General features: G+C 44.5%; 2 protein-coding genes, 1 long non-coding RNA gene and 1 pseudogene across 20 annotated transcripts; 1 reads left to right on the top strand and 3 right to left on the bottom strand.

Annotated features, from left to right (window-relative positions):
- Positions 1–14,095: 14,095 nt before the first annotated feature.
- On the bottom strand, positions 14,096–17,711 carry LOC108939513 (monocarboxylate transporter 9-like; annotated as a pseudogene).
- A 6,467-nt stretch (positions 17,712–24,178) lies between these two features.
- Positions 24,179–34,606, bottom strand: ccdc6b (coiled-coil domain containing 6b). Its single transcript, XM_029248910.1, has 9 exons — positions 33,849–34,606; positions 30,335–30,484; positions 28,838–28,966; positions 28,372–28,475; positions 27,543–27,703; positions 26,444–26,600; positions 25,874–25,974; positions 25,418–25,539; positions 24,179–25,203 (listed from the first exon to the last, which is right to left on the bottom strand). The coding sequence occupies exons 1-9, from the start codon at positions 34,134–34,136 to the stop codon at positions 24,994–24,996; spliced, it is 1,422 nt and encodes a 473-aa protein (XP_029104743.1). The 5' UTR covers positions 34,137–34,606; the 3' UTR covers positions 24,179–24,993.
- On the top strand, positions 32,675–37,954 carry LOC114909441 (uncharacterized). Its single transcript, XR_003797317.1, has 2 exons — positions 32,675–33,336; positions 36,622–37,954. It is a non-coding gene; the product is annotated as an uncharacterized LOC114909441 (long non-coding RNA).
- An 82-nt stretch (positions 37,955–38,036) lies between these two features.
- On the bottom strand, positions 38,037–123,676 carry ank3b (ankyrin 3b). Of its 18 annotated transcripts, XM_018760979.2 has the most exons (51): positions 123,254–123,676; positions 100,046–100,147; positions 99,615–99,713; positions 97,473–97,571; positions 95,953–96,051; positions 94,348–94,533; positions 93,740–93,763; positions 91,908–92,006; positions 90,822–90,920; positions 87,794–87,892; positions 87,438–87,635; positions 86,822–86,920; positions 86,363–86,461; positions 85,645–85,743; positions 84,464–84,661; positions 82,377–82,475; positions 81,282–81,380; positions 79,356–79,553; positions 78,958–79,056; positions 77,307–77,405; positions 77,022–77,120; positions 76,705–76,800; positions 76,451–76,523; positions 76,216–76,275; positions 72,623–72,746; positions 71,001–71,012; positions 69,247–69,334; positions 67,750–67,800; positions 67,153–67,259; positions 66,375–66,407; positions 65,119–65,343; positions 61,125–61,279; positions 60,484–60,695; positions 59,919–60,126; positions 59,583–59,679; positions 58,467–58,695; positions 57,673–57,798; positions 57,091–57,213; positions 56,614–56,640; positions 55,524–55,605; positions 47,035–54,417; positions 46,221–46,295; positions 45,703–45,834; positions 45,215–45,358; positions 42,306–42,981; positions 41,963–42,212; positions 41,501–41,581; positions 40,540–40,623; positions 40,291–40,437; positions 39,642–39,727; positions 38,037–38,952 (listed from the first exon to the last, which is right to left on the bottom strand). In XM_018760979.2, the coding sequence occupies exons 1-50, from the start codon at positions 123,386–123,388 to the stop codon at positions 39,662–39,664; spliced, it is 13,593 nt and encodes a 4,530-aa protein (XP_018616495.2). In that variant the 5' UTR covers positions 123,389–123,676; the 3' UTR covers positions 38,037–38,952; positions 39,642–39,661. The 18 variants fall into 18 exon arrangements, with proteins under 18 accessions (XP_018616495.2, XP_018616496.2, XP_029104739.1 ...); XM_018760980.2 differs by lacking the exons at positions 71,001–71,012; positions 76,216–76,275 and having other exon boundaries at positions 69,247–69,349; XM_029248906.1 differs by lacking the exons at positions 67,750–67,800; positions 76,216–76,275 and having other exon boundaries at positions 123,254–123,675.
- Positions 123,677–129,136: the final 5,460 nt, after the last annotated feature.

The following is a 129,136-nucleotide window of genomic DNA, read 5'->3' as shown; positions in this document are numbered from 1 at the left end:
AGCGCCGTTACAATATACTTAGTAAAATGGATGTATGTATAGTTAAGAGATCATGCAGAAATTGCCTGAAACACATAATGCTGGTGTATTGCATACAAATACTGTAAGTTGCTTAAATATTAAAACATTGCTAATAATCTTTCCTACACTAAAGTGTCATTTCTCATTTCTGTCCCCTCTTCTACATCTTGATATACAGTACATACTATTATGCCACATATAATTGTATACAGTGGGCTTCATATGATGGATTTCACTGCTATAATAAACTGCCCAAAAACAGAGATACTCTTAAGAGGAAAAGCAAATGCATTTAGACAGTTAACACTGATACTGACAGAGAAACTGTACTGTCAAGGATTTGCAGTAAGAGGGTAAGGCTGAGGATGGGGCTAGAGCTGAAAACATGCCTAGACAATCTGTTTTCTACGAGAGGAAGATCACAATATGCCTAAAATTAGAATGTTGATTAATGGGTGAAAATTAATGAGACCATATCCATAACTGGCATTGACTAATAGAAACTGAAAGTGCCCTCAGGGAAAAGTAGAGGTGTAAAATGAGGTGAATGCGTACTTGGGCGAGTGTTGTGCTCTGCCGCTTTGGCCGCTAGTTTACACCGATTCCCTCTATTGCTGCATCACGCGGAGCAGATCTGGTGCCAACGGGCTGCTTTCCTGCCTTGAATGAGTCCACCTTCTACCAGCCTTTGATGCTCATCCTAAACACAGAGCCAGTTCCGCAGAGGGGGTAAAAAGTATGCTGTAATATAGAACAGCAAATTGTAGCTTAAAAAGCAGCTTTCCGGGATGTAATTCAAAGGACGGACCTTCCTTTCTCGTGGAGGCCTTGGCTAAATTTAGCAAGCTTTAATTAGACCATTGTCAGGCTTCTTGCTGGTGTTTAGCGTGCAAATGACCCAGTGCAGAGGAGGCTGATTAAGGGTGGATCAGACAGTCCATAACTATTCATGAACATGCAATCCATGAAATAAAAGTTTAATTTCTGAGAGCATCGCTCCAGTCGTCTGGCTGGACTCTACTGTGCTTACTGGTTCTCAGAAGTCCAAATACCTAACACTTGCTGGATGTAAGCGTTCATCTCCATCTAGCCATGCCTCCTTTGGAGGTTTAACTTACCGAATCGTTCAGTCTCGCAGCAAATTTCATGTTGCTTCCAGAAATCTGAAGCGTTTCAACCTAGGAGTGCAGAACAGAGCTGGTCTCTCAGAAGCAGCAGAATAATTCTGGCTAAACAGAACAAGACACAATATGAGCTACTGGATGCAAACACCAGCAAGCTTCCCTCATTGCTACTTTGAGAAAATCCTTGTGTTCAAATAGCTGATGTTTTCAAGTGAAATTCACTTTAGCTTGTGAAGGGCGTTCACTTCAGGAATGATATTCAAATACATAAAATCAGTTAAATAGTTCCCATCCGAAAGCTAATCAAGAACACAATGTTTGAAATTTGTTCAGTGTTATTCCAACCTCAGATATGAAATAAACCCATCAAATTCATGTTCCATATATCGTAGCCTATAGGCATTAAGACAAAGATGCACAATCTTCCCCCTCAACATTCATGTGCCGTTGAATCTCAGATTTTTACAAGGAAAGGGTCTACAGCCACCCTTGGCAATCCTTCATAATGGAACTGGCTACAATAACCTCTAAAAGCAGTTTCTCTTTGTACCGGCTGCCCTGGAACATACACGCTGAAAAAAGTTGGGTGGGTGGGTCTTAAACCATAAAACAGCGATCTGAACAATGAAGCAAATAGACCGAGAATGCATTTCCCCCCCGAGAACACAGGTCATCATGTGATGTGCTTTGACAGAACTGGCACACTGGGGATCTCGTGCCATCGTTACAGTGCGTCCAAGATCAGCTGGTCACGGTTCGAAGCCCCAGCGTTCGGGCAGAGTGCCACTGACCTTGGTGCCAGGTCCAGTTCTGATGACACCCAGCACAGCACACTAAGGTCCTGGCTCACAAATAACACACTCAAATCAATTACACAGAGGGACCCAGTAAAGGTAATACACATTTTGCCCTGTTAAAAGGGGTCTGAGGATGAGTTTTGAACTGCCGTTCCCTCTGTTGAAGTGTAATGTCAGCAGCAGTCACCCTACAGACATACAATCTTGACAGGCTGGAGCTCAGGTCGTGGCTGATGGAAGAGCACCAGCTGTGTACAACCAGTTTTTTTTTTTTTTACATTGAATTTACTACCTTCCAGATAGCATGCAGAGAAGCAAAATTCAGAACAAGGCAAGTAAGTTTCTGTAGTATTACATTCCACAGAAGTTGAAATCATCTCAGCATTGTCATTGACTTGACGTTAAATTGTTGACTTTAGCCAAATGAAGACTTCGCTGCCTGGAATAGGAGCCATTGTACAGATGTGAGCTGGAAGAAGCAATCTCTTTACAAAGGAGCAGCCAACCTAAGAAATGCTAGGTACCAGAGCATTGAAACTTGCCCATGCCACACGCACTGGTCACTAGCGTTGAGAACAAGCAAAGCCAAGGGCAGAATGCTGTGAGCAATCACCTTCTTTTTATGGAAGCAATGAGTCCCAGTCACACAAATATGTAGAGGAGACCCTGGTCTCTAGAGAGGATGGAGGGGTAACAAAGTATTGTGTTCATTTTTTTTTACCCCAAATGAAATACTTCTACCTTGAAGTCTTCTGCAAAATAAGCTAACAGACAACAATCACAAACACGGAGTCAGAGCATCCACAATTATGTTTTCAAGAAACGTGAGTTAGCCAGTATCTGCCCGAGTATCTTGGGGTCTTGTTGACGGGAGAAGGGAGCGCGAGATCGGCTGCAGACTGGGAGCAGCGGCAGCAGTAATACTGTTGCTGTACTGGGCTGTAGTGGTAAAGGGAGAGCTGAGCCATAAGACAAAGTGGCATCTCCTGCTTGTGTACATCCCTACCCTCATGTATGGTCATGAACTCTGGGTAATGACTGAAAGAATAAGATCGCAGATACAAGCGGCTGAAATGAGTTTTCTCCGCAGGGTGTTGGGACTCACTCTCTGCAATAGGAAGAGGAGTTTGGCCATCTGGGAGGAACTCAGAGTAGAGCCGCTACTCCTCCGCATTGAGAAGACCAGTTGAGGTGGTTCAGGCATCTGGTAAAGATGCCCCCTGGGTGCCTCCCTTTGGAGGTATACCAGGCACGGCCAACTGGGACGAGCCCCCGAGGTCGGCCCAGGACCCACTGGAGGGATTGTGCGTCCCGGTTGGCCCGGGAGTGGCTGGGGATCCCCCCGGGTTGAACTGGAGGAAGTAGTAGGGACAGGAGCATCTGGGCTTCTCTGCTCTCCCTATTGCCACTGCGATCCTAGAAGAACAAGCTGGCAAGAAAATGGATGGATGGACAAATGAGAGTTATTTCAATCATCTCAGAGAACCAACGTCTTGAACCCATTAGGTTTGTATTGAGCGAGATGTCAGTTCCATTACAGACTAAGTGGATTCATCCCATATGAAGTTTTAAATGCATCACAAGTTCACTAGGTGCCTCCCTGGTTATTTACAGGCACTGCAAGGCAAGTGACCAAGTCAGCAAAACAAGCAGCGCATGAAAGATTTACCCTATTCATCTATAGATTCAGCCTAGTCTGGTTTTAGGCATTTTTGAATCCTACACATTAAAAAAAACCTCCCAAAAAACACATGTGCAATTACTGCACCATCACTTTGGAGATTTAAAGCCACTTGTCACAAACAGTAATTACTCTTGCTGAATTTAACCGGATTAAAAAAAGGGTCCGAACCATGATCTTGGACAAAATTACATGTTTGCTAGCTCTTAAGATGGGTAATATCCTGCTGGTGTGACAGTCTGTTCAGCATCGAGCAGTCTGCCATACAGCCATTCCACGCGGTCTGCTTCCTGCAGAGTCACCAGTGTCCAGGGCCAAAAATAACCACAAAAACAAAAAATACAAAAATTAAAACTATCATTTATTGGATGACAAATGGCTGGTAAAAGGGACATTGAAGGGATGACTCATGGACACATTCAAAAGGGAGAACCTTTAAAAAAAAAAAAAAAATAAGGACTGAACAGCAGGACAAAAAATTACTTTGACTTACATTACTGTGATGTAACATATCAAGTCTTGATTCCTGGGAAACGAAGACAAGCACATAGACTGAAATTGGTGTATTACCTCCCATAACCTTTCCTCAGAGAAACAAAAAAAATGAGCATGAAGGACAGTCCTCAGGTAGTCTGGCCAACACCATAAAGGTGGGCTTCTTGGTAGCACCCAGAGCTAAGCTTCACAGCTCCTTAGTCGTAGTAGCTGGGCGAGGCTGGGAATTGCTTATGCGAGTCAGGATTTACCAGTCTACTAGACTATCGACCAGTCAGACCAAGTTTACTGGGTTTACGGAGACTGGACACACAACTGGAGTGGAAAAAGAGAGTGTTTCGGGGCATGAGGGGCACAGTGGCACAGTGGCACAGCAGGTTTGACTGGGTCCTGCTTGCCAGTGGGTCTGGGGTTTGAGTCCTGCTTGGGGTGCCTTGCGATGGACTGGCATCCTGTCCTGGGTGTGTCCCCTCCCTCTCCAGCCTTGCACCCTGTGTTGCCGGGTTAGGCTCCGGTTCACCATGACCCTGCTTGGGGACAAGCTGTGTCTGTGTGTGTGTTTCGGAGCATGTGTTACCAGAGCAGGTGTTCATGTAGTGGGTATGCTTGTTCTCGGTGTAGCACTACTACCACCAGTGACTGAATGTCAGCCCATCCTGGAGGTGTAGCTCCCGAAGGGATCGGCAAGTTTGCCCCTTCCATATCGACCAGGAGCCCGTTTGACTGCAGCGGTATTATCGCTATGGAAAGCGAACTCTCCATGATGAAACTCACTGGCTCCATCTCTGATCTGGGAAGAGGCCGCTCTGCCATTACAAAGGATCTGCTCGTGGACGGCAGCTTCGGTCTGGATGGAGCCAAAGCTGGTGGCTACAAAAAGAAGAGAGAGAAAAGATCACAGGACATTAACCACACTGATCTTCTGGGACTGGTTGCGGTCCACCAGAACCCACCGCTGGACAAGAACTTACAGATAATGAATGAATCCCAAAGTACACACCCAAATATTGAGTGTAGGCTGTAGCCAGGTGTTTGTCTCTTCCTCAAGGGAAAATTTTAAACCCGGTAAACAATGAGGGGAGCGAAGCCACCCTGTAGTGAGGACAGTACAACTGTAGCAGTTTAAAGCTCATCAAGACACTTAAAATTGAGGACATCCATTGTTATCAAGCGCTTGTCCCGAGGAGGGGCTTGGGTCACTGCGAGCCGGAGCTTCACCCAGAAACAGAGGGCACAAGGACGAAGGGGGAGGGGACACACCCAGGATGGGACACCAGTCCATTGCAAGGCACCCCAAGCAGGGCTCAAACCCCAGACCCATCACACAGTGGGCACCAGCTGAACCCGGTGCACCACTGCCCTAAAATAGAAAACAACAAAAGACTAAATTCTTACCCCAAACAAAAGCCAACTCCAACAAGATGTTCCCTTTAAGAATACATTCTAATACTAGCTGCATTGACCATTAGCACTTCAAACCATCAGCCAATTGCTAAGTAGAATATCGGTCAAAATCAGGCTGTCCAGTCATACCCTTTGAGGTCTGTAGGGTCTTGCCTCTTTCACGCCATCAGAGAAATCGGTCACATTCAGGTGTGAATTATTTCCTTATTGAGCAATTATCCTGTTTCCACCACCAAGTTTCCATCTATCTAGACCTGCATATAATGAATCATTTCTTACATTCTTGGATGGAACAAATACCTAAGGGGAAGGTGTACTGTGGAGACTTATTAGCTGTAATGCTTCAGACTCAACAAGGTGCTGATGGTTAGTTGACTAGTTAAATAAGGTCCCCCCCCCACCATAGGGCTGCAGAAATGAAGTATGGGAACACGAGCACAAATAGGAAAGTGTCACTGTTAGCCTAACTCATAAATCTCATCTGACAAATTTTAAGCTGTGTCTGTGAACCCTTTAGAAAACCCATTTGTGGGTTTTTATGAACTGCTTCATAAGCATTTAAGTGACCAGATATGCATTAGTAAGGTCTGAGTTCATGTGTTGCAGGATCCATTAGTCATGTTATTTATTGATCTCTAATACTCCTGGCTGCCTGTGTCATTTAATGGCCATGCAGGAGAAGCTGCAAAGCAAGTTTACTTTAGGGTCTGCAACATGACTTGAACAGGGATGATCACTTGAGACAAGGTCGCGAGAGATGACCACTGAAAGGGAACCATGGCAACACTGGATAGTTCCTAAAATACCCAGAACCATTATTCATATTACAGAAAGTAATTTTACTTGCAATTAAAGAGCATCGGTTCATTCTGCAGCATCTCCAAACCTGTCCGCTACTGCCAGGTGATGTCAGTTTCAAGGTGTGTTTTTCCACCCCGACTCTCACATCTCACCCGTTATAAAGTTTGATTTGTCCATGACTCTCTTTCTGGGGGATCTGGAGTACTTGGTAGTGCAGGGGTTAGAGCTGCTTCCTTTAGATGGAAAGGTTGCAGCTTTAAATCCCACCTACTGCTGTGGCATCCTTGAGCAAAATACTTACCCAAAATTACTCCAGTAAAATGACCCACCTGTATAAATGGGTAAATAATTGTAGGTAGACATTAACATAGAAAAGTGTTAGGTAAATGAATGGACTGAGCATTTCATACATAATGTTTATTTTACGTGTGTTAAATCGTAGGCTTGGAAGTGACTTTAAATGATTTTAACAATTTGAGTTACTCCTTGATGAACCGACAACTCAGAGAAAAAATAAAATAAACTACGGATCATAATGCCATGTTGGCAGCACATTTACAACCCATCGTTACTAAATCTGCATTGTCAAAAATATTATTATATCGAAAAGTTAATTATTTCAAATATTGAAATAAAGCTGCAGTTTTTAAAAAATTGTGCTCTGCATCCTTCATTTTCACACAATTTTTTAAATTATGGAAAGTACATTTTTGAAAATATATGTTGATATGCAGTGGTTGGGAGGCTATTCCCTGAGCAGAGGGTGTGAGGTCAGGTACACCCTGGACGGCATGCCAGTCCATGGCAGGGCAGTCACACAGTGTACACACACACACACACACACACTTTCTCTCCAGGCAACTTAAGAGTCAGCAGTTTAGCTGAAACACACATCTTTGGACCGTGGGAGGAAACAAGTGTGAAGATGGAGAGAACATGAAAGCCCCGCACTGATTTCCAGTTTTTTTTTTTTTACGTTGACTCATTTCAATGCCACATGTGTCTCGCTCGTAAAGTGTGCTGATGACCAAACTGCTGGATGAAGTGTAAATGCTGAGAACAGCACGTTTTGCAGAGCAGAACGAGACCCGCTGCACAGGAACAGAAGAATCTCGTCTGGGAACCGTAGTCGTATTGTAGAAGAAAGACAGCTGCCCCTTACACGCTGTCAGCGTCTACTTGAGTCACTTCTGCATGATTTCTCGAGCCCTCGGCCAATTGCACTTTACTTTAAGCAGCATTACGGTTCAAACACGTTAAAAAGCCCTGCTTCGGACGGTCCTCCTCGGAACGGCATCCGACAGCGACGAGATCTTTGAAAGGAGCTCCTCCACCCAAGGGCATCTCCCCGCAAGACACGTACTGCAAGGAGAGGAGGACCGGTCTCTTTAAAGCACTTAGCAGCAGGAAGATCAAAAAGCACCGGATATCTCTAGAAGAGACCTTTTGCACGTATAAATTTCCCAGGAGAACCTTCATATAACAATATGAAACAAATGGTTTATTCGTTAAATAGACACATTATCCTCACACCATATATACGGCGCTGCTCGAAACATGAAGCCCTTGTATCCCTTAGTTTTACCACGAAACGGTTATTTAATGAGGATCAGTGTTAATTGTGTGACATAATAGGTGTGTGATGACCAATTCCATATGTTGCTTTGGAGGAAATCGTGTGTGTGGTAGAAACACACAAGTAGTGCAGCTGTGAAAATAAGTGAAGCCCAAGTTGAACTGGTTACACCGAGTAGGGAAGTAGTCAGGTGTGTCGACCATAATCATTTATTAATTTTCTATGTTTATTTTAGAATTTAAGATGGAGATTTTCTAGGTTTATTTAAAAATTTCACTAAGAATAATGACCATCCCTGTAGGGTTCACTGGCAGCGCTGCGCTACATCACTGGAGTCCCCATTATTGAGGGTAGCAGTTCCCTTCCAAAGAGTATGCGCTTTTACATCAAACCCACAACAACAGCACGACAGCTGAGGGGTCAGATGACATCAGATACGTGTAATATCTGTCTCATGGATGCCCATAATATATATAAGACTCGCAGTTGGAGCAAAGGTGCTCCACTGAGACAGTGTAGCGGTCAGTGATGTTCACTCCCGGTACTGAGCGCACAGCGGGCCCACCTTTCCAAAAGTACCGTGTCCAGATCTCATGTTTCACGTCGTTCCAAAGGCCGGTTCCGTGTTTCACTTCCATCTTAATATCACCTGTTCCCCCTGCTAGTGTTCAATGTGAGAGCGACCGCATGTGATCGCATCCCTTCCCACAAATTACAAGGGGTGCAAGCAAATCGGTTTAAACTGCCTCAAGCTCTTTTTTCATACAGGTTCTTCTTCTGAAAAAATTTTTTTTTAACAAAAACAAACTTCAGGAGGTTTGTGTAACATCTGCCCTAATTAAAATGATTTTTTTTTCCCTGGAATTTTTCACTGGATTAGTCATTTATCAAAGTTACATAAAAAGCACACGAGGATATATAGGTCATACATGCAGTGGAATTCGTTGTTATTAGGAACATAACTATAATGTAATTTCAGTTAATTTGACTTTACCTGCTGGGCTAGTACTATTTCATCATTTTCAACATTTTTTTAACCTAGTAAAGTAAGATGTCTTTGAAATGATGAAACTGAGATTGCAAAAAAAGCAGATGCCTGTCCCTGTCTCGCAGTTTCAGGAGTCCTGCGTCGAGAGTGGGCAGGAAAGAAGATGGGGAGGTTCTTGTTCTGCTCCGTAGAAACATCTGCTGGTCGTAGATGAGAAAATAGATCATTTTTACAGATTCCGTCTCTTTATCTCTAACCCCAGGGGGTGAGGAGGGGAGTAGGTGCCCGCCCACTCTCTCATCACAAGGCTACTGCGTTGTCTGAGCCAGGAGCATCTTCTCCTATACAAGGCCTTCTGGAAATTTCTTTCCGTAGGGGAGGCACGAGGGGTTCGGAGACTGACCGTAGCACTGGCTACAGCTGAGTGGCGTTTCTCCCGTGCGAGGGCAGCTCTTACACACACCGGACGTTTGAGCGCGATGGATGGTTGAGGACACACACAGCGGGAGAAGCTTGCTGTTGATGACCGACACACAGTGGAACAAGTCAGCCCTCCTAATCTCCATAACCATGTGAACCACGGGACTCTCACCTCTTTACCGTGCCGTACTGTGACTGTGGATCTTTTATTCGCGCCACCTTTATCAACATACATTCCAGGTGTGAAAAAACAACAACGGCACCGAATCCATCAGTTCCTGTCTTATTTCTCACTCAGGACTCTGTCTCAGTCTACTAAACCCAGGCCCGTATAAGTCGGCTGTTCACACCTTTTACACTGATTTTACGTATGGTAATATATTCATTTGTAAGCTGGTCAGGGAATAACATCTTTTCTTACATTGAAAAAGATTATTATTATTATTATTATTATTATTATTATTTCTAATACTACCACCCCAACAACAAAAATAATAATAATAATAAACCATTTTTAATAAAACTAGGTGCCAATGTCAATCATAATGCTCCTAGAAGAGCAATATATACCAGATCATCCAGGGAGGAACCAAGCTCCTGTTACCTTGGTTACCATGGAGACCAAGACTGCCACAGATTTCTGTCAGCTGAAAGAAAGAGGCATTCAAAACATTTCTCGTAATATTTCAAAATTCAAGCGATGTCCCTTCGGTTATTGTACAATCATCCTTCAATAGAGCCTCTTATGGATAGTCGACTTCGGCCGATTCGGAGCGTCCCAGATTTGCTTTGACAATAGTATTTTGTGAAGTACTGACTAAAGATAAAATTACACACCAGATCCGTTCAATACCTCTGGAGCGCTGAAGGTCAAGTGTCACTCGCAGCGAAGACACAGCTGCGGTTCGACCACAGCGGTCAGGACTGTAGGGCTGAAATCCCAGGTGAGCAATTTGCGCATGTGGGCAAAGTACATCATTCACTAAAGCCATTAGTACAGCTGCTTACAGTATGTGGCCAATGTCATAAAACAGAACAATATGCAGTACAATGCAGCCATGCTGGACTATTTATGGCCTTTAATAAAAACAGTGAAATAGCGCCACCTGGTGAAAACACAGGGGTACTGCAACATAAAGCTCCACTGATGGAAGCATGAAACTTGACAGATTGGTCAACAGCTGCACAGGTCAGAGCTCTGTTGGCATTTTTATTTATTTACTAAGCAGAATCTTCCTCCAAAGCAAAGCACAAATACTGTATTTACCAAGTGCGTCACTAGTATTCAGCCGACGCCTTCGGCCAAAGTCACTCCCAATGCTGGATGCACTGCATCTTTATATAGCAGAGCAGTGCAACACACACACACACACACACACACACACACACACACACGCGCACACAGAGAAATACATACTACATGCAGTTTAGACCACCCAGATCACCTGAAACAGGTGTCTTTAGACTGTGGGAGGAAACCAGAGCACCCAGAGAAAACGCAAGCAAACTCCGTACAGACTGAGCCGGATTCAATCCCACATTCAAGCCCGGGACCCTAGAGCAGTGAGGCACCAGTGCTACGTGCCGTGACAGTCGAGAATGAATGAGGGAATAAGTAAATGGATCCATGCACATATGAAGCTCTCTGTTCAGGAGAACTTTCCAGACCTTCCGCACTGGGGTTCGCCTAAATTTGAGAATCCAGCGCCCTTTTCCTACAGTAAACTTCAGCGCCGCACATCACATTGCACTGCTTTTGAAAAACTTCTCCTGAAAACATTTCCAACCACAGCGGATTGAGTTCCCAATTGAAAAAGCAGCCTTTGAGACTTTGCGAAACGAGACAATATGCCCTGCGTATGAGTCACGGTTTTATCCCTGCTGCTGAAGCTGCTCTGAAAGCCTCCCTGCCGGCTGCCAAACCTCAAGTGCTCGCAATGATTCCCCGAATGACACCCCTTAATGGAGAGGTCCCGCACACTGGTGCAGCAGCGCTGGGCCCGAGCCATTCAAAAACCATCTCCCGTGGGAGAGCAGCTCTGGGCAGGAAATGGCAGATGTGATGCGCTGCATGATGAGCGATGTGCCCCCTGGCTGGACGACCTCGGCAACGTTGAGCGAACGAGCACGTTTGGCAAAGGGGTCGAAAACATGCCAGTAAGAACCTCAGGAGAGGCCTTGGCACAGCAGCCATGAACAAGGGGCTTCGCTGAAATTTGGCCAGGAAAACATTTATCCAAAGCGACTTCCAATGAACTCTATGTAGTGTTATCAGCCCACACACCTTATTCACTGCGGTGACTTACACTGCTAGATACACTGCTTATACTGGGTCACTCATCCATACAGCAGTGGAACACACTCTTTCTGTGACTCACACACACACACACACACACACACACATTCTGAGGGAACCTGAACAGCATGTCTTTAGAGTGTGGGAGGAAACCAGAGCACCCAGCAGAAACCCACACAGACACGGGGAGAACATGCAAACGCCATGCAAACGCCATGCAAACGCCACACAAACTGAGTGCGGAATGAACCCACGTCCTCTAGCACCACACAGGCACAGTAAGGCAACAGCGCTACTCGCTGTGCCACCGTGACGCCCAAAACATCTGTAAAATTGGGTATAAGTGTACACTGGAAGCAGGTGAATGACTAAACTCTGTGGGCCTAACAGGGAACTTGTAGCGCCTCTCCAAATTACTCTGGATCGCTGCAAACTCTGATCTGGCATTTATATCCAAGGCAGCTTATAATACCAAGATTATCACAATGATTTACCAATTTACAGAGCGGAGCAATTTTACTGGAGCAACCGGTGGTAAATCCCTTGATCGAGGGCTAGTGGTGGTATGAGGCAGTTGGCAGCGTAGTGGTTAGAGTGGTTAGCCGCTGCCTTTAGATCGAAAGGTTGCAGGCTTGAGGAGCCCCTCATAACAAGGCATCTGGTTGAATGGCCATAGGGGATGGGCATGTGAACTTCCTGGAAACCAAGACAGCGGGAGGGGTGGCTGTGCATCTTGGCTGAGGGAGCAACACGTCTCCACCCTGGGCCAGTGCGGCAACCATTGTACATTTGGGGGGGGCTGAGAAACGGCAGTATCTTTCTCCTCCCGTCCCAAAAAATCATTACCTAAAGCACTGCTTTCAACGGGCACATTCGCACATTTGATTACTCTCATTGTAACAATTTCATTATTTCGTGACCAAAGCTAATTTCGTGCGGTAGTGGGCTTAACGGACACGGTATCCGTGGCGACACGAGAGTGGGAAACACAGGCACATGCAGACTGTTCTTGGAAAACATATTAATTAAGAGGATGCAAGACCCTTCAAAATGCAAGAGTTCCTGTCAGATGAAGACATGTCAAACAATAGCGGATTATTTTCCAAATATCATTACTAATATGTCACATTAATTACCTTTTGGCCATTATGAAAAGGGCAACGCTCAAGGGGATGGTGTTGATTAATTGTTCATTGTTATTGTGAGAGGAAGGGAAGTAAGTAAATTGTGAGAAATTAGACATTAAATAGAAAATATGACTTGTAAACTGGAATATTTATTTCGTTTTGGAGGAAACAAAATGTACTTAGAAAATCATGATGTGCACGTATCCCCTAACTAGACAGAAAAACAGACAAAGTTTGGCACCGTTTGAACTGGAGTACAAAAAAAATGTACCGGAACATAACCCAAATCAGTGCACATAAAACAGCTGCTTCAAAAGGTTTCCATTCCACGTTTTTACTGCTTCCAACAATTAAGTTTTGTTTTTTGCTTTTAAAATATATTTAAAAAAAAAAAAAATCACTAAAATTCAGCCCTTTGAAGATAAATAAAACAAGACGTAATACATGTAAACAGTTCAAGTACTTGTACACTGTGCTTTACTCTGTTTGCTCAGTGCGACGTGAGAAAAGGATCACAAAGAGCAAATCGTATTGCGCAGGTGTCGACCTTTAGTGAAAACCGTACGGCGAGTTCGTTAGGCTCAGCTTCTTTCTTCAAATATCCTTGGGTAAGGCATGTGGGTGGAGTTAAACTGCTACTGACTTTTCCAGAAAAAAGTGTCTTGTACAACTCCCTGGTTTCGATCGCCAGTCTAAATAATTCTCACAGGAACCGAAAAGGCCACAAAATCGAATATTGCGTCTTTCAAATGCGCTTTTATAATTTTGATGTGAAATGCACATCATAAATGCCTTCGGTACATTAAGGTCTGTTTTAACATATAACATTAACATTAATTTAGCATTTAACATCAGACAACAAGGTTAAACGAGTGGCCTGAGAAGGAGGAGTAGAGAGCTGTGTGTATGTTGGTTTTCCCTCCAAATTATTCCGCAGTCACTATCTCTCTTATTAGTGGCTATTCTTCACCGTTGATCATATAGACTTATTTCTGTAAAACTGAGGCATGGCAGTACAATATTTATTGCATAAATAATAAAATAGCTGCAATGTTTCATAGACTTTAATTACTCCACGAAGCCAAATTAGGGTAAACGAAGCTCCGAGACTTGTATGCATACGCACGACTCTCGCAATAAACGCGATACACGAAAAGAGGCCTTTCAAAACAAGGCCGTAATATTTCACCTTCAGGTTGTAAATGTCGTGTTGCGGTTGACGTGCTTTGGTCGAGCCTTCGATACGACAATTTAGATGCTTATTCGTGACGGAAATAAAAAAAAAACTAGCTCTGAAAATACATCGGTAGGAAAAACTCCTACGGGGAAATAGCGAGATGCTCTACAAACACACCTTCGTTTCCGTCACGAGTGGTGTCTTCGCTCTCGGATTTCGGCGTCTTCGTTTTCGCCCTCGTCCCAGCAAGGCAAAGAGGAAAGGAGGAGGGTGAACCCGCCAAGCAGCACGCAGCTGCCGCTGAAGTAGAAGGCGAAGTCGTAGCGCTGCGACCGGTCGTAGAACCAGCCTGAAAAGCAGACAAGTTCAAGTCAACAAATATTTTAACAAAACACTCTTCAACCTACTTTTTTTTAAAAGGGCAGAACAGTCCACTTGATACCATCGTCACGCATTTCCTGAACGGAACGGCACAACTGACATCGTGAAGAAATCCCAACAGCAAAGGGGGTAAAGCTCTTACCTACAACCGGAGGTCCGAGGATTACCCCAAACCCACCAAAGAACATGAGGATCCCGTCAGCTTGAGTCAGCCAACTTGGTGGTGGTGCAAGATGTGATGGACCAACTCCCTGAGCGGAACCCCATAACCGCCGACAGGATCCGAAGGCCAAGGTACGTGTTGATGCTTGGAATGATAAGGAGAGCCAACCCAGAGCCAAACACCATAAAAACGTAGAGGTACGTGCTCTATTAATCCGCTTGAGGTCGACCATCACGCCCAGCAGCACCTTGCCCAGGCAGTTGCCAGTGGCCGTGATGGAGACCAGCGGTATGGTGCCAGTTTCCTCCGTGAGACCCTTGCTCTGTGCTACATCTTCCATGAAGAGCACAGGGGGGCAGGACCCCAGGCTGAAGAGAAAGAGGAACACGCAGAGTGACAGATAGACCCGGCTATGCAGGAAAGCAGCCTTATTCTTCATGTACTTGCAGCAGGCCTGCTGCTTGACTTTGATAACTCTCTTTGGGCTAAACTTGTTGAAGAGCTTTGTCTCGCGAGCGCAAGTCTCCTCGACATCCAGTGGGATGTCGACACCGTCAGAAGGGGTGGGGACAGTGCTTTTCTCAATGAAGTGCGTGGGGGGACTGAGGTCTGCTGCTACTGGGGTCTTCTCCAGGCCTGCGGGGAGCATCTCCTTGGTTCGTCGGAGAGCCGCTTTCTGCTTGTGCAAGTAGCGCGGTAAACGCAGCGGCCTCATGAGGCCGGCACAGGCTATGATGTTCAGAGACAGCGCTCCCACCACGAGCAGACGCCGGTCGAGGCCGAAGCCTTCGATCAGCTCCACCTGAATGGCGGCGTACAGGAATCCTCCAACACTGGTACCTGGCGGGGGGCGACGAAAGGCGTTTACGGTTACGAGGAAATGCTCGAAACATCCCTGCTGCGCTTCCGCTTCGCCGTCTCCAAGAAAGAGCTTGCAAGCTTCGGTACCTGTCGTAACTATGCCGAGAGCAAGTCCGCACCTCTTGTGAAAATACTGGCAGGTGATGGTCACTGTGGCGACATACACGAGTCCGCAGCCCAAACCCGCGTTACCGAAACAAGCGTCCTCATTCTTATTATTGTTACCATATTCAAGCATTATTCCCAAATTAAAGTGCAGTAATTCAATTATTTAAGAAAAATATTATTTATTAATAACAATTTGCATAGACATGATACAGAAAATTAGAATAATTATTTCATTCATTTAGGTTTCCTGCTGTTTGAGTTATAATGTGACATTTTTGTAGACTCCAGATACTACTTGCAGTGACTTTCATTGGTAAGTTAATGAGCTTCTCTCCTTATCATTCCAGCCATCATTTACATAGTTGGGTAATTTTTACCGGAGCAGTTCGGGATAAGTACCTTGCTCATGGGTACCACAGCAGGAGCAGAGGTTCAAACCTGGATCCTTTTACTAGAGTAAGACACTGATTGCTATATGAGCAGTACAGCACTCAATTCATGTGTTCATTTAGGTGCTCAAGTGTGAGACTCCTTGCACGACATACCGCATGTAAAGGTACCAAAACCCTGAGTCACCTGATGGTAAGAATTACTGGTATTTTAAGCACATTTACATATGAATGTACTTTGGATCCAAAGGTTGTAGGTTCAATCCCTACCTCCAGGTGTAGTACCCTTGAGCAAGGTACTTATCCTGAATTGCTCCAATAAAATTACCCAGCTGTATAAATGGGTAAATAATTGTAAGCATGTAACTGTAATAACTATAACATTTATATTTAGCATCTGGTAAATGAATAAATGTAAATGCAAGCAGTGTCATATCCTTCCCTAGCAAGACAATGGCCTATAAAACAGGGACATTTGCACACAAGTGCTGTGATAACAAAAAAAAGGCTAATAGTTCTACATACCAACTACTATCCCGTAGGAGAAGATGAGAAACTGAATGCTGGGTGTGAAGGCGCTGAGAAAGAACCCTCCCGCGACCACGACGCCGCTGAAAACCGTCACAGGTCTGGCGCCGAAGTTCAGCACCCAGGCACTGCAAATGGGACCTGGGCACACAGAAGGGTGTGTTGCATCTTAGAAGGGAATGACGGCCAGCGTTTCCATCTAAAACGCACAATCGCATCGGTGTCTCCAATTCACATCATTACACGGGGTCCAGACGACACTTCCCAGGATTAAAAACCTTCATCATTAGATTAAAAAAAAAAAATGACAAAAGCCAATTTTTTTCTGTTTTTGCACTTTAATGCCACATAATACCATTATAATTAGAAGAAAAAATATAAATTAAGTAAAGTAATACTGAAGTAATCCTAGAAAATATTCTAATCTTTCTCTGCGTCGGATCATTTCCGAATGGCGAAGGACACGGCCTCGGGTGGTAGTAAATGAAATTTAAATAAACCTCAACACTCAATGATGTTTTTAATGTTGCCTTTTTTATTTTTTAAAGATACGATATGATGTTTTTAATTATGCTTTTTTATGATCGTACAAATAATCTTATGTTGCAGAACACACACATTTCCTGAACCGCTTGTCCCAGACGGGGTCGCGGGGAGCCGAAGCCCAACCCAGCAACTCGGCGTAAGGCTGGAGGGGGAGGGGACACACCCAGGACGGGACGCCAGTCCATCGCAAGGCACCCCAAGCGGGATTCGAACCCCAGGCCCACCGGAGAGCAGGACTCGGTCCAACCCACTGCGCCACCGCGCCCCCTTGTTGCAAAACAGTGAGCTGTAAATTTATAATGCAAGTATTAACGTATGCTACAATGCAATACTTACGCCTTCCTTGTTGCAGTCTCTTTACAAAATATTGTATTTTATAACCCAGACAAGTGTTCATAAACTAGAATTAATCAGAAGAATAAAAATTTCGTTATTTATTTGTCCTAAGGGGGTTTTGTCCTACACTTGTTCATATACATGTAGGACAGGACAAAACAGACCAAAATGAACAGAACCAGCTCATATTAGGACGAAGCCAATTTGGGTTTAACCGCTTGGAACAATTCGCAGAGCCATGCGGTCGTTGCTTGTCTACTGGTTTACGTTCCGTTTTGTGTCCTTACTGGCAAGAAGGCCGACGCCAGAGGCGAGAGACCCGACCCATGCAGTCGGCGCTTTGCCCCCACGGAAGGCGGCGAGCCACTCTGGGTAAAGCACCCCCATGGCTTGCGGGGAGCCGCAGGAGAGCAGCTGGGCCGTGAAGGAGACGACCGCAACGACCCAACTCCATTCGCCGTCCGAGGCTTCCACCGAGCTCTGTGGCTCCATGCTTCGAACCGACATCCAAAGATCTCCGCGTAGCGTCCTGCACCAAAACAAGAGCAAAAAACTAAGACCCATGACAACAGCCACTGTCTGGGTAGTGCAGGAGAAACAAGGCAGATAAATGAAGGAAAAATAAGCGTTATTTTGCCCTAATAATTAAGTTATTTCGAGATTTCACTGTTCACTAAAATCAAACTTGTATTTTTTATGGCTATTATAACACAAGTCTACTTTTTGTTGCTGGTGGACCTGATTGCACCGTTTTCTACACACACACACACACACACACACACACACACACACACACACACACACACACACATTTTCAGAACCGCTTGTCCCATACGGGGTCACGGGGGAACCGGAGCCTACCCGGTAGCACAGGGCGTAAGGCCGGACATATACATATATTTATAAAGCACGGAGGTTCTCGGTTCTGGCTCCGTTGTGGTGGAACGACCTCCCCCTCTCACTCAGAACTGCTGAAACTCTGTCCACATTCAAGAAGGGTGTGAAAACTCACCTTTTCCGGACTCACTTCGCCCAAGATCTCTCCAGCTCGTGTACGGTGTAAATGTTCATGCGCCGGAACTTGATGAGCGTCACCAGATATAGCCTTTATTCAGCCACTACTGCGGCATTGTATTTGCTTGCTTGTGTATCTTATAATATTTAAAGAAAAAAAAAATTGGTAGGTGAGAATTTGTCTATCCTGTGTTTTATGCACCTACTTGAACGATGAACATCTGTGCAGCAACTGGAAGGTTACAAACTAGGTTTACTTGAGGCTTTCATGTCTGCAGCTACGTCTCCTTCTCTTAACGTAATGCATAGATTGTACTTTTGCTGAGATGTGCGTCGCTTTGGACAAAAGTATCTGCTAAGTGAATAAATGTAAATGTAAATGTATAGCCCCTCATATGTAATATCATCATTTCCACTGGGACTCAAATGTATAAAGGAGGAGATGATGGACAGAACAGGGTCTAGCATAACTTTTGGAGGCAACGTGTGCAAACACTGAACTATTCCGCACGGCAGCAAACAGAGACGATGAAGCTCGTCCCCTCTTTACCACACAGGGTTCTTAAGAAATCTGAGCGAGACGCAACTAGAGTAACTGACAAGAATTAAGGATGATGGACAGATGGAGAAGCATAAAGCTCTCAAGTAGCAATAGAAAATGTTACCTGGACGCGTATTTTGAACACGCTTTTGTATTTTATACTTTCTAGGGAGGGAAATAAAGAAAAAAATAATAATTAAAGAAAAAATAAAAAAATTAAGAACAATGAAGAAAAAGTATACCGACACATCAACTATTTAAAAAAAAAAAAAAACAAAAAAAACACAAAAATCCGCAGTGATTTACACATAGCGAAGAACTGAAGTGTGTATCACGCAGGCCTGTCTCCTGTGAGCTCTTCATATCAACATCATCGTAACTTTTATTCACTGGCTTTACCAAACCACAGCGACCAAGTTTTACCTTGCCGGTGCTTGCTCAGCTGTTGAAAACCTCCATCCGCATCTCATGATTCTCCATCTGAACCTCAGCATTAAGCACCGGCTCCAACTCCAGAGGTGCTGAGATGATCCAAAATTCCTCCCGGACGTTGCTTTTGTTACGGCGCTCTGGGAACCGGTTCGAAGCTGTTCTTGCTGGTCTCAATGAAACCATGCGAGATGTCCTGTTTTACATGAGGATCTGCTGCTGAGGGCTTTGTTTTCAAAGCACACAAGAGGCTGCTCACGTTTTTCAACGGAAGCCTCATGGGTAGCCTGTCTGCTCCTCTCATTCGCATTTCTACGCATCTCTCTGTAAATCTTTCAACGGCCCTTCACGCCGTTGACTCGCCCGAAACATCTCTGAAGCTTCATTAGAAAGTAACAGAATTTTTCTAGAATGGGAAGTATGTAGCAGATGCAGGTCGAGACACCAAGTGTAGCGATGGAGAGGAACATCTGGACCTACAATGATAAGTTTACTTGTTCGAGACCCTTTGGTGAACACTGCTGGTTTCCAAGTCATCCATCCATCCATACTAACTGATTGTCCCGGTAAGGGTCGAACGGATCTGGAGCCTAACCCTACCATCACTAGGTGCGAGGTCAAGGGGGGTTGGGGGGGACACCCTGGACAGTATGCCAGTATGTATACATATTGATTCAGAAAGTATTTAGCAGTACACTCCAGGTATATCATTTCAGATTCCTAACGCCACATCAGCGGAGGTAGAGGCTGGGACAGCTAGGCGAGTATTTTACAGCGGTAAATCTAAGGACAATGCCAACATTTCCAGTCTCTGGTGTTTCGTCTCAAAGAATATACGGCTTTAAAAAGCTTTTCCGGTTTACTCTTCTGTGGATGTTGCAGCAGACGTGAAAATAAATCATACATTGTTTAGCGAGTTACATTTTGTTTTTTTATTGAGAGCAATAAAATGTTCATGAATCTAAATGAAATCTCTAAATAAACTGTGGGGAAAAATGAGAGGTTGAGTTTTAATAAAAATGTCAACCTTCTGACGATACAACCTGCCGAGGACCATCTGAATTATTAAACGAAGTCATTCTTAGTTGAGTGTGTTTCCAACGCATGAGAATGAAAGCCTGTCCCCCCCACCCCCATCCCCACCCCCCGGGATGCACTTTATGACTTCATACATGGGCAATGCAGGGGGTCGGGGGCCCAGCCCATAGCAACTATGCTATTTGAAAAGACAAAAGAACCACACGGCAGAGAACGTATTTTCACGTGTATGTATACTGTATATATATATAAATTATATATATAATGATAATCATTGTATCACCACCAAATGTGGCTAATTGTGCAAGTGCTCTAATTTATACATTTCTCAAATTTTTTCTTGATCTGGCAACTAGAGAGATCCAAAGTGCCACCTATTTCTAGCGCAAGTCTGAAATCTACCACCAATTAGTGTTGAGACAATTAATAGTAGGATGACAAACACTCCAGGTAGTATGTAAACGAAACGAAAGGAAACAAGCATTTTATAATCTTTTAACTTTTTTTTTTTTTTTGGATTTGTGCCCTTCATGCAAAATGTTTAAATTAAAATAAGAATTTTCAGGTCAGCAAATACAGTAAATGTTTTGATGCTACTTTTGACCAATGGGGAAAAAATATATATATTTTTAGCTGCACCTTTCTCTGAAGATGCGCACAATCGGTCCTCAGAAAGGTTCATGTGGTACATAAAGTAGTGCTTATTCAGCAGTTTTCGCACTTTCTGAAAAATTTTTTAAAAAATTGTCAACTTTGCTGGCACTAACTACCGAGAGCTTCCCCAACGGAGCCCAGGCTGCTTCGCAGACAGAACCCAGCAGCGGCCTCTAGTAGCTGCTCCTCAACCGCTGTTTGGAAGGAGCTCCATTGTACCAGCTCCAGATTTACTCTCCTTCTAATGAAAAAATAAATAAAAAAAAAATTGACTGACTATTTCTTAGTTTTACCGACAAACGAGATGCTTTTCCGTTATTTGCTCCGTTTCCATTACAAAGGAGACCCTCACAGATGAACTGATGCCTATGGAAGGGAGTACACTGTACATCATTCAGAGCTGCACTCATTCTCATTATTCATTATTATTTAGTTTCCTCCAACACACCCCTGTACAAGGAGCTGCTTACATTTTATTTACATTTACTCATTTAGCTGACGCTCTTCTCCAACGTGACTTACAGCGTTAAGATACTTAGTCATTTACCCATTTATACAGCTGGGTAATGTTACCAGAGAAATTTAGGGTAAGTGCCTTGCTCAAGGGTACCACAGTAGGACCGGAGGTAATAAACATAAGGCTCCTGCCCACTGAGCACAGAACCAGCACCGCACTAATTTTTGCCCTATGCTTTGATTTATTTTGGAATTGTTAACCCAACACATTTGCACATTCACTCACTCTACTTAAATCAGCGCCTGCAGACCTGTGATCTTGGACTAAAGGATTGCTCAGAGCACCGCTGCGCTTCCAACCTCCGCAATCCTGCGGCGAGGTATTTTCACTGCAGGAGAACGGCCGTCTTCCCACCCCGGTGACTGGTGTGTCCTGTCACGTGGGGCCGCGGTGCTATCGGCATCCTGCCCACTACTTACTGGGCCGCAGCGAGAACCTAGAGCAAGGTTATATATACGGTGAGTCAGAGAGAAAACAGCTGGTCGATACATCACAGATATAGATACTGTATATTTAATAGAAATAAAGGCTTACGAATGGGAGTTTGCCAGCAGTGATCCTCAAAACACGTTCCGCACTCCCTCTGTTCAGTTCAGGAATAGCTGAGCACCACGTAGGTGCACTATAATCAGCTTCATTTATATATCATGTTGCGCAAACGCAGTTTATCAGCACGAGGACTCCGTCCAAACAGTGTGGACAGAAGATGGTGAAGATTTGTACTTTTAATGCATTTAAGGTCTCTCAAGAACAGACAAGACTGATACGGATGCACCACTGAGGCATGAACGTTGGGGTTTCAGGTACGGCTGTCTTGCGTGTAAATGAAACCTTTATACTTCCATCCATCCACTGTCCAATGCAGGGTCATGGCGGTCCTGAGCCTATCCTGGAAGAATAGTGTGAGGCAGAGTACGCCATGGATGGGATGGTGATCACATGACGACGGGCAATTTGGAGTTTCCAATCCACGGGAAACAGATCTGGACTGCAGGAGGAACCTGGAGCACCAGGAGGAAACCCAAACATGAGGAGGACATGAAAACTGCAGCCAGGAAACAGCTCTAGCAACATGACCCCACTGTTAAAGCAGGTAAAGGTGTCAAAACGTGGTATGTGAAGCTGCTTTGGATGAGGCATCAGCTAAGCAACTGAACTGCGCAATCGCCTTCAGTTACGGCACCAGAAGGAAGTGAACAGAGGAACCAGAAGAACGTTTACACCGAAACACCTCTGAGAGCACGTTAAGGCTTTAATTATTTGATGTGGGGAAAAGCTAGATAATGCTTACATTTAGCAATACCACAGTGAGTTAAGGCTCAAGGGTGTTCCATCCAACAATAGCGGTAAAACATGAGCAAACTTTACATTCATTTGTCAACAGTCTTAAAGAGAAGCAACCCGCCATAACAAGCCAACCAAAAATGAAAATAATACTTTTAAATGAATGATTTTGGTAAAACGATGAAATGTTCATGAACCCATGGATAAATGAGAAATTATTTTTTCACAAAAAGCATATTTACAACAAAATTTAAAAAAAAAAGGTCATTTTAAAAGAAACAAAAGAAAATCAGAATGAGTGCCTGCTATTTTGTGGCAATTTGGCTTTGTGGAACCAGGAATTCACCACAGTTGTACAAAAAATTCAACACCCTACAGTGAGAGGAAGTGAAACACCTACTCTCTGGAGCTGATGCTCTACTGCACAGAAGAGGAAGGAGAACTTGTATAAGAGATGCTATGAGTAACAACGGCATATCTGAACCTCAACTTGATATTAAGTGGCACCTCAGAACAAAAGTGACGTTAAATTCAGAGATTGCGGAATTCCTCTGCACGACTCAAAGAGTAACCTCTACAAACTGGTTTACTGTTCAACTTTTCACTTAAAACATTTATATTTATGCTTACCGCTCTCCTCCGCTGGGGAAAGCGAGGCGGAGAACAAGCACTCGTGAACACGCTCTTCAAATAAACGGATAGTAACAAGATGAAATCAACTGTTGACACGAACAAGGGAAGCAAGTCTTAGGACTACCACTAACTACATCTCATATTTGAAACACACACACACAGAGAGAGAGAAAAAAAAAAAAAAAAAACACCTTCCTCAAATGTCACATAGCTTACAAACACCCCCCACCCCAAAAAAAGTACTTACTCTAATGAGAACGCTCTCCCACGGCATTATTGCAAGTAGGCATACATAATGCAGCAATATATTATCCTTGTTAAACTTCTCATAGAGCCGTTCTGTAAGGTATTCTGCAAAAATCACAGTGTTGGTAGTTAGTACACTGCATATGGAGGATCCGTGATTCCAAGCTCTAAATTTCACATTAGACCAAGAACCACACAAAGCTGAAAGGATGCTGTGAACTCCCAAATTCATCCCCCACCCCCCATTTTGACTGGATACACTATATTAAATGTTAAGTGAAGGCGTGTGCAAAAATGTGTAGCAGGTTGAGCACAAGCAGAGAATAATGTCTAACAGCCCACAAGCAGTGTGTTGTAAGCATGGTCTTCCCTTGTTTGAAAAGAGTACAACCAAAGTATTTCTCACACTAGCGAACATAAACGATGTACCTTCCCCCCTCTCTGAACATACTATAAATGCAATTTCCCCCCCAAGTCACAGAAACCTTGAATTGTTACAAAATAGATGCCAGGCTTTTTGTTTCGACAGAGAAAGACTAAGCAAACTGAAAAAGGCTCACAACATATTTGCAAACCATTTTCAGAAAGCAGTGGTGCTCTTTCTCCAATCACCAAAAAAAAAAAAAAAAAAACACCCCACCAACATCCTTTAGTCTGCAAAAACTGGAAGATTGTTCATTTTCACCATTACACAATTTTTTTCATGCTTTTTCATGTTAAGTCACAACAATAACTAAAAAATGAGAAGTACGGACAATGAAACCTTCAGAACCTTCCAACTGGAGCAGTCTTTATATACGTATACTTACAGGGTGGGTGTGCATTTTCCAACAGAAAAGTCGCAATATCAGAGACTGTAAATTTATACCTGGAAAGGTAACAGGTTTTACTTTGGAATCATCTGAGCTCGGCCCTTGGTGTCAGTGGCATTTGTACCATTATTCCTTTCATTGTGCCATAAAGTATAGTGCTAATGAAACAGTGCTATGGAAAATAAGTGTGGAGGCATTCGATACACTGCTTTTTTTTTTCCCCCCATACTGAATATTGCGATATGGGCTCCCTTTCATCAAACCTGCACGCATTCGAAAAACACAGCACTGTGACTATTGTTCACTGCAATGCCATACTGCAGACCCGAGCGGCAAATGCTTCAGACCAAGGAGAGAGGGGAAAAAAAACCCAAAAAACGCACAGTTCCAGTAAGCACTGACAAGAACATATTGTTAGGGTTAGTGTCGCAGTCCCACAACACCGGCTGCATTCTAAACAAACATTTACAACACAGTTAACAGTGAAGCCTATATAATCTCAGTGCAAGTCAAGTCAGCTCCAAAGTTGTTAAGGTAAGCCTTTGGCTTCTTCAGTAACTTTGCCCTGCCCAAGTCCACGCTGGTAGAAGCTGCAGAGCTCATGCACTACGGCTGTGTGGATGGATGAACTGGATGCGGCAGGGGGGTGGCGGCGGCAGCAGCCGGCGACACAGAGGGCTGCACTGACATGGGCTGCGCCAGAGGTGGTGGAGGAAGGGGAGGCTGAGCGCTGATGCCAGGCTGCGTGTTCGGGGAAGGTGGCGGCGTTGGACGTTTGAACTTGTCGGGACTGTTGCTTCTTCTTGGAGATGGCCTCTGTGGGGGGTGATGAAAGAGTGGGCTGCCATAAAGAGACGCCTAAACAAGCACAATCACACAGGGAGACTCCTCTCATCATAACCACCATTTGTCATGAACTGGTGTCATATGTCTGCATCTATAGCCCTAGAAGTACACAATGTCTGCAGGTTTTTCCACAATGCTTCATTTTACTATTGAGGCTCTACGAGAAAAGGAGCTCACGACTTACTGCGATCCCGTGCGACGAGCCCACGTGGACATGAAGGCCTGGAGTATTGTAATAGGACATGCCTGCTCTGGTCAGGGTGGTGGGGGGAGTAAAGCCTACTGTGTGACTTGCATATGACAGTCCTGGAAAAGAGACCTGTACTTCAGTCCTGGTCTGTTTGCTAATGACCACAGTGCTCAAAAGGGCCACAAAGCACCACATAAAATTACTACATTATCAGAGAGCTGGGGGATTTGTTTAATTTACTTCCTTTTTTGTACCCTACCTGTTGACGTCGATCACATTCTCTGACCAGTTTCCTTTGCTGAGGTTAGAAACCATTTACCGAATACATACCGTGTAAATACAGATATACTAAAACGGAGAAAATCGGGTGAGAAAAGCAACGCCCTAGCGAGCGCATATCCTGCCAGACCATACTGTGTTGTGTCCACATCAACATGTTGTCATACGTACCAGGCGAGATGGGCCGGCTTGAACTTGGGGAGGGTGTGTAAGGGATTGGGCTTGAAACTGTTCGTGGACGAAGGCCTTGGGCAGACATCTCATTGAAATATCTGCAGATGAAAACATCTGTTGAGCTATCTTTCAAGAAAAAAAATTCAGGTACCTGAAAGATATGCCACTTTGAAGTTCCTTTATACTCTGACGAGGCCACTAACATGGGATCCTTTGCACCAAGACACTGAACTCTAACTCTTACATGTTTAATTGTCTACATTTTCCATGAACCCTGTTCACTGGTTTTTGGTTTCAGAAACAGCTTAGCACATGGGCTGGGCAATGTCAGCATGAAGGAGAACTGCATCACAGTGTAACTGAGCAGGACATTCAACCTTACCTCCTTCACTGAAGGCACTGGTCCAATTTGGGGCTAAGCTAACTAAACACAAAGCACTTCCTGTATGAGTCACAGGAAAGTGTCCATCACTGTTTACTGTTTAATGCTGCAGGTACAATAGAAGCATCTATTAAATTATCATTTAGCTTGCAAAAGATGAAAAGGTTATGTTTCGGAGGCATGACCTCTCATCATCCATCTCCAGGCTGGACTCGCTCTCAGATAGCTGGCGGCAGAGCGCCTCCCTCCGTTCCATCTCCCGCTGCAGTTTCCTCTGCAGGCGGATATTCTCCTCTCGCATGTGGCGCTCCTCCTCGATGTACTGGGCCCGCTTCTCTGTGTCTTCAATGACAAGCAGTGATGTGAGCATGTATATGGAGGGGTACATATCCATGTCATCTCAACGCACACCACTAATACAGCTGGCTTTGTCACCAGTGTACCCCTAAAGCATAACCTACTGGCAGAAACCTGGAGAAGCACACAAACACACCCTTATAATTACGGTTACGTAGCTGATGTTGGTATGTATGAAGTTGGAACTGGGAGCCTACAGGTTACGTGTCCTTAACCGCTACTGGCTTCCCCAAACGTCCTGGAGATGCAATCTGGCTCCCCCTCAGTTAACCAGTAAAGAAGCTGCACTGAAGATTCCATCAGCCATTTGGTCTCTATTGTATATCACTGCTGCCCGTGTGCTCCCTCTAGCGGCCACATATGGTAACAAATAACCCCCAGCCTACAAAATGTTCCATCAATCCAATAAAAGCATAAAGAGATGAAACCTGAAACCTTGCAGGTCCAGACACAAGTAACACAAGAACACCTCCATCTTACAGTTGAGTCAAAAGCAAAACACGGGTAGCTCCTATTAATGAGGTCGATACACATTTTAACTGGCCAGTATTGGCTCACTTAATCCACCACAATGGTGATTCACTACGGTACCTGTAGGTGGAAGGACAACTTGGGAGGCTACAGGGTTTGTAAACACACAAACATAAATAGATATATACATATACACACACACACACACACACGTACATTTAGTCATGTAGCTGACGCTTTCTCTAAAATGACATACAGTGTTAAGCTACTTACAATTACTTAGCCATTTATACATCTAGATGATTTTACTGGAACAATTCAGGGCAAATTCCTTGCTCAAGGGTACTACAGTTGTAGGTGGAGTTCAAACCTGTGATGATTTGGGTCCAAAGACAGCGACTGTAACCACTACCATTCCAGCTACTCCACACACACCCTTGTTGCGCCGACACTCACGCTGCAGCTCAGCAGTCCTGAGGTTCTTCTTCAGCCTCTCGACCTCATTCTTTAAGAAGCGAATGTGGCGCATCATGTTCTCGGGGGAGTCAATCTCCATGGATATGTCCCTGGGGGAGGGCGGCGCGGACACAGGCTGCTCCAGTTTCTCCTGCAGGATCCTGTAGTTTTGGATGGAGCCGGTTTTAAGAGAACCCCCCCAGTGATGCCACCTGAAGCCTTTTCCAAATGAATTTGGGTGACTTTCCTCCAACACAAATATTCACATTTTAAACCCTTGTTTTTCTGATGCTACTGTACTGTGGTGGCATCAACAAAATCCATGCCAAAATGAAGTTTCACAAAAGGAGGATAAAATTGGGGGGGGGGTTAATCAATATTAACGCTGGAAAGCACAGGAAACGCCATTGCTGTGCAGTAGGTGCTCTTTATCCAACAGCCATGCCTTTAACATCTTTTGGGTAAGGTGTCCAAACACCTACAGTGTGCCACATCAGTACCATATGCGGTCAGTAACTGTATGCTGCGAAACTATACTGCACACTACTGTTATTTTACTGTATTCTAGACCAATTTTCCATGGCTTCTTGGTTGCAAAACGGATGTCGCATCACTTCAAGGACCCTTCATCTGCTTTTGACTACTTTGGGCAGCATTAAGGATTTTTCAACCGTCTGTCGGAAAAGACCTGTGATTATTTTACCATTTGTGGAAGGGTTGTTGGATGAGGGAATTGTCAGACTAAGAACTTTTGGACAAAGAGGATTCACTGTACTATATAATTTAACAGAAAATGTCAAATTGTGACATGGAATTCCATGAAACTGACCTTTTCTCCGCTTCCAGTTTGTCCATCCGTTTCCAGAGACGGTTAACGAGAGCTTCCTGTTCCTGCTCCAAGGTGTTTTCCAGGTCGATCTTCTCGCGCCGGAGCTAGAACACCAACATCATTCAAACATCGAAACATCATCCATCAAGCCACAAAACAGTTTCTAGCCAAACAGCTCACTGGTTGTTGGGCATCACCAGATAGGAGGGTACAAACTGACTTCATCAGGAGGGAATAAAGGTGCCAACCAGCACAAAAAAACAACATTTTGGCCTCTACATTTCTATACCATTCATCTTTAGGTCACTATGGAAAGGTGACAGAAGCAAACAGCACAGTATCTTAAACAGTAACAGCTTAGTGTACAGGCTTCCACAAAATGACTCAACTCTGCCAGTCATGCCTTCTCATTCATCCTCCATCAACGAATCCGCAGGATGGAATCCTGAAAATCAAGAAATCCCACCTGTTCGAGGGTGAGCTGCTTGGAGATGGTGTCATTCTCCAGCTTCTTTATCTTCTTCATAAGTTTGTTCACCTGGAACTCCTGCTCCTGTTCCAGGTGCTGCTCCAGCTCTGCCTTCTCGTGCTGTAACTGGTGGTGGGAGATTGTGGCACAAACATGGTAACAGATCTGATGCTGTCTGGACACGTTTGGACTGCATCACGTAAAGACATAGAGCTGCGTTTAAGGTGTTCATTCCATTAGCCAATGACCTTCTCCAAAGCAACTTGTTACTCCCCCCCTTTAAGCTGCGATTGCATCCCCATTTATACAGCAGGGTATTCTTACTGTAGCAATTCCTGGCAAGTACCCTGCTGAAGGATACAGAAGGTCGGTTTCAAACGGGTTGGGGTGTTTGGCTGCAAAGCTACTTCTCTAATATCTATCTGCTGCATTAAGGACCTGACGAAGGCAAAGATGATTGATGATCCCATCCCACAATAAATTAATTTTCAGCACTTCAACGACCTTTATGCGAGATGGACACATACGGTCTAATTCTGGGGCATCAGCACAGTGCAGCTCTCCTGCACTGCAGCGTACCAAATGTGCAAATACAACGCTGACAGTGTGAAATATGCCTAATAAGGTAGGCAAAGAGTTGCAGAGAACATTTAGTGTGGAATTCACTGAAACAAAACCAATTTAATGAGATGAAAATAGAGAAAGGGACACTGGACTTGCATATCCTTGTGGTCACTAAGAAACAAGAGCCCACTTGCCAAAGAGATATTTTTCTCAGGCTGAAAATTAAAATATTCAGCTGAACAGATGAATTTACATTAGGAGGTGAATATCAGCCAAAGGCTGAATTTTGGTCGCTGAGCCGATGAGCCGAATCGTGCGTCCGTGCGTATGACTCATGTGTTTTCTGGCTTGGCTGTACGCGTCAGAATGTGTGATGATGCGCGTGTGTTGCCCTCAGTTCCCCAGGGTGCGGAGGAGTGTGATGTGAATGCAGATGTTTTCCTCCAGCTGGAACGGGTTTCTTTCAAAAAAGGCAGAAAAACACGCCACTGAGAAAAGGAAAAAAAAAAAAAAGAAGAGGTCAAAACCACATCCCTCATGAGGGTTCCGGTGACCACAACGTTCTAGTCACCGGATCATGAATGCCAGCTGCTACTGATCAAACCAGAGGTATTAGTGCCCTCCGTCTCCGCGAAGAAATTTTCCCCACGTCATTAAGACACCAACAGCTCCACACCAACTTCAGAATTTAGTTTCCATATTAGGCAGCACGTCAGAAACCCAATATCATGAACAAATGTGAAGATTTTATACTATTTTGCAGAGGAAATTGGGTCATTCCTCTTCGAACCGAGCCACTGGTCACAGCCGTTAAAAATCCTAACGACGGTCATGCCGGCATTTCGTCCATAATTTCGATTTGGTGCGTGACGTAACTGGTACCCTTCCCCCTCCAAGCGAACAAAAACACAATCGCAGTCTGACACATACTTGCATAAGCTTCCGTGAGAGTTCGTTGGTGAGGAATTCCTCCTCCTTTTCATAGTTGACTGCAAGGGTCTCCTTCTCTTTCTGCAGCGCTTGGATCTTCTTAAAGAGTGTGTTACTGATGAATTCCTCCTCTTGTTCTGCTCTCGCTTGCTGTTGGGAAAAGACAAAACGCAGACACGAAACTACCGTGAGAGACCCGAATCAAGCCTCCCTGCCCTCTTCTATGAATGTGATGCTGAAGAAAGAAATGACAGCAAAGAACAGACCTGTACAAGCTGGAAATGAACTAATCAAAATGGAACAGCAACACTGAAAACTATCTGGGATTATTATAAACCACTCAAAACTACTGCAAGCAGACTGATGGGCAACTATTTCAAACATCTCAAACCACAACACTGTAAACATTCCACTCATGCAGATGAACAACTCCAGTTGGGGAAAAAATAGGAAATAAAGACAACAAAGCATTTTCCGACCTTATTAGGGAGGCCGCGACCTAGCAAAAATAAAATGTAAAAGGCCAGTTTCATCTATTGGAACAGAGAGCCTGTTCAATCCCCCCCCCCAAAAAAAAATCGATTAACTTTTTCAAGCATTGCAGAATTGTGTGGATTAAATGTTTGCCAACTGACTCACCACTTCTGAGAAGGGGATGGGCTTTGCAAAGGCAACCTCTGCCAGGAAAGACTTACAGCTCAGGACTCGGGGCCTTTTCTGTGAGAATGGCTCCAACAAGCCTCCGAGCTAAAAACCCCACTTCCATTGACCGCGCCACCGAGGCCGATGTGTAAACTCCTGGACTGAAAAATTCGTTTGAAAACAGTCTCAGATTGTATTCTAATGCCGTCGCAATCCTCCTCTTCCTCGGTGCTGCCCGAATCACAAGGCCAAGGAGTTTGAGCTTCACCTTGTGCTACATCCACCTATGATGCAGTGATCCAGTTTTCTGGCTCCAAGGGCCATAATTCAGACGTTAGACAGCAAGAATTCAACTTTCATCACCGATATGCTTCAAATGTAGCCAACCTTAAATGCCAAATGAACACAAAGCCATTTTCAGAAGCTATCTGCTCTACATCATGCCGTTTCCTATTGGTTTTAGAAACGGCACAAGGTCACAATAGCATACAAGTCGAGACGGTACACTGAGAAATAGAAAATATTTTCACACGCAGAACGAGGGCTCAGGGTCAAAAGGTTACAATGTGTCGCAGGTACGATCATGTAGCACTTTCTAATAACTTCCCAAAGGGTGTCCAGACATTCTGGAATCCATTTGAATTGTCATGCAAACCAAATGTTGGTTTTTCAAGTGGGAAAAAGTTAAAACAATATCCATTTGCAAAATATATACGAGTATTAGCCCATGCACCATAACACACACACACACACACACACACACACATTTTCTTGGCTTGTGTATATCGTGATATTGACAAAATAAGGCCACTGATACTGTGTATTGATCTTGTCTAAAAACATCAGTTTATTGAATGGATGAAGATTAGGCAAACCTCTAGATGAGTGATCACAAAAGAGCCATATTTCAACATAGTGCATATGGTAGTTTGGACAAATACCATCAGCAGATAAGCGTCAGCTGGGAATCTTAAGGACACTAAAATTGTTCTTTGCAAATAAAAGCTGCAAGTGTTTCTTTTCGGAATCATCTTGTCTTAGTCAACCTCAACAGCTCCTTTGGCTCCTAACCTGTTTTTAAATTAGGCTTCCGGAAAAATCCGGGATGTAAGATTATTCTAAGATTTCTCATCACATTTTTGAGAATGCGCAGTGTTCTACTGTATTTTAATAGCGTGATCTGATGCAAGAAATACGTCAAAACAAATACAGCAAGGAAACGACTGAGGAATATGATATCAACATGTCAGGCATCACCTTGTGACACAGCAGGTCACAGATGAAGGATGGGTTTAATCTCTTTATGAAATTATTCTGCTCACGCCTTTGTCTAAGGTGACTTATGATGATGATTAACTTTACAACGATTTATCCGTTTACATGACAGTATTCCTACCGTATTCCTTCAACATAAGTACTGTGATCAAAGGTCCAGGAGTGGCATTCGAACCAGGAAACTTCAGACTGAAAGGTGACAGTCCTAAACACTACTATATATTGAGAGAGTAGTGGTTAGAGCTGCTGCTGCCTTTGGACCCAAAGGTCGAAGTTTTGAATCTCACCTCCGGCTGTAGTACCTTTGAGCGAGATACTTACCCTGAATTACTGCAGTAAAATAACCTGGCTGTATAAATGGATAAATAACAGTAAATTACCTTAATGTTGTAAGTCGCTCTGCAGAAAAGTGTCAGCAAAACAACTAAATGAAAATGTCAGACAGATGCTTTCTGTATGTTCAACTCAGGCAGGGCATTTTTTGAATCAAACAATCTAAAAAACACTGTTCATGTGCTGAGATTTAGGGGAGGTAATAAAAAAACATGTCACGGGGACACAGTCACACTCTCAAGGAGTTTAACAGACAAATCTAGAATAGTAATAAACATCTCTTGAATAAGAAAAAAAATTACACTGAAAGATAAATAAATAAACATGAATAGGAACAGCTGGAAAAGCAGTAGACAAAAAGGCAAGGCATTGAGACAACTTGTCCTAAGAGCGGAGGACAACACTGCGGAAGTCAACAGGCCAAGGAAACACACGTGTGTGGAAAGTTACACAAAAGCTGTAGATAAACTGTGGCACAAGTCCAACGCCTTCAGAGACGCGTGACAAATGTATGAATATATATAAGTAACAAAAGCAGGAAGATGAATTTCACAAGAAGCAGGATCCACAAGCAAACCATGATGATGATAAACCACGACGATGATGTCGATGAAGGACGACCAACCAGAACAAAATCACGCAAAAGAAGGGCAAGTTGCTAGCAGCGTCAAACACGCAAGTCACACGAAAAACTGGACTCGGACAACGCGGATAAAAACATGAAGGCGCATCATCATCAACTCAAGGCTGGGGTGTGTGCGCAGCATGCGGCCAAAAACATCCACACCGCCAGCTCCACGCATTTTCACAAAGCTAGTTGACTTAGAACCGGATATTCCGTCCGTTGTGCGCAGAAGACAGACAGGAGGAGTCGCAGGCCTGGCCGGCAGCTGCGCTCCGTCGCGCAGGTTAGCAGCGTGCAGATAGCAATGACGCTTAGCACCGCGCAGTTAGCATCAAAGGGCTAGCAACGGGCATAGCGCCGCACAGACAGCAGACGGTCGAGCAGCGACTGGTTAACTGCACCAGACTAGCTGTTAACTATCTAGTTAACTAGTAGTACAACCAGCGGGACAAGGAGCGGCCACGCGGTTCTCTGTTTTTGTGTGTACGGTTCGGGGCGCCGTGCTGCTGGCCTGGCTGCTGCGTTGTACACCCACGGGAGCTGAGGAACATTTGGGGTGGCGTTTTCGAGCCTGAGGCCCGAGTCACAGTCAGTCCCCCGGAACCCTGGCACGGCTCGGCTCGGCTCTACTCTACTCACTATGGTGACGCTGGCTTTGCGCAGATCCCGGTTCTCTTCTTGCAGCGCTTTGCATTTCAGCTTGAACGTCTCCAGCTCGATCTTCAGGACCTTGTTCTCCTGCTGCAGCGAGGCCAGCCGGTTCGTCAGCTCCTCCAGGCGGAACGGCGAGATGACGATGCCCGGCTTGCCGGAGCCCGTCGCCGCTGCTGCGGCCGCCGCGGCGGAGGAGGAGGAGGAGGAGCACTGCGGGACGGCCGCGCTGCTCCCGGCTCCGTCCGTGTCACTCTCGCTCGCGCTGTCCGCCATGATCGCGCGGGGGGTGGACTGAGGGACGCGACGGGGCTCGAGCCTCGGCAGGCGGAGCGCTGAGTCGCGAGGACGTCGCGTGAGGGGCGGGAACTGTGGCGTGTGCGCGCGCGCCAGAGAGAGAGAAAGAGAGAGAGAAAGAGAGAGATTGAGTGTGCGTGTGTGTGGGCTCGAGAGAGAGAAAGAGAGAGCGCGACCCCGCGCGGCAGCCGAGTTAACGCGGATATGGTAAATGGTAGTTATTACCTCGAAAAAACGAGAGTAACCAGAGGATATGGGGGTGGCAGACACGTAGGAGTTCGCGACGAGTGTTTTAACTGATAGAAAAAAAACACAAGAGGAGTACTGAGTCAGAGCACTAACTAGTCGTCGACATGATGACACGAGAAGAAACCGCTCGTCAAAAAAAGTGAAACGTTTCACCACAAATAAAATCGAAGGTTTAATTACCTCGGGCGTGGCATTTCAGTTTCGATTTAAAAAAAAAAAAAAAAAAAAAAACTTAACCCTAAACAAATATTGCCCAAAATAAATGACAAACAGTACTACATACAAAATTCAAAGTTTACATTTAAATAACTACAAAAAACTCAATTTTCTAAGCAACAGTCTAAAGTTTACAGATCCTGTAAGGTAACTTCATGTCAGATTTATGAGCTGTGTCAGACTGACAGTTCAGAATCAAAAAAGGCACTCAGTTTTGAGTTAATTCACAGCTCACTGTACAGCTCTGTATTGTATTTACACATGGGAGGGCAACAGATAAACACTGGTGTTGATAAACACATTGGTCACCTTACTGTAGTTATTCTAAAAAAATTATGTTGCTGACATTTGTCCAAGGTGACTTGCAATGTTAGATAACGTACTTTGCAATGAGTTACCCATTTATACAGCAGCGTTTCCTTACTGTATCACTTCAAGGTAAGCACCTTGCTCAAAGGTAGTACAGCAGAGAGTTGGCTTCGAACCAGGAACCTTCAGACTGTAAGATAAGGGACAGTTAGAGCAGCTATTCTGGACTCGAACGCCCCGGGTTTGTATCCAGCTTCTTGCTGTAGGTACCGTTGAGCAGGGCACCTCCACTGAATTCGTCCGGTAAAAATTATATAGCTGTACAAATGGGTAAATAATGGTAAGCAGTAGCTTAATATTTCAAAACAGCGTTGGGGAAGAGTCTGCTAAATGAATACACGATTAAATAATATAAGGAAACAGCCGAAACACTACATTACCTGCTACTCTATAATTCTTTTCTTAACATAGTTTTTAGCAATGTTGTGAAGAAAAAGTTCGATTTACTCGGTGCCGTTTATTCTTCGGATCCTTTGTCTTCATGAATGTAACAGCATCTCAATGTAATTAAACAACTATGCAACAAATACAGCATTATGAAAAGGCCCAATTATATATAGCACATAGCATCATGTACTATTAAATTATAATTGGGTTATATCCCCATCTGAGTAATTTTTCTTTGGCTCTAGAAGAATACAAGATTGATACTACAGAGTGCATTTCTTCTACCTTGGTACATAATGTTTTGGCACAGCCTCTCTGTATTGCATTCTGAATTGATATCAGGGAATGGTTTACCTTTAATCAGCAGTGAAGTGAATTTTTTTTTTTTTTTTGGAATGAGTTCCCCTCCAAAGTTTCTCCAGGTTCGGTGAGGTACCAATTAGCTGCTATACAACACATGGAACGGGGAGTTCAGCCAAGACTTTGGCCCTTTGACAAGTTATATTATAGTATTCCACTGGCAGTCTTTTCTCAAAATACATTTAAAGTTTTTTTTCCACTTATGTGGAAGTTATAGTCACTGAAGGAAACACATTAATTAAATAAGAGGATATTCTGCATAGGATTGTACAGTGGATACCAGTACTGTCTCCAGCTCCTGGGCTGTTGGTTTAGACATGGGTTTGAATCCTGCTCAGTCTGCATAGAGGTTTCCATGTTCCTGTGGGTTTCCTGCCACAGTCCAGACATGTTTCAGGTGGATTGGAGACTCTAAATTGGGCTCAGAACCACTTTGACCCTACACACACATAGTCTGTAAACCGCTTATCCCATGCAGGGTCGTGGGGAGCCAGAGCCTAACCCAGCAACACAGGGCATAAGGCTGGAGGGGGAGGGGACACACACAGGACGGGATGCCAGTCCATCGCAAGGTATCGCAAAGCACCCCAAGTGGGACTCGAACCCCAGACCCACCGGAGAGCAGGACCCGGTCAAACCCACTGCGCCACTGCACCCCCTGACCCTACACTGAACAGGCAATTATTAATCGATGGATATATAATATATATTGTAAGCAGTGCCAAATGAAATATTATGTGAATTAGGTGGAAATACACAGATTCAGGAAATCAAATTACAAAGCAGAAAGCACAGTGACTAAAGTATAAGTAACATTTCTAAAACAGAACATGTGATGTGGAATTTACTACAGAACCTCAATAACAGACATTTGTCTCAACAGATTAAGCATGAGAGTCTTCGGTGTTTTCAGAATTCATCTTTCCTCTTGGATTGTACTGTCAGTGCTTCAGACGGGAGTTTCAAGGTAGGATTCATTTTAAAACCCGCATTTTGAATATTAACTTTGTCAAATCAGGCATATCGTTTTAAATCATGTGCGTTCTTTATTTTAGATTTAAAAAAGTGTGTTGTAATACATCTGATAAAGAAGGAATACATCAGTGTTTTGCTGTTGTGTTAAGATAAATACAAAAATATGATTACAATGAATACCATGGGTGAAGTTCCATAGCACAATGAGCTGAAATGTAACACTGTGACCATGCTATTTAAAAATAAATTTCTCAAAAATAAAAAAAAAACCGAGACTGAGGCCTGCAAAATAGTATTCTAGTAAAATAAGTAAGCCAAAGTATATTTTCATAGATAAAATCATTTCAGAATTTTTAAAAAATACAGATCATTGTCTTGTAGTCATTAGTCCTTGCAGGTACTAAGGTATTTTGATTAGAAAGATGCAGTTATTCTTTATAGATCTAGGTATGACAACAAAACTGGCACTTTAATAACCATTTCAATCTGAATTGGTTCAGAGAGATTGGTTCAAAATTTGAATGTATGGCTTTATTACCATAAATGTAATAATGTCATTATTTGAATAGCTCCACCTTATAACAATGATAATTTGTTTTATTAGACTGAATAAAAATGAAATGAAATTAACCAAAAAAAACAGTTAAGGTGCCTTTGGAAAGAGGAAAATGTGAGATGACCTTTACACTGAAAATAATTAGGACAATGCAGGTGTTCAAGCGGTGTTACAGCAATGTTAAAGCCATAACCCTCAGTATCACAAGTTACAACCAACAAGATGTTCTGAAAACATTCTAAAGAAGCAAGGCCTAATGGAACATTCAGAAACTAACAGGATAAGCTACCAGTGCATCGCCTAAAAAAAGACACAATTCAAACTTGTTCGAACACAATTTATTTTATGCTTAAATAATCAATTAGATCATCCAGTGTTTGATGTTTTTTCATACATATGTTATTTGATCTACTGTTAATGAATGCCTTAGGTGTTCTTGTATGAATAGATTCAATGTAAGGAAATATTTCACCAAAACCCAAATAAAAATGCCCTTTTAAACCACAGCAGCCTTTAAACCTATGGATACACTGCTATATTGATTACAGTCGTTTGGCTTACAAAGACTTCTATATTTTATAGCCAATACACATAATAGTTATAATTTTACAGCGTGCCAATCTACTACATTCGGTTAACTTTTCCTGTTCAAGCAGACAGTTGGTAAAGGCCACCCTTCAGCGGCATAATAGCAAGCAGTACACCTTCAAGAAGCATTAAAAGTTTCCCCAGCATATTCCCCTTCTGTGTGGTGCATGTTTTAAAAATCTTAAGAAAACCAGCAATAGTGACAAATGTTAGGGCTATGTGTGTACACAAACCTCTCTTTCTTATTATTCATAATACAGTGTTTTCAAACTTAGAAAAATTGTAATTAAAATAAGGTGAATCACATGCATCAAAATATTAGCACTCTGAAGAAATATTTTCACAGAACTACAGATATTCCCATCATGAGAATTTAAGTCACAATAGGCTTTAAAGAAATTTCCCATTAAAATCAACCTTTTTTTTCTTTAAATTTACAAACATTTCACCAGCTAATAATTATACAAGATCATGTGAAGGTACACTCAAACCTTCCAATAAAAGTGGAACCAGTATTGGCATTTAATTCCAATGTACTTGGAAAGATATCGTTAGTCAGTGCCTTCACAATCTGTGAGCTACTAATTGTAGAATTTATACAGTTTAATGTATATACAGCAAGATCACTGATAATTTTGTTTAAAAAAAAAAAAACAGCATTTTATATCCCCATATTATGGGTTGAAGAAAAATATAAGGCGAGTATAGAAGTTGATTTTAAAAGTATTCCTCTGTTTCACCAATCTGTTTTCACCAATCAGATTTTTTTTTTTTTCCTTTGTGCCATCTTTGGTCACAGAAATATTTACTCAGGTGCTGCTTCAGCTGTTAACATTGCCATTCTTCATGTTTTGGATGCTAAGGAACATCTCGCTTGGGTTCTTGACATCGTGACCAAACAGGCCACTGCTTCTGATGCTCCAGGTCATTGACAGGAAGTGAGGGTCATGCTCATGCGAAATCAAAAAAAGTCCTCTTTCAGAAAACCATGCGTTTGTGTGAAAGCTGCTGATACGCATTCTGTCTGCCCGTGTCTGGTGTTTGGGTTTCCAGTAATTGCCCCCCAGGAAGAGTTCTGTAAAACATTTTGCAAACCTAAAAACAAAGGGAAAAAAAAGACTTACTGAACAGTGTTTTCCTTTGTACATATTTAAAAAGAGAAGTGTCTATAACTGGAAAGAAAAGCTTAGTTGTGTCAGGATTAAATTCAAGAAAAAACTGTTGTAAGCAAGTTTTACACAGTACATAATTTTACATAAGGATAAAAAAATTGAAATAAAAAGAAATCATTGAAACAATAATAAATTTTAATGCACTTGCACATTTTTTATTTGTTCCTGGTATTTCAGCAGTAGCTTATCACACAACATTTACACTCAAACCAGTATTGTACCACCACCTTTTGTATAAATTATTCGGTGATCTATTTTAACCATTACAAAGGGGCTTAATAAACCAACCAATGAGACTATGAGGCCACGGTAATGCTTGTCCCCTCACAGTAGCCGTGAAGGCGCAGATCAGTGTGGGATTAGAGGCATAATGTGTTTCTCATTTGCAGTTGGCATGAGCTGTTCAGCAGTGTCTGCATGTTCTTTCTGGAAGCACATGGCAATGGCATTGAGAAAGGTCATTGGATGTACAGCCATTGTCTGCTTCCAAAACACAGAAACACAAAAGTCTCTCAGTGAGAACTCTACCCAAAGTTTGCATTTTTTCATTTTGTTAAATTTCTCTTCCTTCTCAATGTGTGGAACAGTTGTACACAAGGCTCATGTACATACCAGTTAGAGCTCAGGGACCGTTATGACTGGATCTTTTTCTCTCCATGCTTTGCCTCTTTCTTCTTTGACTTTGCACCTTCTCCCGGCTGTAATACAAATACAGAACAGAGTTGAGGATCTTGACTTGGCATCATACAAATCCCTTGGCTGCGAAGCATACAGCAGCAGAAGCCACTCAGGAAGCTCAGAAATGCCATGGTCCAAACATATTCTGAAAGAAAGATATCAGAAATTCTTTTTTCAAGTTTACCTTTTCTATTCATATTTAAAATTCAACACCCTGCATCAATGGTAAGCGTGTTAGCAACACACATCACACCAAAAAAACACTCCAAACTACATGCCATAGTTGAGAGCCTGGAAAATAAATACATATAAACATATTTGCAATAGGTGGAGGAAAACAGTTTGTACCTACAGTAGAAGAGACTGGAACACTGTGAAAAGCATTCAACCCATATGAAAGTCAGCTAAAGACATTATAAAAGTTCAGCAGGTTCCTGAAGCATATGCAGCTTTGCAGCACACCAAAAACCACACTGGCAAGCTCAACCACAACAAAACTGGTAGAGGCCCACTTTTCTTATCTGCCAGAATGCAGTCAGATTATGACAGACCACCATATCTAAATTCCGTCACTTTTCCCAACCTGAGCTCTGGCCCTCTGAGTTTCTAAGACCTCAGAGCTGGCCCCCTCCTCGAATTTGTAAGTCTGCTTGAAGTCCCCTTCTCTTCTCCCCCTCTCCTGGCTTCTGTCATCTGAAGTAATCACACGGCGGATTACTTTTCTGATGACCTGCAGGAGGGGGACACGGGCAGATCACCCTGGATCTCCTTTCAGACTAAAGAAGGGATATGAGAACACAGTGTTGAGGGGGTGGTGGACCACGGTCATTACTTTTCTGGTGATGATGTTACCGTCCTCATCCGTGAACTGTTCCTCTGTCACTGATTCTCCAGGAATGTTTTTCGCCTGGTCTCCCTGGAGGACGGGACAGTACAAGATGGAAAATGCTCACGTACAGATGGCCTAGCTATTGACGAGAACGTGCCCAGGAAGCCATAAAACAATCTCTTAGGATCCCTGCTTTTCTGTTAGATAAGAGTCCCGAACACATTTATTCGTTTTAGTGCTCCATACCAAAGTAATCATTATATACCTGTAGACAAAAGGGCAGTTTTAGTTGTATTTTTACTGACAAGAATTTTTGAAAAAGCAGGGATCATAAATTCATTATCTTTTAGCAATGCAAAAAAGCTAAGGGTGAGCAAAAACCAAATGTATAGTGAGAGTAATAGCCTAATACTCCCGACTGTGTAATCCAGTACTACCTGAAATTCTTGGAAAATAGGGCAACGGATATTGCAGTCGTTAAGAATATGAACTTGGAATCTGAAGGCTGCTGATTTAAATCCTACTAAGACCTTTAGCAACACGTATAACCTGAAATACTCCAGTAAAATACTAAAATGATAGAGAAATCCATCCAAGGTTATCAATTTTGTGATGCTTTTTTGCCCACCCTTTTTAAGAAACACTGAACTATGTTTATACATTTCTAGTGCACATGTCCGAGTTCACACTCACGATTAGTGTGCTACCGAGAAACGTTTTATAAGTCACACATCCATTGCCCATCCTTCATGAGGGGCAGGGAGAATGAAGAAAATCTACTCTCAAAAAGAAAAGAAGAAAGCAACAAGCTAGCACAAGGATGAAAAGGCCAGCTGTCCCGACAAATCGCAGGGCACTGAGCACTGAGCATTCAACACACCATGTGTAAAGTCAGAAGCCACAGCAAGCCAAAAACACGCTGAACACCAGGATAGGGAATGGCAAACAAAGGATTGCCAGGTACCTTCAGAATCACCCGCCGACGGATTACCCTCGTAGTGACGGTTCGTTCTTCGTCCGAGCTGGACTCTTTATGCGTGTGCTCCTGATAAACGCATTTCAGGTCATTTTGTTACCAAATGGAAGGGTGCCCGTATGACAGGCAGTGACGGCCTACTGAGCATGGGGAGCGGACTGCTCTGTGCAACACCAAAAAGCTGCTCTTCAACGCTTCCGTATGTCTGGGGCATGCTTATGTTTTCAGACAAATACGGAATTTATCTTCTGAAGGGATCACTTTAGTCTTCATTTATATGGACATATAGTGATAGAAGACATTTTAAAACCCTGCAGAAATCATCAGCAGCGGAACAAATCTTTACCCCATCAATAGGTTTCTGTTTTAGGATACATACATACCTTTGATTCTTACTGTACGTATGTTCTGAAAGTAGTGTAAAAAGGAATAACTGTATGATAACTTCACCTGGACATTGTCCTCAGACACAAGCATCTCATCATGCCTGCTTCCTTCTGTCCTGCTGTCCTCCATGGTATAGCTGCTGGCCTCCTGGACTGGAGCTGCTGTCTGCTTTGCGGTGTCTCCAGGGGTCTGGCCATTGGCTGCGTCCTGTGCTGCAGGAAGTAGGCCAGCCTTAGTGATGGCGCCCGGATGCTCGCCATTTTGTTCAGGCCTCACTGCTTCCTCTTTGAAGGAGGAGATGGAGTGCTCTTGGCTTCAAGAAGACAGCATACGATGGTAGCTGGTTAGGTGAGTACTCACACACTTTTGGGAAACCAATTCAATGTAACATGAGGAAACAACTCACCTACTTTCCTCTTGATCTACCAAGCCAGAGTGTAAACTATAACCAGGGGTGGTAGACTGCACCTTAACGCCTGAGGTCTCGCTTTTCCAACCTGTAAGTGAAGATATATCTTTTTCTGCCTGTTTCACTTCAGAGAGAATAGCCTGCACCCTCTCTTCTGTCATCTCCTCGCCCTCTGAACCTTCATCCAGCTTAACGTCCTCCAAGAGTAACTTCATTTTCTCCCGCGTCACTTCTTCCTCTTCCTCATCAGAACTGGACTCGCTGCTCTCCCTCACTGCACGGGGCCCAAGGGGTGGGATGGTGAAGGCACCACCTGGTGGCCTTGGCTCTCTGGGCTCCTTCTGCTCCACAAAAATTCCTCTATCCCCCACCCCCCACTCAGTGGGATGCTGCTCAGGTGGTGGGGTAGATTTGTGGACAGCTGTTGCATCTTCTTCCTTGGAGGTTTCCTCCCAGTCTTTCAAATTGCTACCTGCCACAGAGGCAGGTTCCATGTCAGCTGGGAACCTGAAGGGTTGCTGGGGCAGGGGCAGATTGGTAGGCCTACAGGTGGTCCTACTGGGAGAGTCTACACTATGCTCTTCACTAAAAAAATCGTCCTGCCGAAGCGGGGTTGGGGGTTCGTAGCTCAGTTCTGTGGGAGTCTGCAGCTCCAGTTCGATGTTGTGGTACCCTGAATAAGACAGCACAGTGTGACTGAAATGGAGCAACAAGACTCAGGACCCACACGACTTACGCATGGAAATAATGAAGGATAGTGTGATACAATGACTTGTCACATGCATGAACTTCGGCAAGCTGGAAGGAATAAAACTACCTTAAATTTGCAATAAAACCAAACATTTCCTGATAGTGCTATTTCAAGTTAATATTTGATTTATTAAAGAGCCAGGATTACTTAAATAACTCATCCCTCGCATAACAGGGTTAATTTGTTCAGTGAAATCACCCTATTAGGCAGATTCCTGTTGCTAGGGTGTTGCTTGAGGTACCCCATTATTTCTTAGGAAAAAAAATTGAGTTCCTGGATGAAAATGGGTCATGTGAAATTAATTGTAAAACCAGAATAAAATTATTTTCATACATTGACAAGACCCACATAATATATAATTAGTTTATTATTTGTGACAAAAGGTATTATGTTTAACTTGTCTTTTAGTGGAATACTTTTGACTGAAGTTGTGCTGTGCTATCTGAAATCACCTATATCGGGTTTACTGCAACTGCATGAATGTGTGATTACACGGTCAGTTGCGTCTTTGTCAGGATTGCATGAAACACATTCATGGAAGTAGATTGACCACATAAAAAGCAAAAAAAAAAAATATCCATTGTACTGAATTTATAAGCCCACTGTGTGGAATAAAGGGTATATGTTTTAACAAGCCGTAAGTGATTTTGTTGTACGGGACCCTGTTATATGAGGGGTGAGTGTAAATGCATTTTAAATATGCATTAATGCATTTTAATGTTTGTGTTAAGTTAGCAAAAACAAATGGTTGATTTGGAGGGTGTATGTTGTGCAACAAGTATCATGTAAGACAAATGTTAAGAGTATGAATCACAGAAGTGTTGATATTGTAACGCAGAAGTGTGTATGAAAGGACCAGAAAGATTAAACAGATGCAAAAAGGGTGGCAGGAGTAACAGAGGACACAGAATGTTATTGAAAGGGGATGTGAGTTATGGAGGAGAGGTCAGAGTGTGGGCACTTAACAGGACACGGAATTAATAGGACAATAAGGGGCTTCGAAGCACACTGAAGGAATAAGAAAAAGGAAGGCATGAAACAGGAAAAAATAAAAACAAAAATTATTAGGAACACATGGTTGAAATGGATGAGAAGGGAAGATTCAGATGAAGGTAGTTGTAGGCAGAGCTAGCGAGAGGGTAGCAGCTAAGGCCAGCGTCCACTGAGCAGGAAGCGTTAGCATGGCAGCTGCGATGTAAGAGGTTCGGCTGCACAGACTGCCAGTGTGCGGGGAGACGGTGCAGAGGGCCTGGTTTTGCAGAGGAAGCATTTCAGAGAAGGTTCAGAGAGGAGGAGACACAGGGCCGAGATATGATAACAAGCAGCTCCATTTCCTTTTCCAGGCACAGCCATGCTACCGGTAGAGGGTGAGCAGGAGGTATTAGGACAGTCGCTTTTTTGTACTTTAGAGGAAAGCTGCTCAATTCAGAAAGCAAAGTGTTACAGCATGCAAGGACAGCAGAGCAGTGATTCTCGTAGTCATGTTTTCATGTGTTACCAAGTTCAGATTATATTTACATGTCACAGTCAGTTGAACAGACCATATAAGTTAATGCTGCCATACATACTAAGCGTGAACCATTTACTAAGTGGCATATACAGTACATGTAAATGTAACAATTACAAACATAATGGACTTGGATTGAATGAAAGCTCTGGGTTCACCGTCACCAAATGCATATCTTAAATTTTTAAATAACATTTTTATAACTCTGAAGGTTCTTAAAATGACTTTAGCAGACTCCTACTGTAAAGTTTGCTTTGAAAATTTGGTTACTGCAGGTGAGTCCGAGTTTTGATGTAAGCCAAGCCACTATGAGAAAACCAGCATGCATTAAAGTTGTATACAGGAATTTAAATACAATAATTTTTGCTTATGAGTTAGTTTGTTAGTGTCTGTTTGCACCACATTGCACAGTTATCTTTGAACAGTCAGCATACAAATTCAGGAAAGAGAAAAGAAGCGTTTCTCCGAGTCAGACATTAAAGGAAATGTCTGATTTTCAGGATCTTTACAGCTACAATTTATGTCATGGATACCAATTAATTCATTAAAATAATTAATAAAAGCAGAGCAAGTTCTGTGTTTTTGCATAGTTTTAGAAGAGAAATGAAAAGGAGAGATAAAGGTAAGCTAGACAGGGCTTAACTTTACCATCAGCCTGATCCCGGAAAACTGCGCTATCATCTGCAAAACATCTGGTTCCTGAAATGTTACCGTAGTCAAATATTGGCCCTTCCAGCAACGTCACAATATCCATCCGATTGATCTTAGTCAGTATTGCAGTTAAGACATCCGCTGAAACAAGGGAAAACAGAAGATATTAAAAATGAGCCCTGCATAAATACATGCATGCATGCATCGTTTGTCCTATTTTCAATACGTCTGAAGTAACAAAAAGGTGCGGAGTTGTAAGTCTGAAATTCTACCCATTATACAGACGTACTAAAAGCATGACAGACCTTTCACAGCAGGGTCCTTTAACAGGATTTATCACTATTTATAAAAATGTCACTTATTCAGTGTAAGTTTAAAGATAAAAGAGCACTAGGAATGTATGCAGAGACATTATATTTGTCAAGAAACTCTTCTTAAGTTGCACAAAACTCATCAGTCTTTGTAAAAATGCAAAGACGGCTTACTTGTGGCATTTTTGCCATCTCTGCTAACCCATTTCTTTAATAGCATGAAACTCTGTGCTGTCAACGAGTTGGGGTTCTCCACTCGGATGTGGTTGATTTCTTCCACAGAGAAGTTCATTTCCCTGGCCAGCTCTGCAACATATTAAAGATAGATGAGCTGTCTCCCCTCCAACACATGCGTGTGTGATGCTGCAGTGCAGGCCTGCCTGCGCACTGCAGATGGCACTCCCTGATCCCAGACACTCCAGGGGGGTTCAGGCGATCAGCACACAGAATCATGGGAGCTCAAGGTGGTAGGGGAATGTGGAGAAACGGTAATACAATTACACCAAGGATGCACCATTACAGGAACTACTGTCTCGTCATTATTCTTCTTCCCTCATTCACTTTTGAACAAACCGCACCGCTAGTGATTTTCTTTTTCCCTTTCCTTTTATTATACTGCATACTGCCGTTGCAGGGCTAGGGGTGTGTTTGCAAAGATGGCCTCTAGATGGTGACAGCTTGCAGGTTCTTACCAGTCCAACTTAAGCCAAGATGATCAGCTACTATAGCCATCCGAAGATCCGTCCTCTCACAGGGACTGTGTGGACCTGGATGGGGAAAAAAAAAACAGATTAATACCCAATGAAACATTTGAAGAGTGGTTAAAAGAGAGGCTTTGTCCTTTTCTGGCCAAAGATGTTTTCATTCACAACTAGAAAAACAACCAGTTTATAAACTGCAGAACACTTCCTTCATCTTTTTTTTATCAGCATTAGAGTATAAAATATTGATTTACAAAAGGTTTTGCTTGTTTGCTAAAGTGAAAAACAATGACAAGAAAAGGAATGACCAGCCTTTTCACTGAAGGTAACAGTTTAACTACACACTGGTGCTCAGGTTAGATATATGTATTCGCACAGCCTACGCAGGCAATCCCGTACACCAGGAAAAAGAAAACAGTACAGAAATAAATGTTTTCCAATATGTTTCAGTCTACTGAACTTCTGAGTTGGAAAAAACTGAAGACATTTCACAAAAAAAAAAAAAAAAAAAACCTTTACATGCGGAAAACCTTTGTTTTGTTCTAACGCGGAAGGTCTGTGTGAGTTCCTAAACTGCTCTGTTGCTAGACACAGACTCAACCGCGGCCCACAGGGCTAACTTGCCAGCTGCCCAGTGCACTAATCTAGCATGCTGTAGTAACGGGCTACAACGCAAGGAAAGTCAGAATCTGAGAGGACAGTACACAGAGATGACAATGACAGAATGACAGCTACAGTTAGGTCACGCCACAGGCAAACACAACGGCTCATGCACTAAGATCAACAAGTTGAAAGTTTTACAAACTAGGCTTGGTCTCCGCGACGGGAGCCTCTTGGGGCCCAGCAACCTGACTGCCACCAGTGCGCCTACTTCTCCTTCTCTCACTGCCGGCCTTTCCGACCTTTGCTGCTACGGATGTCACCTCAGCGGACCTAGTGGACCTCGACGGTTGAGAGGCTTCTGACAGTGAGGTGGTTCTTGAAGTGCTGTCTTCATCATCGGTCAATTCTGACTGCAACCTTTTCTCTTCACCAGATATGCATTCCACAGGTTTTATTATCTCACTGCTACTACCTTTAGAGTGCCCAGTGGAGTGTTTGCAGGCCTCACTGAAGGGCCTACTGCCTGTTTTACTACCAGATCTGCTGTCAGAGCTACAGCTGGACCTGTCTTTAACTGGCAATCTGGAAGGTGTCTGCCTTGACTTCTCCTTCTCTTCCTTTCCTGATTTAGGCACCCTTTGCATTGCCACAGGGCTACTCAGTTTGCCTCCTTTAACTTCTTTTATGGGGATCCTAGATTTAGGCAGTAAAGAGGCACTGTGATCTAGTCTCTTCCTTGCCTCTGGTTTAACTGGTTGTTTCAACTTCTGCTTTCCCACCACAGTGGCTTTTGTGCATAATGAAGGGCTCGGTGCTTTAATTGGCAGCCTGGATTTTGGCTGTTTCATTGCAGTTCTCTTGGATTCATTTGTGTTTGTTTGTTCCCTCAGCACTCTATTCTCCTCAACTCTCTCTGAGCTCCCACAGAGCAAAGCATCTATCCTATGTGCCTGCTGAAGTGTGGGCTCTGATGATGACTGCAAATTAAATATCACACTGCCACACTCAATTGAGTTGGCCTGGATGTTTGAGGACTCAAGATTATTGTTGTTATTACAATTCTCTGTTGGGTAAGATCTTTGTTCTAACGAATTTGAGACATCTTTCTCTCTGCCAGGCTGACTTTCTGCACGTGGTTGTAGATCTGTGCATTCTAGAATCTGACTTTCTGATTGCTCATCTTTAGAATCAGTCAGTTCCACAAGACCATCTTTTTTCACAGTAATGGAAGCTGTGATTCCCATCTTAATCGGAGTGCGCAATTTAGAATCAGCCATTACTGTGCACGAGGAGGTCTCCGCAATGTTGTCGCCAGATGATGTGTCCGAAGAATCTGTACTGACATGAATGACACGGTATGTGGCCGCTTTTGTGTCTGTGGGGGCCTTAACCTTGATTTCTACAACCTTCTCCACTGGCTGTGTCTGTGAGATAACTACACCTGGTTTTTGGGTCCCTTCCCCTCTCTCCCCTGACTTCCCTTCAGAGGAATGCTCACCAATCTGAAAAAACTGTAGTCTTTCTTCAAGAACATCCCGCTTGCTCATGTCAATTGCACCACTGCGAGTCATTTCAAACATCTTCCCTTCACGGAAGGGGAAAGGGTTAGGCTCGCTAGTTGGAGTGCTTTCATCAGTTGGTGTTCTGGCAGGGGTTGTGTCTGGTGAAGTTGCTTGAGACCTATCCTCTGCTGCTAATCCAAAAGGCTTGGGCTCATCATCTTTTATTCTAGGATCAAAGACTTCATCATCTCCTCCTTTGCTGGACCAGGGATCAAAGTCCAGGCCTTTAGTTGCAATGGTCTTGAAAGGGGTATTAAATTCCTCCTCTAGTTTGTAGCTAAAGTAAGTATCAGCAAATCCTTCTTTTTCAGGTTGTCTTCTTTCCACAGTGAAGCTTTTTCCATCTTTTCCATTATCTGATTTTTTGTCATATGATTCACTCCTAGCTTTTCTTTTGATTCCATCTTCATTTATTACCCTTTCTTCTTCCTGAATGACTTCGAGCTTGGTTTGACTAAAAGAACGATCACATGGCTTTAATATGCTCTCAGTTGTCCAAATGTCTTTTCTAATATCACTGGACAAACTTGGTTGTTTAGGGTCTAGCTCCATTAATCCATCATCCTCATCTTGAAGTTCATATCCATCTAATGAATCAATTTCTGTAGCATCTGTGTCATGTGAAAACTCTGCTGTTGTGGCTATTGAGCAATCTGTGACTGACTGATCATTTCCATTTTGCTCCAAATCAAAATCATCTCCTTTTGCTGCACTGCCACCAGATTCCTTGTGGTTACTGTTTTTTTCATGCTTCTTGGATTTGGAAACCTTCTCTTCTTTGTCATCAGATATCTTAAAGGTATACTTTTTGAAGTTAACAGGTTGAAAGACAGATTCATCATCACTAGATTCACTATCATCTGCCCCAGGGGGCACAGGAGATGGAGGCTGCACTCTAATGATTGGTTCAGCAAGAAGATGCTTGTCATGCTCCTCTTGGAGATTGACCTCCATCATTTCTGTGTCAGCCTCTGAAGAAGGGCAAGACCCTTTTTTGTCAGGATCTGACTGTTCTGAGTCCAGAGGTGGGGGTGGGGGAAATTCAATATAAGCAACTCTTTTATCCTTTGTGCTCTTTCCTGCCTCCTTGTTTCCAACTGCATCCTCTGCAATAGGAGACTTTGGTTTATCAGGTGGACACTCTTTGAAGGAAAATACTTTTCCTTGGTCATCGTCTTCCGATTCTTCTGAAACTTCAGGGATTGGGCTGGGTTTACTTGGCATGAAACCATTGAATGAATCAGGAGTCTTGGTAAGGTCATAACTCACTTCCTCTGAGCTAGGAGTCTCTGGGGTGAGAGGACTTTTCCCAGAGCTGTCCAAAAAAGATACTTGCTCTAGGGTGTCGTCTTCTGGGCTCCCTTGAGGGGATGGAGGTTGCTTCTGTTTTACTGGATAAAATCCTCCTCGGGTCTCCGGAACAGTGCGACTTTCTTGACTAATCAGAATCTTTTTATGAGATCCCTGCTGTATACTTGTATTTTCTTTCTCGGATTGCATACCCACTTGAATACCAACATAAACTGGTAAAGTTTTAACATCTTTAAAACTTTCTGTGGTCACAGTAGGTGCTATTTTCTCCATGCACTCAACTTGAGTAGGATCAGTAATGTCTTTAAAAAGGGCATTTTTCATTACGTTGCATTCTAAAGAATCTACGGATTTTACTGACAAAGGCTCAAACCTCGATGCACCTGCTTCTAAACAATCCTGAAGTTGGTTTTTAGCTAAAGTGGGTATCTGTGAAGTACTGCTTCCCGAGGTCTTAAATAAAGAGTCTCTCTTTGTCTTTCTGGACTCATCATGGTCCAAGGTGCAAGATGGCATAAGCACAGGAATCTGTGAGTCCATCTTCTTTTTAAGAGTCCTGCTTTGTGCAACTTTGCTGTCAATATCTTCTGTGCCTTTTTGCATTGAGGAACTTGGAGTAAACTCGGAACATGGTGTGCCAAGGTTTTGCCTAGCACTTTGATCGTCTCTGTCCTTTGTTGTGTCAAGAACTAGAGTCCGAGATATTTTATCCTTCTGAGATTTACCGTTAACATTTTCATGGCTTTCCAATGTCCTGAAAGTTTTTTTTTCTTTACCTGCACCCAGTACTTTGTCCTTCTCCCCTAGCAGGGGTTTTGGAGGTGTTACTTCTGGAATGCTTCTGCTTGTAACTTTCTCACTCTGTGGTTTTGAGGGAACTGAAGGGATCTGGCACTTAATGTCAGAGCTATGGCCTGTGGCAACCTTGCCTTTCTCGCTTTCTGGACCTTTCCTGGAAAGACCTCCTTCATCAGTGTTATCAGCTGATTTGGAAGATTTTGATGCAGCAAAGAACTGATACACAGGAAGTTTACTTTCCTGCAGTTTTCTCACCGGAGGCTTTGTCTGTCCCCACTGAGGAGTCCTGTCTTGTTTCTGAGCCTCAGATTCAAATTTTTGTCTTACAGAGCTCACTTTAGATGTCTTTTGCAAGAAAGGTGAGGAGGATGCCCCTACCTTGCTCTGTGATACACCATCATCCTGTTTTGTTTTGTCATCACTGAAGCAGGAAAGCACTCTCCTTTCAGGGCTGTTAGGTAAACTAGCACATTTTCTGTCATTTGAGGTGCCAAAAAGTTTTCCTATGGATGCTTCTCTCAACTTGTTCTTACTCCACTCCTCAGTGCTCATACCATTCTTTTGTTGCATTTTCTCAGGACTACTGCAAGTAGAACTAGGTCCAGATCGGGTTTCCCTGGGGTCTTTTTTCCGTGGCTTCTTCTCTGGGGACTGAAGTTCATCATTTAGCTTCTCTGTTTTGTCACGAAAGAACTGAGAGACTTCACTTAGCTTTTCCTCTGCCTCCTTTACAGTTCGATCTACTCTATCTTCATAAATGAGTTTTTCCCTGTTTTTGTCAAGTCTGTCCTCAGTGATATGCATCCACACAGCGTGCTTTGGGCTACCAGGTTCTGTGCTGTAATGCAACACAGTCAGTTTTTCAAAAGGTTCATCCTTATGGCCAAGTTTACCTGGTTTATCTGAGGCATCCTTTGAGGACTTAAAAATGAATTCCTTCCTTGGACCACCAGGCATTTTCTCCCCATAAAAACACCTACCGCCTTGCATCTCTGAGCTCAGAGTATGAGGTTGGTCAGTGACAGACTCCTCTGTGTCAGAGTGAGAGACATCTATTTTTTCAGAAAGGAGCATTTTTTCAGCAAATCTATATGACTCTCCCCTTAATTCTGATAACTCATCATCATGATATTCAACTGAGTGCTGGCTCAGCAGTTTCAAGGTTTTATATGAGTCGTCAGTGATTAGCTGTGCTGAACTTGGACGGCTGTCTTCTTCCTGAGAGACTGGAGTGTTCACTCTGGATGATTCCAAATATGAGGGTAGGGATTCCTCTGCAGTGATCTCCTCTTCTTCCTGTTGTGTTTCATCATAGCCATCTAGTTTTTCTGGTAGTTCTTTTATTCCACGACCCCCTCTATAGAGATACATGTCTTTATCAGGGTGTTTTTTAGTTTCACGAATAATAACTTCTGTTGGTTCAGTCTTGTTACCTTTCTCAATATGGACCTCAATGATCCTTTCAACTTTTGGTTTTGGTTTAATCTCTTTTTCAAGAAACCTTGGAGATATTTCATTTCCTTTGTGAGATTCACTGCCAGTCCTGTGCTCAAACAAGCCAGCTAGTTCTTTGGAGGGATCTCGACCAGACTGGAATGCTTTCATTATGTCTCTAACTGACATTGTTTCCTCAATCCTCTCAGAGGTAACTTCTTTAGCAGATGGCTTGTGATACACCATTCGAGTTGTGGTTGTGATATGGGTTTCTTCTTTAACACGCATGCTTTTGCTCACAACAGAGTCTTCCTCTGTGTTAACTTTCATTTGAAATGCCTTTACTTTGTCTTTTATGGATCCAGCTTTTTGTTCAGAGTCAATGCATGCTGGTGTCTTCAGCATCTCAGTGTCTTCCATTATAGGTTCCTGGACTTCTTCAGTGGGCTCGTAACTTCTTATGACATGAACCACCTCTGTGCGTGTCTCTGTGATGACTGGAGGAATGGGCACATCTTGGAACAGTGGCTTGGGTCCAGTGCTCTCTGCACTTTGAGGGGCTGAAGGTGTTTTTTCACTTCTTGTTTCAAAACCACTATCTGACAGAGGACTTTTATCCTGGTCATGTGAAAAGTCATCTGGAGATTCCAGAATGGCATCAGTTCCAAATGCAGATTCTCCAAGTTTCCAAAGTTCCTTCTCCGAAGCTGAGGAACGCATGCCTGGGGGTGGCATTTTAAGTTTATGCTCTTGCAATGCAATGCCAGGCTTGAGAATACGTTTCTGTTTTTCCTCCCCCTCATTTTTCACTTCATCATACCTGGTCTTTAAGTCAGTCATTTGTGAAAGGGTGCTAGAATCAATGTCTTTTGTCAGGTAGTCAACCACCTTTGCATAACTAAAATCTTTTCTGGATCTACCTGGTTCATATTCGGTGTCAAAACCTGGAGAACCTATGTGTACATTTTGCTTAGCTTCCTCTATCTCATCTTGGGAAAACTCTACCCAGTCATCCTCAGGTGTCCTAGCTTTAATGCAAGTTTTTCCTTCACTAAGTGCATCCTTTGTAAGAATTTCACTAACTTTAACCAGGTCTTCCTTGACTTTCTCAACAATGCTAAATGGCTCCTCATCCTCAATTTTAGGCTCTTTTGAAACATCAGATTGGAAGCTTTTACCAGCTGAACTGCTGTCTGTCTGCAAGATGGCAGTCATCCTTATTAAGTCCTCTTTCATTTCTGCAACATCCTTCAATATCTCCTGACTGGATGATAATGAAGATGAAGCAGCCTCATTAATAGTGGCTGGCGAAATGAAAAGAGTAGATTTAAGGGGCGAGTGGGTTCTGGAAAAAGAAGACTGTGCACGTGATTCAGCAGGTGTAGCCCTCAGAGGTGACTGCTGTGAGGTTGTTGGCTTTATGACAGCAGTCCCATCAGGGACAGTTCTCAGTTGTGCCTCTGTGTTCACTGCAGAAAACACTGGGACAGTTATTGTACTGGATGTTGCAGAGCTAGTTGAAGATGCTGCAGAACGCAAAGTCCCGTAAATGGAACCTGATGCAGGGGACCTTATTGACTGGTATGATGGGGATGCTGATGAGGACAAGTATTTCAGTGTGCCGTATCCCGATGCAGCACAGGAGCTAAAGGTTTTTTCAGCCTCATCAATGGCTGAACTAACACTAGATGTTGCTGCATGGGTGGTTGCTTGTATCCTTTCCTGCAGACTGTGGGCTCCACCAGACAGAAGAGTCGAGGAGGGATATTTAATGGATGAGACCGACCCGTTGACCAGAGCTGCGTCGGCAGAACCAAATGTGGATTTAATTGTTTTCGATGTTACTGCTGTATCTGTAGATGGTTTCACTGAGGTGAGGCCAGATGCTGATTTAACAGGAGAAGATATCACAGATGTCGTGGAAGCCATTACAGATTTAAAGGGCAAACTTGAACTATACATGTTTATTGTTGACTTTGGTGATGCAGGTGGGGTCATAGAAATTGAAGACCTTTCTAGTAGCGACCCAGCAGTTGAAGATAGTGAAGTCCTTGAAGGCAGTGGTGAAAGTCCTTTAATAGGCACAGAATCTGGCCCAGTTTTTGCTGGTGAGGATAATGGTGAAGATGAAACCTGTACTGAATACTGGGGTTGATGAACTACAGTCTTAATTGGGGAGGAAAGAGTTCTGTAAGATCTGATGGGAGACGCAATATCGTTAACTGATTTGACTGAAGACGCAGTTGATGCTCCTAAGGTGGACTTGATTGGCGAAGCAGAGGAAATTGACCAGACTGACTTTAATGGCGAAGCAGATGGCGTGTTGGACGGCGAGCTGGAGAGGGAACCCAATCCAGATTTTGCTTGCCCAGGGACGGTAATAGGAGCAGCCGACCATGCCTGGTAAGATCTTGTTGAAAAGACAGGTTTGTGAGCGTAACCAGGAGGCAGTGTTCTTGTTGTACTTCGTTCAACTGTTTCTTAAATAAGTAAATCAAAATACAACATAAAATTAACAAAAATAGTTGAGAAACAGAGAGACCAGAGAAAAAAAAAATTGGTCAGTGAGTCTTGTATTAGCAAAGAAGGAAGAACAGTACATTCATGAGGTTTTGAAATGGAAAATGATGACTGAAATGGAGCGAGAATGAAGGATGGTCCTTTGTGGCCCATGGTCCAACCACTAATACAAAATTTTAAACAAGAGGCCAATAAAGCACATACAGCAACGAAACACAAAAGACAATGACAAACAAAATAGAAAAATGGCAAAACACACAAAACCCAGAATAACCAAAAAACTCAACTCTTTTGACTTTCGATGTGCTACATTCCTCTGTCCCTATCTCTTTTTCTGAAGTGCCTTTTATCTGTTTGGTCTGAACGTCCATTTTGTTTATTTTTTAATTTTGAAATTTCTGACAAAACAGACGTGTAAACTAGAAAAGCCGCTATTTACCTGTTTTGAACCAAAATGTATTATGGGAAAACAAAGGTTCATAGACCACGCTAAAAATTCAAAAGATCTATGTGTGTCATGCAAGACTGAATATCCTTTGAAGACAGGCATTGAAAGTGCAGTTTGTGAAGCACCTGGAAGAAAGTCAGTTTTTGACCTTCCATGCATTTCCGTTAAAAAACCAAAACAAAATGCTGCACAGTCACAAAGCCAAAAAGAGCAAGATTTCCAAAGAAAAGGATAAATGCAAATGAAACAAAAATAGGATTTTACTTTGACTTTTTGGTTTCCATGTGTGTTATTATATCCATCAAATCAAAGTAAAAAATGTGGATCTTGCAAGTTTATGTTTTTCAGAAGTGGGTAAAAAAAAAAAAAAAAAAAAAAACATGTTAATAAAGAAACAATATTTCACAACATGGGCAAGCATAGCACAACTTAAAAGTCACAATAACCCATGCAAAGTATATCACGTCAAAAACAAGCATGTGGAGTTACAAGTTATGTATGGTATGCAGAAATTACAAAGAAAATTGTGCGTTCATATATGTTCTTGTATATGTAATATGGAGTCATACACATCAGTTTAATTTCCAGGTATTAAGTTAGTGAAGATGTCACACTCACTCATGGCAGGCTCAGTCAGATAGCTGTAGCGCTTACGTAAGGCTAGAGATGCAAAGGTTTGACGGCGGTCTTGTTTTTCAGTCTGTAACAACAAAAACAAAAAAATCTATCAGTCTTCTATGTTAAACACGTGTCTTTTTTAGCTGTTCTACTTATTTTAGCTTTTCTAATGTTACATTCCATAAGGTTTTGCAGGGTCTAAACGTTTCATTTTACTTTTTATGCAGCACGAACGTCAGTGTAGTTTACTCTAAGTTAGTCTTTATAAGGTTTGTTGGTTTGGGATTTACTAATGATTAAAAAGGCCACAGCCCATGATACATAGATTTATCACCTACTCTCATGATTTTATGCAGTTAACAAGGAATGAGACTAAAATTTCTTTCTTGTTATATCCTGGTTAAATCTGTATTAATAAAAGGTGTGCATAGAATATACAGACTGGTATAAGCAGTGGATACTCTAAAGTGAATTCAGAAAATTTATTAATTTAATATATTTATACATACGGTACGTTTTACATGCAAGTTTTACAGTTTTTTTTTGCAATTTAGCATGGGGGCACATGGTTATTTCTAGAACACACTTAAAATGTTTTACTATTTTAGATGTACATTAAAATTAATGCTATAACAACATATTTAAAAATAAGCATATAATTTACATTCCAAGGAATCTGAATATTTAGCACTCAGATACAAGACATGAAAAGCATTTTTGACTGAGATGGAGTCTTTAGCTAACATTGTCTGAAACAGAGTGTATTGTGTCACTAGGCATTTAGTGAATTTACCTATGTGGAGAAGAAAACTAGGCATTTTCCCCTCAGTTGAAACCTTACTAATGGAATTAAAGTTCAATGAACAAAATATGATTGCTTAGTTGATACTGCTCTCTTAAGATAAAGAGAACAAGACTGGATAATTAGCAAGTTCATTCTGTTCCAGCTCAAATCTGTTAGGTTATTTATCCAACTAATATAATTTGTAACCATATTAGAATCAAATGTGTTCAAGTTGAGAACCAGAACATACTGCACTGGTCTAAAATAGCAGCTCATCACATGACTGTGATGGGATGTATATATTACCTCTTCATCTGGGTCTGACTCCATTTCCTTTAGGTTCCCAAGATGCATTGCAGAAACAGGGAATAATACAATGGACAGCAGGGAAAAGAAACATCATGATATAAAAAGGGGGGCGACTGAAAGTGCACAGTGTAAGCTTAGAGAAGCCATCACAAAGCTAGCACTCTAAGACACAGCAACAAAAAAAAATGCCTGCATTTACTGCAAAATAGCACGGGGACCCACAACCAAATATGCCAGGATAAAGCAGAAAGCCTTAGAACCTTCAGCCAAAGCATGGGATCCAAATCAAATGTCCGATTCGGAAAGAAACGACAAAAGACAAAACTGGAAGAAGCTCAAAACAGATAAAAGACACAATAAGGGGCAGAGTCAGCCAAGTTCAACCCTTCGCACAGAGATTTCTGCTCTACCTTCCTTTAAAATGAGGATGACGTGATATGGCACAGAAATGACCATGTAGATAAATGCACTTACCTTTTTATGAACTGGCAGTGTGATGTTTAGGTTGCACACAGCAGCCTGTGGAAGTCCCTTTGTAGTTTTTGACTCTTTCAAGAAGGAAAGTCTTCCGCAAGGTTCTTGACTGTTGTCTCTGACCTACAGAGTTAATAAATTACAAAGAAATTTCTGTCATACATATACACAAGGTATCTTGAAGAATTTCAGGAAAAACTGTTCAAAATAACAGGATTCTAAAATCGTAAATTGCTTTAGTAAGTGCTGCGGAGTTTATGTTTATGCTAAAGGTTGTCTTAAACCTCAAAGCAATAATCTGTAACAAAGCCAGAAATTACTTTATTACAGCCTCTGTTTTCTCCTAAGCGTATTATGTGGATTTCAAATTAAGCTCTTTTATCCATTTCAGTGTGCAGGGGATAAGAATGATGGGGTTTTTTTTGCCAAGTTAAAGGATCAAAAGCAATGGTACGCCTTAGTTTATGAATAGTATGGACATGCTCAGTCAAATAAGCTAATAAAACCAATAACACTAATCATTAAAACTATATTCGACAGCAAGCTTTAGGGATCTAAAGACCGAGTGTGTTGTTGTATTACCTTCACAGAAAAAGGCAGTCTGTTTTCCTTGAATGCATAAAAGCTTAAAAACAGTTGTTGGCCTGCTTTTGTCAGAGGGGCCAAGTTGCCATAGCAATCCACGTAAATTGGCTTTCCCTCCAAGACCTGTAAAAAGAACAGCATTTCCATTAAAACACAAACACTTCATAAAACAAGCTTTTTTTGTGCAATGACTGCAATACTCAGAGAGGATATATTTTTTTCAGCATCTGAGTTCAATGGACTCTTTGTTAAGTTTTTAAAACATTACGTTGCACAGTGAATTTCATATTTCATTTATTTCTGTGAGCTCTTAAAGCGCTCTCCATTTCACTGAATTAGTGACGTTATCAAGGAGGGGCACTCAAGGCCGCACATTTGCTACAGGCAAGCTTGGTATGTCTGTTTCTTAAACACCACATCACTGAATGGGCTTGACTGTTTTTTGTTCCACAGTTCTTCAGATGTTTTTTCTACTTCAGTCCTTCATATATATAGTTTTTGGTTTCTTTTTTATGTCTGCTGCTCAATTGTTCTCACTGCCTTGTTCTATCATTCTAATTATTGGTATTATTGTACTTATAATCCACACACTGTCCTTGTTTCCTGTGTTTAGAATCCATTATTCAGTTACTGGATTCAGCTGGCTGTTTCCATTCATGTTTTGGGCATATTAAATTTATGACTTAGCAAAGTTTGTCAGTTTTGTCCCATCCTTTTTGTCGAACTATATTTTATTTCTTACAGTGCAGCGAAGGATTCATCCCAAGCCCTGAAGGAAACCAAAAACAGACCTCGATATCTTTGCTTCTAGCCACTTCTTCAAAGTTCTCCTGTTGCTCCAAGGTCTTGTCCACTTTGTCATCAGTCATGCAGAAGCATCGCAAGTGAGCCTCAACTGGGTCGTTCATCTTGGCAAACACTACGAACTTGGCCATGTACGGAACACAGATCAGTTCCCTGTAAAGCTGGGAGGCCAGTCCCACAGTTTCCGGAATCTGATGGCAGTCGGCAAGCCAAAATCTGAAAGGAGAAAGAGTGCTTATGATATGAAGCGAAGAGAGGGAAAATCACATTCATTTTCAAGCCATTGCTTGTATTTTCCTTTTCAAACATGACTGAAGCATCAAGTGTCAATGTAGCACGCCGAGGCCGCCCGGGGAGGGGGCGGAGACGGGGGGCAAAGCAGCCACAGCTGGGGCTGATTTCATCCCCTATTTCTTCCCCGGTGCCCAGCAGTAGGGGGAAGAGACCGAGGAGGAGAACCAGACAGAGGCGACTGCAGACCCAAACCCTGAGACGAAGCCCGCGTCCCGACCGACCCGACTCTCCCAGCCTCCCCGACCAGCACGAAACCTCTCCCTACCTGTTCCCTGCTCCCCCTTTCCCATCTCCTTCCTTCTCTGCTGTCTAAGGCAAATAAAAGCCCACAGCAACGGGCGACTGCATCTCCTCCTGTTTCCTGCCTCGTCTCTTACAGTCAATTACCAAGAAGACACGAGATTATAGTATAATTTGTACCAGAAGTCTTTTGTGCAAGGAAAACAACTGTAAGAGTGTATCTGCACATAGGGGACGCAGTGGGTTGGACCGGGTCCTGCTCTCCGGTGGGTCTGGGGTTCGAGTCCCGCTTGGGGTATCTTGTGACAGACTGGCGTCCTGTCCTGGGTGTGTCCCCTCCCCCTCCGGCCTTATGCCCTCAGTTGCTGGGTTAGGCTCCGGTTCCCCGCGACCCCGTATGGGACAAGCGGTTCAGAAAATGTGTGTGTGTGTGTGTGTGTGTGTGTGTGTGTGTGTGTGTGTGTATCCGCACGTGTTCACAGGCAACATCCTGACTTGCAAAGGTCAGATATTCAGCAATGCAAACTGAACACATAGCATAGCATTCTGTTGGTGAGGCTGTAGCTCACCTTGCAGACACGTTGGTGGTGAAGGAAACACAGTCATTTACGAAAGTAAGAGGCGTGGTGCCAGTGATGTCTTCCCATTGGGCTGGTGAGGTGCCTCCTGTATAATTTAACATAAGGGTTATTCTCCGAACATGTACGCAACCTGAAGAATTCAGTATTTTTTCTTTGGAGCATGGAGCTGCTTCTTGTGGCCATCTTCCACTTCCAAATACAGATATACAATCCCACAAATATTTGCAAGCTGATTAGATGCCACAAGGGACAACACCATACATCCAGAAATATACACTGTATTTATTCCTGCAGGTCAAATAGAAGCCATTAATTTCAGCCCACCTGTGATGCTGCAGAGGAGGCGGAGACAGGGTGTGCTGTCCCCTTTGTAGCCGTTGGTGACCCCTTCCCCCGACAGAGGCGGTACGGGGATCGTCATGGTAATGGGTTTGTGGAACTTCCTCCTTCTGGGTTCCACAGTCACAATTGGGCTGAAGGTGGCCCTGTTTCCCAGGATCTTCTTCACAATATCATCTGGAACAGGCTGAGCCTGGTCAAGGTTGATGGTGGTTGAAGTGTCAAGAGTTACTCGTTTAAAAAGAATAATTTCTGCAGAAATTTGTTTTCACTGCAGTACAAAAGATTATCTCACCAATTCTTTGTTCATTTGAATTTAATAACAGTACTCTTTGCATTTCCCAAACATTAAAAAGGTGCAAGAATGTGTGGTGGAAAGTGCATGTAAAAGCATTTTTGCAAACCGAAGAACAGGAGAAGCCTGCCTATCATCTGTGTTCTATTTTTTTTTAAATCAGTAAAACAATTTGTTTACAGCAAAAGAAAGCAATACATGGCAATGCCCTTCAACATCCATCATCTTTTGCTGCTTTCCAGGTTGATCACAAACCTGCAGGCCAACCCGAATCTTCTTCGTCAGTGCTCCTTCTGGGAAGGACGCCTGTACCAGGGGCACCGTCTTGCTGGACAGAACACCGCCTTCCGGACCCATCTGGTTGCTCTCCTGCTTGATTCGAGACACAACTGCAAAGTACTGGGGGAAATCCTTGGTGACGATGCGACAGATCCTCTTCTTCTCAAGTTCGTCTGCACTGTCTAGTTCTGTGAAAAGAAACAGTGCTTACCATTCCCCTTTCCGCATAAAATATGCAGCTATAGTTTTTGGATTCATTTTGAACCACGGTGTTCTCTGCCAAGAGGTTTAAGCAATGCACATGCAAGTCCTCATTTCACTAGTCACAGTGCAGTTTTTTTCAGCTGGTCACCTTGATAGAAACTGGGTGACAAGATACCAAGTAAATGATCCAAATGATACGAAAGGGATCCAGGACCTTAGTTAAATAGCACATTCTGTTACAGAGGGATTGTGTCCTCATTGTCTAAAATGCCACTTACAGCCTATTTAATAAAGCCAGTTCCAGCCATTTGTCAAACTGTGTGCAGGTCAGTATGGCTACTGGATGACACATCCTAATGTGAGTCTCTGTCATGCAGAAATTTGCCGGCATCATCAACGGAGGGCAGGCCCACCTTCCTCCATCCCATTAAGAAGATCACTGAGGTCTTCAGTTTTGCAGTCATACTGGTGCTCTTTCCACATCTCGCCATTCTCACTCCGCAGCACGATCAGCTCCCGCTCGATCCCACGCAGCGAGGCAAAGTGGGGGATCTCCACAATCACGGGGCTGGAGGAAACATGCGGTCTGTTAACGGGGCACTCCTCAGCAAGGTAAAAATGGGTGGTTATGGGGTGAGGGGCGTAAAAAACAGTAAAAATGACTTTACATCAGTCCGTGCTGCATACTGCTTGGCAACATTTTATTTCCCACGACAGATGAGGAATGATGAACACAAGTGCAAATGAAGGACGTGTCAATGAGCTCACGGTGCTTCCATTCTAGTCTAGCCTTCGAAGTGCTGGCAGGTCACAAAATACTTTTAAACAAAAAAAAAAAAAAAAAAAAAAAAAAAACAAGTGATAGAATTTACACTGACAACAAGAAAAAGAAAGCTGCACAATCCTTTTAAATAAAATTCATGTAACAATATATCAAGAATTTCCAGTTAAAATCCTGACTGGCAAAAAAGAGGCAGCACAAAAAAATTGTCCATGATATATGAAATATGAGATGCAGAAAGAGCATACAATACAATACACACTATTTTATCAAATTAAATTTAGACAAGTTGGATATTTAAGTAATTATCAAATAATTTTCACAGGGACTTTGCAGCTTTGATACATATAGACAGTATCCTTTTTTCTACGCAGGTTGCAGAAAGAATCTTTTCTTCATGGGACACAGCAGCTTTTCTGGAAAATATTACTATATCTTTTACATCTGAAATTCTACCCAACAGAGAAGACAAATGAAAAGACTTATTCACTAAATATGAGAACCTGTAATCAATACGAATTAGAAATAACTAAAAATGGAAAATGAGTTTTCAGCCTTATGACTTTACTATGTATAGAACTTTCATTTCAGACTGAATGGATTTTGTTGTATGAAGAACAATCTTAGAAGGTTAATATGGAGTCACATTGGAAAAGTAATGCAATCTGTGTAGTCAGAGTGATACTGTCTACATCAACATTACTTACAAACATAACAGTAGTGTGCATGACATTTAAGGTAAAATTAATAAATGTCTAGAGAAGGTACCAGAGATAAATTGTATTTCTAATTGAACATATATGTAAAAATTTATAAACTATAGAGAAAATTAAGATTTAATTTTTTAATCTTTGAAAATACACACATTCCTCACATAACAGGGTTAATTTCTTTTGTGAAATTACTCCTCTAAGCAAATTCCCATTGTGAGGGGTCAAATAGCCATTATTTCTTGTCGAAAAAAATAATTTGATCCCCACACAGGAAACTTGGAGATTGGACTTTTCTCCATCAAAAAAACCCTGAACAAATAACAAAGAAAAGTGGTGTCTCATTAAAGTTTTTTTTTTTTTTTAATTTATCTTTTCATCCTATTTATATTTTTTGTGTTTTTAAGGAGGCTGTTGTTTTAACCTGTTCCTAGACAGTTTGTATTAAATTGTGCAGTTCTCAATTTTGAAGATGTGCTCCACTGATGAGCATTGTTTCTCGGTCCTTTCTGCATTGCATTTACATTTATCCATTTAGCAGACGTTTTTCTCCAAAGTGACTTACATGTCACATTAAAAACACGTTGTTACTAAAATGCTGTTTTTCTGCAGCAGGTATGGAGCATAATATTGTATGTTTTATCTGGTTTTTAAATGTTCTTTTTCACTCATTTCAATTCGAGATTTTGAACTCAGGGGACACTACAGTAGCTATATGAGATGAACTCAAGTGTTTGTGAACTAAAGAACAGTACTGCAGACTGTGGATGCACTGAAAACCTCATACCTCTTCTTAAAACACTTTTAATGTTTTAACTTTTTTCAAGCTGTCCTTATGAGTTTTCCCAACAGGCTGAAAGCCGAGCAGCAACTGTGCTGCCCACAGAGCGACTTGTGTTCTCTGATCATTTTAATTGTCTGCACTTTTTATGATCACTTCCATTACTGAACTGTTTCGTACCAGTGTGCAAGGAAGACTGAACACCATAGGGCAGCTGTGTTGCTCTGGGTGTCAGTTGGTCTTTTTAAAAATGTGCCACTACCTGAAACACGAGAGCGAAGGCAACTGGTGTTCTTACATCAACTCTTTTTCCATTTATTGTGGGAGTAAAATAATGGGCAACATTGTAATTGTCCTAAAGCTGAAGCCTGCCGTATGAATACAGGGTATGTATTCTTGTATGCCATGGTAGTGAGTTTTTCATTGGATGGGACCCCGTTACATGAGGGCTGAGTGTACAGAAATAACAGAATGCGATTTCTTTAATAACATATTCAAGCCGATGTTTCCATTTCACATATATAGCACTAATTTGTTTTTTTTTTTTGTCAAGACAGCAATGCAGGTACATGAATTGCACACAGATAGACCTCTTGACAATGCTGGCGTTACTCTCGACTCCTTCCGACCAGCCCCCTGTGCAGTCGCCAGATACCTTCTCCACAACGCACAGAAAGGCAAAGTCATCAGCACTGGCAAATGCACGTGGTCTGATAACACAGAGAATGGAAGCTCAGTCATGGTAGTGGGATGCTTGCAGCGAGTCTCATGCCGACAAAGCGCAGATAACACAACTCAGGGAAGGGCCCAGCCAAAATTAACGGCTTTCAGTAACGCCACTCTGAACTGAAAGCCTCTGATAAACAGACAAGAGTTATGGCAGTGACCAAAAACAAAGTGAAAAATAAAAGTAATAATACTCGTTGGAGGAATTTGCTTTCTGTAATAGTTTGATTCTTCCCTGCATATATTCTCATACCCAATAAATTTTGTTCCACGCGGGCCGAGCTGTAGAATTCTGCTAACCAAGCCCTCCCCCTCATTAACAGGGGGGAGACTGCTGGGGAGGTGAAGTTTACTGAATAACATCCAAGCAGCAAAAAGAGAAACAAAAAAGGGGGACATAAAGAACAAACAGTCATTCCGGCAAGAAGCTGGAATAGTTGCCACCAAAAAGACCATCTTACTGCGCTTAATTCATAAAGTCCTACTTCTGGGATTCATAATCCTATGAATTTTTAAGGAAAATGTCAGGAGTTGGGAAAACGGGAAGTCACGCGGGAGGCTCTTAAAGGGGAAATCCACCACAATTTTCAGTGTCCATACATTGTATCTTTAAGCTGGTGGATGATACATTTACTATTTATTTAGCCAACAGTTTTCCCCAAAGCAAGTCACATCGTTAAATGACATACAATGATTTATCCATTTATAAAGCTGGGTAATTTTTACCGGAGCAACACTTGGTATGTTCCTTGTTTGGGGGTACTACAGCAGGAGGCGTTATTTGAACCAGGTTCCTTCAAGTGCAAGGTGGTGGCTCTAACTAATGTCACCTCCTGCCCTTTCCACAAGTAATAAAGCCAACCCTGTCCAGGTTGTTATTCTGGTATGGGAATTGGACTGCTACAAAATCCCAGCACTTTTCCATCACATCAACATAGTAACTGTCTCTAATGAATCTAAGACACAAGGGAAGGGGTGTGGGGCTGCTCTCTTATAACGCAAACATCAGAAACAAAAATGTCTTAATAAGCTTAATATTGGCAGTTAAAAGACACAAACAAAGGTGTGAGGTGATGACAGCGAAGTTACAAGAATACTACATTTTATAAAGGTCATGAATTCTCTACAACATCCAACACAAACCCACAGACAAAACTCTTTTCAAATAGCATCGTATTTGAGTTTTGACTGTGTACACAATCAAATGGATGTGTCGGTCAAACTTGATGCAAGTTTTACGTGGGATTCCCCTTTAATGAGTTAACGGCCTCATTTTAAGCAGTGAAGAGTGTTAGAGCTGACGAAGAAGTGGGACAATGGTTGGCAGCCCCTCTCTATCCCTCCCCTTCAGACAGGTTATAGGACGACTTCAGTATGGAGGAAGGGTAGAGGGAGGATAAGTTTCTTACCCCAGGAACTGGGCCCCAGCTGGTCCGACCTCCACTAGCCGACTGGCGAGGCCCTCCCCTTCCACCATGGGCGGTGGGCAGGCCAGCTTGTGCCTCTTGACCAGGCGGCAAGTGATGCGTGTGGGTGCCGTGCACTTGCGTGGCGGGATGATGATGCGCATGCCGTTGTGGCGGCTGCCCCTCATGGAACCCCCGCGGGCGTCCACCATGAAGCTGACCAGGAACCTGCGGGACGAGGACACGAGCGCCAATGAGAGGACAGGGAGGAAGCATGGGAGGGAGACTGCGGACTTCCGCTGACATCAGAGAGCATGACACCAGTGAGGTTTCCCATGCCGTGACCATAAACCCACACACGCATTTCAAAGAGGGAAAGGAGAGAAAGAGATGGTGTTGTGAGTTTTAAACCCTGGCAGTTTATCCGCCTGCACGGCATGGCCGTCATCCATGCCGTGTTATTCCTTGTATCATCATTATTATTATTATCATCATCATTATTATTAACCCATATTTATACGCAAGAAAAAAACCAAAATGTATATTTAGTGTTCATGTCCCGCAATCTAATACAAATTGGGTTAAAATTAAGGATACTGCCAAGGTAAATCACTCAAGATTTGTATCAACAACTGACACATTTTCTGTTACTGACAAAATATTTCTATTACACACACAATACATACTTAGAACGTGTGAGATATTTAATTGATCAGGTCTTTACTGTCTCCATATACTACTGGAAGAACTGTGCATGTATCTGAAGTTTTTATTTTAAAAGTGAGATTAGTCCGGTTAATTAAAATGATAATAAAAAAAGGATGTAAGAAATGCGCTGGAAACAAAAAAAATCTTTTAAACAAAAAAACGATAATTTCAGAAATGAAACGAAAGATAAAATAAGTCAAAAGGAAATGCACTGTATAGTTGTCACTGTTTAATGCCAGGCTAGAAAAGTGACAAACGACAGAAGGAAGATCAGGGCTGTGCATTAAAAGTGCAAAATGTGATTTCCACACAAGAGTTTCTGCTGCGCATATCAGCCTTGTGATACTGTTTCTGAACTCGGGAACCTTTGAGGATACCCCAGACAGGGTAGGCTATCCTTACAAAGGAGTCACACCCTTACAACTACTATAGCTAGAACTTGGACACAGCTACACCACAAATGGGCCAGCAGTCTAAGGTGATGTACTGTACTGCACAGATGAGGCAAACACAGAGAGAGGAAAAAACTGATCACAGGACACATTTATCACCTGGAATCATACTGGGGGAGTGGAGACGAAAAGCTGCAAAATAAAACGCAGGAGGCAAAAATCAAGAGATCTATTGATGTGATTTGCAGCACCATGTTGTACTGTAACACTTGCGGCAAGGTCACTCTGAAGGGCCCGGGAAACAAGTAGGCGGAAGGCAAAGATCAGGAGAAATGCAACGGCGAACTGGGAAACAACTGAAAGATCATTCTACAATGAAAGTAAAAGGAAAACAGTCTTCTTTATAATCAGTGTTAAGCTAGGTTTTCTGCCACAAAATTATTGCAAAATTATTATTCTGATTCATTGAATTAGCCAACACTTTTCTGCAAGGTGACTTAATGTTACATTTGGATACCAAGGTACATACAATAATTTACCCATTGACACTGTTGGGTAATTTTTACAGTATCGATTCAAGGTAATTACCTTGCTCAAGGGTACCGCAACAAGAGCGGGAATTCAGACCCAGGGCCTTTTTCATTACAGAGCAATTATGGTACCTGACATATTTATATATTTAAGAGAATGCAAAGAAATGCACACAAAATCAATTTTTCAAATAAAACATCTTACATATAATCCTGAGCTCAAAAGTGTAAGAAAAAAAAGTTCAGGATACTTAGAATGGGATGTAAGGAGTTCATAAAACCGTAACCTGAAAATTAAGGAACAATTTCGACTGATATAGCCTAACCCTTCCCCTGTTTAATAAGAGTATCTCATTACATGCTCCATGTTTCAGCACACATGGGGAATACAGCAGAGTGTAACCTACCCAGAGTGGATGGGGCTGGACACCAGGTTGACGTTGTCAAGGGCGTCCGCGGTCCAGCTGTATCGCCTCAGCGAATCCGTGTCATACTCCCTGGCTGCCGCCAGGTGCTGCAAAACAGGTCGATGATCAGCGACAGCTCCCCCATCAGTATCATCCATTGTTGGAACACGTCCAGCTCAAGCTCAACAAAGGAGAAGAGATTACAAAGGAAGGACAACAGCTAGACATCCTCCCAATACCCTCCCCTACATTTACAACCCTGCTGGCAATGACCACCCCTGAAGCAAAGCGAGCATTAACTTATAAAAAAAAAAAAAAAAAAAAAAAAAGAAAAATACAATAAAGCAGCCATATTGCAACTGAAAAAATATATATTTGCTTGGGCAGAAATTAAGAGTTCGATCATTTATGAGGAACATGACGTTCTGCTGAGTAAATAAACAAGTGGAAAAATGGCGGGAATGTGGAGGTTGGGTAAGATGCAAAAACGAACATTTAACGTAGCGAAGCCCATGACTGCATTGTAATCGCAGGGTTCAAAAGCAGAGGTTTGGGACGAAAAGAAAAAAGCTGGGTGTGTGTTAACACACTGTATACCTTATTTTGATGCTCAACAACAAAGGAAAGGTCTCTACAGTCGCTCTGAAACTTTTGAAGAGAAAATATAAATATTTAATGATATAATTATCTTGCATCAAGCATATATAACCTCCTGTATTAATGGACATATGATGATTTACTTTTGGATGTCTCCAGTAAACATATATTGATCCATGTCCATGCAATATCAATGCTTGTTTAGCATCAAATTCAAATTAATTTCATACTACACTTCCAGACGGTTTGTAACGTCTGCAGGAAGTCAACAGGATGTATTTCAGATCAATTTACACTCCCTTAATAACACTTGAAATAGTCTGCAGTCTGGGAATGAAATTCAAAACTGCCTTCTGCTATTTTGGTAAACATGCTGAAATGTGAGTTATAAAAAGAAGTTGGCTTCCTAAATTTGTGGCGCATTAATGGAAGTCATTAAACTCCAGTCTGAAAGCAAAATACCTCCGCCCATTCCCATAAAACACTACTTTATCAAATCTGATGAGCACTGTAATAAGTTTCTTCTCATAGTTTCCTTGTCTTTGGCCTTGACCAAGTCTCCCTGCGACGATCTCGAAACATCTAAGAACCCAAAAAGTTTCCGAAAGCATGTGAAAGGGCTGTATCTTGAGTTCACTTTCTCACGGCTATAATAAATATATTGGCTCCTGACCTCGGTGTCACAAAACGAAAGCGTACATGTTGTTACTCAGCTCCTTGTGAGTGCTGGAGGTGTTTGGGTGGTACTGAAATTTATGGGCTTCAAGTATAATGAGAACGACAACGCAGGGCTCTGAACGTTCTCCTCCGTTCTCTGGACTCGGCGGTGAGCCATGGGCTGCCCCCGGAGGACAGATGATACCATGAGGAGGTTATCATCCATGGCGGTGTAATATTTCTCAGTGCACAAGTCTTCTACAACAGATACTACTACTAGACAACATACAACATGGTTTTACAAATTGATAAAAGGGTACATTCATCTGCTTTTCCAGCTCATCCACATGAATTGGAATATGGTTTATAATGCTATCCTGTAATGAACAAATATTTATCAGCACAAAAAGGTGTTTAGCTCAAAAACCATTCGTACAACTTTACTGTGGCTTAAACAAGTCCTTAACAGAACGCAAGATACACTAAAACATGACATTCCTCCAAAAAAAAAAAAAAAAAAAACGGGACGTTTCCGACACGAACGGCTCACGACAGCTAAATAATCCCATCTAATGCAAACTGAAAACGTTCAAGAACGCACCCTTGAAACAAGTTCCACAACCTTTCATGCTAAAATAAACTAATATATTTAACATGCTCTACATCCAGTCAAGAATAGTGACTTTCCTGAGTGTGGCATTACAATGACAAAATTATTTTAAACATTTGATTACTACTAAATTAACTGCTGACAAAATTAACTGTGGCAAGAAAATTCCCTTTATTTTGCTCAAAATGGTGCAGATGAGAGTTAATACAGCGGTAAGAAAACAGACTTACCCCGTCCTTGGAAGGGGCCAGCATCTCCTCTATCATCATGCTGTCACGGGTGAACGAGCTTCTGTTGAGTGTGTTGGACCTATCCGAACTGAAGGAGCGGAGGCTATTGTATTTACAAGTTACCACACAACAGTGGAGTGATAATGAGGTGAAAAGGAAAGGAAAACAAAAGAAACAAACAAAAAACATTGATTACTGCATGCAGCTTCCAGGGAAGTGTTGTATAATTCAAAATGAAAGTACACAGCGGCACAAGACAAACGATATTTACAGATGAAAGTAACGCAATGGGAGGTAATATCTGTGTGTGTGTGTTGGGGGGGGGGGAGGGTGGGGTGGGGGTTGTTAATGGCCGCTGGGCACATTTAAGGGCTCCTGGATCCTGAGTGGAGATGTGGGTTCACGGCATTCAAACACAAAACACAAATGGTAACATTCTGATGTATGACATTTATATTGGTAGCGAGGTTTTTTTTTTTTTTTTTTAACCACTGCAAAACAATTATGCCCTTGTTTCAGACAAACCGCACACACCACAGCTCACGTAAAAATTACAATTCATTCATGTACAAATGAAAAAGAAAACTGAACTGTCAGACAGTCCCACTATTCATGGCTGTAAGAAAATATGTGCTGAACATCTCCAGGTGATTGACTGCTGACGATGGACTTTGCCATATTTATTGGACGTTCACTCTCTTTGTTGAACAGGTACTGAAGAGGGGGCAACGATACAGGACTCATTCCTGTTCCTAACCGCAAGTGTGCGTGTGGGCGGACGCTTGCTGCCATCCACGTGTCCCGAACACACTCATTACACAGGACCGTGCGGACAGAACCCGACATTTTTCAACAGTGTCAATCTAGCAGTGAAATGAGAAACAGCAAATCATCTTCCGGGTTCTCTATCATCACCATGTCCTCTCAACAGCTGGAATATCCTTTATTTTCAGATGCTGTGTCACTACTGAAACGCATATAGTAATTTTACTATGTGACTTTTCATAAGAGACTTAAGACAAGTCAGTTGCGACTTGTTTTTGATTCTATACATCCATCCATCCATCCATTTTCAATTACTGCTTGTCCAGAACTGGGTCGAAGTGATCTGGAGCCTATTCTGGAAGCACTGGGCATAAGGCTGAGTGGAGTACACCCTGGACAGGATGCCAGTCCATCACAGAGTAGGTTTTTGATTTCATCTTCTCAATATTTATTTTTATGAGGGCACTGTCATTAGAAAGACAGTGTTACTCATTTAAAGTTTTAAATAGCTTCAGCTGGTGCAATATTAACAGCATTTTTCTCAACAGCCATTTTTTTCCAAGCCACTGATGGAGCGACAAATCAATTGATCGGGTGATCATCCGATCAATCCCTGGAAGCTACATTAACATAAAATTTCAGAACAAAAAACAGCCTTTTGATGCATCACCTTTGATGGCCACACAGGTTACAAATAAGTAAGTTGTCCCAACACAACACTTTCCGAGTGCAGCGCTGTCACATTTACTTGCAAATTATTATTTAAATGTTTAGTGTCAATCAATCTTTACTTAGTCATTGTCACCATTTAAGAGTGAATAAGTTCAAACAATCTGAAGGTGATGGAAAATGGAAAAAATAAAAGAGCAAGCAAAAGATATCAATGAAGAAAAGGGGGGGAATAATGTGGCACATCACAAGACAAAGGCTCATGGAGCTGTAATGAAGCCAAAAAAAGAAGAACCACCGCAGGTGTCATGCCCTCTTACCTGACTTTAGGGCTATGGTGAGAACACAAGCGAAGACGAAGGAAAGCAAGAAGATATTGAAAGCAAACGATCAGAGAACAAAGCAGAGATGTAATGGTTCAATGGCACTGGCACGGCGGCTCTGCCATTGCATGCTTTGCGCTCTGACACCGGAGTGCTTCTGTTAACTACAGCCTCGGGGCTCCTTCGAACCCTGGGCCGCACATAGGACGTTAACGGCACTCTGCCACATGTCAGAGCACAGAGACGCAAGGAGAACTCTGGTGGATGCCAAGAACAGAAAGGAGGGAGAAGGAAGGCTTTGCTCAGCATCAAACTGGAATGACTTAATCAAAACCAACGAGTCGCGAATGACCTAGAACTTCCAGATGGCAGGAAGACCAGATCAGCAGATCAGCGGAATTGGACAATTCTGAAGAAAGGTTTTAGTGGACTATCCAGAAATGTTTGTGTGACTATTCGTGTTTGTTGTCACCAGTCATGGGCTAACTGTGAGCTCTTCTGCAAAATGCCATGCCTCTAAACATGACCAGACACTCAACAGCTATATGTTATGCGATTCAGTACCTGGAGCTCTTCCAGTAATATCGAACCCAGTCCCAGTGTCATGCTATCCAGTGTGAAAAGCAGCCAAACATTCAATATGCCCTTCAAGTATAGGTAACAGCATGAAGTTCTTTACATTGAGGGGAAAATTGCCCCAGGCTTTGGACATGTGGGTTAAACATTAACTGCTGTGTGAACCTTTCAACAAAGTAGACTGGTGAAGCAGAGAAAAGTAGCAGCAGCTCCACACATAAACAAAAGCCAGGACTTGTGGCGAATATATGGATTAGTGCAGAAGCTGCAACTTTTTTTTTTTTTTTTTTTTGATTAATAATAAAATATAAAGGTGTGGCAGAACCTTTAGTGCTACGATTGCTGTAAAGCTCACTCTCTCTTTCGATGTTGCTTTTGGTTTCCTTGCCACGGCTGTGTTAAATAAATCATGCACGTGCATTATTTAGCACCTGCCAGCACGCGGTACTATGACGCATTTCGGTGGGATTCCCAGGTTTACATGTTCAGTCCATGTTGTATACTGTCTCTCACCATTGCAAATACTCCCCACAGCAAGCACTGATGGCCAAACGGTTCCCTTCATGGACATTATTTACATAGAAACTAAACAGCTGAACATGTTTGGTCTCAAGATCAGATTTTCAAACTTTTAGTAATAAATATATTAACGAGTAGCGATAAAACAAATCAGCAACACTCCATAAGATAAGGATGACTAGAGTGCAGACCATATAATCCTGAGAAGAGTAGTTTCTGTCAAAGGCAACTTACAATGTTTGGAATACTAAGATACTTGCAGTGATTTACCCATTTAAAGAGCTGGGTAATTTCTATAGTGTCAATTCAGTCTCAGTACCTGGATCACTGGTACTATAGCAGGAGCAGGGATTCAATCACAGCTCCTTCACTTGCAAGGCAATGGCTTTAAACACTAAGCCACCTGCTGCACCCTGTGTTTGCAGTAATTTTATTGTACGGCTACAACACGTAAAACCTGTCGGCAGCGTGTACCTCTGCCATGTCATCTTCAGGGGGTCATGCGTGTAGAAGCAACACGTTACCTGGCAGAGCGAGCCGTAATGCTGAAGCCCATGTAGCCTTCCTGAGGGAGCGAGTCGTCCCCCAACTCCCTGAGGTCCTGGGGCCCGAGGTACTTCTCTGTGTCCCCAGTCATGGCGTCGTCGCCTGGCAGAGAGCCACAGCGTTAGCCAGGGAGGCAGGGCAAGGCCAAGAACGATGGCTAAAGCACCCAAAATGGCCATGGACCCAATCAACATCCAGCAGCATTATTTTTCAAAATGAATCAATGTTCCATACCCATCCGACGCCCCCACATAGCACCAAAGGGCTTTTTCCAACTCCACAATCGACAGACACACAGTCATCCAAAACACACTGACAGACAGCTCAACAACTGTACAGCAGCGACACAAGTCTGACTTCAAAGGCACAGCGAGACGGTACATTTTGGCCCTCTAAAACACGTGGACGCACACTCACGTAAAGAGCAGCACACCGAAAATCTGCAGATGCAGATGTTACTTCACATGTACAAGAAGCTAAAGAAGCAGAAAGGGTTAAAGGAGCAGAACGGAGAGCGAGGGAAAAGTCGGCAAGGGGGAAAAACAGCATTCCAGCCGCGACAAAGCAGAGCCCCCTCCTCGTCGGCTGCTGACCCACCCCACCCCGCCCCCCCACTCCCCCGCACGGCTCCCTCGCTTTGCAAGCCCTCCCCCAACGGCAGCCACCTCCCCCGCGGCCCTGATGATAGCACGGCGCTTTCACTGACCCAATCTCTTCAAATTCCTCGTAAGCGTTTCCATTCAGAGACACCAACTTTCAGAACTGACCGCACTCCGGCAAATTGAGTGACTTCACCCCCCCCCCCCGTTATTTCTTCCTTTCCCGTCTCTGGGGACGGAGCTCTGCTGTCAACAAACTTTCCAAGCTAACGGCTTTTTTTCTTGGCGCCCTCGCAAACAGATCAGCTTTCTCCAGCGCTGGCCGTCTTGGTATACGGTGATCACTTTGGCCAGCGATTCATCAGCTGCCCTCAGCGAGCCCCCTCTCCCCCACCCCTCATCCCGGACACCAAGCCCAAATTCTGGACCAGAATAGCAGATCTTTGAAATGTGCCACCTCTTACTTGGTCGGCCCGGCGTTTCTATCGTTCCTCGCTCCCTCGCGTCCGAGCTCACAAGTTCCCTCTCTGTGACAGCGTCCCGCCCCGTATCGCCTCCGCTCCTCTAGCTAAATCCAGCAAACCACAAGGTGGGCAAATCCTGCGAGGTCATGTGGAGCTGGTGGGGTAGTGCAGGGGCTGATACCCCCCCTCGGTCTCTCCCGAGTTCCAAACCACTTGCTGCTGCTGCCACCTCCACCTCCTCCTCCTCCTCCTCCTCTGTTGCTGCCTGGAAGCTCCCTGCTGCGAGAAAGGTTCAAACCGTGCAGCGCTGTTGAGCTCGTTCCCGCCAGCCGGCCCGGCGCAGCTGACGTTCTGATGCAGCCTCCGCTGAGCTTCCTGTGATTGGACCGGAGGCGCCCCCCTCCCCCTGCACGCTCCCGCTCCACTCCGCTGCCCGGTAACCCAGCTGGATGCCAGCACAGAGGCAATGGAGGTCCATTTGTATGTTAATGTGGGTGACTCTTTAGGTGCGCCCTGTAATCGGACCCTCCGCACCAGGGCTCCTCGGCAGGCGGATGAATTGAAAAAGCTTCGTGCCAAGGAGAAAACCCCGAGAAGGACACATGACAGTAGGACAGTCCCGTTTTATGAGGGAGAAAAAGCCTGCCTTTCCGCTGAAGGGTGGGGGTGGGCGCCACTTAACATCTGCCACAACAACACTGCGTCGCTTTCAGTGCTCTGGGTGCTAGGCAACAGGAGCTGCGGGAAACTCAACAGCGACAACAGATAAACGCTTATAAAGTGTTTTACGGGCACGACGTAACGTCGTATATTACGCACACATGAATTTGCTCAAAGAGCTCACTTTCTCTTCTCGCATCAACTCAACATGGAAAAGTGTCCCGAGAGAGGAACACACAAAAGTGCAAAGGCAGGATCCCCTAAAGAGCGGCTTGGGAAAGAGGCTTGAGAAACCCCCTGGCTCGCGCTCAGCTGGCTCCGCCTGGCTCCTTCGTGCCGGACTGTTTCAGCTCAGTTCCCCTTTGCTAAAGAGTGAAGCTGGGAATGGGATAAAAGCCAGTCAACAGACTCCCTCTCTCCCTTCCAACGTTCAGTAAGATGCATCTCAGGCTTTTTCTCCTGAGCTCATAACTGCTCCATAAACTTGCACTGATTCTATGGGCAGCGACCAGTGTAATGTGTGCAGGTAAAAATGGAGGTATTGGACAATCTGAGCGTCCTTCGAAAATCAAGTGTCTGCATGCGTAACTCTTTATCGCTGGTGAAATACTCATTTGTTTACTCTGAACTGCACTTCAGTTTGGAGACGAGCATCAACTAAACCAATACACGTAATGGTTCCTCGGCGCTATAAAACCGAGAGCCCAGCAGGCCGACGGTAATACACCGCATTCGTGTGCTGAAATCATTAAACAAAAGGCAACACTGAAAACGATATCTTTGACAAACAAGGTGGATTGAATGACGAAATGAAACGGGTGTTCGACAGCCCTCTTTGTGCACCGGCCGGCCTCAGCGAGTACTCCTGCGGCATTTACCATGCTCTAAGGATACTCCGGAGCATCATCTTACAGGTAACTTTACACCACCTTCTCGTATTACCTCAACAACGCAGGAAGGAGGAGCTAAATGTTGTCTGGCGTGCGGCACACAGCACTGTCAAGCGTGGGGCAGCGAGTCTCGTTTCTAGTGAGCAAACTGCCATTCGTGACGGTCACCGACGTTCTGGAAAGTTCCGTGCTAAAAGCATGCTGAACTTTACACCGGTGCCGATTCTCTTCGTATTTCTTCCTGTTCCAAAACGTAATCGTACTTGCGGTAGAATTGCCCTGAAAAAATTCTTATTCAAGGGTTAACGGAAACTAACGGCCATTTACAGCGAATGGCCAGTTGTGCAGTGACACGAAGGGCCATATATTTAGGAGATAGACATACGAAATTAAACAGATACGTATTTATCTATATGTGTATTCGAGAGAGGGGGGGTGAGTCGATTGCGGTTTGAAACTGCGTTGTCGAGACCAACCCATCACGGTCTTCAGCTGTGGCACAATGGCTTCAATAGAGGAGATGTGGACTCAGCAGAATGCGGAGAACAATTCAAATCCCAGCTCTTTCACTGTTCCTCACAGTCAACACACACGTGAAACCAGTCGCTGGACCTGTACCAATACCCACCAGTATTATGCCACTGAAATATTTGCTTTTCACCCTATGTTTACCGTATGTCTACCATCTCAAAGAGTACAAAGCAGTAGAAGAATAACACTCCGACACAGGAAAAAAGCCAAAGGAGAAATTTACATTTTGGAGTATTCAATATTTAAGACATTGCTTAGCAACCAATATTAAGGCATATTTCACAGATTCCAAAGCAGAAGAGGAAGGATCTGTGACAACAGAGGTTGTGTCAGAAGAGTAAACAGTGGTTAGTTTTGCAGGAGAGGACAGAGGGGTTTTCATATGCCTGCAGATGACCAAAGTGTAAATGAAAAAAGGAGAAAATACCTTCGTCAACATCTGAAATATAGTCCTCACTGAGAATTTCGGGTACATTGGCTTTATGAACTGTGTAATTCGAATAGATATAATATTAATATAATACCAAATAGGCCACAAATAAACAGGAGCAGATGATAAAAGAATTAAAAATGTACAGATGAACAGATCTAAAGCATGGAGCAATATCTGCTGATGACTTATTGGCGATAGATAACGTGAAATCCACTTTGCACGTGCTTACCTTCATCATCTGACATGTCCAGCACTTCATTCATTGTTTCTGGGACATTCATTTTATGCTTCTCTGTCACAGTCTGTTCAAGAATGGTTGATGTTAGTCATTTTTATCCTTTGTACTCCTCATTTTTCTGGAATACACATTTTCCCTCCCTCACTACATGTATACAAGTACAACCTGGGTCATGTAACACTTGTGTAAAGTGCCACATCTTGCTTAACAGTGATCGAAATGTCCTCTGCATCAGCAAGCCTTACCAAGGTGGTTAAGGTTTCCTCGGTCACCACCTTCAGAGTGTCCACGACAGAAATGTAGCCGAGCCGCCGGGCAATGGACAGGGCGGTGTTGCCATTCTGGGGTCAGATTTGAGGTGGAGACAGAGAGATGTTGGTTACCCACAAGGAGAAATAATGAGTATGTGTGATCAGTACAGCGTGACACTGTGTGTAAGAGATAAAAGCATGTGAAATCGTTCTGGTGGCCCTGTCGAACCCGAGTGCCCTGACAACCCCAGCCCCCGTGCCCCGCTCTGTGACCGGGAGCCCTGAACTCAGCACATTCCCCGGAGGCTCACCACAGTCAGCTCGTTGGGCGAGGCACCGTGTTGTAGCAGCAGGTTGATGATGTGGGTGTGTCCCTGCTGCGCCGCCTGGTGGAGGGGTGTGTACCCGTTCTGAGAGGGAGGAGAACAGCGGTGTGACAAAACTCACACATGTATATATTCTATTAACAATATACTTAAAGCCCAGGTCAGGGAGAGCCACGTGGCAGAAGACCCACACAGAGATACACACGCGCAGCGATGGAAAAGCAGGCAACGCACAAAATCACATGTACGTGTACTGAACTGAGCTGGTACCTTTGTTTTGGCGTTGACCTTAGCCGCGTTCTGCAGGAGGAAGTTCACCATTTTGACATTGCCGTAGTGACAGGCCACGTGCAGCGGAGTGTATCCCATCTGAGAGAGAGTCGGAAGAGAGGCCTCACATCAGCTGTGATTTACGTTATTGCTCTGCTGTTATTTAATACACATATATTTTTTAATCCACATTACACACACATTAACTGAACCGTTTGTCCCATACGGTCGCGGGGAGCCGGAGCCTAACCCGGCAACATGGCGCGAGGCTGGAGGGGGAGGGGACACACCCAGGACGGGACGCCAGTCCGTCACAAGGCACCCCGAGCGGGACTCGAACCCCAGACCCACCGGAGAGCAGGACCCAGTCCAACCCACTGCGCCACCGTGCCCCCCCATAAATAATGTATCATTATTTATTATTTATCCATGTATCTTTTCTCCAAAGTGACTTACAATGTGAGGTTTCTGTATAAAGTACTTGCAATTATTTAGTCATTTATACAGCTGGATGATTTTTACTGCATCAGTTCAGGGTAAGTACGTCAGCCAGGGCTGCTACGGCAGAAAGGGGAATTTGAACCTCAGTCCTTCAGCTGCAGGATGAAGGCGCTGACCACTATACCACCTGGTGCACACTAATTCTCACCAAAGTGAAAATATTTCATATCAGTGCATTGTTTTCCATCCTTTTTTGATGTTGTTGGTACAAAAGTTTATTGGTGAAAGTTCAAATTTCTTTTGTTTCATTATACTGCACGTGAATTTATTGGGGACCGAGAAAAAAGGCCACTGCTCCTACAGGGTGATGACATCACTGCGCCGCGCCAGCATCTCGCGTGTTTGGTGTGACCTTGAGCTGTCGGGGTCTGCATCTTGCGGCGCTCTGCAGTGAGGTGTGATCCAGCCACGGGTGGGGGTGGGGGTTGGACTGGTGGTGGTGGGGATTCACTGCAGATGCCTGTCTGATCCATGAGAGCTGCATGTAGCACGGAGGGGTGGGGGATGGGGGGTCGGGGGGAGGTGCTGCCCTGTCCCACCTATCCATATAAGAACTTACTATACCGCAAAATGAGTTCTATGTTCATGCACTCGCATTGTTAACGTAACATAACACTGTATAAATATGACAGAGTATTAATATGTAACAATCAGTGAAGAAGGTTGTCTCTACAAGCTTCTGAATGAGGCCTTCTGTACAGTTCAGTGGGGCCTAAAATTCCTCAGGCAACAGATACTTCGAGGCAGTGAAAGTTTTGGTGAAGGGCAAGGCGCAAAGAGTCCAGTGTTCCAGCTCATTTCCTCAAATGTTTTTTTAAGGTTTAGGAGCAATGATAATTATCAGGCTCTCGTGACACAAATGTGTCTTAAATCAGAATGTATGCACTTTTGTGGTGGGGTTTAACATGACGTATACCCCTGTTTGGCACTGAAATACGGAAAAGAAAAAAAAAAAAGAAAAAAACAAAAAAAAATTATACTACTGACATCTTTTCCCTAAAAAAAAAAAAAAAAAAAAACTGCTTCTTCATGACACCATCATCTGTTCCACACCATTTTCTCCTTCAGTGGATTTGGTGGTGAAGGGAATTCAATACAGGATGTCGGACCAATTTGCATCTCTGCTTAAGGAGGCACTGCGAACTTTTACCTTTGTTTCGGGGTCAATGGTCGCCCCTTGATTGACTAGAACTTCCGCCACATTCACTTTGTCCTCCTGAGCTGCTAAATGGAGGGGCGTCAGGCCACTCTGAAAGGAAAGCATACATTGTGCTCATGAAAATCTTGTCACGGAAACAGCATCTCTTTTATGTCTGCTGACGTTCTTGGTTCGACGTATTCACTGGCGAAATGCATTCGTTGTCTGAACCACGTCCGGCTACCTCCTCCTGTGGAGGAATATTTACCAGGGCAACAGCGGCATGTCCATTGTTACGCGAGTTACGCATCTGTACAATCAAAACTGCATCAGATCAAGCTTTGGGCAAAGACAAAGAGCACTCCTCACATCCACCTCATGAATTCTTTCAACACACAGGCCTCACTGACCTTGTTGCACAGGTTGACGTTGGCGTTCCTGGAGAGCAGCAGCGACTCCATGTCGACGTTGCCCTCCTGTGCGGCCAGGTGCACGGGGCTGATGCCCTGCCGGGTGACGGCATTGGTGTCTGCCCCATACTCCAGCAGCGTGGTGGCGATGTCCATCTGATTCTTCTTGGCAGCGATGTGCAGGGGGGTGTAGCCATTCTGGAGGGAAGCCATGGGTAAAACTGTCAAGGCTGCTGTTACTCCAAGGGGTCTAGAGGTGCTTTCAGAGTGATCAAATGGCAAAGAGATGAACATAAAGGTGACATACAAAAATTTGGCTTTGTTTGCACAGCTTTGCCAATCACGATCAGTTTGACTGCACTCATTGGGTCTTGTTTAGCCGGATATCGAGCTCTTTTGTATCCAGCATCTACAAACTGCAGCACCACTGACCACACTGTCCCTCTCAACCTTATTCCTTCCATTCCATCAAGGACTGGGATGAACCAAAACTAGTTCAACACATACAAAGTACATTTATGAAGCACAGATTACTAGTCTCTCAAAGATGTAATCTGACAAAACAGTGATTATGGGAAGGACAGGTGACGTAATAAGAGTGTAATAAAGGAAGGGTTTCAGAGGGTTTGAGTAGAATCTCTTCTGGAACCTTTAATGACAGAGGACCAAGACAGACAATTACTCTAAACATAAGAAGCTGGAAGGAAATCTGAGAAAAAATGGGCCATAACAGAGGGAAATAATGATGCAGTGTTCTCAGACTTATCATGTCATTGAAGTTCAAGGGGAGATAAGACAAGGGAAAGCAAGGTAGAGGATAGAAGAGGAAAGAAGGAAAACTTACCAAGATGTTGTGACATTCTCTATACCAAAACATTCAGTCAGTCCCAAAATTTATCTTTCCCAGCTTATCTACTCCTTAAATTATGCTCAAATTACAGAGAATATACATCAGCAAAGGACTAATAATTTATATCAAATAGTGCAGCACTATTTCCCATCGCTGGGTGGGCAGGGGGAAAACAAAGCGGGACTTGAAAAGTTCCGGAAAAGGATGGATTCCCAAGTGTGAGCTGATGTCGGGTCTAGCCAACGCTGATGTCACCACACAGCAAGATGGACTGGCCAACCAAATGATGCTGGTCTCATCCACATCCAAAAGAAAAGCTAGTAATTGGTTGTCATTGTAGAACAAAGGCGGTAACTAGGTCAACATGTTCACTTGGGGACCATTCCAGCCGAGACCCTTAGAGGCATGAAAAGCACAAGTGGTAAAAACCGTACTCCTGGACTTTCCTCACTGATCCAGCCAATCCGGAACTAATAAAATCTACTGACTCATAGCATATTTAATCTGCGGTTCCTTTGTGAAATAAAACGTCCCCCTTCTTCCAGCCTCACTTTAAATGCCCCGAGCAGAGATAATAACTGAATAAAAGTAGTTAAGGGTTCCTTCATTTTCGAGGCTCTCGGTTTATCAGCACTCTTGAGTTTGGGAGAACATTGTTAAGGCAGCGCGTGACAGGATATCAATCTGCCCTGCACTTCCAGCACTTTGCCCCGATGCCGCTGACTCATTATTAGTCAATTGCTGTCAGTTATTCTTTCGTTAAAAAGACGGCTGGAGGGGGAAAAAAAAATGCAATGAACACAACAGAAAGCAGACTAGCGACTAAAACTAATAACTGGTTTGCAGAAAATCCATTTGTTTTTCCAAAGACGAAATGACCAGTTATTTTCAGAATGCCTGAGGGAAAGAGTTAGTCGAACATAAACAAAGACAAAAAAGCAAGAGAAGATGGAAAGAAAGGTGGTGAACAGCTGAGAGAGGACAGCTCCAGGCTTACCAGCAGAACAGTCAACGTGAATGATTTATTATGAGGGGATGAGGAATGTGGACTGAAGGTCTGGTCTTGTGGCAGGTACCTTGGCAGAAGCGTGGGGGGAGGCTCCTTGGTTCAGCAGGAGAAGGGCCACTTTCTGGTTATCGTAGTGCACGGCTACATGCAGTGGAGTTAGACCGCTCTAAAACACATGTGGAGACGGCGTAAGTAGTGGAGAAAACCTGACCACGAGGTGAGTGTGCGTCATAATCACTCAAGGCCCGTGATGTACACTGCACATAGACATATTAAAACTTGAAACTGCCACAGTCAACTGCTGAAAAACAAGAAAGTTAGAGAAGAATATAGTTTGTCTGTCAAAACATTTACATATAAATACGGCACTGTCATTAGATGCCTGGGACAGGAGTACAGAAGAAAGGTTGTTCAGTGTATACAAAGACTAGTGGAAAGTACAGTCTTGTGTCTGGACCTTTGTGGGACCATCAGCATGATGCAAATCATGAGCTTAGCTGGAGGTTACAGACATATTTCATAAGTGCTTTGGCCCTTTAAGGGGCGGAGCTTTAGCGCCACCTCTTAAAGGGCCAGTGCACCTATGAAATATGAACATTACCACCAAGCATTACCTCTACTTCTTAGGGAGGGGCATATTTCACCACTTAAGAAGAGTTCTTTTGTAAATATTAGATGTCAGAGATTAACTGTTCTAAAGGGATGAATAATAATATCTAGACAAATCTAAAAACAACAGTAATAAGTCCGGAGTAAAGACAAAGTATTTTTATTGGATCAAGGGGACATCAAAACAAAAACAGCTCTTTACTTTGCCTCACTTTGAAGAAATAACCCTTTCAGCTTGTAGCACTTAGCTCATGTTTTTAGTCTTCAGCTGAAACCTTTGAGAACTCAGCCATAACAGTTTCTGGCAATTATATGTCAGTGGGAAGCAGCATGAGCCAAGAGGCCACATCAGAACGTGGCCTCTTCTCAAGAAATGAGCGGCTCACCGGGGAGACAAAAGTCGCACTAAAAAGTCACAAGCAATGATGTCATTAAAGTTTAAATGTAGCATATACAACCTGCAGACACTGCATCTCAAATGAGGTGTATGTTGGAACAATTTCCCACACCAGTAGCGGAGGGGAGACCCCGTTCACGTCTCACAACAGCCTACCTTTCCGGCAGCATCCGGAGGTGCGCTCTTCTGGAGGAGGAGATTAGCAACTTCAATCTTCCCATATTTAGCGGCCACGTGTAGAGGAGTGAATCCCTTCTGCCAAGGCGACACAACACAGTTTAAGGGAGAGCCCGGGGAATTAGGGAGCACTTTAATTGTGGAGGACACTGCATCATGTTTATTTATAGCATAAACACTGCAAAAAACAAATGGCGCTGGAAAAATCACTCACACGGTGGAAGTGATAAGAGGATGTGCTTATTAGAGAAAACAAAAATGTTCCCCCCCCCACATACTTTTGATTCAGCATTTCATATAACAAATTATAAATACAAAATTGTATATACGGTATGGGACAGCCTTTACCGATGTCCCACAGCAGTATCATCTGATATGACCTTTACCTATATAACCCTAACCCATTTATAAAAATATCCATTTTTTTAAACCCCCTTCTGCATTTTTCTATTATTACAAATATTAGAACATATAAAGGTGACGTAAAACACACAACATAGCCGTTATGCCACCTTTGGACTCAGAGGTCACAAGATTCAAATTCCAACGTCTTGCTGTAATACCCCTGACAATTCGGGTAAAAAATACCCAACTATAAAAATGAATAAATCATTATAGATATACAATTTAAATTGCTCTTGAGAGATGTGTCAGCTAAATGAATAAATGTTTATGTAACTACACTGAGTGTTTTAACTGGTGATTTTGACCAGGACAAATACAAGTCTCTCTGTACCATATAGCAGTATTAGGTCATACTGTATTTTTGCAGGAAATGTACTACAAATCAGCATGACTCATTTGGCTGATTCACACTAAGTGGTTGGTGATGTTTAAAGTAATGATCATGCGTAGTGCACACTTTTAATGACAAACCCGATAAAGAGACAGCGTGTCTCCAGATGTGCGAGCCCTGAGCGTACACTGTATTCCACAAAAACACTTACCCAATTAAGGCATGTGGTTTTCCGGAACGCTGATAATTTAAAGCAGCACGGCACTGGAACTTCAAGGAATTTCTTTCAGTTCGAATGAAACGGCAAACATTTTCATCTCTGCCTCCCACCGAACGTCGAGAGCCGCAAGGTCTTGGCTTGCAACGGCGTTTTCGTATCGCGAGCTGGAGATTGCGATATTATTCTTCTGCGTGCTGCACGCACTTGGCCCTTCATTTCTCAATGCGTTCATTTAACGTAAGTGACCTTCAAGAAGAACTCTGCTGCACTCCCACCACGATGCTAACTCCCCAGCACACCAAATACCCAGCACCCAAGAACACACACCATTAGAACCCTTTTCATAAGTCAAGCCCTAACTCTAACTTATTACTCTTATATCTTCCTTTTTTCCTTTGACCTCCTTCGCTGATTCTACTTAGGTTTGGACAGTTAGACTCATTCCCGCGCATTCAAATTTATCCCGTATGCAGCTAACTAGCATTAGCGTGCGACGAGTCATTATGAGGCAGCAGCCATTTCAGAGGATTTACTGAGGATTTATTGGTGTTTTTTAAGGAGAAAATCTGCATCTTGTTTGCAAACAGACATTAGACCGCAAACAGCCAAATTCCAAGTAGTAGCTATGACACGGAACGTGAGAAACGGCAGACTTGCTCTTGCACAACACGGAACGGATTTGAAAAAAACAATTTTGGAGCCCAAGGATCCAGTGACGTGACCAGCAGAGAACAGCAATAGCAACAAGAACCTCATAAGAAAGCAGGAGGTGACAAGGGACCCTTTTCAAGCCTCACACTCTTCAGTTGTCAAAGCCACTGCTGCATTGCAACACACCGATCCCGTCACATGCCAATCTGCCTATTCGTACTGATATACTAGTGGAGGGGTTCGGGCTGAGTACCCGAAGTAGGCTGAAGAACGTCAAGGACAATGCCGGGGCTCCACATGAGACATGAACCAGAATGTTTGTCTCCCAAAACACCACGTTACCTGCTTCCACAGAATCTACGTTTACAGCAACAGACGAGGGTTCTCTGAAATCAGGAGAGTCCGTTGCGGCAGTTGAGGAAGTTAAGGCAACCGGGAGAGGCTACGGCCACCGCTCACCTTGGTGGTGACGGACAGCAGGGCGCCGTGATCCAGCAGCACCGACGCCACGTCCTCGTGCCCCTCGCGTGCTGCCAAGTGCAGGGGAGTGTAGCCCGAGGTGGTGGCGGCATCGGGCGATGCCCCGTGCTGCAGGAGCTGCTGGACGATTTCAGCCTTCCCCAAGCGGCTGGCGATGTGCAGAGGGGTCTGGTCATCCTGCGAGGTCACGGTCCAACGTTCATATGAGGTCAAAATGAGCAGCTTGTCTTTAATTTTGCCCTCTCCTTATTATTCTTATTATTAGTCATATTATTTAGAAATTTAGCTGATGCTTTTCTCAAAGTGGCTTACAGTGTTAAGCTACTGAGAAGCATATACCCCCATGTATAGCAGGGTAATTTTTGCTGTACCAATTCAGAGCAAGTACCTTGACCAAGGGTAGTACAATGGGATTCAAACCCACATCCTTTGATTGAAAGGTGATGACTAATCACTACACTACCTGCTGCCCAGGTATTAATTCCATTTAAATCTTCTGTAGGGCCTCAACTATCCAGTTTCCTATATACGGTACATTTTAACTGGAAATGGAAGCAAAACTAGTCTACCAAAAGTAAAATCAACAAAGCAATATTTTATATGTAAACAGGTTTATATATTCTGCATTACTTGTTAAATATTACTAGGTCCTGTTAAAACATTACCGTTCAATTTTGTGGTTAAAGTTTTAATGCATATGTACATTTATATTTAACACATAAATTGCTACATTTCTTTTCTACATTAAAGCACACACATAGGGGCAGCAGGCAGCATACTGGTTAGAGTTGCCACCTTGCACTTGAAGGTTCCAGGTTCAAATTCCACTTCCTGCTGGAGTACCATTAAGCAAGGTCCTTACCCTAAATTGCTCCAGTAAAAATTACCCCGCTGTAGAAACAGGTAAATAATTATATACAGTGTTATCTTGTAAGTGGCTTTGGAGAAAAGCCTCAGCTAAAGAAGGTTACAATTAGGTACCTAAAATACATAGCAATACATGCTCAAAGTCATAACATAGCTGCAAAACACCCCAAACCTCCTTCGCTTCTGTCGCACATCTCTGCATTTTCTGCCGCTCAGCTGAGGGCTGAGAACAGAACGGAAGGACTTCACTGACGCCAACCTCAACGCTGATGTACCCAAGCTGATGTTCTCACCTTGGCCTTGGCCTCCACCCGTGCCCCATTCTGCACCAAGAACTTGACCACGTCTGTCTGCCCGGCCCGGGCCGCCATGTGAAGGGCTGTCTCTCCCCTCTGGAACAGAGCGAGAGAGAGAGAGAGAGAGAGAGAGAGAGAGAGAGAGAGAGAGAGAGAGAGACGGGTTGTTTCGGGAGAGGTACAAGTACACTGTGACAACGACTCTCCGTTGGCGTGGCTCGTCCACAAGGGCCGGCCCCCTCTCTCTCTCTTCCCATACTGTCTGCTCGCTTTGTTATGACTGCTGGAATGAGAGGTAGGACCGTGGCCTCCTGGCAACAAAAGCTGAAGTCATGTTTCTAGGGTAACGGCACTGTAGTTAAGTCCCACCGACTGCTAGGCGTGTGGGGAAAAGTATGATTATAGCGTTACTCTACTAGAAGCAGAAGCCCTCTGTAATTACTATAGTGAGTGCGATCTGAGAGCCGATATTCGCAGACAAACAGCGATCCTGTCATCGCTGCGAGCGTCTGTGTAATGGGATATGTCGAAAATTAAACCTTTAAGTGAGATAGGTGATGGAGGTCAGTTTCCAGAGAGCCCCTGGGGTGAAGTCAGCCCTAAACAGTTTCCCGAACCTTATCGGGTGACTCCTCGAGCCTTTGGCCACGTTTCCCAGCCCGTCTCCCAGGGCGCAGATAGCGGGGGGGGGGAGAAGACGCGTTCCAGAACTCACCACATTAGTTGTGTTTGGCGAGGCTCCGTGGTTTATCAACTGACTCACAATATTTTCATGTCCCATGAAGGCCGCCACATGAATTGGCGTGAGTCCCGACTGCAACACAGTTTTAAAAAAAATAAAATTAGCGCAGAATTTTGGGTAAGAGCTCCCGAGTGTAGACTTGCAGCAAAGCACCTCATCAAACCCTAAATGTTACTCCACCGTAAATAAAAAATCGTGGCTAAAGCAAGTTAAATGGGCAATGAAATTTGCCACAAGTTCCAGAAGCTTCTGCTGGTGTATCGATATACGCTATGTTTGCGGTACAAACACATTATTGACTTCCATTAAAATGTGACATGTGCCCTGGAAGTTGAAAACAAGGGAAAAACAAGGGAAATGTTCTGCAGCAGAGTACACAAACTCTAACGAAAGAAAGGAAAACAAAGGAAGCTCTCCGCTCTTCCTTTTTACCTCGGTCACGGCTTGTATGGACGCGCCGTGTTTCAGCAGCAGCTCCATCACTTTAATACGGTTCTTCTTGCAAGCGATGTGAAGTGGCGTAAAACCATTCTAAAAATAAAAACGGAACGCAACTCTCTTTAGATCCTTTGCCAGATGCTAACATTCAGCAGCCCTTCTGACAGCTTAGATAATGGAATAAACATGTGAAATTGCAGCAGTGTTTCCAGCAAAGGTTCACCCATGCTTGAGCCTCTCGGAGATCTGGCGAAGCCCGAGTTCTCGCTTTCTTCCTGGTTGTTCCCATATTTCTCAATAAACTTGAGCACCACGCCCATTTTGTTCCAATTACTAAACCCCAAAACAGTACGCTCAGTGTCCTCGGCCGCACAGCTTTTTTAACCTTTTAGTTTCCAAAAGCAAGCAGAGATTTTTCTACAAGTGTCTTCATTCTGTATTCTGTTAACCTGCTATTTTTGGCATTACACACTGAAAAGTTTCACTTATGGCATTTTGTAGGTCGGCGTTAACCTACTCATATTGCGTTAACATTAATTTAATGCTTTCAACAGAATGAGGATGGAGGCACTGGAAAGCCCATCCCATGTGCATGTGTCCTCCTGCTCACCAGTGCTTTGGCATTGGGGTTGGCCTTCTTGTCCACGATGACCTTGGCCACCTTGTAGTGTCCACAGTGCGCCGCTACATGCAGTGCTGTCAGGTAGTCGTTGGTGACGTCGTCCACGGGCACGTCGTGGTGGAGCAGGAGCTGGACACAGTTCAGATGGTCCCCTTGCGTGGCCATGTGCAATGGGGACAGCCCATTCTGTGGATTCCAAACACAACCGAATGTTTGCTTCAGCAAGGGACACTTACTGCATGTCACCACAGTCTGCAAAGTTCCATGTGGCTGTTTGTGGAGATTTAGTTGGAGTTGGGAGGTGGAACTGGAGGTGAAGTTGAAGGTGGAGACAGAGATGACACCTTTGTTTTGGAGAGAATGGGAGCGCCACGGTCCAGAAGCATCTCCACCACTTGCTCATGTCCACTTCTAGCTCCACAGTGTAACGGTGTCAGTCCATCCTGCAAAAACACGGTCAGCCTGAGTATGGCATCATGATCTAATATGTTGACATGCCACCGCACTGGAAAGCACGACAAAGACCCTTATAAACCCAATTTAGTAGTTGTTAGACAAAACCTAAAGTTGGTTCACATGGCTAAAATATTCTGTGAACACCACCACTAAACTAATACTGAACATAAGTTTCCAAACGCTCTGAAAGAGAGATCCTTCAGCTACCAGCTGCTCCGTCTTCCTGTCGAGAACTCTCCGTCAAACTGGACAACTTGCTCATTTTGCCTACTTCGTCGGCCAAGGGTCTGGGAGTGATGATTGTCTCAAGTCTGTCTTTCTCTCAACGTATCCAAGTCACAACTCGGTCCTGCAGATACATCCTGCTTAACATCCACAGGATCTGCCCCTATCTAACAACAAACTCGAAGCAACTCCTGGTCCAGACCATGGTAATATTCCACCTGGACTACTGCAACGCTCTCCTGCCTGGCCTTCCGGCCTCTGCCATAAAACCTCTACATCCGATACAGAACGCTGTTGCATGGGTCGTGTTTGACCTGCCGAAGTGTTCCATTGTATCTCCCCCCCTCATCTCGCTGCATTGGTTTCCTATAGTTGCTTGGATCACATTCAAGACTCTGGTTACGGCCTAGAAAAATCATCAATGGATCCGCTCGCCAGTACCTACAAGACCTGACCACTCACTACACCCCAGCCAGACTGCTACACCCCTCCACCAATTTCCACTTGGCGATCTCACACACAAGAGGCCCAGAATCAAAAGCACAAAGGTTTTCGGTTCTGGCTCTGATGTGGTGGAATGGCCTCCCCCGTCACTCAGAACTGCTGAAGCCTTCTCAACATTCAAGAAGGTTCTCAGAGCTCACCTCTTTCAGATTCACTTGTTCCCTGATTTCATAAGTACGTGATAAACGTGTATGTGTTTGTTTAATAATTTTTTCAGAAGTAATTGTTCAATAATGGAAAAGACTTTATGCAGTGTGGTATACTCTGGATCATATGGCGGAATGTGACAAACTAACTGTACATACTTGAGAATCACGTGTCTGCATCCAAATCTCTCCTTTTGTTGATGTAATGAACTCGGTCTTTTTCTCTGTATGTCGCTTTGGAGAAAAGCGTCTGCTAAATGAATACATGTAAATGTAAATGTAACAGTGAACTTTTTCACAGACAAATGGCCTAAACTGTATCTACACTCTACTTTGAAACACTTCAAAAATGGATTTATTAAGAATCTTTACTGATGTTAAAAAAAGGAACTTCTCGTTCTGCGTTATATAAAAAAAAGGAGATTCATGGAAAATCGCAGATAGTTCCCTCAGCCATCTAAATTATTTCAGGCATTCTTGAGAATTTGGGCAAACCATATCCTACCAACAAAGTCTACTAATATGGATAAAACATGAATAAATATATGTTATAAACTGTTTTAATTAATATTTGGATGATTTTGTATGCATCTGTGTTTCTATGCTTTATTGTACTTTTGGGGTAATTTATGGGTTATTTATTTTTTTTTTTTATTTCATAATCAATTCCTGTCCTAGACCAGGGGTCAGGAATGCGAAATGGCAAAAAAATAAATAAAAATATTTTGAAACAATAGTGTGTGTGAAACAATAAAATTCATACAGAGACTGATAGAAGGGAAAAGGATATTGTCATATTTAGATGTGATTTTTTTCTGAAAATGTTGTCTCTCAAAAATTTCCCCCATCGTTAGTATTAATACTACCAGATTTTTACAAAAGTGTTATAAATACAGAAGTAAAAACAGCCAGGTACATCCAAGTGTGCCCCCTTTTCACTTCTTTTGTTGTGTGTGACGTCTCTTAATGGTCTGGTAGGTTTTCTTAATTTTTTCATTAATTTAATATTTTTTTCCTCCAAACGACCCTGTCATAACAATAAACCTTTAAAATAAAGAAAAAATTAGTGTCTTATAAATGTTTGCTTTTCAGTAGTTCAAAGAAACCTTTTTCATGAACAAAATGGATCCTCTGCAAATAATAGAAGAAAAACAAGGATCCATAACTTTGTGAACGCCATACAAAGTCAGCTCCTTCAGACGTTCCTTCACATTCAAAGATTCTGAACATCACGATATGAAAGTAGAATTTTAGTCTGTCAAAACAGACTAAATAACAAAAGAATAAAAACTGCTTAGACCAAAAAATCTACATGAAGAAAAACTTTTGTCCCATATCTCAAGAATGCATAATAATGTAATATTTATAGCTACTACTTTTCTCAGTGCATTACCATTTGCTATGAAATATAATAATAGGGACAGCTGGCAGCATAGTGGTTAGAGCTACTGCCTTTGGCTCTAAAGGTTGCAGGTTTGATCCCCACCTCCAGCTGTACTACCCTTGAGCACAAGGTACTTACACTAAAACTTCTCCAGTGAAAATTACCCAGCTTTATAAATTGGTGAATAACTGTAAGTAGCTTAACAATGTAAGTTGCTTTGAAGAAAAATATCAGCTAAATTTAAAAAAAAAAAAAAAAAAAAAGTAAAGTATGATCCTGTGGTTCCTTTCCTAGGGGATTCTGCAAATGGGACTGTCAAATCAGCTCTGAGGGGCATCTGTTTAAACACGGACAGGAAACAAACTTTTTCTGCTGTAGATCAAACCCTGGATGCTTTGTCAGCTTATATAAAGTGAAAAAGTAGAAATGCTGGTACACGATAGACCTTGTGGTGGTCAGACGATGGTCAACACAGATGTATGATTCCTCCGACGATACGAGCATGAATTTATAAATTCCAAATGAAATTATCTCTGAAAAAAATATTTCTTTGAGGTCATGGTGGAAAACGAAGCAGCACAGAAAACAAAAGGTGTCAGAAACGGTCAAACATTCAGCCAGGTACAAATCACCTTTGGAGGCCGCGTGGGAGCTCACCTTAGTTTTGGCATCAATTTTGGCTCCCCGGTCCAACAGCAGTTTCACCATATTTCCATTTCCTCTTTTCGACGCCACATGCAGAGGTGTGATGTCGTTCTGTGAAAATCAACAGCACAACACCAGAGAGAACGGCTTGCATAAGGTTAAAAAAAAAAAAAATTCTCCACCATGTAAAATTCATTCAGGCAGCTGTTCACGGTGACGCTGAATTAAAAAATAAATAAATAAATAAACACATATCAAAAGATGCCTTTTACACCTAAAATAGGAGGTGCGTTACATTACACTGTTCATTTGCTTTGAAGGAACTTTACTCCACATACTGTTTTATTGACATGTACAAGCAATTGACCAACTATAAACTGTAAAAATATGGCATTTTTAACAGCAGAAACAGCATGTTCACAATTATGATTACTGGCTTGGTATGATTGCTCATATTCTAAATGCGTTACTCATAAAACGTGGTGCTTTGTAGGCACTGAGTAACTGTTCCCTCCAGTGTTAGTCCGCAGCCTCTGCATTTGACTTCATCACATTACTAATTCCAACATGGATTTTCTAATATGGTTTTTATTGAGCTTGTGCTTTTTCAGACTCATAGAGAGCAAAATTATTAAACTAATGCATTTTTAATTGGTAAAAGGAATTGGTTTATTGCGGTTCCGTATGCTCCTTCTGTGTAGGAAACGTTCTGGGATTCCTTTAACCCTGAACTTCTCCAGGACTCCTCATCTTAATGGCTTGTGTAACACATACTCCCAATACCCATTTCATAGCTGCCCCCTATGGATTATGTAGAACTGTTTACAAGTGCCAGAAGGCCCAGACACATCAAGCAGCCATGGCACGTTCTTCGGAAACACAACCCCGGAATCCATCCTTAATCCATGTGGTCAAATTTCACACAGCACAGAGCAACAGCAGTGTGTGCTCTGCCAGCTCCTCCAAGTTCCTTCCAAGCCCATGAATACCTATTTAAAAAGGTACTCAGAGGAATTTCTCCACCCATCAGACTAAGAAAGGGGCACAATGGAACCATCCCATGAAATTCCCCCATCGTACTCTGCGCACTGGTCTTACCCTTGCCTTGAAGTCCACGGCCGCCCCACGGTTCAGCAGTAGCGTAGCCACGTTGATGTTGCCGTAGTGCGCCGCAATGTGCAGCGGGGTGAATCCGCTCTGCGGGGGCGATCAAAGCAGACTACGTCAAGGAGCGGTGAGTCACGGCCCCCTTCGGAGCCCTTCACCATCATAACTATCAAAATGCGCTTCAGACACGTCCAACCGTGCAAACCAATTGGCCTGAACGTCCAACCGCCAAAGCATCACAGGAGGAGATCAAGTCCTGGAATGGAGGACAAGAAAAACCTCCCGTGGTCGAACAGCAGATATTTAGCACATCTGTAGACCTCTGTCCACCGGCATGTCCTCCAAGCCCAAGGAGATGAACTCTTTACACAGATTTTCTCCCATTAGGCCTCCTCCATAACAAAGTCTTGGCAGGAAAGGCTCACAGAAAGAGCACTTACAGATCTGATACTAGAAAAGGTTCAATGCGAGTAATTATCAAATGGGGCAATTTCCAAGACTTTGACGGTATGACTCAAACTCAAAACCGCAAGTGTTTGATATGGAAAAGCGCTAAGGTCTCGTTGTAGGGTTGTAGCACATTGCCATTCAGTCATCGATAGATGGCCACCACTTTCATGTCTTATTCCGTATATTTTAATCTGGTGAATCATCCAGTGAGTCATCTGGGTTTAACATGTGAACAGATCGCCACAGGTGTTGGGGCAAGACTGAAACAGGATAAGGTGTGATCACGTCCACCAATGAGCTTCATTAAATATTACAGCTGTGAGGTGAGATCACTTAATAATCCAACACATCGCAGATGGTCTCCGCACAGTTCATACATGTGCAAACACCACCAACTTTGCATGGAATTATTATTATGATAGGTATTATTATTACAATTATTATAAACCTTTGGAGCATGGTCAAGATATAAATGCACAACAGGAATACATCAAAAAGCTAAATTCAACATAAAAAGCTACCACAAAATGACTTATGGCATACAATACATGCATTTAAAAATTTTAAATGTATGTAATATGTCAATTGCTTATACACTGACCTTGTGAAACAGCCACTGATGGAATCTGGCATGTTTTTTGAAAATGTTCCATTAGGTTTATAATACCGCATGTGTTTATCAGCCGTTGCTTCTTATTTAATGTTAATAATTAGTCTTGGTCAATGTCATGCAGCACCGCCGGACCCCAATGCCCCCCTCAGCCTCTAAGGAAAACAAAAAAGTGCATCTGCCAATTAGGGTGGGAGGCCAGCAGCCGGACAGGTAATGCGGGGAAAGAGCCGCCAACTGCGCGGCTGTTAGGGCCTCCTCGATGCGCTGGCACCTGCAAGGGTAAGTCTCATGCACAAGCCTGAGGATTAAAGGCTACATGTAGACTAGTGTCTAGCAAAACTAGCATGTGTCCGCAGTCTGATGGCCAGGTTCCTTGTGCTGTAAGGGCACAGCAAGACGAGCAGCCACCGAGCACATTTTTTGGCGCTCTTTCATTTGCCCCTCCCTTTGTCCCGATCAGTTGCACTGCATGTCAATCAAATATTTATGAATTAAGCCTTATATATCTGGTAGAATGAAGCCTGGCCCTCAGCTGGAAAAAATCCTCGGCCTTTGCCAGTATGACTAACACATGCTCCTTTTCACCATTGATTGAAAGCACGAGGCTGACAGATTAAACAAAAAAAAAAAAAAAAAAAAAAAAAAAATCAAATGAATACAAATAAAGCGATGCATGAACAGAGGACAGAGATGAGGGCAGCAGCAGCAGCAGTAACACGTGGGAGTGTGCAGTGTGTATGTAGAGTATATGCATGTATACCTCCGTCGTTCTATTCACCATCATCTACGGGCGCAAAAAAAACAAAAAAACAAAAAAAAAAAAAAAAAAAAACACCAGCGAAGAGAAGAAAGAATGAATTGTTAGTGTTCACAGGTCACAATGGGAGCACCAAGCTATAGGATGATTAAATGGGGGGGGGGGGGGGGGGGACCACTAACACAAACATCACCACAAAACTAGATGGTGCTTTAAGCTGTTAACTTTTCAGTTCATCTGGACAGATAAGCTCTGATGTCTACATGGTGCTAACAGATGAATAGTAGAAGGGAAAAAAATACTGCCGAGAGTAAAAAAAGGGCCTCTGTGTAATTACAGGAACTCAACTACTTATATTGACCTCATAACTCAAATTCATTGCGCTACCCTGGACATGACATCAAACTGAACCGAAGCGCCGACGCATGTGTGTCTGCACGTTATCCGTCATCCCTCGCATAAGAAAATAGAGCATGATCGGGAAAATCCAGATAAACACCACTTCTTGCATTAACGACTCCTGTCCAGCACCATCGAGTTAAACACAAACATGACACCAACCCACCAGCGCATGGAAGGCAATGCGGGGCGGCTGGGGTGGGACAACACACCTTGGACTCCACGTCTGCATTGTGGTCGTTCTGCAGCAGCAGCGCAGCCGCCTTGGTGTCATCCTTTCGGGCAGCGATGTGCAGCGCGGGCAGCCGCACCTTGCCCTTGGTGTCGTTCTCCAGCAGCAGGGAGACCACCTGGTCATGACCCTGCTGCAGAGCCACTGCCAGTGGGGTGAAGCCATCCTGGGGGGTGCAGAGGGACAGAAAATTCACAAACTCACGCACTCTTGACTCTCTTGCCTTGGATGACTTTCACTGTCATTATCATTATTATTATTATTATTATTAATGCTCCCAGCTATCTATAACACTTGATCATTTGCTACGCCCCAACCAGACTGCTACGCTCTTCCACATCTGCCCTCTTGGTGGTCCCGCACACAAAAGGTAAAGCACAGAGGTTCTCGGTTCTGGCTCCGTTGGGGTGGAACGACCTCGCCGTCTCACTCAGAACTGCTGAATCTCTGTACACATTTAAAAAGGGTCTTAAAACTCACCGCTTCCAGACTCACTTCGCCCATCATCTCTTAAGTTCATGAAAGGTGTAACTGTTTATGCACTATAACTTTAAGATCATGCCTGGATCAATCCTTCACACAGCTACTCCCGTAATGTAACGCCAATGTTTATATGCAGCTCTAAAATAATATACATATATATATATACACACACACACACACACACACACACACACACACACATAAACATACTAGGAAGGTGATAGGAATCATGGATATTCAGATAAAGTTTTATGCAGCTACTCATGTGATGAACATTGGTTCATATGGTGGGAAGAAGCAAACTAATCGTACTTTAGAATCACATGTCTGCATCTAAGTCTCTCACTCCTTTATCTCTCCAAGCCATGTCCAGTTGCCCGGCCAGATCGATGGCCTTGGCTTCCATAATGCGTTAGCTTCTCACCTCAAACCCTTCCCGATAATAAGTGTCTGGGTGCGGAAACAAGGCCTCATGTCTTTGGACTCAGCAAGGTCACCATCCTCCCCGACAGTAGCTGGGGCACTGATTTACACCTATTCATTCAGCTGATGCTTTTCTCCAAAGCAACTTACAATGTTAAGCTAATTACAATTACTTACCCATTTATAGAGCTGGGTAATTCTTACTGGAGCAATTGAGGGTAAGTAACTTGCTCAAAGGTACTACAGCCGGAGATTGAACCTGTGATCTTTAGAGCCAAAGGCAGTTGCTCGAACCACTACGCTACCGGCTGTCCCAATTTACACCACTCTGCCTGCAGCTAGAACGCCTAAACACCCATTTCTTGCTACCGCTCTGTGGAATAGCTTCTCCTCTCACTGACAGTTTCTTCTCATCAGGAGGAGATACAGTCTGGATTTTACAAAAAGGCAGTTTCTGGAAAAAGGAAATCTATTTCGATAGATGGAACAAATCCTCGATGAGAAAGACCTTTCTTTCTTACCGCACATCAGTTCTCATACACACAGTACTATGGCTCATGTTGTTTGCTCCATAGCTACATAGCTGCTTAATGAAGCCCCGCCCACGTCTTATGGTGGGTTAGGGTTATGTGGCGGACGGGAAAGGTAAGTGGGAGGGACAGCAAACAGGAAGGCTCACCTCTGTGGCGATGCTCTGGCTGGCGCCGTTGTCCAGAAGAAACTGCACCACTTCCAGATGGTTCTCCTGGGCAGCCATGTAGAGCGGCGTGAAGCCATTCTGCAGAACACCACGACAGCACGGATGTTTTTCTTCACGTCATTGTGTAAAAATAACGTTACGAAACTGGAAGCACCTAAAACTGGCTAAATACCGTCATCTCACAGACCAGTGAAATGTATAACTGCAGCTTCACACACAAACTGCGAGCAAATGGATGTTCACTGAGACACTACGAAGATCCCCCCCATATGGAGGAAGACAGCAGGGATGCTCGATTTGGGGTGAGAGTGGCTCCTGACAGTCTCTGTGCACAGGCGAATGGGAAAAATCAGACTTCTTCACTTCCTGTCTTTCTGTGCATGTTTCAGTGCTCAGAACATCTCAGTTTCGCTGTGCTTTAACCACTCGGGGTCCAGCTGCACAGGGAAACTTATACGATAAGATCTCCCCACTGACCCATGTTTGCAAACACTAAAATGCAGCGATCGCAAAATCCTTTCCCAGAGTTCACTTGGGCAGTTTGCCATGTAGCACTTTGTGTGTGTTTTCCTCATGAATTGGAATGTCCACCAAATGGAGAGGAACACAGTGGGAATGTGTGTTTATATGAGTGCATTCCTCTCAGCAGGAATCACTGGTCTTTGTTGCCCCCATCCTGACCTGGCAACCTCTGTCCTGATAGCTGCTCAGCATAAACACTGGTACCCCAGTCAACAGGGCTGCTGGTTCGGAGTCACACTTTCCCCACAGGACGAACCTAATCCCTCCAAGAACCTTCTGGACGTTCATCAGGAGACTGACATAATGAGCTCAAAAGCCAATGTGACGTGACCTCGGAGTTCGCCCGGTCACGTGCAACGAAATTCTGCAGCATGGAGTCTGACCTCTTTAAGGAGGCAGCTACCATTATAAGTTATACAAAATATACAAAAATATATATTTTTTTAAATGAGGTTGATGGAAATAAGTACCCTATGTCATTGCATGAGCTTGGCTAGGAGACAATGCTTCCATAAATTTGCGTTAAAGGGATTCTAGCGGTAAACGGAAGCATAGGAAAGGAGCCTCGGTCTGAGACCAGGAGCCGAAAGGGCGAGTGTTCTGCATAACACCTCCCCACCTACAAGACCCTGCGGTTCTCATGGACACACAGTGCCCGATGTGACTTTCCAGTTCTGTAACACAAGCTACCCTGACTCCTCAACTTATGAACAATTTCAAAATCACTTGAACCAGTAAGTCACAAATGATAGAAGGCTAATAAAACAGACGTCCATTGATACGATATCTGCTTAGGTGCTGTAAAAGTCTTGGATATAGCTATAATAAATTAAAAAAATACCACGAATACTTTCGAAACACTGGAAAAAGTTTGTAGTTTAAAGACTTTCTAGCATGACCATTTGTGAAATGAGGAGCCTGTGCCTTTATGTGAGAATTCCTCTACCGTGACCCTTGTACACAGGACACGCTCCCACCTGGGACTGTGCGTTCACGTTGGCACCGTTGGTGACCAACTCCTTCACCACATCCGTCTGGCCGGCCAGCGAGGCTATGTGCAGAGCCGTGTTTCCTTTCTGGATTTAGAGGGGACATGAAGAGAGGTCAGCTGATGGCTTTAGACAAAACCCCCCCATGCACACATACACCCAGCTGCTTTGTGTTCTCGTGAGTCCATGTGATCCAGGAACTTCCAGCACAAACCCTTCAGATTCCTCACATCCCAGTGATGTTATGCCACAGTCACTCGTGGTACTTGTTTCTTTTTATAAATCATCGGCACATTCGGAGCAGGTCATAGTGAAGCACCTGATACACTACGCATCGGTACTGTACATAAATATACCATTTTGGGGACAAAGGCGAGTGGCAATACCAGCACCAGTATGGATAAACAAGGGCACAGATTCCACCTTGTACAATACTGAGATAACTCTTACGGTCCTGTCCTTGTTCTGCTCACAATCATAACTGTAAGGAGAGATTGCTGATAGGTTTGGGTCAGAGGTCAGAAATCGTGAACCTCGCAAACCTCACGCAATATTATCCTGACCGACACGCGACGCGAATAGCCTTTCATATCGAAAGCAATACCTGAGGAACCGGGATTCATGTTTCCAGTGAACATTAAACCAAATTATTTTTACCAGGACAATAGCAACCCTGATGAGGTAATGATATTTGAAAACATGGCTGAAAAGCATCACTGATGGTATTTCCAAAGCCCTGTATGGACTGTGCATTCCTTTATACCAAATACAGTCTTATTAGACAACACTTTCTCATCTGGAGAGCTAAAAATTGATACTCTATTTTCATAACTTCAATTTTTCCTTATATACTTAAATAATCCATGAGGAAACAGGGACACATACACATAATTATAATTTATCATTTACAGTGGAATTCCCGACAATTTCATGCTTTAGAACGATTTTCTGGCAGAAAGGAAAATAAAAAAGCAGAGATGTTTATGCTCCTTCTCATTTATCTCCATCTTTACTAGATTAATTATCTCCATAGGGGAGACTATTGCGGTTTACACATCCTTTGACCGAGGGACTGATTGCCACAGATTTTCCGAATGGCTTCTGCTTGTAAAAGGATATAACCTATTCATTAAAGGAAACATAAAATCTGTCCTTCACGAGGACCTTTACTGTCTTGGACAACAAAGTGACAAAGAACTGGCTCAGACCATGAGAAAATCAAGGAGGGGAAGCAGAGGGCTGTTGGAGTGCTGAAAGAATCACTTAAATGTAGTGTACTGCTGTACAGTCATGCGCCACTTAGCGACGTTTTGTTTGACGACTGACCGCATATACGACGGTGGTCCCATAAGATTATAATGGAGTTGAAAAATTCTCATTGACTAGCGACGTCGTAGCCGTCGTAACGTCGCAGTGCAATGTGTTACTCGCATGTTCGTGGTGGTGCTGGTGTAAACAAACCTACTGCGCTGCCAGTCGTATAAAAGTATAGCCCGTACAGTTATGTACAGTACATAACTTTATAATGATAATAAACATATGTTACTGGTTTATGCATTTACTATACTGTACTTTTTAATCATTATTTTACAGTGTACTCTTTCTACTTATAAAAAAAGTTTACTGTAAAACGGTATGCTGGGTTACGTCGGCGGCAGCATCATAAACCTCGTATTCGCCGCATCTCTTGACTGCATTGAGGCTATACCATCTAGGTTTGTGTAAGTACACTCTATGATCGAGGCTATACCGTCTAGGTTTGTATAAGTACACTCTATGATGTTCGCACAACGACGAAATCACCTAATGACGCACTTCTCAGAACGTAACCCCATCGTTAAGCGACGCATGTCTGTACTGACTTTAAACACAACAGGGCGTATGCATGTCATATTACAGTTTTATGACAGGTGGCAATAAGTTTATGAGAAAAGAAATAAATTGAGTCTGGCTATCTTTAATTGTTTCACAGTCCTATTATGCCAACAGAAAGCTGGCTGTGGGCTGCTGGACTCTTAAGGATGATGCCACTGCTGATACAGGAGTACGGCGCAATAAAAGAATGGTGGATTTTGACACCAAAATCTCTATTCTGCTTTACTATTAAGTGGAAGGGGAAGCAGGTCTGACCTTGGTAGCTGCATCGATGTTTGCTCCCAGCTTGATGAGCTCCGCAACGACCTCCACGTGACCCTCCTTGGAGGCGAGATGGAGGGCATTCAACCCATTCTGTTCAGAAAAGAGAAGACTGATCAAAGGTGGCAGAACGAAGAAAACGTGTCAAGTTACAATGACTTTGGTTGATTATTTGACAGATTAACCTGTTTGGAGAATTTTTACATAGATGACCAGTAACATATATATCATTATACAGGGGAAGATGTAATGGTTAAGATCATGGATCAAGCCATGGAAGGAGTCATTACTACACTCTTAAGCTATATACTTACATTAATTAAATAATTTGAAGCACAGAGGGAAAAAGTATTTAACTTCAAATGTTTTAGCTTATAAGTGCTGCTGGAGCCTAATTTTACAGGAATGAGGTGCGATGGTAGGACCTGGTTGCAGATGTTGATGTCAACCCCCGACTTCAGGTAATCGAGGGCCTTCTCCAAATTGCCCGCCCGAGCTGCCCTCAGGTAGCTGGCATTGCTGTCCGACTGCAAAAGAAAAGCCACCGTCAGTGATCTCTCTCCAGGGCAACAGTTTATACTTTGCTACTAAGTAAGAAGAAACATCAGACAGTGTTCACGCTCTGCCACTGAGGAAACCCTTCTGCTCTGTGATAGACTGAGAGCGGTCTTGACCCAATAAGGATAAATGTGGATAAAAGATTGCACATTTTCGTTGAAGGCCAATCCAACTGGGAAGAGACAGCAGGAAGCTGGTCTTCTGACAGCTCATGGCATGTTGACTAAAGAAGGCTGTGATGTTATTCGTATTCCCATGTGGATACAGGTAACATTGTTACATTCTTTTGGGACATCAAACTGAGCAAATTGTATGGGTTGGACAACCTATAGCTGCTCGTGTAGCTCACATCTATACACTACATCTTCTAGCAATGAGTAAAGAAGCATCTTTGCTGAAGGTTCTTCTACTTCTCCTGCAGCAGTGAAGCCATGCAAAGCCAAACCTTGAGGCCTCACGCCAAAATTGTCCCAATATGTCATATTTTATATATCACATTTCCTTTTACAAGATTACACATCACGCTGAGGGTGGTTCCCATCGCCGTCCAGTATGTGCAACCCGATGCATTAGTACTCTACACATTCAGCTGGGGGGATCTGTACTCCAGGAGAGCATCTGGAGGTTTAGGACATACGGGGCAGCAGACTGGTTGATTTCAAATTAAGATGTTCAGTCAAGAAAGCTACAAAAATTGAGAACAGCGCATATCATTCCATTTCGGTCAGATTTGTGTCACTTTCTCGCAATATGGCTCTGCAATGAAGAGTGAGACGCCTCTTTCTGTTGTGTCATTCCAGTGTACCATCACTACCTCCTACCTACCAAAAACATCACATCTTCTTCTCAACCTTCCAGTAGCAACAGCCACCACCGCTGCGGACATGACTAAAGGATTACAGCACAAAGATGTGGCAGGTTGTCCACCTCCTATACAAATGCAGGAGCCACGTTTTCAGAGTCCCTCAGTCTCACCCACCGCTGGGTGTGCTGGACACCGCTGGACCGCCAGCTGTTCTGCTTCCATGTTCCTGACATGCCAAGACATGAGCTGATTTGCACTAGTTACTGGGAGAACCATCTTCTTTCTCTTTCACATGTTCAATCTGGTCTACTCCAGTATTGACAAGTTGGCTATAATGGTGATTTCTTAATCTGAACCAGGCCACCCTGCAACTTTACCTGCCCGTTTAGGTCTTTCCGGGATCACTTCGGCAACATCACAGAGACTCATGGTGAGCAAATTTCACGTATGTCAATCTCTCAGTTGTACAACATTGAAAATATACAAAGCTTACCTCTGCCTACAAAATACCTGTCAGTATGGGAAAATCGGTGAAAAGAAAAGCGCTGGTAGGTCAAATAATGTGAAAGCAAAATGAGGAGAAAGAAAACGTGACACAAGCCGGCACTTCTCCAAAACACGTCATCACAACCATAGGAGGTCGTCCACATGCGCAGGCTGAGACTCGCTTGACATCCCTCTCTGAACGACCGCTGCATGATCTTACATAAGCGCAGAAAACCCCGGGGAGGTCCAACGCAGCTCCGTGTAGAGCTCTCCAGTGGGTACACTTGTGTCCAATTTGCTGACAACAAGAAAGCCATGAGACGGCCTGTATTTTGATACATGGGAGTGAATGCATGAGGCTTGAATTGTACTATGGATCTCTGGTAGACCAAGGTCATACGGGGTCTCTGCTCATAGTAAATGGATGGCCCTTGATCGTGACACGCCTCCCATTCATTCATCGAAGTACGTTGACTTCAGTGTTAAGTTTACCTAAGTAATGTTCTTATGCATAGTAAAAACTGCAGCAGAGACTTGACAGCTCATGAGTCAATAGTGGTGTAAACTGAAAACTTGGGTGACATAAGGAGCAGCGGGAAGCGGATTAAGCTTGCAGGATGCAGACGAAGTTCAATTAACGCTCAGAACGAAAAGCAGGAAATTGAATGTTATATTTACCAGACAATCCATGATAAAGAAACAGGGCTTTAATATATCTGCTACATTAACCAGATTCATGGACTTAGCACAGTATTTAATTAAATCACAATACGGTTCGAAGCATATTCCAAGTATCTGAATAGAAGACACAGAAAATCTGTATAGCCTCGATATCTTTGCAACGGGTCAATACAGCCACCTCCCACAGGAAAATAGGAGAAAGGAGAAAATAACCCTTGCGTGTATGTTTTCCACCGTGCGCGTTCTCTGCAGTACATTGCAATGACATTACATCATCCCCACGATGAAATAATATTTAAAAAGGGGACTTGAACGGAGGTAATACAGCATACAGGACGGAAGATGAAAACACGGGAACATGGATGTGCGAGAGAGGTGGCTCGGTTATGTAGTAAGTGAGCCTCACGGCCGTAGGCTGGGAAGAGGACCATGGAGGGAGAGAGAGAGGGAAGCTGACGGGGGGGAGGCAGGGGAGGGGGGGATGATGCGAGTGCTGCAGTGCCGTAGCGTGGGCAGGATCCCTGACACACCCAGCGACGCTGCGCAGACTCTCATCACACACAGCCTCGCTCTCGCAGAACCAGTGCAGCTACTGTTCCGACCCCACAGAAACTGTCCTCCTCCGGGATGCTCCGCCACACCCTGGAAGGTCTCATAACACACCTTTGCTCAACGTTCTGTTTTTTTTTTTTTTAATTTTAAAATTTTTCAAATGCAGCCATGGCGTGGGTTACCATTGTCGTTGCACATGAAGTCTGGTGTATCAGTTTTAAAAAAAAAAAATAAAAATAAAAAAATTATTTGTAGCAGGGACACATCGCATCCCTCTCATTTTTCCAAGAAGGTACCGCAAAACAGAGACCTGCTCTCTCTCTCTCACTCACACACACACAAACTGCTGCGCTGCACATGCCGTGTCGACAATGTGTCACATCCAGTCGAGTTGTTACTGAGCGACCTTCCCCTCAGACTAAATGCGTTGGGACTGACAAACTGACTTGCAGGAGGTGATGTGTCTACACTAACCTCACAAGATGAACTTGCATTTTCTAATATTACATAACTATAATATTATTAACTACTGCATGTAGCACGTTTCCAGAAGGAGCACATAAACCGATTTAATTTTAATACATTCGTATTTAACCGTTTCGCTCGTGTTTTTCCTAAACGTTACTTAAAATGTGAAGTTTGTATACTAACCTACATACAATGATTTACCACTTATACCGTTGAGTAATTTTTAACAGTATTATTTCAGGGCAATTACCTTGCTTAAGGGTACTGCAGACAGTGCTCCCTTTCTACCAATAAGAAATGTCTTTACCGAAGCGCTTCATAGAGTCTAGCTACAATATTTCCCCTTTTTCTTCTCGATACAGACACCTTGGGCTCTTTATGTGCCAAGTACTAACATGTTTACAAACACGTTTGTTCCAGAAATGCCAAGAACTGCGTTGTTTTGACGTCTGTCGGAGGTCAATTTGACCTTTACTTTTATTTTTAGTCTGTGAATCTTAAAGCCCTTTTTGTCTGTATTCATAAACAGAAACAATGGCACGAGCGAAATGATGTTCGATCAGCATTTTCCTCGTAGGGACATGGGGTTGTGGGGTGGGGGGTGCGTGCGCCGACCGGCGATGCCTGCCAGGCAAAAGCCAGCGGAGCCCAGCGGCTTTGCAGCCCAACAGCAGCCCACATCAGCGCAGCCGCTGCCGCAAGCTGGGCCATTGTTGAAACGTGGGGTCTGGCGGTGAACATCACATCTATCTGCGGTCCCCATCGGCAGCCCTAAGCACAGGGCTTACCGGTCCATGATCAGAGAACAAAGTACTCATTGCAGCAAAGCCAGGGAGGTAATGGAGCGTGATGGAGGTAAACAGAACACAAGAAGCACTTTCAAAGTGAAAATGGTAATATTGCAGCCCTTCTGCGAATAAGCAAAAGCAGCACCGGCATGGAAGTGCCGGCACATGATTTAAATGCCATCTTTTTCTCGGTTAATCCAAACTCTTTTCATGACTTCGATAACTCACGAGAACAGTGTCTTATACAACGCCTGCCTACTCAACCCGATAAGATACTATATATTAAATATTGTACTTCCATGAGCGCTGCAGTGTGAATTTGCCCTGGAGAATGAACGTCAACGGTGTTTCGGCACTGAAGCGTGAATGTGACGCCCCCTGAAGGGCCAGCCAGTAGCATAGTGGTTACAGTGACTGCCTTTGGACCCGCAGGTTCGAGCCTCACCTCAGGCTGTAGTACCCTTAAGCAAGGTACTTACCCTAAATCGCACCCCTAGAAAACAATTACCCAGCTGTATAAATGGGTAAATAATTTTAACCTTAACACTGTAAGTTGCTCTAGAGAAAAGCATCAGCTAAATGAATTAATGCAACTGCATGAACTAAGTAAGAGATTTGTCCGACCTCCCAGGCCAGCCCTTGTTTACAAACAACGCGTTTCCCTAGTTCGGTGATGCCGGCTCGATCCCACACGGATTGGACTACAGCCGCAGTGCTTTTGCAGCAAACGCCCACCAGAAACACTCACGCTCTGGGCCTCGATGCGAGCTGGAAAGGTTGTTTATTTGCTATACGCCGCTATTCGATAGACTCCTGGGTAAACAAAGAGCCTGGTCCACCTTTTCTCTTTTCAGGCTCAAGGGTCTTGAGTGCAACAGGGTGAAAATATTCATCCCAAAAAAGATTTGAGCGAGGGGCTCAGCGGTTTACGTTCATCCTCAAGGAGGGCACTGGGCTCCATATCCATAGGAAACCTTTGTGTGGGACTGTATTTCATGGCACAAAGACAATGTTGCCTAGGGTGTTACGTACTTCATACACTGAAAGGCGCCTATGAACCTTACTGGGTCACAACACAGGTTGCAATTCCTTTATTCCTTCGACCGACTTCCAAAGTGGCTGCTGTTGATTCGCGGGTTTTCCGTATTGAAGAGCCTGCTGTGGGATTACGGGTCATTGTTTCAGCCTATAATGAACGCAGCCAAATAGAGGGGCTTTTCAAAGTACGTGCTAAACCCCCAGAGAAAAGGTGTTGACTGACACAGCACATTACCGCGTTTGCCCTTCTAATCCTTGCAGTATGAAAATGTCAAGATGACCGACTGGGAAGGCCAAAGTTGGACATGTACTAATTACTACCGGAATGTTCTCTAAAATACATGGGCTAGAATACGAGCTCATGGTCAAGACTTGCCTTTCAAATAGCAGTTCCTGTCCGACTGCGGACACTTTAAGGTACGGTCCTGCACTGCCTGCCGTCATTCCCAGCACTTTGATGGAAAAGCGATCCGCCAACCGGCAATTCAGCATCAGAGATCCACAAGTGTTTTCACCGCTTTAGTGTTGCACTACATTGCGTCACGTGCACAGCTGTGGAGCTTTGGCAAAGATGCTCATCTTCCTAAACACACCGCCGTGGCTTTTCTCCACGTGACGTAACGCATTTCAACATAAAGTCATCGCAGGGCAAAGAACGGGCTGGACTCCGTTCTTTTCGTTATGTGCCATTTTAAACGAAAGCACGAGAGGCACTTTGGGACAGACTTAACTTTTGTGACATTAATAAAACAGAGAAACAAGTGGTGGGAAGCAAGATAAAAGCATGACATAATTACAAGACATATTTCGTACAGAGTTTATTCCTTCTGGTAAGATGTAACCCCACAAAATCGATATGAACACAACTCAGGATAACTAACAAATGTAGCAAATGCCAACCTATTACATTTATATATTCAACAAATACACCATACTGACATTGAATTTATTAGTGAAATAAGCTCAGGCCACAGATGTATCTAAGCAATGTTGTGTCATTTTCTTGTCACTTTCATATGCTCTGATGACCATCACACACACTTCGATGCATAAGCATGACACAGCAATATGAAAGAGATATTTTTGCATGTTCCGTACTGCAGGTACAAAACAGGAGCACACAGATTTGTCTAGAAATAATATGTATCAGCATGATGTATGTATTAGACAAGCACGACCCACTTTTATTGTCCAGGTTGGGATCCATTTAAGCTGGTTTGTTCTCGAGGTTATTGCATGGTTAATTTTGGTCGAAATGTTGAAGCGAAGACCGTATCTCCGCTTTCAGTAGCTATTGCACCCTAATCTGCACGTATTTTCCACTATTGCATTTTTTTTGTCCGGTCCCCTGGGCCGAGCCGCCATGGGACATCACAAAAGGGACCCGAGCTCCCAGGATGCTGGGATTTCTCAGCTGTGCTCCACGTCAACTGCAGAACTCCCAGCTCCTCCGCCCCACCAAGGTCAGGTGGCTCACATTTCACACACAAAGCCGTATTAATTACGAGCCATTCCAAACGAACGCGACAACAAACGTGGACCTTTCATAGCTTCCGCAAAAGACTGCGCAGAGCTCCCGCTCGTTCCCATTCAGACAAGCGTGCTACGACAATGCAGTCATTATTTCACTCGTGCGCCCAGCAAGCGAGCGACCGCGCCATTTCCGAGCGTTCGCCAAGTCTTCCGCCCCGATCCTATATGGTCGCGAGTCAACGAGACTCCGCGCCCTAAGCGTTCGCATCTCCGATGAGCATCGGAAAGAGCAGCGATACCAAATGGGAAAAGATTTGAAACAAACACTTACTGATGCCGGGACCTCTGCTCCCTCCTCCACTGCCATTTCTCCTGCAGTTGAGAGCGAAACCCGAGTATTCAATTAGCTACCACTGGATCTGGGAAACACGGGGAGGCTGGGTCGGGGATGGGGGGTTGCTGACATTATGCCCGGGCTAAAAATACCTGCTTGGAAGCAAAGCAAAGAGGAGTTCCGGAGCTTATCTCCACTTCCAGAGAAGTGACAGGAGGACACTACCGCCAGCTCCGGTAAGAACTGACCAAATTAGCCCGGTCCCCTTGTCAACGAACGCCAGCTTTAGCACCGCTGCGACTCATGACAACCTCCGCCGTCCCGGACAGGGTCTCAGCCCCTGGACTTACCATATTTGTAGGCGCTAGTCACTCTGGGCCCATGTAATCATGATACGCAGCGGGGCCCAAAATAGCCGGCGTGGAATCAGACGCTTTGCGAAGGCCCGCTTGGCCTCCCTGGCTGGAGTGGGTCCTGCGTGAGCCTTATTGTCATCCTGCTTATCAGCTCTTTTTCTTTCTCTCCCTCCCTCCCTCCCTCTCGCTCCCTCCCTCCCTCCCCTCCCAGACGGGGCTCTCTCAAGCGTCCGCCGCTATTAGGAGCAAATCAGCCATGCCGGAGTTCGGAGGGGCGGGCGTTCGCAAAGTCAACTGGTCCAGCTTAGCAGGATTTGGGTGCATTTCCCCTGGTATTAAAGGGCTGTGCGGTCTCTGCGTAGCGCCGGCCAGCGCCCCGCTGCCAGACGGCCAGCCTCCCGAAGTTGCTTTGCTGATGAGACGAATGGCATTTCCCCTCCGCCTCCAATCTGATTAATTGAATCTATGCAGACCAATGTAATTCGCCCAGAGCTGCACGCTTGCCAACTCGGTAGATATTGAAGCAACAGGCCGCCGGTACCGCGCCGCAGTTCGGAACCAAGTCCATACACAGCAATGTGAGGGTGCAGGGAGAGCTTAACGCTGTTCTTCGCGAATGTGTTATTACATTTCAAAGGGTCTGGTTCTTGCGAACATTATTAATTACTTTACGTAAGACCTAGGGAGCTATATGAAAGTACATAAGTAACTGGTGGTCTGGGGAATTTTAGAGGGAACTTCTTTGATCGCAGCACTTGTATGGTGCAGTATCTTGGGCTCCAAGACGTTTCATACATTTTTCAATAAAAACCGTTCCGGTGAATCGATGCCGCATGCTGTACAACTATATTTTATATAATTCCAACTTCATATTTGTCATTGCTAGACATTTACATTCATTTATTTAGCAGACGCTTTTCTCCAAAGCGACTTCCAACAAACTCTATGTAGTGTTTATCAGCTCATACACCTTATTCACCGCGGTGACTTACACTGCTAGATACACTACTTACACTGGGTCACTCATCCATACATCAGTGGAATACACTTCCTCTGTCACTCACACACTATGGGGGAACCTGAACAGCATGTCACTGGACTGTGGGAGGAAACCAGAGCACCCGGAGGAAACCCACGCAGACACAGGGAGAAAATTTAGTAAGATTACAAACATTGTGATGTGCAGCTAAGTCTTCCTCATAAAAAGGTCAAGTTCTATTTAATCTCCATAGACGGTTTGCACATAAATGTCCATCACTGTTTTCATGGGATTCTTAAAGCTGCTGACATATAAATGTTCTGTCAACACACTGGGTGAACTTTCCACAACTTCAGCTGTAGCAGTGTATCACATTATTGTTCCTTTATTCTACAAAGACTTGCTTTTATTGTACATGTCAAAATCTAAGCATGGGCTAAGCATGTCAACAAACCACCCACTGAAATTAGGAAACCACCAGAATTGCTGCTGCAGGCCATTAGTCAACAGCTTTTTCTTTGCACCTTAATATGATTGTAGGAAACAGAAAGACGAGGACGTGCCCCTTCAGACTGGGTGCGAAAATGTGTACATCAAAGGAGCAACATCCAAAGACCCTGGAGGACACATGAGTGCAAAAACACTAGCTTTCCGATTTCTTCAGAAGTGTGGCGTAACCATGGCAACAGAACTCGTCCTTATTGCAGAGGAGACGAGAGGCAGGCGCAGCACCAGAATCGGGATCACGTGTCCTCCTCAAAAACTTGCCGGCTGCAAAAGCTGCATCGTACAGCGATAACAGACAGGACTGAATGAATGCCGTGTCGCTGAAATCACGTCAGCGAATGTGCAAAACCACTACTATGATCCTACCAGATAGTTCTAACATGAACATAGAGGAAATCAATGAGCTAAGTGATTCCTTCCTTCCTTCCTTCCTTCCATCCTTCCATCATACTCAGAGGAAGCAGTTCAAGCTCAAATTGTCTTTATTGTCACTTCTCTATATAGCTTGTACGCAGTGGAACGAAATGTCGTTTCTTCAGAGACCACGGTGCAACACAGAACAGGAGTACAGGACAAGAAATACACGGGACAAAAAGGGGCTGTAAACTGAAGGCAGCCGAGCTGTATTTTCATAAATTAGTCAAAGCTGCATATGCAAATGGAAAAAAAAAACTGTCACAAATAATTTTAGCCAGTAATTGTGTGTTCTTCGTTGTATTAAGTCGTATCATTTAAGTATATAATTTAACATGACAACAAAACCTTTTTGTACACATCTGCAAAAGAAAAATGGTTTCTTGCCCAAAATAGACAAATTTAGTTCATTTTTTGTTCACGTGCTCCACGTTAGAACCGTACAGATGTGTTAACGCGACTCTACTGCCACGTTTACTCATGTGCTCTCTTAGAAAGGTACGAACCGGGAGACTCGTCGAAAAGGATCAGGAACGACACACAAAAAGCTCAGACTTCCCCACAGCACGCCACACGAATGCCATGTTTATGCAATAACTCTTCAAGAGCCGGAGAGAAGTGAAAAGAGAAGAGATTCGGAGGCGGGGGCCTTGAACGCGATGATCTCATTAGCGATCCTAAAAATACAGGTATTGCAAGTGCGCCGCAGACAAAAGCAATTTGCGAGGCATCCGGGTGATTAGCCGCAATGTAATTTTCCACGTGGCTGAAGGAAGAAAGCGGAGAGCATGTGGTTTCCCCTCCACGACCCGCCACCACGTGCCACTGCCGTGGGGGAAGGAGCTACAGAGTCAACCCTCACCTATACACCATTTCTACAGGGATTGTGGCCCTTAATTTTTATTTAGTCTCACAACACGATATACTCCATATTTTACATCCTCTTGGTCTATTTGCAGCACTTCCATTTTGAACGTGACTTCTCAATAAATAGGGGGGCGCAATGGGTTGGACTGGGTCTTGGGTCTGAGGTTCGAGTCCCGCTTAGGGTGCCTTGCGATGGACTGGCGTCCCGTCCCGGGTGTGTCCCCTCCCCCTCCAGCCTTACGCCCTGTGTTGCTGGGTTAGGCTCCGGCTCTCCGAATGGGACAAGCGGTTCAGAGTGCGTGTTCGTTCACAATAAATGTATCCGGTCATGCGACACCATCGTTTGAAACCGACAATCAACAATCATGTTAAAGAGATGACAGACACCCCCATGACCTTCCGTGTTCAAGACCGTCATTCGCTCATCATAATTCATTTCCCCCCCGAGTCGATGCTCTGCTGTTTTATTTGCTTAAATTGCATTCGAAGCCAGATAGGCGATGCTTCAAAGAACAGTGTAAAATATGACAAATGTCTGTTTTATGATCCAGATGGGTCAGTATGATGGTGTTTTTCCATCCTCCAGCTGTCCATGCTGCCTTGCTTTAGAAAAGCGCAATGGACTTCTTGCTTGGTTCCTATTTTGAGCTGAGAGAGACAGACAGGAGTTGAAGAGTTAAAGAGGGTGTGCGGCGTGCAGCACGTGGACAGCAGATCCACACGGCTGCTGATGAAGCAAAGCGCTCTGCTTGGCCACGAAGCTCACTCCGGGGAGCTCGACGGGGGGTGGGGCGGTGTGCGGCGGGCAATCAAATCAACGGTCTTATATCAGACCCTGGTGGAGAGTCATTAGCATGACAGCGCACCCCCCTCATGTTCTGCGAATGGGTGCGTCGTGCCACCACTGCAGTGTCTGATGTCACGGCAGCACCTCATGAACAACCCGCCCGAGTCACGCAGCGACGCACGCCATTGGCCGACAGCTCGGGTCCGTACGTTTCACACCCACCGATGCAGAGCGACGCTGCGTGGAAGCGCTAGGCGGTGAGCGGCAGGAGTCGGACGTACGTTCGGCTCTAGGAGATCCGTGCACCGAGAGCTGCCATCTGCCTGCCTGAACTACATTTACATCTACTCATCTAGCTGGCGCTTTTCTCCAAAGCAACTTGCAATTATTTATGCATTTATACAGCTGGGTAATTTTACTAGAGAAATTCAGGGCAAGTACCTTGCTCAAGGGTACTACAGTTGGAAACGGCATTCGAACCTGCCACCCTTGGGACCACAATCAGCAGCTCTAACCACTCCACTACCAGCCACCCCTTTATTTAAATGTCTTAAATAAACCCAAATAGCAGACAGAAGTAGACAACACATTTTTTTCAACCAAAGGGGTACTTTAATAACTAAATAACTAATTATTATTATTATTTGTAAGTTGATTTGTCTTTCTTAATTTAGACTGCCCAGGTGGGGTGGGCAGCCACTGGCACTCAGACCCCCAGAGGTTTTTTTTTTTTTTTTTTTCCCCCCCTCCTCCCTTCCCTTTCAGTTGGGAGTTTTTGTTCCTTTTCTCCATGGCCAGGTGGGAAACTTACAACTTTAATAATTGCATGGATACTGTAATAATTTAATATATAACCAATTACCTATTTGTCTAATGCCTTTGTTCAGCGCACTGTCATTGTGTGAGAAGAAGGCACTATAAAAATAAACTGACATGAGTAAGTACACATGTGTGTTTAAGCAGTAATATTTCTACAAACATAGGTGTATTCAGCTCCATCTTTTTCCACTTTTAAATCACCGCTTCCTAAAAGAAATACTGCTGTAGCGCAGGAAACCTTTGGGCGTAAACAGAGCACCTGATTTGTATTCAGCAGGTAAATGTCAACATGTTGATCCATTAAATAATGTTTTAATGCACGGTGTTTCAAGATGACTGGAGAGGTATTTAAACTGGATTGGCATTTGGTCTCGAAAGCAAACCCATTTCCGGAGCTGTGTTTTCACATATATTTTTAAATTATGTTTATTCCCTAGGGCACTCGAAACAAGGCGTCATCTTTTTTGCCTCCACATGCCCAGATCGCGCGGGGAAGAGGAGGAGGGACGTGGGCTCGAATTTAGTTCTCTGTCCTGCGATACCTTATAGCAGCTTTGGCCTGGTTTGATCAGTGTGTCGCGTTCCAGCTGCCGACCCTCGGGGCGGCCCCAGATGATGCCCCATCCCCACCCCCAGCCCCCCGCACAGAGGGTGCACCTGGCACAGATCTGCGAGCCTCTCTCGTGGGTCCCCTCGCGTTCGGTCTTAGGCTGGCCTGATGCTGAAAGCCCCAAACCACAGACCGCGGTCAGGGACAGGGCGTCACGCGGTGGTCCAGGTGTAGAAGCGGTTCATCAGACCATGCTGAGGCAGTGAAGCACAGCGTCCCGACAACACCCCAACTGTTCTCCCACAGGACGGGCTCATCCATTACACTCATCGCACTGCTCTGGAGTCAGTCTTAACACCTTTCCATGTAACGCTGTTTTTGATGCGAATTCTAGACCCAATAAATCATCGTTTTCTGTATTCACTTAAATAGCAGTGCATAAACATTGTGACTGCGGAACAATTCTTAATGATACTATATAATCACTGCCATGTATGAGGTGTCAGATAAAACAGATGTAATCCGCAAAAGCAAATGTGCAGCTATAAATCATAATCACCTTATGAGAATTAACAAAAGGTTGGAAAGCGAGTGCCGAGGATGAGATAGTCAGGTATAACAGACCCCGCAGGCAAATCCTTTGTGCCATAGGTCCGGGAGACAGCGAGATTCACTCTTCTGCAATACGACCCCGATTACAATAGCTGTGGGGTGAGTTCTAAGCCGTCGTAATGTCACCAAAAGCTCCACATTTTACTCTCTTTTCTACCCCTAATACTCCTCAAGTGAGAGCCATGCTGGTAAAAAGACAGACGAGATAATTAAGTAAAGTCCTGAATTGCTTTAAAAGTTAAATAAGTGGAGTGACTGGCAGTGATTTTGGAAAAAGGAGTCTTATCCAAATCGTGGAATTCCAGTGGGATTAAATGGTAATAGAAATGTGTCTGTTATCTCGGTACGCCGGTCCTTTCCAGAAGCAGCCATATATAAACAGTTTTAGGGCAAACCCAGACCCCTCCATTGTACTAAATGTCCCCAAGTATGTCTTTTGGGATTATATGCATTTCAGCTCAAAGTTCCCCCTGGACCTCTCATTGAGCTCAAAATTAAATGACCATTTCCAATCATTTACTAAACCAAATTTTATCCCCGTGTTCTATGATGATTTTCTTGAGCTAAAGACTCCTTGGATCAATACAGTTTGCACATTGTGCGTCTGGTTCGGATACGAGCCTCCCGAGGGCTCAATTGGAGAGTGAGGGGGACGCTGACGAGCCATCTGACCGCATGTCTCTCGACAGCCGTGCGCGGTCCCGGAGTGACACTACAGTTCTTTAAAATTTCCCTTTCTCATAACTGCTATAGTTCTCTCTCAATAGCAAGCCAAAAGAGACCAATCGAAAGGTAAAGCAATAATAATAATAATAGTGATAGTAGTGTAAAACATTACTAAACTAAGCATTTGAAGACCTGGGTTTTTTTTCCCCCCAAATTTTTTTTTAATTATAAATTCAGATTATTTCCTCTCCTTTTGAATAAGACTTTACAAATCACAGTATTTGGTTTCACAGAAGGATCTCCTTTTATTCGTGTAGCGGACAGCACACGCAGGCCTGGAGAAAGACAACGCCCCAAACGCACGCCGCGGAACATGCGAACCGATAAATTACGTCTGGAGCACAACTGCATGTGTGGCAAACTTGGCTCCCGCGAGATACACAGATGGCTGTCCTTACGGTTCACCTGCCAATTCGGGTCTCCAGATTGCATTAAATGCTATCCACAAACCCCTGGGGGGGCATTATGTGGAATGTCACCTCTGAAAAAAATTTTTTTTATATACATATATATTTGAACAGAATTATAATCTTCTATAATTTAATAATTTTATGAACTGAAAAGAGTACACTAGATGTGCAGAAAAACACACACACACACAAAGTTTGGACCCTGGAGATCTTCTGCGCTCACATTAAAATCCTTAGCATTATTGTGAGCAAAACACATTTTCACAGCTAATTTTACTCTCACTTGAAATGAGGACACCAGTTTATGTAATATTTCCCTTCAGGAATGTCAGTCGACGAGCTTTAATGTCATCTCGCAAACGCAGGGTCACAAAGTGCACGACGACACGCATCGTGGGTGCGGAACGAGGGGACGAGGAGCGATACCCCTGCTACGAGAATCCCTCCCTTTACCCCGTTTCACCGCGCTTCTCGTACTTTTCCGAAACTGGCGAGGGCTTCGGGAAAGTCTGGCGCGGTGACGCCCTCCATCGACGCTCAAGCTGATCCTCAACCTCTCATCCGTTGGCCTCTTTTGGCACGGCATCATTGCAATTAGGACACGCCGTTTCATTCCGTAAAGCTTTCCATTACAGCGACGCGGTCTTGGGTTGACGGCGGAGCACGACGACTGAGTTCGTGCCAAAATACCGCACTCCTGCTAACTGTTACTTCTTCACCGCTCAAAGCGAGAGCGCCGGTCTTTTATTAGCTCATGTTTCCAGGTGCTCGTACTGTAAGCATATGCATGTGAACAGACCATTTCAGCGATGTTTATGTTTTACCATACTGGAGAACTGGACACGTTTTAACATAAACAAATCTGTCCAGAAGCCATGTGGAGGGAACGTGTCTCCCCCCCCCCCCCGCCGACCACCACCACCAACCATCCCTGCGCTCATATTACACCAACATACAGTCCCTGCCACCCTTGTTGGAAGGAGGTGTAGAGCAACCGGGCTTTTGACACGACGTGTTCCTTTAAACAGCGCTTTCGAGAGCGCGGCAGGAACGAGGGGGCAACCGAGACAGACGCGGTCCTTCTGTTTAAGACGGCGAGCGAGGAGAGAGAGATTGACCGCGTGAGGATGGACGGCCGGACTGCGACGGCGTACCGCTGCGGAAGCGGGCTGCTCGTCGACCTGTCTCGGTCGCTACGCTGACCCTTGACCGGACGCAATGAACCCAACCTGCATACCGTACCCAGAGCTTTACGACGAATAAAATAAATCGCCCTACTCACCCCCCCCCCCATCCACGCCACTCCACCCCACCCCCTAAACCAGCTTCGAGCCAAGAGACATCGGAGATAAAATCAATACAGAGCTTGAAATAAACGGCTCTCGCCCGAGTGTCTTTGGCAGGTGTAAGACAAGAAGGTCCAGGATATGACACGACATGCTCATTCATTCACATCTGTCCGTCTGACGCTCGTACCGAAAGCAGCTTTCGGGGCCAGTCAGGACAAAGGATGGATACGAGGGCTTCGGATGACCACAGGGCATATAGTAGTACTGGGAACAACGGCCAACAAATGAGAACAAGAACTAAACGAGGAACAGTAATCAGTTCCAACAGCAATGAATTAACGCACAGATAAAAGCGTGGTAAAACAGAACATCTAACTACAGCTCAACAATAACTAAAGGAATTAACCCACCGCCTTCTAAGTGCAGTGAAAATCCGGAATAATAGGGTATATTATAAGCTCGTGAGAACCTAATTAGACAGGTACCTGTTGTCTGGATTATACACCCCGCCTCGTATCGTAGACCGATCTCAGACTTCTCAGATCTTCCCTTCTAACAACTGATAGCTCCAGGGCCGCAGATGCAAATTAGGTCAACGCTGCTGCTGCTGCTTGGGTGCTCAGCGCAGCTCAGCACAATTCGCACGCCGGCCGAGTCCCGGCATCGGTACCCGCGGTAGCGGCCTGCGGCTCCTCCTGAGCCTCGGGGAGCAGGGGGAGATAAATCATCGCGCGCTCCATGCGAGTCGCCGTCGCTGTTGGGCCGTTTCTGCTCGCCTTCCCAGCATCCTCCACGGCGGGTACGAGTCAGGATAAAGGCGTGCGCCCTCGGAGCGGCAGCGTTACCTGAAGGGGCATTCCTAGCGGATGTTGGGTACCCGTCAGCCTCTCGCCACGACCCTGGAGCACCAGGGCAGCAGGGTCAAGGTCCTTCAGCGGCGCTTCGGATAGCAGCGCCGCACCGGAGCGCTGACCGTCAGCCGATCATCAGCGCAAGTAAGGGGAGGGGATGAGCAGGACATCCACATGGCACCCATCCGAACGTCCAGAGCGACCGGGCGAGCGGGAACGGGAGCGTGCTGGAAGGACGCGACCTTGGTCCGGGGTGCTGCCTCGTGAGCGTCCGGAACGGTTCGAGAGGGGTGCAAAAGGAGACGGGAGGCCTTCGCTCCTGCTGCCGCACAGAGCGCCCCCCGCAGTCAGGGCATCGTGATTGGTTTCGGTGTAAGCGTGTGACGAAACTCGGGTTGCCGCCTGCCTAACAGGCCCTGCATCCTCAGCGGTGCGGTGCGGTGCGGTCTACCCCCTTCCCCCCACCCCCTACCATCTCTCCCACACGTCCCCCCCCCACCGCATTCCTCCCACAGAGAGCAGTACAAAAAACGGGGGCGGTCCGTTGACCCTCCAGCACTTGTTTTGGACGTGCTATTATTTAATCATCCACCTGAAAGCACTAATTACCCAGAGTGCCGCACTCTGTCAAACAAGGCCTGGCGTCACCATTCTGGGAAACACTTCCGCCGCTCTCCCCACTGGTCTGTTACAGATGGTGTATAAATAGCACGGCGCTCAAAGGCACCTGTCCGGCGAGTTCACCTTGCGAAGCACCCAACAGAACTTCCTGTGAGGCGCCGCACGACAGGCAGGAGGGCAAAGAGGCGAATCGTAACCCGCGAAACATTACACAAATAGGCAAATGGGGGGGGAGAACGCAGAAAGGCAGCTATTCAGAAGATATCCCAGCATGCAGATGTTGCCACGCATCACATTTACGTTATATTTTACATTTACTCATTTAGCCGACACTTTTCTCCAAAGCGACTTACAATATTAAGGCACCTACAATTACATAACCCTCTACACAGATGGGTAATTTTACTGGAGGAATTTAGTGTAAGTACCATAATCAAGGGTACAACAGCTGGAGGGGGGATTCGAACCAGCAACCCTTAGGACTAAAACCAGCAACTCCACTACACTACCAACTCACCCTGCCAAATACTACGTTGTGCCAATATCTTATCATCTCAAACGTGCGCAACACATCAAGACATCGTTCTTAAGATTTGTTTTATAGTTCAGTGAGAGTTTGTGTGTTAATATACTGTATATGTTTATCTATATAATATACTGTATATAATACAGCAGAAGAATTGCACTTTGGCCACAAACAGACTAACTTGTGTTATTCAAACAACTATTCCGGACAGTGGCGTGTTTTTTGATTTGTTTTTTTTTTTTTTTCCCCCCAATGAAAGTACCAAAATTCACCATCTGCTAAACGATTCACATCAATATGAAACCATCTGCCGTTTTATCACGAGGACATTCCTGTCTCGAACCACGACACGATCGACAGATTGAGTGAGATCGCTTGGCATCACCCATCACGCAGGACTGAAGGCAAATGCGGATGTACAATGTGATGCCGTCACCTTAGGACCTGGCAAAGGGACCCCGTTGCCATAAGACCCAGTAGCAGAGTGGTACAACCTGGTACGGGAATGCGGTCACAGAACAATCTAGCAAGGGAGTTCCGTACTCTGATGCCCCTGGCGTGCGGCGGAAAGGCGTCCCGATACCACCACCACCACCACCACCACCGGTGAGCGATGAACACAGAGCAGCCCACTGCTTTGTGTGCCACAAACCCCCACACCAATACTGCGAGGATGGGCCCCGTTCGTTACGCTTGACCACCGATGTGCGCCGGACCGCATTTGCAGCCTAGAGCAGGAGCCCGCGGTCGAGCTTTAGCAGGTGCTCCGGAGGCCGCAAAAGCGCACCGCAGAACCGTCCCTGGTGACGACACCCTAATAACGCATTGATCCCCGTTTTCAGCACGGAGCTGTCGTCCCACAAATTTACGCACTCGTTTGCACCGCTTGCACAACAATACGCAATTAAACATTTTCCCCACGTAGCAATGCTGGAAAGCAGGCAGCTTTGTGCGTTTCGACGTGATTTATGAGGGTGGCGGGACGATGGCGTGAAGTCCACACGAGTGCAGGACCGAGAACAGCTGAAGCATCACGGTGGCAGGCGGGGGGGGGGGGGGGGGGGGGGGGGGCATGGGGCACACACTGCGGTAACCCCCTGCTGCGTCCTCAGGGACGCAGTTCCTGTGAGTGGGAGCAGAATGACAGCACGGGAGACCCGAGTGTGTGTGTGTGTGTGTGCGCGGGGGTGCATGGAGAACACAATAGAGACAATGGGAGAAGTGAAGCTCCAGGGCTCAGCCTTAAACACGGAGGGATTAATGCTGGCGCGTGGAGGGTTTCGCGGAGGGGGTGGCTGCTGGGCACCCGCACCTCCCCCCCATTCACCCTCCCTACACACACGCAGGAGGGAGTGAGGCGTCAAACTGGAACAAGCTGTTCAAGAACACTCAAATGGTGGGGGGGTGTCGGGGGGGATATGTGGGAGTCGCACTGGGTTTAGGAGTCGGGGGGGGTGAGCGAGGCCAGATGGGTGGGGAGCCTCCTTCCATGAATCCGTTAACTGCTCCCAGCACAAAACAAGCCCCCCCCCCCCCCCAACTGCTGTGGTGCCCCAGTGAGAATCTCCCATCACTCTCTATTGCAAAGCATCTGTCATCACCCTCTGCCACCGTCTCATCCTTCCTGCCCTAACCAGTAGCACCAAGGGTTTTGAAACCCAGAAAATTCTAGAAGAAATCAGAACCAACGAACACACTTCTGCTTTCCTTATTTATCATCAAATTCGACATTCCACACACTTTACAAATCTGAATCTTTATAAACTTTAAGTGAAGGCACTTCATTACCATGCATCTTACACTTATTTTTATAGATCGTTTTATCTGGATTCCTGCACAGTTTGACAAATATTACACACAAATTTTAATTTAAAATGTGATATCAGAATATTACAGTCTGTTGCCTTGAGATGGACTGGGGTCCTGTACGGGGTGCATCCCACTTCACACCAGTGCTTCCAGGATAGGTTCTGGACCCTTGCGATCCCCGACTGGATGAGTGGCTATTGACAGTTACGCACAGATACACACTAATTTTGCATCTTCTCGATTGCCAAACCAGTGCTTGTCGGGGTGTAAACTAAAACTATCCCTCATAGCATGTACGATGCGTTAACCGTCATTTTTTTTCTGTATTTCACCACCCATGCTGCCCTGCAATTCGGCGAAGTTCTCAACGTAACGTGCAGGAACTAAGCACGCCAAATCAAAGTAATGAATCTGCTCAGATATCCACCATAGAGATGCATGTGAAAGTCAAGGACAGAGAAAATAGACCCTATGAAGGACGGTCAAGACCTTCGTCACGTGATCTGAAGAAAGTTCTGGAAGACAAATGATGCCATGCAGCATGTAGGAGTAGCTGAGTAGTCGGCCCCCCCCCGCCGCCATCCAAGCGCAGACAGACAGACAGACACTTATGTAGAATTTTTTTAAACTGCTTTTTAAATATTTCACACACCACCTCCAAGGCTATTTTCAGATTTCCAAGGCTGTGTGATTAAAGTTTGCGCTGCTCAAGTTAGGTGGACGATTGGAGGGGAAAAAAAAGACGACTCCAATTTCTCACATTTGAAAGTTCTATTTCCAGAATCACATGTGTCATAGCTGCAGGGTTATTTAAAAAAAAAAAAAAAAAAACTATTATTAGACCAGTGATTGATCACTACTATGATGTGTTCTTCCTTGAAATCCAGGACCCAGCAGGCGAAAGCTGTGAACTCATCCAACACCAAGTAAGACTGCGTAAATGTGAGACAGGGAAAGAGCACGAGGTGTGTTTGTGTTCAGCGCCTCATCCTGTAAGTAGTGCACATTAACAGTGACCTGTGGTGCTGAACTTTCCTACATCCCTAACATACTCTACATATTAAGCAACTTAATTTTTTTTTTTTTAAACCATTTGTACAGCTGGGTAACTTTTACTGCATCAATTCAGGATAAGTACTCACTCAAGGGCAGTACAGATGGAGGGGGGATTAGAACCTGTGACCTTCGGATTCAAAGACAGCAGCTCTAACCACTACGCCACCAGCTGCACACATAGCATATAAATAATTACCCCACTGAAACACTCTGGGGGTCTTCAGCCCATAAAAGTGATACTGAATCACACATTTATTCATTTAGCTGATGCTATTCTCTAAAGCAACTTAATGTTAAGCTTCTTACAATTATTTACCCATTTGTACAGCTGGGTAATTTTTACTGGAGCAATTCAGGGTAGGTATGTTGCTCCAGAGTCCTACAGCGGTGACATTTAGGTCCAAAGGCAGCAGCTCTAACCACTAGGGTACCAGCCGTCCCACACATCTGACATGCTGGTTTGCGTGTGGAAGAACGATGCTAAATGAAGTGAATTTCCTCTTCGAGCCAGAGCAAGCGGTCCTAGTGCGACGTCAAAGAAACGAAAGACGCTGCTGATGTCAGAAAAGAAAAGATTCACTCGGATGTTAATGGGCGAGAGGAGGAGGACTGTGCTCGGAGCCACATGATTTCTTGGTGGTGTTTTGTTTTACTACGGTCACCACGTGGCTTCCTTCCCGCCGGGGGCCCGGTGCCAATGAGGAGTATCAGTCTTTTTCGGTGCCAGGGCAAAAGGCTGCAGACATCATCTCTGTGCCCAACGGAAAGCCCCGGAAGGGTTCCCACACACCAGCTAGCGGCAAGGAAACCCCAACGGGCCTTTAGACGTGTGCGAACGAGAACAGAAGGACACGTGCCAAGAAGAGTACATAGGATGCCGCCCCGGACGGCGGTACGGATTCCACCATCGTCCGATGAATAGCGGGACACGCAATACAGGCTGTTTTCAGAGGGGCGGAGGAAGGGCAGCGGAGGCATTCGTCGCCACGGTTACCGATCCCCAATTGTACAGCTGGGACGGAGCGGTCAAGCGGAGGAGGTCTGGGACCAGGAACGAAAGGCTGACCGCGAATTCGCTGTTCCGCGACCGGGGCCCACGGACAAAGGGCCGCGCGGCGTTTCACCTTCAGCCGACCTCTAAGGGGCGGCGGTGGACACGGCCCGCTTTCCTGGCGAGCTCTCGAAAGGCCGAGCCAACCGGACGAACGAACGCTCGGACGGAGAGCTCCACGCGCCGCTGACCTTTGGGAGCGAACGACCGCGCGGCTCCTCTCACGTGCCGCGGCACGGTTAGCTCACGGATCCCGCCCCGGAGCGCGTTTCGGCCAATCGGCAGTCAGCTTCGCGGGACCCGTCCGACCGTACAGCAATCGATACGCACGAAACATCATCCCTGCAGCAGGCCTTCGCAGGAAGCCGTTTGGGCGTCATTCATTTCCATCCCCGGCCCCTCCCCCTGCCCCTCCCCCTCCCCTTCACTTCGCTACGCTTATCGCCAACGTATGATCACTGAACAGAGAGAACGCGGTATCGGTAACACGCAGGGGTCATTTGAACGGTGCGAGAGCAGCAGTCGCCAAGGGTGCGGACGCGTCCCCCCGGCCAGCAGCCAACGCCACGCACGTACAGACGCCGCACCCCCCCCACCCAGAATTTTTGCACTGCTTTTCACGGCAGTAAAAGGAAAAGGTAAACAAATAAGAACAACGTAACTGAGCACATCCAGGTTACGGAAATGAACCAGCAGTAAGTTCCCGAGGGCCGCGGACGGACGGACGGCGACCCCCCCCCCATGTCACCGGGAACCTGCCCCACGGTACCTTGGGGGTTTCGGCACCAGTGTTGCTCCACAACAGTGACACACAAGGAAGGCATTTATCTGCATTGGCGGAACAAAGACCACAGTGGGGGGAGGGTGGATGGTGGAGTGTGGGGGGGGGGGGCAGCTGGAGGAGACGACACACATTCAGCTATTGTACCTGCGGTGCTTAAGACCGTCTCGTTTTTGCGCATGCGAACGAGCAGACATAAGCTTCGAACCCTGAGTTACAGTTGCAGGAGGGGAACAAAAAGACGTGTTCTGAATCATGGGGAAGGGGGGGGGGGGGCTTGGGAGGGGGAAACAAGTGAGGCGTATCGCACGCAGGCAGGTGGAGGCCTCCCATCTGCCCTCCATCGCGACCCAGAATGCCGGTCATGGAGCAGGGGTACGAGATGGGGGGGGGAGGGTGCTCAGCGACGCCCGCAAGGTTTATGAGCTTGGGGGCGGGTGGAAGGGTCTCTAATGGGGGTCCCCAGGGGTCCATGCCCGGGGCCAGCTTGAGCCCCCTGCGGATTACTCACACACGCACAGAGCTGCGCTGCCCACGCCTCCCCCCAGCACCGCATAAAGATAAACGACAAAACACAACGACACGACAGACTCTTATTTTACTCTAGTCTGTCCCATGCTGTGCCTCTACAAGAAATCAATACACCGTCTAATAACACCTCATTTACGTAGAGCACATGAACGGCATCCAGGTTTCACCTTGATTGGCACACAGGTAATTCCCAGCACTAGAGGACTTAGCAGGTGCTTGGATGCATTTATTTTCAGGCATGTTTTTCCCATTTTCTCCACCCAGTTTCTTATCTTCATACCTCTAAGTAGCATTCAGAAATATGTAATGATAAAAACGTAAATCAACAAGCTATACGGCCAAACGTGCCAGGAAACGGGAACGTTCGGTGACTATCCTGACTGATCGATAAAGGTGGCGAACAAAGACGTGACTGACAAGAGGTGAAAATGTACATTCCCCCCCGTACGGATGTCAAGCAAAATTCAATCTGCTCCAAAACGCAAGACATGGAACACAAAGAAACCACGTTGGCATTTTAACTACTTCCCAAGAAAGGGGACACTGCGGAGCTCATTCTTGCCCCGTTTGAAAGTCAAACCCTGTTCGCGCGCCGCTGCCGTGACTGCAGCCCACGCTGCTGCCGCCGTTGTGGTTTTACACAGGTGAACACCCCCCGTGCGGAGCAGGGCATGAGGCTGGGGGCCGCGGAGCGCGTTAACCCCCCAGACAAAGGAATTTAGAGCGCTGCCGAGTCGCTGCAAGCCTGCCTTCGTCCCTGGTGCGCGCATATGTGTGTGTGTGTGTGTGTGTGTGTGTGTGTGTGTGTGTGTGTGTGTGTGTGTGTGTGTGTGTGTGTGTGTGTGTGTCTCTCTCTCTCAGAGACGAGACAAAGGAATGCAGCACTGGGAGCACTTGCTCCTCAATACCTTCTTCTTGAGATCCCGCGACCGCTTCCTCGTCTTCCTCTTCCTCTCCTTCTCTCTCTCCTTCTCCTTCTCCTCCTCTGCCGCATTGAGGTCCAAATCCGCTTTCTTCTTGAGCTGCGAGGCTGCATGAGCCATGGTGGAACGCTACCGCTGGGGGGGCACTTGGGTATCCTCGGGAAATAGGGTAACTGCACAAAAAAACGAAGGTGAGGGATCCTTGTACGGGCGAGCGGAGAAAAGAACTCCCTCGCTTCTCTATATCATCCACCGCAAACTGGCCAGCAGAGAGATGCCGGGGCGTAGCATCATCAGCACCAGTTTCTACGGAGACCGCATCCTTTCTTGGGTTGATTCCCTCGTGCTCCTCCAGACCCCACCTGAGCCCATCCCCACACAATGCAGCCAGTGTGAAGGATGAGCGTAAATGCAAGGGGAGAGAGAGAGAGAGAGAGAGAGAGAGAGAGAGAGAGCGAGCAAGAGAAAGAGAGAGAGAGAGAGAAAGGGGGGGGGGGCAGCTGGGACGAGGGGGGCGGTATTACGGCTCTATCCGTTGCCACCAGCTGGAAGTGCCTAAGTGAGGGCAGGAAGGGTGGGGGGGGTGTGGCTGGTGGTTGGTGGTGGTTGGGGAGGGGGGGGGGTTCTGACAAGATGCTCCTCATGGGGCTCCTGTTCAGATACGAACGTCTGTGGAGGGACAGAGGACCGTGAGATATGAGCTGAGCATTGGCTCGTATCTTCGGGGACCATCTGCAAGCTGCTTCGAAGCATCCCCACCACCCCCCCCAAACAAGAATGAGGGCAAACAGTCCAGCTGATTGTGGTTAAAATGTAGGCAAGGAAATGGGTCTTGTACCCTGAGCTGCGGTAAATCCACATTCCGGGGGATGGGGGGGGAGGTGAAGAGCAGGACGGTGCATTGGTGTCACACATCCGGCTGATTGCCGCTCGAAGGAGGGATGACTCGTGTTTCGCTGTAAATGTAACGACTTTAGCAACAAGTTAGCACCGCATGTCACGGTAAAGAGGAAAAAAAAAAAAAAGGCACCCTTGTGTGTCAGACCCCGCCCTCCCACAGTCCCACCGAGCTTCAGCACCACGGAATCGGGCCAGAGACCGCAGAGAGAGAATATTAATGAGGGACGGAGAAGCCAGGCTCACAGCGAGCGTCGGAGGGAAGGACGAGCAGACCTCGCACCCCGGCAGCCGCCCTTCCGACGCCACCCGGCAACAAACCGCGGGGGTCGAAGGCAGCAGTTTCTGGAAGGAACACCAGGGAAAGGTGGCGGAAAGCGAGGACCGCTGGATCAGCACGCCACATGGGTGCTGATGAATATCAGATTTGTTGCTAGGCAAACAGTGGTGTTGGGGAGGGGGGGGTCTGGAGAAATGAGAAAAGCCTGTACCAGATGGTTTTTTTTTTCCCCCCCCCCATTTCACGCCATGGATCCAAGGACACGCCAAAAGGAGTCCACCTCAAAAATCGAAACGAAACAGGCTCCCGTTTCAAACCGAAAGACAAGAACGATGCAGAAGGACGCCCAACCAAGAAGTGCCCAACTGAAGGAGAAACTCGAAAGGTCCACAGCGACGTCCCTCGAAGGAAGCGTGTGGAAGCGGTGGTGGATGTAAATGTCACCGGTGAAGGATGAGTGGAGATCAGCCTCCTTGAGATACTGCTGAAGGGAAACTAACAACTTGTGTGTGTATGTGAAAGAGAGAGAGTGCCAGTTCTCAGCATGGCCTGAAGAGACCTTGTTCCAGCTCACATCATCCTCTCCGGGACGAGCTCCTCCAAAAAGGACTCGGCAATCACGCGGCCGGATGGTCGAAGCTCTCGCCGCCCTCAGCGAGGGGAAGGTGCGCCGACAGGGGAACCGCCACGAGTTCCGTGTACGCGGCTCCTCTTGCCGAGACGTTTGGGACAAAACGTATTTCACGCTTTTGTTTTAGTGGACAACAAAATGGGCCACAAATGGGAGCAACTGAGCTGCTCAACAAACCCAACACCAGAGCAGAAGTAATGAAGAAATACAACGTTACAGTAACACTGAATACTTCGGTCACGGTCACATACCGGGGTGTGATGCTCTCCTCGGTCTCAGCCCTTCAGTGCTACACAGAAGTAATTCAATGGATGGTGTTTTACCTCACTTTACCTCACTTTGCATTTCCCTGGCCAACGAGGGAAACCAGCATTAACACAGGTATCGTACTACAAGGTCATTAAACCATTAAAACCATGCGAACCATCATTAAACCAGCAGGAAAGACCACCAACCTGGAGTAGGCAAAGCAGAACAACAAAAAGTGTTGTATATGACAGAGAACAAATTAGAAAAACTATAACAATTACAACAATTTAAAAAAAAAAAAAAAAAAAAAAAAAACCTAGCTAAATATAGTAACCTTATATGGGGCACCAGGCGGTCAAGCAGTAAAGAGTCGTCACTTTGCAATAGAAAAACCTCGGTTTGAATCACACCTCCTGCTGTAGCATCCTTGATCAAGGTATTTACCATGAACTGATACAGTAAAAATTACCCAGTTGTATAAATGGGTTAAAAAAACAAATGTTGTGCTGTAGGACTGTTAACCATCACCAGGGATCAGAGTTGTGGTGTGTGGAATCACCTATATGGGGGTTTACTACATTTTACTCCATGGGTAAATCACATACCAGCCTAAACAGAAGCGTGAGTTCCCTGAGTAAATAGTAACAACCTCAAACAGTCTATTACACATTTGTGACTGAATGAGTGGTTACGCGTGATGCTTTATGCCAGCAGGTGTATGGATCAGTAGAGGATAATGAGAAAGAAGCACATCGAGGTGCCTCGCTCCTGAAGCCTGCGAAAAAGGGATCCGGGGGCTTCCCAGAACAATGCCGCTGAGTCCGGGATGACCAAGGGTGCACGCCCCCTGGTGACCTCAGCGAGGAATTTAATCAATGGCTGGTGGCAGAAGTGGGATCTCGGAGCCTGCTGACAGTATGCGACCCTCGCGATGGAACTCGGCACCTATCGCTGCATGTCCGCTTCTGTTAAACAGCCACGGCGCCCCACACACACACACACACACACACACACACACACACACACACACCCTCTTCACTGTGTCCTTAAGAAGAGCTGGTTCAATTATTTAAAACCAGAGTGCTCCATCAATATTGTACGAGCGTCAGGCACAAAGCCCACGGCGGACTGGAGCAACACGCCATGGTTCCGGCCCACGTTTTCAGTTCAGCGCTGTAAGTGTAACGAGCTCAAAAAGCAGGAGACAGAAACTGTAGGGGGGGGAAACAAGACCTTCACTTCGAGGTCAACGCCCACCGCTGCACCAAACGCCGGGCTGAGTACCAGCGGCAGCAAGCCCCGCCCCCACACTATACATCACTTACATGTACACCTCTGGACATAAGACTCCAGGTGTTGCTAGAACCCAACCGGGCAAAAATACACCTGCAGAAATAATAATAGCAAATCATAAATGCAGAGAATCTGAGATCCCAAACGGAGGGTCTGAGAGTGGTGTTTGCGTGCTGTTCACTTGGGGAGCACGGCTTGGAAATACCATGTGGACTCCTAATGGCTCGATCTAGCGCTCTATGGAAAGCTTTGGGCCAAACACAGATGCCTGCAGGAGGCTCTTTTGATGCAGATCCTGATCCTGCTGCTCCACCACCAGGAGCTTTCTGACCTCTTCAACCTTTCAAACATTTCACAAAAACTGTGGGTCCAGTGAGAAAAACCTTGGACACGTTCTTTTGGGGGCGGGGCACCACTGTTGGGTGTCAACTGTTTTACCGGCCACAGCCAGCAGGTGGCGCCACCCAGCATGTGCATTTTTTGTATCGCGACAAACCCAACATGTCTGGAAGCGAGAAACGGGCTACAAGCCTTGAAGAAGCTATCAGAAATATATAAAAGAGAAAACAGAGTTAACTGAAATGTCTATTTTACTCTGGGCTCGTTAGCTTGATGGTGTTTGACATGCGACAAGTTACTGGTTCTAGTCTCAAGAAGGGCTTACTAATACAACCTTTAAAACAGCTGACTTAAGCAGGCTGGGACCACAGATGAGTATAAAAGGTGTCACGGGAGCCGTCGCCCCGTCGCTCATCGCCGATGCTTCTCGTCGAAGGAGGATCTTCTCCACGAACGTTGGCCGCACGGGCCTGGATTACACATCACGAACGAGGGCCGTACGGCGAACGGTCAAGGTGACGGCTGAGCAGAACCGTCAACGTGTCCCTCCTTCAGCGAGAAGGAGGTGAAGGCTGCACCCAGCCAGGTCTAAAAATAGTAAAAGTAGGCTGAAATGAGAAAGGACTCTGAAAATAGAAAGTGTCTTCGCCTTTTGGATCGGAGGGGGCGACTAACTGGGAAAAGCAAAACATCCTTCACTGGGCTCCACTCACAGTCGCTTCCATTTCATGTCGAACAAAGAGTGTCCAAGGGCATCAGATGAAGATGCAAATTAAAATGGTCCCGTAGGAGCGTGTATCTAACTGCGTAACGTGAGCACTACGGAGAGCAAGGAAATAACTGTTGCATAGCGCCAGTTCCATCACACACATCACGCGTCCCGCTTACGTATAACAGAACGCAACAAACTTCGTCAAAGCGCTTTGTTATGTTGATTTTTGCAGTGATTATGATTAAAGTTTACTGATTACAAAAATACCACTAGCTTTTTTAGAGTGTCACTTTTATTTTGTTACTGGGAGATTCTAGAAAGTACTGAAACATTCTAGAAAGCATCAGATCCTAAAAGGGACTGGAACGTTTGGTGCTTGGAACCCGGTGCCAAAAATCGCCAAGATTTCCTAATTGCAAGAATATGGAATATTTGTGTATAAATTGACATATAATACAAACTAACACCAAAAGTATGTTCAATCTAACAAAACAATGAAAAATGCAAAAAAGAAAAATCTCCATAAGACAAGTTCTCTTACATTGTGTTATTATTCGCCTTTATTTATTTATCTGACGCCTTAGTCTAAGGTGACTTATATTAGGTTATCAATTACAGCAGGGTAAATTGTTATGGTTTAATAAACTATTCTTGTATTATCATCATCATCATCAGTACCACTATTGTTTAAATTACTGTATAATTTTAGGGTTAGGAGCCATGAGTAAAGAGGGATTCAAACCAACAACCTTCAGACTAAGGGAACATCGCTACCCGCTGTGTGACCTGCTGCCTCAACCGGGCAACATATACACACACAACCAGCTCAGAACACTTGCACAGCGATGCCCCCCCCCCCAGCAGGAACAATAAAAACTCTCAATTCTAACGATTTCATCTGTAACACTAGGAAATAACCTAAAATAGTAGCGAGTAGCAGCACCATAAGCAGAAAATATCAACAACAATAATAGTGGAATACATTTCTATTGACCTTTCTCAATCAGTGGGCTTCATTTTTTTTTTTTTTTTTTTTTTTTAAACTGAATAATGAATCTGTTTCCATCACTGTGTTCCATCTAATAGCATCTAAAGTTAATCTGAAAAGCAACCAAGTAGAGCAGAAAACCATGCATATTAACAGGCAATTTCTATGAACTTCCCAGTTATTTTTTTTTCCTTTAATGGTCAAGCAGCTTATTTTCCATTGTTTCTTAGTCATTTCCACTCCACACATATTTTTCTCATTTCTTTTATTTTAAATTTTGTATTTACAGACAGAACAGCAGATAAAGCCATGTGGACAATTTCCAAACAGACATTTTTGCCAGGGCAGGACACCTTCATTTTAGCTGTGAAATATTTCAAGAGTTAAAAATATTCCTTTCGGAGCTGAGCCTAATTTGACCAATTATTCTTTTAAACAAATTCCCTTTATACAATTTTTCACCCTCTGCTCTGTGCGCG

This window comes from Scleropages formosus, chromosome 24 (assembly GCF_900964775.1).
Source record: "Scleropages formosus chromosome 24, fSclFor1.1, whole genome shotgun sequence".
In the NCBI taxonomy this organism is placed as follows: Eukaryota; Metazoa; Chordata; class Actinopteri; order Osteoglossiformes; family Osteoglossidae; genus Scleropages; species Scleropages formosus.
Note: the sequence above shows the minus strand (reverse complement) of the source record. Positions and strands in the feature narration are given on the sequence as shown.

Coding starts and splice junctions, on each gene's coding strand:
- ank3b (XM_018760979.2), bottom strand. CDS start 123,388: ATGGCTCATGCAGCCTCGCAGCTCAAGAAGAAAGCGGATTTGGACCTC. Junction 61,280..65,118: donor GCTGGGGCCCAGTTCCTGGG/GTAAGAAACTTA, acceptor TGTTTCCTCCAG/CCCCGTGATTGTGGAGATCC. Junction 59,680..59,918: donor CCTCCTCTGCAGCATCACAG/GTGGGCTGAAAT, acceptor TAAATTATACAG/GAGGCACCTCACCAGCCCAA.
- ccdc6b (XM_029248910.1), bottom strand. CDS start 34,136: ATGGCGGACAGCGCGAGCGAGAGTGACACGGACGGAGCCGGGAGCAGC. Junction 27,704..28,371: donor AAACTGGAAGCGGAGAAAAG/GTCAGTTTCATG, acceptor CCAAAACTACAG/GATCCTGCAGGAGAAACTGG. Junction 25,975..26,443: donor CTGGAGATGGATGATGAGAG/GTCATGCCTCCG, acceptor TTTCATCTGCAG/ATATTTCAATGAGATGTCTG.